Consider the following 144,179-nt stretch of genomic DNA (forward strand, 5'->3'; position numbering starts at 1 on the left):
TCCTAGACAACATTATTTTTTAGGGTACGCACCTGGGTTAGGTATCGAGCTTAAAATTTGAAGATTGGGACCTCGCTGACCACGCAAAGTTCCCTCACCTTGAGACCTCGCACCTCATGAAGCCCAAGTAGAACACCGCGGCGGGGGTTATAGAATTAGAGCCACAAAAGTGGTTATGCAGAGTGAAAAAGTCCGGGCTACTTAACCTGCTCTAGGTGTCGCATTTCCACCGCGCCCTAATAACCATTTTCGTCATCAGCCAGCTGCTTTGCCTGGTGCATGATGGGTGTTTGTGGCTGGAGGAGCCCATCCCCATCATGACAGACTTGATTCATCACATTTCCTAGCTTCCATGCAAAGGAGAGGACCCCACGGACATCTCGAAAGGGAAGAGTAGTGACTTGGCCATCGCGGAGGCCATGAAGAAGAAATACAAGCTGGCGAAGAAGAAAAGGGGCTACGCCATATCTAGCATCAACGATAAAGCAGTGAGAGTGGCGACCCAAATACTGGCTGGTAAGGTTATGTGCAAGTGCCACGCGGACGAGGTACCCATGCCGGTGGTAGCACATGCTGAACAGTGTGCGAAGGGGGTCCAGTTTAACTAGTCTGAGTTCCTTCGCAAGGAATTTTTGGAGAATTTCCACGAAGATCAGGAACAGGGAAAAACGTTCCATTATGCATGGCTTTTGCTGTCCATAGTACTCGTGGTAGGGGAATTACTGTAAGATAGTTAATTCCCCACAATTGACAGGGATTTGTCGGAGGCCATGAAGAATGCTTCACTCTGGACCACAAAGGATGCCAATAGGATCTGCGACAGTAAAATATTTTGGGCATTCATGGAGATGAACCCCATAATGGGGATCAACCGCAAGCCATGGTTTTTGCCCATTGTCTACAACAGCCTGCAGAGTTTTGCAGAATTGAAAGCGGACATCCATAGCATATACATCAGAGCGCGCAAGGACCCGACAAAATAATGGAGAAAGCTACCCTTTGTAGCCATGGACGATGTCATCTTTAACGTACTGGAGACATGGCCGCCGGAGTGGCACTCTCCAAACATCGCGGAGATAGAGAAGTCGACGGCACAAAGAAAGAAAGAAGAGGCCAAACTGTGTGATGCGCAGTTGGCAGAAAAGAGAAGGAAGGAGGCAGCAACAGCAGAAGTGCGGGCGGCACGGGATGCTGCATAGACATAAACCAACAAGAAAAGGTCGTAGCAGCGCAGGAAGTAGCCGCGAAGGCGCGCGAGGGCCAAACGTCACCTTCACATGGGCAGGAAGCAAAGGAAGAAGAGGGAGGCACGGACCCACAAATTGCGTCAACACAGTTGAAGTGCCAGCACCCAACCGAGCGGACAAGGCCGCGCAAGAAGGTCAAGGCATCGAAGTTGGCTATTGACCCGATCACCCTAATTGAGGGCGATCTGCACGACATCGGCGAGACAGTGCGCGATGTCACCTCCAAGGCCCTCCAAAATTTCATGTAAGAGAACCAGATTATGTTGGGGGCCCTCAGAGCACAACTGCAGGATTTGCAAGGGCGCCCTTCTCAGGCTGGTACCCTTTTGACCAGCCTTGCAGTCGGAACAACGACAACAGAACAGATGTTGCGCACTCGGGTGACAAATACCATAATACTGCTAGAAGGGGCACTAGTGACAACAAATGAGGCCGATAGGCCTACGATTAGCACGTAGGGTCTTGGTATCAATATGGCTGCACTCCCGCAGGAGACCTTATAGGTTATGTAGGATGAGATAACTGTAGAGTTGCGAGCTAGGGAGAGCCGCGCACTATAAGTCCTCAACGAGCAGAAAATCAATATGGAACAATTGAGGTTGCAACACAACGAAGTGGTGTCGCAGAACCGACAACTGGTACATGTAATAGAAGTTTGTCAAAACATCTTGAAGCTGGCCATCCCAACGGACACTCTAGCAGAGGCGCACATCCATAGGTTAATAGCAGGGGTGCGTGAGGCGCGGGAGGAAATGACAAAGGTTCAGCTGGAGATGAACCTTCATATCGCCGAGTTGCGATTAAAGGTGCAGCTGTCCACCCCTCTGGAAGTTAGAGAACAGCGCGCTAGCGCTATTACAGTGGGACTGGACGAGATTGGCAGTGCAGTGCGAGACTGCACCAACATGTTGGAAGAATCATTTGAGGTCCTCAAAAATCTGCAGGAGGACCCCAACATCCAACACTTAGAGATAGAGGCGCGAGAACTCCAACAATAGTATGACAACATCAAAGGAACTGCGCAGATGGTGGCCCTCACTCAGAGGCTCGCACGAATGAAACAGGCCAAAGCGTTGAAAGAACAGGTGGACGTAGCACGACACAAGGAAGCAGTCTTGAAGGCGCGTGTTCAACGTTGGATCGACGAGGCCTTCACCATCACAACAGAAGTTGAAGGCAAGCTCGCACACATGCAGGGGATATAGGCACAGATGCAAAGAAGCACTTCCGAAACCGAGGTCTCAAAACAACGCATGCAGCGGATCCAGTAGGCAACAGCTCAGTGCGCTGCTGACCTTGCCACAGTTTGAGCAGAGCTGGAAGGACTTCGTGCAAAGATCTCCACACCAACAGAGTGACTCGAGGGCGAGTCACGATGTTTGTGTTGGGGGCCGATTGGGCATTGAATCCCCCCAAGGCATGTTTTGGGGCTTAAAGCCCAAGTTTTGACTAGATCTTTGTGTAAAAACTCCGCGAATTGTGGGCACAGAGTGCAAAATTATGATAGAGTCACAGGGTTATCCGCCCTCGTTGTGTAATGTAATGTCATCTTAATAGGCCTACCCATGGTCTGCGGACCATGGGATTGTATAAATAGAGCAAGGCTCTAAGTGTATAAAAAAAACAAATAGGCAGCATAGAAGGATGAGAAGTTTGAGTAATTGAGTCGAAGTGTAAAGTGTGTCTGTGGGTTGTAGAGTAGGAGCAGGCTCTGCAGTTGAGTGCGCAGAGGCCTAATAGTCCGCAGTTGAGTGCACGGACCCCTACAGCTGAGTGCGCAGGGCGGGTCGAGCCTGTAATCGTTGGAAGAATCAATAAAGAGAAGTTTTACTATATTTCTGTGTATCTTTTTGTGGTTTAATGTATGATTGGATATAATTTGAAAGTATACTGTTTATTTATTGTGCGAACTTATATGAATGTTTTGTATAACTAAGTATAACGTAAGACATCCAAGTACGCGAAGGTAATTAACTGGTATAGGAAGATAAGTAATATCTCGGGTAATAGCGCAGAGCGTGGCTCTAACAGTGCGAGAGCTCCACAACCCCCGGTTAGGGCTACGCGAAGGCAGTGTATTAGTCCGTGAGGAACAGGGAAGTGCACGAAGTGATCTACGCGCAGGAACAAATAGTGGACCAGTCGAACCTCTCAGACATCTCAAGGGTGCGGAAACCTGGTTCTAGCACCCTCCCATATTACTTCAGGTGAGACCTCAGTCCGCGCTCCGTGCACTGTTGCCGAAAGGGCCAGTAGTACAGAGATTTATTTGGCTAATTAACTCTGAACTTGGGTCAGGCCCCAACAAGCCAACACTCACTTTTCATTAAAAGGAAAGTTTGAATCTACATAGATTTCCTTTTGATATGCCCATCCCACAAAATTTTGTCTCTCAAAACATCTAGTTACAAAACAAAACTGTGATCCATAAATATCACAAAAAAAATTATATTGCCTGCTATTATAATAAGATCTATAACTAATAATGGCCTGAGCATAATCCTAAAAAGGGAATTTTCCTGAAATGTGCTCGTGCATACATCCATCATTACAAACCAAAAGAACATATAAGATATCTGAACAGTGCAACCTTAGATTTCAATATACCCTGATCTCTGGAACATGCCATAGGAAAAGACAGACTAAACTATCTTGCTTGGCACATGGGAGCATCCTTCTTTTGACAACATATTTTCCTCTATGTTCTGCTCTTAGAATATGTGGGAGACATAAATACTTTCGAAAATGATATATGTTCTTTTATAATAATCAATAGGAGATTTAATGTGAAAAAATTCCATGCAATAGGTGTATTAAACTGGCTTAGTTGGCCAAGTTTAGTCCCAAATAAAAATGCCTTTATTCACTGTAACTTAACAATAAAGTTGGTGGGTGGCCACACCTTAAATCACGACAGGCGTCTACTTGACCATGAAGTTGCAAGCTAACCATGGGAGATGCTTATATGCTTCTAAGAAGAATATATTGATGATTGTGCTTCCTTGGGTTCAGACAACTCAGATTTAATGGAGGAAAGTAGGGGATTTCTTAACTTTCCAGATGAGCAAGGCATGGTAAGCTTTATACCAAGGACCCTTTTGCTCCAAAGGATTTCACTTCATTATTTCGATATGTTCTTGCGAAGAAGATTAAACCTTATTTCGATAGCAAACCCTATGAAAAGGCTTTAACAATAGTGGTTTCGACGGGGTGGGAGGAGCTGAGGAGAGTTTTCTTAACTTTTGATAAGAACGGGGATGGGTTGATCAATGGACAGGAGATGAGAGAGTCCAATCAGGCACATCATGTTTATGTCAATAACAGATTCAGTATGAAGCAAAGGTTAATTAAATTTCTGTGAATATGCAATTTACATGAGTTCAAGTGAATCCAGATTGTGCATTAACCAAACTCTTCAATAATTACGCAAAGAAGAATTGCTCCATTGTCGAAATTAATGACAATTTTTTTTTTTTTTTTTCAAATTGAAAAATGGTATTTGGAGTAGTTCACAAGCATATATAGTTTTGTATAGGATTGGACCACAAGATTTGTGGGACTAAGTTTTCCTACCTAACTATTAACCATATTTTTGAGGCTTGATAAGGGCTTGGAAATCAATAATAACATCTATGTAATTTTAAAGAATTCATGAGGTTATATCTTTCAATGAATGGTACTAAATTTATAAATTTTTTTATAATTTTTTTTATGTTGCTAAATTTATAAATACAATTAAATAACAAAATATTACAAATTGTTTAGCAATATCGCAACCTAAAACTCTAAATAACGAAAGAAGATCATATACAACATAATTACCAAATTTACTTGAATTAAGACAAAAATTTAGTAAATTCATCAATAGGATTCCAATGGCGAATTATTGGATGAAATTCGATTCAGTTCGGTGTTTTCCATTCGGCCACCTCCTCAGAGAAAGTAATACTTGTAATATAAGTCTTTGGTTATGTAAATGGATGGCTCTGCTAAGGATTCAGACATAGAATGTTAAGGCCCGAACATATATGGGTAATTTGTGTATTTAAAAATTTATATTTTTAAATTTATTTATTTAATCACACCATGTATGTAATAGGAAAAAAATATGATCACATATTGTTTTGAGTACGCTTTGGAGACAGAGAGCACCCCATTTGATGAGAATGGGTATACATACAATTTTCTTTTACTATCAAGATTTTAAAAATAATAGGTTAGTTTTAATTAATAGTAAGTATTTTAATTTAAAATGAAAAAATTAGTTAGATATACATTTTTTATTTTTAAATTATTAAAATTTTAAAAATTATATGATTACTTTTGTTATTCATTTTACACTCTTTAAATCAAACTCATTGGTTAAACACCAATCTCCTAGTTCAGTAAATCACATGGAAAAAATATATATATTAAACATAAAATATAATGGCTTTAATTTGGAAAAAAAAAGATATTAATATTTTAGATAATAAAATATTAAATATAAATATTTTAGATAACATAAATATGGTGGATTTAGGCTCAAGTATAAAAATAGTTATGGAGTTTTCTTGCGGAGAATTTTCATATTGGGTTCAGAATTGTAAGGATCATTGAGGGTTGTGGTATTTGAGTCCAATTTTATAATAATTAATTATTTTTTATACATATTTATTTTTTATATAGCAAGGTATTTTAATCTTTACAATGGTAAGTGTTAAAAGTTAATTTTTTTTTAAAAAAATGGGAAAAATGTTATTAAAAACTTTATTTATTTTGGTTTATTAACACTATGTTATATATTATGTATGTATTAGAGCAATTATATAAATTAAATGATTAGTAAATGTCCATAGACATCAATCCATGATAAACATCAAAATACTTACTTCATTATACATCTCACATTTCTAAAATTTAAAAAATAAACTAATTTATAACTTTATTTTAAATTATTATTATTATTAATTATAAAATAATTAATATATAAATTAAACATATATACATTTAAAAATACATGTAACAAGATTCTTAATCCTGGAGATCCATTTTACACTTTACCATTGCGATTCTTACTTTATAAATAGGCTTTGTTACAATATCGTGGGGCAATAGCATGGCATATTAATATCACATACCCAAAAAAACCCTTACTCATTTCGTATTACACTTGTTCATATGCCCTTTTTTTACTTAATCAATTAAAATGGCATAACTACTTTGGAGATAAATCTCAAGCTTTGATTTGTGAATACTATTAAAAATATTGTCCATGGAAATTAAATCGCTACCATCCAAAATTCTATAAACCCTATTCCAAAATAGAAACACCTATCATCACATAATCAATTTTTATTACATTACATTAGTCAATTACGTAATCAATTTTTATTACATTACATTAGTCAATTACCTTCGATATTACTATTATATTAGTTAAATAAATAGTAAGAAATAGATAGATCTTATTGGTATTTAAAGAAGTATATATGTTTTATTGGACTTTTCTCAATACACACATTAATTTTCAATTATTCTTCATTTCAAATGTCATGAGAGATTACTCTTACCCTTTATTTTCATAAAATACATAGTTAATTAATTAATTAATTAATTAATTTAAATCTCACAAAAATCAATGAACACATGATACCCTTAATTTGACTACATATTGGAAAATACCTCTAAAAATCACATTATTTAAGCCCCTACCAATATGAACTCAATACACCTTCCCAATTAAAAAAACCCCTACTTTCACTAGGCATGGTAGGTATCCATTTTTTCGTTAACATTTTTTATACCCCTTTATATTTTTCATTGATTTTGAGCTCCATTTTTTATACCTCACAATATAAAAACCCTTTAACCCCTATTATATGCTCAATATATTATGTCAATTTTTCCTTAATATATATCCCCCAATATGAATGCACATGGTATGGTATTGCTCCCCCAATGAACCCCCCTGTCAATAAATAACCCTATTGGGCTTTGGATTGAGGATGAATGGGTGCATTGTTAAGATGCTCCATAAGAAAATATCACTAGTTGAAAAAAAAAAATCTTTTTATACCTCACGTCATAGACAACCTACAATTCAAGATCCCTACACCTTCCACTCACAAGCACTTGGTAGAGACTAAAGGATTTACCCTTACTAACTTTAACCTTGAAAATACCTTGTATGTTGCGGTTCAAGTGCTTTTGGTGCCTACATGAAAAACACTCATGTTATTATTAATGGTTTGAATTATGTCCATGGAAACCACCCGGAAAAATGTGGCTGCTATGTCCATGGAAACTATTGGGGTAGATCCACCTGAAGGGATGATGTCCCGTTTAGAGCCTAACCACAAGATCATTAAAGAGAATTAATGGCTTGAATTATGTCCATGGAAACCACCCGGAAAAAGGTGGCTGCTATGTCCATGGAAACTATTGGGGTAGATCCACCCGAAGGGATGATGTCCCGTGCAGAGCCTAACCCCAAGATCATTAAAGAGAATTGGCGTTGCGACCTCCCATTGGCAAGGTTCTTTAACCCCAAGATCATTAAAGAGAATTGGCGTTGCGACCTCCCATTAGCAAGGTTCTTTAACCACTGGAACTGGACAAATTGAGCTAACCCTAAAGACTTTAATGACTTTATTGTAAAAGGACATATTTTTTTTTTTTTTTTAGCAACTATTATAAGAATTTAGCTATGTGATGATTAGTGAAATGAAATTTTTTCATGGTTTAAAGGTTTAAAGTGCATCTTTGAATCTTTAAAAAATTCTCAAAAAAAAGAATTGTGAAATTTCAACCACTTAAATTTGCAATTCCAACTATACTTCTCTATTTCTAACAAATTGTTGCAAAAAAAAATTAAAAATTATACCCGTATAAAATTAAAAACATAAAAAGTTTAAATTAGATGAAACTTAGATCAATATGTTTAGACCCCAAATAACTACCAACACATGACTTTGAGGGTTAGCTCAATGGATCAAATTCCTAGTTAAACCACTTTTTTAATGAGAATAAGAAGTCATGAGTCAATTCTCTTTAACATAACCTTGTTTGAGTAGATTGTAAAAAAATAAAAAATACTCACATAAAATTGTTACAATTTTGGAAAATAAAAATGTAAATCAAATTCCAAGGAATTAAAACCACCTAACTTTAAAACTAAATCAATTAAGTTTAATTATTATTTTTAGTTAATTAATTAAATTTAAATGAAATAGTTTAAGTATTTTTTCTAATTAGTTTTGTTTAAAATATATATATATAGATATATTAAATTATGAGCTTGAGTGGTTTAATTTACGGATTTTAAATATTTCAAAAATTTTAAAATTTTAAAATATATATTAAATAATAACCGAAGAAAAAAAACATGGAATTAAAAAAAACACAAACACAGAATAATCAATTTATACGGAAAAAAACAAAAGCATTTCATGTATTAGTCACATCGCTCCATTTTTAAATATTCTCGCAGCCATCATGTACCAAGGTACAGCAGCCAAAGTCCCATAAACATCCCACTCGAAAGCAATTATATCTTCACGCGGAATGGCGGACCCCACCTCCCGCCGTGTACATCCTTGTTTTTATTTTTTTTAATTGTCGTCTCCGCGTCTTGTGATTTGTTTCAGTACCTTTATGCCCTGGGGTCGATTCCCGCTCTACTCAAAGGATTTCTCTTTTTTGTGTGAGAATTTCTATTTTGTGGGCAGCCGTAGCGTCAAGTCATGGCGTGTGAGGAGGGAATTCATCTCAGGCGTCCGCTTCAACATTGCGTTTGCGTGGTGCAGTTTGTTTGCTTGTTTCCCTCGGTTTCGCGGAATCAGAATCACTCTGAAATTAAAGATTTTGCGGCATTTACAGCAAATAACGGCACTGAAGGATCCTTTTACTTTCAGATGTATTTTTGCGGCATTTACAGCGGATCACTCTGAACTTAAAGACTTTGCGGCATTTACAGCGAATAATTAAAGATTTTGCGGCATTTACAGCAAATAACGGCACTGAAGGATCCTTTTACTTTCAGATGTATTTTCCCAAAGAAGTTCAAGCTCTGGTTCAACGTTAAGGCCACTGGAAAAGCTTTAACAATGGCGGATAATTCAGAAGATACGGACTGAGGGTTTGGAAATAATATCTAATTCGGCAGTGTAGAGGTAGTGTTTTTTTTTCTTTCATTTTTTCAACTTAAGAAATTAATTATACTTTCAGTAGCAGTAATTCGGAGCAGTTTAATTATACTTTCAGTAGCAGTAATTCGGAGCAGTTTTTAGTATATATAGTTTGTTGTAAAGACTAGTTCTTCATGCTCTCCTCACCTAACCATTAAGCTACCTTCTCAAAACTAAATACAAAAACAATAGTGAAAAAATATACAAATTCTGTGATGATTTCCGAGAGGTGGAGTGTGTAGCAATTCCATTTTAACTGGTTAGTATGCTATTCCCTCCATCTAAAGCCTTGGCGACGAGAATCATAGTAAGAATATGTTAGAATTCGGATTGATTCGGTGAAAAGGTTTAGGATGTGGGATTTTATATATATTTTTTTTCCTTGAGTTTTCTGATTCATCTGTAACTCGATTGTGCATTCGGTCTATTCAATGAAAAAACAGTGAAGTTAACTGTTGATTCGTCAAATAGCCCGAACGCACAATTGATTTAAATGTAGATATGAATCATAACCTGGTGGCACTCGGACTAGATCTGTGACGCCCTTGGGGCTCGGGCAGGCGTGCACGATGGGCGGGCGCCCTCGTGCACGACGGAGAGCGCGTGTTGGCACGAGCGGGCGGACAAATTGGACGACGGTCGGGTGGCGAGCTGGGTGAAAGCGCGCCCACCCGCCGGGCAGACGCACACGGGAGTCGGGTGGAAGGCGCGCTGGGCAAGAGCGCGCCCACCCACGAACGAAATGGCGAGCTGGGCAGAAGCGCGCCGGGCAGACGCACACGGGAGTCGGGTGGAAGGCGAGCTGGGCAAGAGCGCGCCCACCCACCGGGCGAATGCACACGAACAAAAAGGCGAGCTGGGCAGGAGCGCGCCGGGCAGACACACACGACGAGTGGGCGGCGAGCCGGGTGAAGGCGCGCCCACCCGTCGGGCAGCAGTAAACGGAGCAGAGGCATGGTTGCCGAAGCTGAGGACAAGCAGTGTGGTTCGTCACCAAGGCGGACAGACACGGAGGTTGAACGCAGGTCGGGTTATCAAAGGAGACCGAACAGTATTGAAAGGGAGGACTGTCTTAGCCACCAGCAGCAAGCGTCCGAGCTGAGTAAACGGGAGGTCGAGTTTGATGGCAGCTTCCTGGTTCGGGTAACAGTCAAAGTGCGCAGGTTAGAGGCAGAGCTCGGGCGAGCTACTCCGGGAGATAACTGTGCACGAAGACGGAACCAGCAATACGACACATTGGCCGGATGTGGCCAAGTGTCGAACGAGATGAAGAAAGACGCATGTAAATGCATATGTGGAGCTTATGCGAATAAGCGGAACATATGAATAATAACCATTTATATACGGGACTGATATTTGTGATGGGATGGCCATTAAAATAAGGAAGACGTATATAATGGAGAAAAAGGTGAAATGGGTGAAAAGGAATAAAATATATTATATACGGGGCTGCGTATATAGTTGGAGGATAAAACAAATAGCCACTTTACACCCAAGGCTTGAGCGCATTCCACATGGCAGCAAAGATGGGCGTAAGGGACAAAGTATGGGAAACTCCTATTTCCACCACTATAGGAAAGTTAATGCACCCTGACATGCAAGGGGAATAGTGGATGCATTGCTGTTAACATGCCAAAGTCAACTTTGACAAAAATATAAATGCAAGGCACCCACTATTCCCCTTGCATGTCAGGGTGCATTAACTTTCCTATAGTGGTGGAAATAGGAATTTCCCAAAGTATGTAGGCTATGGAGAGCAACCGACATACTTTATGGAGATGGCGGTGCATTAAAATAATAATGCGTGAGATTTTATGTGAAAAGGGACGTCGGCCTTAAGGCGGTGAGGACCTTTGCAAACATAAGAGGAAAGTATAAATATGGGCGGATGAGAGCTCATGGAAGGCATCGGATTATTCGCTCAATATCTCTCCTTCTGGAGTGCGAATAAGGCTTGGAGAATGCGCATGTCTTATGCGCATTAAGTCAGGAAGATCTTCGCATGTTTCGGTGGAAAGGAGATCTGATTGAGGAAGACGGGACGCGATTTATACAGGAATTAAAAGAGGAGTCTGGTGGGCAGATCGGGCACACTCCTATCTTGGAGAATTCAGTATATATCGTCGTGTATCTCAGAGTAACGTGGATGATAATACGCTTTCAGTTGTAAGCTGGGTTATAGACTCGGTCGTGGATGGTTGGAAGCAGTTTCGGGTTTCGATTGTGAACTGTTCATTGTTACAATCGAAGACTGTCGAGAACTGGTTTATTATCTCGACCGTGGGCTATTCTGGAGTTACAGTTGGGACGCGTGGATCGAAGCGAAGTCTGGTACGTGGACGGGTTTGAAGTGGACGGCTGCAGGTGTATATACGTGGGCCTGTATATACACGCTGGTGCGTTCAAAATACACAGCGCCGGAGTTTACATATGCGGTGAACAGTCGGGCTTTGGCAAGAACACGTGGTCAGAGATCAACTGCGCAGGATGTTGAGGATCTGACGCGTGGATAAACGCAGGTTTATATATATACATCGTTACGATGATGGCGGGGAACTGCTGAAGCAACGCGTGGCAGAATTGTGCAGGAAACACGCAGGTTGAGCAGTGACCCGAAAGCTGGAGACGTGTCAAGCGACAGTCAGTATACGAACAAGCAGGAAGCGGAGTTGTATGTCTGACAGGTGGACGAGTTCCGGTTATTGGTTGAACGTATGGCTTGGACTGACAGGTGGACGAAGATCTGCAATATCACGCAGGATCATTTGTAGATCGTCACGTGGACAGCAGGCCACGGCGTAAGTCGGGTTTATAGTTCGGTTGTAAACTGGTTTTGGGACAGTCATTTATACAGATTCGGTGCAGAATGTTGTAAGTGCCTCAGAGGGTGCGCGCTTACGTAAAAGACTGCGGATCTGTGTATATTGTTATTCAGGCCTCTTGTGCCACGTTGTATGGATTATGAGTATGGCCGTGTGTTAGCCGGCATACACATGTAATTGTATTACTGAAAGAAAGTTCTGTAATATAATGAATTAGGGTGAACTCGGTTGGAGTTACCCGCCCGACATATGTGTTCTATTGTTCGGTTATGTTAAGAATGATATGAATGTTTATAACAGTGATTAATTATATGAGAAAGCATTGTATGGTTATGTTATAATTAGTCAATGTTATGTTTGAAGAGAAAAGTAAAGTCGGTAAACATATAGTTGTTTTGGTTAGAGGCGTAGTCCATAGGCGCGCACTTGGCAAAAGTGAGCGCCCGGTGGTGCCGCGCGCCGCCCAAAATTAACAAAAAAATTGGGGGCGTGACAAGATCCATCCCAGTCTCTTTCCCATGGCTGCCATGGTTGCCTGCCTTCCTCGGGAGATTCTTCTTTGGAAGAGTCACATGGATCATACACAATTATTTTTTTATTTATATTCATACAATTATAAGAAATTGAAAGTCTTATGATCACACACAATTATTTACCTATTATATTCATACAATTATATCATGCATATACAATAATTATAAAATTTAACAATTTCCAAAACTTAAATTATTCGTTGACAAAATGTCTTAACAACCCAACTAACTGATAAATCAAATCTATTTAACCAACTAACAAATCAAATTTACCTATTAAATATTTTTATTTTTTATTGAAAATATAACCTATTTGATATGCTGTTGATCATCATTTGATAGATATCCTCATTTGCAGATCCTATAAGCATATATTTTTTTACCAATAACTTTTTTAGACCATCTCAAATGTATTTATTATTGGACTCTTATATCTCTCATACAATATAAAGCTTTTTCGTTCTGAAAAAAATCAATAAAGTAAATTTTGTTTTATTAATGCATAGTGTGCTTGATATTCCCTTTGCTCTACGATTTCTGGGCGATGCGGTTACCAATTTTAGATCTGGGGGTAGGCATTCAATTTAATGATTTATGGTCTTCCTAGCATTTGAGGACGGTACCAACGCTGAATCTTATATCTATAATTTTTTTTTTTTTTTTTTTTTTTTTTTTTTTTTAAAGTTTATTATTTTATATCAGTCACATTTATTGTGGTTGTCTTAATTATATTGGATGGAGAATTGTCATATATATTTATTAATGTGGTTGTGCTAGTTATGGGTTGAGAATTGACGTGATTATTGAGGGTTGTGGTATTTGCTTTTAATTTTATAACATTTGATTATTATATATATAATTTTTCATATGAAAAGGTATTTTATTCTTTACACTTGCAAGTGTTAAAGTTGAAAGTTTAATGTGAATGTTTTGAAACACTGCTTTGATTGCCTTGATTTTTATTTTCTTTATGAAAAAAAAAGAACAAATGTTATATCTAAATAAATTTTTCTTTTTCATTTTGGTTTATTAAGGCTATATTATATTATGTATACATTAGAGCAATTCTATAAGCATCAAAATACTTATTTTATTATATATCTTACATTTTTAAACTTAAAAAAAATCATAAAAATTAAATAATTTATAACTTTATTTTAAGTATTATTATTATTAGTATTAATTATAAATGAATTAATATATAAATTAAATATATATACATTTAAAATATACGTGTAACAAGATTCTTAACCATGGAGATTATCTCACTTTACCATTTAGATTCATATGACATGCCAAAAAAACTATTACTTATTTGAAATGGCACTTGTTCATATGACATTTTTTACTTAATAAATTTAAACATGGCAAAAAGGGCATAAATACTTTGAAGGTAAATCTCAAGCTTTGATTCGTGAATAATATACAAATATTGTAACAATATTCCATGGAAGTTAAATCCCTACCATCCAAAATTCTAGAAGCCCTATTCCAATATAGAAACACCTAAATACTTTGAAGGTAAATCTCAAGCTTTGATTCGTGAATAATATACAAATATTGTAACAATATTCCATGGAAGTTAAATCCCTACCATCCAAAATTCTAGAAGCCCTATTCCAATATAGAAACACCTATAGTTACATTAGTCAATTATTATTACATTAAATTAGTGAATTACCTTCGAATATTGCTATTACATTAGTCAACTAAATAATAAGAAATAGATAGATTTTATTGACTTATTTTAAGGAAATATATATCCTTTATTGAATTTTTCTCAATATACATATTATCTTTTAATTATTATATTATTATTCAATTATTCTTAATTTCAAATGTTTTGAGAAATCACTGTTACCCTTAATTTTCATAAATACATAGTTAATTAATTAATGAATTAATTTAAATCTCACAAAAATCAATGAATAACTTTATTGGGCTTTGGATTGATGATAAATGGGTTCATTGTTAAAGCTATGAAAAATTTACTAATTAAAAAAAATCATTATATGCCTTACTACTAGCTAAGATTGTAGCATCCAAACAAGCCACCATTATAAATCATTGTTAACCTTACCATTATAAATCATTATTAATGGTATGGTATATCACTTTATTATTATTATTAATGGTTTGGAACATGTTTTTAAGTGTGTTAGGTAGAGCCTAACTCCAATAGCATTAAAGAGATTTGACCCTCTGTCCTCCTATTAGCAAGGTTCTTTAATGACGGGAACTTGACCAATTGAGCTAACCTTTAAGATTTTAATAACTTGGTACAATGTAAAAGGACAAATATATATATATATATATATTAGCAACTATTATAAGAAATTAGCTATGTAATTATTAGCGAAATAATTTTTTTTTTCATGATTTAATGGTTTAAATTGCATTTTTGAATCTTTAAAAAAATCTCACAAAATTTTAATTTTGTAATTTCAACTACTTAAATTTGCAATTCCAACTATACTTCTTTCTAACAAATTGTTGAAAAAAACTAATTAAAACATACCCCTTATATATATTTTTTAGCAACTATTATAAGAAATTAGCTATGTAATTATTAGCGAAATAATTTTTTTTTTCATGATTTAATGGTTTAAATTGCATTTTTGAATCTTTAAAAAAATCTCACAAAAATTTTAATTTTGTAATTTCAACTACTTAAATTTGCAATTCCAACTATACTTCTTTCTAACAAATTGTTGAAAAAAACTAATTAAAACATACCCATATCAAATTAAAAACATAAAAAGCTTAAACTAAATGAAAATCAGATTAATATGTTTAAAGCCCAAATAACTACTAACACATGACTTAGAAAATTAGCTCAATCGATCAAATTCTTATATCTAAACCACCCTTCTTAATAAGAATAGAAAATTTCATAAAAATACAACAATTTTCAAAAATAAAAATGTAAAACAAACTGAGGAATTAAAACTACTATCTCTAAAACATAATCAATCCCCTATTTAATTTACCATTTTTTAATATTTTAATCTATTTATATATTAAATAAAAACTGAGGAAAAAAAGAAACCACAGGAGAAGAATAATCCATTTATAAGGAAAAAGAAAAATCATTTAATGTATTAGTCAGATTGCTCTATTTTTAAAGATTCTCGCAGACTGCGGTCATCATGTCGCAGGGTACAGCAGCCAACGTCCATAAACATCCCACTTGAAGGCAATTATATCTTCACGCGGAATGGCGGACCCCACCTCCGCCGTGTACATCCATCTCTCTTTTTTTTTTTTTTTCTAATTGCCGTCTCCGCATCTTGTGATTTGTCTCAGTACCTTGATGACCTGGGGTCGATTCCCGCTCTACTCAAAAGGATTTCTCTTCTGTGGCGGCACTGTGTATGTTAATTTTTATTTTGTGGGCGGCCGTTGCATCAAGTCATGGCGTGTGAAGAGGGAATTTATCTCAGGGATCAGCTTCAACATTGCGGTTGCGTGGTGCAGTTTGTTTGTTAACGCCCAGTTTGCTTTTTTGTTTCGCTCGGTTTCGTGGACCCAGAATCACTCTGAAATTAAAGATTTTGCGGGATTTTCAAAGAATAACGGCACAGGAGGACCTTTTAACTTTCAGATGTATTTTCTCAAATAAGTTCAAGTTCTGGTTCAATTTTAAGGCCACTGAAAAAGCTTTAACAATGGCGGATGATTCAGAAGAGAGGTACCGAGGGTTTGGGAGGAATATCGAATTCGGCAGTACAGAGGTATTGTTTTTATTTTTTTTATTTTTTTACTTGAAGAAATTATGCCTGCAACAGTTCTCATATATATATAGTTTTGTTCTGGATTGGAGTTTGAATTTTGTTTGAGATTAAATCACAAGCTATAAAGACTAAACCCACTTAACTATTGGACGACATCGTTAAAGCTAAATAAAAAATGAAATGTGTGCTGTGATGATTTCAGAAAAATAGAATGTGTAGCAATTTTATTTAAGTGTTGGTATGCTCTTCCCTCTATCTTAAAGCCTTCGCGACCAGAATCACAGTAATAGTATGTTATTTAAAGATTCCAATTGATTGGATGAAACATTTTTTCCCTAAAATTTAGGATGTGGGATTTTATGAAATTTTTTAATTATGAGTTTTCTGATTCATCTGTAACTCGATTGTGCATTCGGTCTATTCAATGAAAAGCAGTGAAGTTAACTGTTGATTCGTTAAATAGCCCGAACGCACAATTGGATTAAAAGCTAGATATGAATCATAACCTGGTGGAACTCAGACCAGATCCAATTATCGCCATTTCAAAAACATTTCTTTCTCAATTTTTATTTAGCCCAGTCTCTCTCCGATGGCGGCCATGGTTGCCTGCCTGCCTTCTGTAGATCCTTTTTTCTTTTACAAAGAAATTGGAAGAGTCCCATGATACACAGATCACACCATTATTTTTTTATTACATTCACACGACTCCAAGAAATGGGAAGAGTCCCTTAATACACAGATTACACCATTATTTTTCTATTACATTCACAAAATTATGTCATATTTATCTAGTGATTATGAATTTTAACAATTTCTAGAAATTTAAAAATGGTTGGTTGAAAAGATATTTCAACAATCCAACCAACCAATAAATCAAATCTACCTAACCAACTAACAAATCAAATTTACTTGAACATTTTTGTAACAACATTTACAAACTTGCGGATTTGAAGCTATGGAAATTGGTAAAAGATTTGTAAATGTGAATTGAACTCAAGAGGGATTATCAAATTTACTTTAACATTATTGTAACCACATTTACAAACTTGCCGATTGGAAGTTATGGAAATTGGTAAAAGATTTGTAAATGTGAATTGAACTCAAAAGGGATTATCAAATTTACTTTAACATTATTGTAACAACATTTACAAACTTGCCGATTGGAAGTTATGGAAATTGGTAAAAGATTTGTAAATGTGAATTGAACTCAAGAGGGATTTTTGTGAGCGATTTGTAAATGTAAATTGAAGTCAATAGGGATTTTGATAACTTTTGGCGGTTTAGGTTTTGTAAACGATGAAATGGCAGGCGTACCACTATGGGTTGTGAAGGATTTTTGAGTGAGGTATTTTAATGAACATGTTTATTCAGAAAATTATATATATATATTTAGTGTAACTATATCGTTTTTTTCCGTGCTGAAAAAAAATTTATATTTAGTGATAGTGAAATTTATATTTAAATTAGTTATATTTTTTTTTTATTATTATTATTAAATTAATGTGTGTTATAAAAAATAAGTTATAGTTTTTTGAGTGGTATTTGTTGTTAGTATTGTAATAAAAATTATTTACAAGTTAAATAGTTTCTCTATAGTAAAAACTCTTGTTAGATGTTTATATATATAATTTTTTTAATAATAATTTTATTGTACTATGAGATTTTTTTTGGTTCAACATGTTTATTGTATTACGAGGTCCTTTTTGGTCCAACATGGTAGAGATGTTGTAATATAATGTTAAACATTTTGACTAAGTCAAATTACATATTTTTTTTAAATAAAATGTGATATAACTTAAACATTTTAAGTAGGTCAAATGTAAGATACAGTGACACGTTATAAATTGTTCTTACCAAGTCTAATTATCACTGTTAATTTTATTTATGTTTTTCTCTTTAAAACTGTTAGGTTGAAAAGGCAGAACGAATGTTGTTAAGTGTTAATTAAAAGATGTTGGATCAGTTTGTTAAAAGACTAGAGAGACAATTGAATTAACTTCTATATGAATTTATTAAAACTATAGAACAAATGTTATTAAGTATTAATTAAAAGATTTTGGATCATTTTGTTAAAAGACTAGAGAGAGTTGAATTGACTTCTGAGAACAGTTACAAGTGTTCCTTACCCTTTTTCCTTTAAGAGGAGAACCTTGGGGGGTTGGAGGAATTGGATGGTGTTGAATTCTTCCTTGATTTGGGCAAAACTTAACCCGTGGGAAAGAAAACTGTGATAATAGTTGTGGGAATCTGGACGTAATTGCTAGTTCCGAGGCTAGGAGGTGAGACCTTCCAAAAACAAAAGTTACATGCATAATAAGAAAACAAATAAGTGATATCACCATGTCAATCATTATTATTAGAATGGATATAGGAGGTGAGACCTTCCAAAAACAAAAGTTACATGCATAATAAGAAAACAAATAAGTGATATCACCACGTCAATCATTATTATTAGAATGGATACACTGTTTACTGTTATAGCAAGAAAAGTCCATTAATAGACTAGCAAAAGTAATTAACATGTCCACTAATAGACTAGCAAAAGTAATTAACATTTATCGATTTCTGAATAGAGTAAGAATTGCTATCTTGATTCTATGCTTTATTAGCAAATATTTACTTATAATTAAAATATGCAAAAGTAGTGAATATATTAGCTTACTGAGAAATATATTTTTGTTAAACACACATGGGCAACAAGAGAAAATATGAAAGATAAAACATGCAGTACAATTTTTATTAACAACTGATATACATTTATAGTACACTGTTGTGACCGTTGGGTTTCACTTCCCAAGGTCTCTTGCACTGCTTTGGTCTATTCGGCTTCCACACTAACCCATTACGGATTAGGTGTCCAACATTCCCCCCTTTAATCCGAAGGGTTATGTATGAGTCCAAGAAGAGAGCTGTAATACAAAATGTGCAAATATGCATGGGAGCACTAGGCTGAATGTGCTCTATGAAATGTTGGTATAAAGGGCAGTGGTTTAAGGATGACCACCAACACTGGAATGCTTAGTGCAGTGCCCGAAACTCTTCCAAAACTGGCAAGAAGCTGGAGTCTTCTGCTAGAGGAAGTGATCCTATTGTTTTAAAGAGGGAAACCTTCAACCAATAAAGGGAGGTCTCACCCCATATAAAAGGGAAAACTTCAACCTGAAAAGGGAAGTCTCAACCTGTGATGGTTTAAGGATGACCAACAACTCTGGAATGCTTAATGCAATTCATGGAACTCTTCCAAAACTGGCAAGAAGCTGGTGTCTTCTGCTAGAGGAAGTGTTCTCAATTGTGTTCCTGGAATTCTTCCAAAACTGGCAAGAAGCTGAAGTCTTCTGCTAGAGGAAGTGTCCCAGATTGCCAACTGAAGGCATGTTCAGGAGCATCTTTGTCTCTGGCTACAACTCTGAAACTGGTGTGGCAGGTTGTGGCTCAGGCTCGCTTGATGTGACTTTGAAGCTTGTAGATGACCATCATTTCCCCCCCTGTCAGATACAAGGTGAGAAGATGGAGAAAACTCAACTGCAAGACTATTCAATACTCTGGAAAAAGTTCTGACATGTGTTTGGAATATCTTCTTGGCTGTTGATGCCCATTGCCAAGAAGCGATCCATCCAAGATGAATCTTTGTTCTTGCAGGACGTTTGTTTCTGAAGCATCTGTGTGAAGAATGACTGGTTTTATGACAATGCTTACATGGATGAAGATCAAAACAGTGATCTTTCAGATGGCCAACTCGGTCACAGTGTTGGCATTTTACAATCTGTGGTTGTTGTTGTTGCTGTGGAAGAGGAGTAGAATCTGGAACAGCTGGAGGTGAACTGTCATGAGGAGCAGGTGAACTATCATGAATGAATCCAACACTCTGAAACTGAATGGGCTTGGCGTAGTCTGGAATATGAAAGGACAAGTCCTTGTCATATCCAAGACCAGTTCTGTGCTTGTTGTGGACAAGCTGTTCCCAAGGTCTGATGATGGGCTTAGGAAGTGCAGACTGAGTTTCTGCATCTGCATGTACAATTGCTGCTTTATTTGAATGAACAGTAACATTATTGACTTGCTGTTGATGGGTTGTAGTCTCAATGTTCTGAACAAAAATAGGTTCAGAATGATGTCTATTTTGATGTAGCTCTTCTTGCTATAGTTGTGATTCAATCTGCAAAAAATCAATCTTTTCCTGTGCATTTTGTAGACATGTCTGAATTTCTGAGAGAAAATCCTTACTGATTTTGACTGTCCCATCAACAGTGGAAAAGATTAGATTATTTAATAACTGTAATGCATCATCAATTTGCTCCATTTAATGACAATGTTGCACAAATATCTCACACAATGCCAAATAACCGCAACTTTAAAGAATATAGACAGCCCCCAATGCTTATGAACATTGAACTCTGTCGTTCCAATTAATCCTCCAATTGATGAGGGTGCCCTTTTAACAGCTTAGACCACATTAATAGAAATGTCTCAGTTCTTTGATGGAATGGATGAGGATGGAAATCTTCGAAATACCAATGGACATGACAAAGATGGAGATGCTGGTTATTTTGAAAAATAATGCAAAGTGGCACCTTCTAGTAATGGCAAGCAGCAATGCTATAAGGGAAGGTGCAATCAGTGGTAAACAAGGAACCCAACCGGAATAACTGAGAGAAAACCACAAGGAGTCCTGAGTTTGTATGGTTTGGTCCACTGTTCAACAGAGCATTGCTATAAGGGAAGGTGCAATCAGTGCTCAGAGAAGAATGGTTGAACGAATGTTGGGATTTCAGTCGTTTAACAAACAACTCAGTGCGGTACGAGAGATCAACAAATTTCTAGAAAATGCTCGTTCTGTTGCTTCCAGGGATAATGGTAAATCTGTTTGTACAACTATAGAGTGGCTGGAGAGAAATAACATTCTCCATCACACGTTGCGATCCCAGGTCCAAAATATTATGAGGCTTCTGCGAGACATTATATGGCTCGATAATGAGAAACCCTTTTACAAGGATTAGGTTTCTCGACAGATGCGCCTGCAACAACTAATTAATGATCATAACTTGATTGATTTGGTTGTAAGCAGTCTTGTGCAGTATATTGCTATGCTGCATAAATTTACTCTTTCAAAACCTCTAAGCACACTCCTCTTAACTACAGATCTCTTACGTTTACCGTTGTATGGAACTGGAAAGCATCAAATGTGCAGGACATTAGCTTCACTTGTCAACTTTTTAAATCTTTCAATCGAGCTTGAAAACAGCGGCGTTATGGAATCTGGAGCTTCGAACCCCCGGAGCCCTGCCCATTAACCCTGTCAAGTGCTCAAAGCACAAATAAAACAGAGACTTGGCTCTGGAGCCTGAAAGATACTCTCCTTTTCTCTTCTCGAAGCTTTTCAACGTGAAAATATGCAATTTACCCACTGGACAACCTGAAAATAACAGTCTCTCGAGTCTTTCCACCTCTAGACCACCAAAGATATAAGCACTCCGAATGTCAAACTCTCAAAACCCTTGCGTTGTACTACAAACATCGTACGATACAAAATGTCCCTCTCGCTCCAATCTTTAAGCATCGCAACACTGGAAATTTAAACTTCAGGAATTCAAATTCCCCTTACTGACTAATTCTCTCAGCATCAAAATGAACTCAGACCTCAAAATAATCGTAGTCCAACTCGAAGACATCCAAATACACTCGGCAGAAGCTTCAAATCATCAAAATAAAAGCACTCCCAGCAGCAAAACTCCGTGATTTGTTCAATTACAAGACTAGAAACAGGAATACTTCGATTTCCTTATTTTTGAGATTCGAAATTGCTTAGACTCTGCCCTTTGTCATGAAATTTCACTTTTAATGAAATCTTGGAAAGTCTTGCTCAGAACGTCCATAAACTTACCAGCAATGATGCACCCCAAGGCCGATTTAACCGTCGAAAAACCGCATTCTTGTTTCTCGAGCAATAACCACAATTGTAGTTGCTCATTCAGCATCCGCAGACCATAACGACTCCACACCATCAACGCCCGAAAGTTTTACTGTCTTTTTTTTAGAAAAATGAAATGGCTCCTTCCACCATTCACACAGCCTCAGTTTGAAGAATCTCAAACGTTCACCATGTCAGGCGTTAACCAACGGATGCACAATAGCAGACAGATGCGTTGTGGCAGAGTATGGGACAGAGGAGTTACAAGTCACGCCAAAAAAAGGAGCCTGAGACCTATGCTCCGATACAGCGTGCCACCGTGTTCAAGTTTAATGGCTATTCAAACACATTCAGTAACGCAGGTGAGAATAATCAGGTGAATTGTCAGGCAGTAGAGGTGCAGGTGTAATGATGCTCTTTTTTTTTTAAACGTTTATGACAGTCAGAGAGCGATTATTGTATTCAGAAGAACAGGCAGGCATAATTAATGGATCGTTACAGGTAATGAAGACTAGGCCAGCACTATTCAAGGCAGCTCAGACCGGTTGCTCAGGGAATAACAACATCTCATTTTTTAACTAAAGGATAAACCCTGAGGAAGAAAACTACACAGGCCACACATCATGGCTCTGATACCATGTTAAACACACATGGGCAGCAAGAGAAAATATGAAAGATAAAACATGCAGTACAATTTTTATTAACAACTGATATACATTTATAGTACACTATTGTGACCATTGGGTTTCACTTCCCAAGGTCTCTTGCACTGCTTTGGTCTATTCGGCTTCCACACTAACCCATTACGGATTAGGTGTCCAACAATTTTCATTAGACAATTTAATGGTTAATTTCAAAGGAACATGTTAAGCAAGAACATTAAACCAATATTCTTTTTTTGGTCTTACTGTAAATTTGTTTAACGTTGAAATTGCATGGTCCGTGAACAAAACTAACTCCTACACAAAATGCACATATCAGTTCTCAGACTACACTCTGGTAATCTTTCTTTACCTTTGACAGAAGGAAATTTCATAAAAACTTAAACGATAACTACCCTACAGTTGACACTGCTTATAACAACAGCCAATGGTTCATTGGTCCTCGGACGAGTTCGGGAAGGAACTCACCAAGAACCAAGTATATGCTTTATTAGCAAATATATACTTATAATTAAAATATGCAAAAGTAGTGAATATATTAGCTTACTGAGAAAGATATTTTCATTAGACAATTTAATGGTTAATTTCAAAGGAACATGTTAAGCAAGAACATTAAATCAATATTCTTTTTTTGGTCTTTCTGTAAATTTGTTTAACGCTGAAATTGCATGGTCCGTGGACAAAACTAATTCCTACACAAAATGCACATATCAGTTCTCAGACTACTCTCTGGTAATCTTTCTTTACCTTTGACAGAAGGAAATTTCATAAAAACTTAAACGATAACTACCCTACTGTTGACACTGCTTATAACAACAACCAATGGTTCATTGGTCCTCGGACGAGTTCGGGAAGGAACTCACCAAGAACCAAGTACTCAGGAGCTATTAAACCCGAAACCTATGGACCATTAATATTGATTATATTTAAACAGAAACTACAAAAAAGAAAAAAATAGGTTCCATAACCCAGCATTGATGGCCATAGCATGATATCACAGTGGAACTGGAAGCATACAAAACCTTAAAATCATTTCATTTAAATTGATACGAAAGAAGACTGTATTTCATAAACAAAAGTTATTTGAAGTCGAGTTACTGCGATGGACTTAATAAATCGGTCTAAACATAGATAAATACATTGAACTCATGCCAAGAAATGTCCTATAGATCTCCACAGAAGTAATGCAAGCAATTATTGAACCAGTTCCAAAACTATGTTGGCATTTCCAAGGCCGATAGTCCCAAAAATAACATAAATACATTCTTTATCGAAAGCACACACTCTGGCCGTAGCCTTAAACCCTAGCTATCAACATTCCGTGAAACCCTCTGTCATGGAAAACTGGCTCGAAGAGCTCAAGGCATAAGATAAGTTCAGAATCCAAAACCCCCTTGGAAAATGAAGAAAGAAGCATGGTTTAGTAAGGTGGTCGCCTTCCAAAAGCCACATGCCGAATGAGGGTTTCGAGCGATCATCAGTGGGCTTACCTACACAGGAAAATCCAATAGTGAGGACCCGAAATCATGCAAAAGTCTTGACTTCCATATGAAAACCTGTGATAGTGAGGTGGCTTACCTGAGCGAGAGCTGGACATCCCTCGAAGTGGCAGTCGAACCTGCAAATACATTAGGCAGCCTCAGCGAAAAACGAAAATGGAGAATAACTTTAAATGTCACTACTTCAAAAATGAATCATTGCTTACCTCTCGTTGCAGCAAAATCGACCCGCTCCACCGTGGTTTAAAATCCATGCCGAAGACATTGCACCTGTTCCAGAGTGGCCCAGAAACTTGTCAGGCACCCTCATGAACCACCACAGTGCACCTAACATCCACAAAGGAATCATAGTGGATAAATTTTGAGGTAACATTAACAAGGGTTTGCAAAATACCTAGAGTTTTCGAACAGAAGTCTGCCTGAGCAATGCACCAGGTCACCATAGTAGAGCCGAGAGCCAAGCCGGATGATGAACAAATGAACCTCCCTCACCGCCGGTAAGGACATTATACTTCCCCGCCAAACCTGAAGGATCGAGGTCGTAGATCTTAACAGATTCAATGACGGATGGAAAGCTAGGTGCAATACCTCGAGACCCTTCCGGGGGATTGCAGTTAAGTGCATTAATGCTACACCAAATGGCCAGCATGGAGATGAAAAAATATGGCAGGAGAGGACCTCGGGGCTCTACCGCCTTAATGAGGAGGGGCCTGCTTGAGGTCGATAAGCTCGAGGTAATTTATCGCAGGTACATCATGGCAGTCTACGTGGAGATCCAGCGAGGAGGCCAAGCAGAGCCACAACCGCTCTAAACTTAGACCTTAATCAGTCATCAATAAAACGTTTGACATATCTTTAATATTTTGTATAAGTTTAATACATGAAAGAGTCTGGTCCACATCTGAGTGATTCATGGTTACACTACCAAGTACAAAAAATTTTAGAGTGAAGTTTGTTACAAATGGTATCAGAGCCCAGGCTCACATACTGAGACTTCTAGGTTATTTTAACAGTCAATTAAGTTAAGATACTTTAATATTGATGAAAGAAAAATAAATTGAGTATGTTTGAATATGAACACAAAGTGAGAGAGTGAGGGATTGAGGTCAGCACCAAGGGTAAGTTGCGGAGGAGCCCCAGATCGTCAAGCCAACCGGAAGTGCCTTATGTGGAGGCCAACCCAGAATTATGGGTACAACTGGGAGAAGAATCGCGACATGCTAATGCTGCCCTGCTCGAAATAGTACAAAAATTACGAGCATAGATGATGAACCTGAGGACGAACAATGGACGATTAAGGCAAGAGCAAGAGAAGTTCCTTAAAAGTCTATTCGACTGACAAAATCAGCAGGGACCAAACCCCAGTACAGAGAATAGGGAAAATACCCCAATTGCCCATAATGGGGATGACAATGCATAATTCGGGGAAGGCCATAAAGAGGAAGAAGAAGGGCGTTCAGATAACATTTTTTATTAAAGGAAGACAAAAAGGCAGAAGACATAGTTACAAGGCGAGTTCAAGAAAATCAAACCCTTGCTCTTTGAAGGAGAGTCTGAAGAAGCAATAGAAGTTTGGCTGATGGACATGGGAAAATATTTCCAGATTTATGAATATATTGATAAGCTTAAAGCACGGTTGACAATTTACCAATTACGGGGAAAGACCACCCTTTGGTGGGAGGAAATTAAAACCGTGAGAAAGATTGATGAGGAACAAGTAACATGGCAAGAATTCTAGAAACATTTTAAAGATAAATATCTAATGTAATGTTATTATGATGAAAAGACAAAATAATTCCATGAGTTAATACTGGGAACCTGGACTATGGAAGAGTATGTAAAACGATTTACTTCCCCGCTGCGATATGTTCCATATATGCAAGAGGAGAAAGCTAAGATTCAACGGTTTATTAGCAGTTTTCCCAACTTCATGAAGGAAAAACTAGAATTTGATTATCCTAGAACAATGGATGATGCAGTACGAAAAGCCTGCATCTGTTATCAACAGATGAAGCAGAAAAATGAAGGATCTAAAGGAGCTATCGGCAAGAAAATGAGAAACTTACCACCAAACAGGCAATAGAAAGTCATAAATGGCAGAAATAATCAGCAAAGGACTTTCAGAAAATTTGCAAGAAATCTGCCCAGAGCTCAGACATACACCGAGAATAGACAACCTGAAGGAGTTAGCAGAACTGCTACTGAACAACCACCAAAGCTGCCACTGCAATGGTGGAGATACGGGGTAGCACATTATTATAAAAATTGCCCGCACAAAGCTCGAATTGAACAGCTTTTGAACATGCAAGAAGCTTCTACGGTAGGAGATATCGCAAGGAGCATGCCCAAAATTAATGCTGCCTTGGACGATCATCAAGCGGAATACTAGCCCACCATGATCGAATGTGAAGGTATGGTTGCTGATCAACTTGTTTCTATTTTGTTTGATCCTGGTGCTAGCCTAAGCTACATTAGTCCTAAAGTGGTAGAAAAATGTCAATTGTAAAGAAGTTAATTTAAGAAGTCTTGGCTAGTTCAACTAGCCACCGGAATAAAAAGGAAGGTGTCTACAAAAACAGAAAATTGCCTTATAACAGTTTCAGGACAACCCATCCATGCTGATCTGAATATCCTTCCCCTAGGTTCGTATGACTTATTAGTAGGGATGGACTGGTTGGAAGGTCGCTGGTCCCTGGTGGATTGCAAAGAAAAATCTGTAAGTTATCTTATCGAATCAGGACAACGAAAAGAAATACAAGGAATAAAGAAAAATATCAAATTACGCCCTATTATGGCTAACCAACTCGGAAGATGCATAAGGAAAGGCTACCAGATCTATGCTGTCCAGGTAGGGTACAAAAATGATAGAAATAAGATGATCTCTTTAGAGAATATTCCCGTAATTTAGGATTTCATAGATGTATTCCTTGAATCCATTCTCGGGTTGCCACCAAGACGAGATATCGACTTTACCATTGAGCTAGTGCCTAGAGCAACCCTTGTTTCAAAAGCCCCCTACCATATGAGCATTCCTGAGTTAACAGAACTTAAAATGCAACTTCAAGAGCTTTTAGATAAAGGGTACATTTGCCCTAGTGTATCCCCTTGGGGAGCCCCTGTGTAATTGTATGAAAAAAGGATGGAAACTTAAGATTGTGCAATGATTATTATCAGCTAAATAAGCTGACCATCAAGAATAAGTACCCTTAACCTCGTATCGATGATTTATTGATCAAGTGTAGGGAGCTAGCGTGTTCTCAAAAATGAATTTAAAGTCTCGTTACCACCAGATCAAAATAAAGGATGAAGATATCTGCAAAACTGCATTCCGAGCTCGTTATGGACATTATGAGCTTGTGGCACTGCCTTTTGGCCTTACCAACGCTCCAGCCACTTTCATGAGCCTAATGCACAGCATTTTCCAGCCATTTCTAGATAAATTTGTATTGATTTTTATCGACGATATACTAATCTATTAAAAAAATCAAGAGGAACATGAGCAACACTTGAGAATAGTATTGCACATTTTGCGAGATAACCAGCTGTACACAAAGTTTAGCAAGTGTGATTTTTATAAAAATAAAATCCAGTACTTAGGCCATGTTATATCAACAGAAGGAATAGTGGTGGATCTAGAGAAGATCAAAACTATTATGGAATGGACCACACCGAAAAACGTTTCCGACATAAGATCCTTCTTGGGCTTGGCAGGGTATTACCATCGATTTATTAAAGGCTTTTAAAAAATAGCCTTTCCAATGACTGCACTTCAGAAAAAGGGGAGTGATTTCCACTTGCCAGCAAAGTTTTGAGCAGCTAAAACAACTACTTACAACCGCTCCAGTGCTGAAAGTAGAAGATCCAGAAAGATCTTTTGTAGTATGCATGGTTGCAAGTAAGGAGGGTGTGGGTGGAGTATTAACTCGGGAATGAAAGATCATTGCCTATGAGTCACGCAAACTGAAGGATTACGAACAACACTAGTGTGCCTACAATCTGGAGTTGACCACGGTAGTGCATGCATTAAAAATGTGGCGACACTACCTTCTAGGGAAGAAATTTATGTTATTAACTGACCACAATAGTCTGACCAATTTCTTTAATCAGTCTAGTTTAAATGTGCGACAGGCTAGATGGACCGCATTCTTGAGCGAATTTGACTTTGACATGAAGCACCTTAAAGGAAAATAAAACCAGGTAGCAGATGCTTTGAGCAAAAAAATACATTGCATCTATGAAGTACACAATCTAACCTACCAGAGGTTATCCGAGAGGCATCCCTCAAAGATCCAGAATATGCATTCCTATGGTAGCAAGCTTCGAAAGCTCAGGCAAAAGGGGAATAATGTATGCAATTAACCTCGACAAATTGTTAACATTCAAAAATAGAATTTATATTCCTAACCAAAACTTTGTGAAGCAGATGTTATTAGATGAGTTTCATAAGAAGCCTTACGCCACCCACCCAGGATACCAAAAATTGTTTTCGGCTATCAAGAAAAGTTATTTCTGGCCAAGCTTAAGAAAAGATGTGGCCGAGTATTTATCCAAATGCTTAGGGTGCCAATTAGTGAAAGCGGAACATCAACATCCTGTGGGTCTGTTGCAACCATTACCCATTCCGAAATGGAAATGGGAGACAATCACTTTAGATTTTATCACTGGATTACCTTGTACAAAAAGGCAACATGACTCAATCATGGTTGTGGTGGACAAGCTGAGCAAGACCGCTCATTTCATTATGGTAAAATCCACTTATAAAACGGTGGAGATTGTAGACATATTTATGAGAGAAATATTCCGACTACACGGGATACCCCGAGTGTTGATTTCTGAGAGAGATGTAAAATTTACATCCGCTTTCTGGACAACTCTCTTTGTGGGGTTGGGTACACAAATCCATTTTAGCACTGCTTACCATCCCCAGACAGATTGTTAGACAAAGCGAGTGAATAAAGTCTTGGAAGATATGTTGAGAATGTTTGTAATGCAACAACCACAAAAATGGGAGGATTACCTCCTCTTGGTAGAATTCGCCTACAATAATGGATATCACGAATCATTGGGTATGAGCCCTTTCGAAGTACTATATGGAAGAAAGTTTCGGGTACCCACGAATTTGAACAGTCTGGATAATAAATTAGCATTGGGCCCCTGATATATTAGCAGAAATGGAGGCCACTGTTAAGAAGGTTTGCCAGAACTTAAAGGTGGCGCAACATAGGCAAAAGGTGTACGCAGATAAGAAGAGTACTCATAAAGAATTCCAGCCAGGGGATCACGTGTGTTTGAATGTTAAACCCCGAAAGAGCACTTTACAATGGAAAGGTTGTGCCAAATTGGCACCACAGTACTGTGGACCTTTTAGATTTTACAACGGATTGGGCCCGTGGCATACAAGCTAGCACTTTCAGGGCACATCCAAGTCCACAATATCTTTCATGTATCCTTATTGAAAAAATACGTTTACGACCCTTAGCATATTATTAACTGGGAAAGCATTCAGGTAATGATAAAATGGAAGCAATATGTTAAGCATTGTTGTTATAGGAATTTTTCTGACAACAGATTATGAATGTGCAGGTAGAACCCGAGGGAGAATTTTTGGCAGAGCCTCTTTGTATCCTCGATCAGAGTGAAACCACCTTGTGGAAGCGAGCCATCATCCAAGTTAAAGTGCAGTGGAAGCACTTTGGCCTGGATGAGGCTACTTGGGAAAAAGAGGAAGTCGCGCGAAAATCTTATCTTGCACTATTTAAATAGAGGAAGAACACCAGGGACGTTCCTCTTGAGGGGAGGGAGCTGTAACATACAATGATACATCATAAATTGTTCTTACCAAGTTTAATTATCACTGTTAATTTTATTTCTGTTTTTATTTGAATTATTAGAACTATTAGGCTAAAAATTTAGAACAAATGCTGTTAAGTATTACTTAAAAGATTTTGGATCAAGTTTGTTAAAATACTAGAGAGACAGTTGAACTAATTTTTGAGAACAGTTACAACTATTACTTCACCCTTTTCCTTTAAGAGGAAAAAGGGTAGAACCCTAGGGGGGTTGGAGGAGCTGGATGGTGTTGAATTCTTCCTTGATCTGAGAAAAACTTAACCAATGGGAAAGAAAACTGTGATAACAGTTGTGGGGTACAAGACTTGAGGTTGAACAGAGTCCTGACGCCCAAGGTGCCCAAATGTTCGTCATTGTCAGAAGTGGAAGAGCTCAAAGGGGGAATCTGGACGTAATTTCCAGTTCCGACGCTGGGTGGTGAGAACTTCCAAAAACAAAAGTTACATGCATAATAAGAAAACAGATAAATTATATCACCATGTCAATCATTATTGTTAGAATGGATAGATTGTTTACTGTTATAACAGAAAATTCCATTAATAGACTAGCAAAAATAATTAACATTTATTGTTTTCTGAATAGAGTACGAAATACTTGTTGGGTGTGGAGCCTGATTATCTTTTGTATTCAAGGTTTCAGCCGGATGTATACCCCTCCAAGCGGGGGGGATAATCCCCCCCGGCTGGGGGGTGTGGTGGCCAGCGATCCCCCGGTGGGGGTTCAGGGGCAGCGCCCTTGAAGCTAAAAATATATATAAAATTGCCTTGTAAAAGTCTAGTAATTTCTAGTCAATCTGGGCCGTTCATTAGATGGTTGATCTGATGGTAGAAGTTATGTTTAATTTAGGGTTTTTTGCCCTAGAAGGCAACCCCTCACTATATATGAGGGAATTGTATTGCGTCTATGTAGATCTGTATTCTGAGTGAGGAAGAGAGAGGAGATTGAGAGCGAAGAGGGTGTTACAACGGATTTGCTGTAGGTTGCATCTCTTCAGTTTGCTGGATAATATAATAAAAGAAGGACTGATTGTTTCTCCGTGGATGTAGCCAAAACTGAGTGAACTACGTATATCTGTGTCTCTCTTGTTTTATGCATTTTCTGTGTTTATATTTCTACAATATTTTATGTGTTCCATTGCTCTGTAATATATAATTTCCTAATAACTGGTATCAGAGCCGAAGGTCTATTTGGCCGATAAACTCGCAGAAGAGAAGGGTTCCTGGTTCGAGTGGGAGCAATGGTGGAAGATGGTAGGTTTAGGGTCGAAACATTCAACAGCCAAAACTACCAGCTTTGGAAGATGCAGATGGAAGATTATCTATATCAGAGAGATCTGTACCTACCATTGAGCGGAAATAAAAAGAAGCCGACGAGTATGACAGACATAGAATGAGATATTCTTGACAGAAAGACACTTGGAACAATACGGTTGTGCTTAGCGGCGTCGGTAGCGTTTAATATTTCAAAGGAAACGACAACATAGGGTTTAATGTCGGCACTGGCCAAACTATATGAAAAACCCTTGGCCTCAAATAAGGTATTTTTTATGAAGCGTTTATTTAATATGAAGATGTGAGAAGGTGGATTTGTTGCAGACCATTTAAATGATTTTAATACAATTATAACTCAGTTAAGTTTTGTAGGGGTAACTTTTGATGATGAAGTTAGGGCTCTGTTATTTCTGTGCTCATTGCTAGAAAGTTGAATGATTTAGTTATGGCCATTAGTAACTCTATCTCTGGATCTAGTACTTTAAAGTTTGATGATGTTGTTGGTGCAATTCTTAGCGAGGAAATGCGACAGAAAAGCTCCAGCGAGACATCAGGTAATGCTTTGACTGCAAAGACTAGGGGAAGGAAAATGGAAAGAAGAAAGAGCTCAGGATATCGCAGTAAGTCAAGAAAAGGTAGATCCAAGTCCAAATCGGGGATAGTGTGCTAGAAATGCGGGAAGAAAGGACACTTGAAGAAAGATTGCAAGTCTCGGAAGGGAAAAGAAGGAGACGCGCCGCAAGAAAACAATCATGAAGCAAATGTAACAGGTGATATGTTGCAAGATGCTTTGATTCTTTCATTAAAAAATATTATTGATGCTTGGGTGGTAGATTCAGGGGCCTCATTCCATGCCACACTTGATAGGAAACATTTTCATGATTATGTTCAAGGTGATTTTGGACAGGTTCGATTGGGTGATGATAAATCCTGTAAAATCTTTGGAATGGGTATAGTTTTCATAAAACAACAGAATGGAAATCAATGGCTATTAAAGGAGGTAAGGCATGTTCCATATCTGAAGAAAAATTTGATTTCAACAGGGCAGTTGGGAGGTGAAGGTTGCATAACTACTTTCACAAATAAAAGTTGGAAGGTCACTAAAGGATCCCTGGTAATAGCGAAAGGAGAAAATGTTGGTACGTTGTACTTATGCAATGGTATTTCTAATTCTGTTAATGTTTTAACCTATACAAGAGAAGATACGACATTGTGGCATCATAGTCTCGGGCACATGAGTGAGAAGGGGATGCAGATTCTTTACTCAAGAAATTTGTTGCAAGGTTTGAAGCATGTTGATTTAAAATTATGTGAGAATTGTGTTTATGGAAAACAGAAGAGAGTCAGATTCCTTAGAGTTGGGAAAGAAAAGAAGAGCGAAAAATTAGAGCTTGTGCATACAGATGTATGGGGACCTACTCAGGTATCATCTCTTGGTGGCTCTCGTTATTATGTTATTTTTATTGATGATGCAACCAGAAAAACCTGGATTTATTGTATTCGAAATAAATTTGATGTATTTGATACTTTCAAGAAATGGAAAGCTTTGGTTGAAAATGAGATAGGAAAAAGGTTGAAGTGTCTCAGATCAGATAATGGAGGTGAATATTGCAGCAAATAGTTTGAAAGGTACGTTCAGAGAATGGAATTCGTACAGAGAAGACAGTTCGAGGAACACCACAAGAAAATGGCATGTCAGAAAAAATGAACAAGACAATCATGGAGCGTGCAAGGTGCATGAGATTGCATGCAGGATTGCCTTTACAATTTTGGGTAAATGCTGTAGACATTGTTGTTTATCTAATAAACAGAGGGCCTTCAAGTTCCTTGGATGGTGAGGCATGGATAGGTAAAAAGGTAAACTACTCATTTTTAAAGACTTTTGGTTGTGAAGCACTTGTCCACATTAATAAAGAAAATAAAACAAATCTTGAGGCAAAATCAAAGAAATGTACCTTTATTGGATATGGTGTTAATGATTTTGGTTATTGCTTATATAATTATGAAAATCACAAAATCATTAGGAGCAGAGATGTAATATTCAATGAAAAGGTCTTGTATAAGAACCAGTGGCAGGGAAAGAAATAGGAAAAAGAAAATAGAGAATACACAGTGCTTGACGATATCACAGGAAAAGTGATGGTGCCTGAAAATCATAATGATCAACAACCAGAGCAACCACAACAACAACAAGCACTTCAAACACCTGAAAGTGGTCTTAGAAAATCTACCAGGATAAATAGACCCCCTGAACGATACTTTCCTTCATTATATTATGTATTGTTGACTGATTCTGGTGAACCAGAATGTTATGAAGAAACTGTGCAGGTAGAAACCAGGAAGAAGTGGGAGCAAGCCATGAAAGAAGAGATGGACTCTTTAGCACATAACCAGGCTTGGGACTTAGTCAGGTTGCCTGCATGTAAAACATCATTGCAAAATAAATGGGTTTACAAGTTGAAGGAAGAAGATGAAGGTAGAAAAAGGTATAAAGCTAGACTTGTGGTGAAAGGGTTTGCATAGAAAAAAGGAATAGACTTTGATGAGATATTTTCTCTTGTTGTGAAAATGACTTCAATCAAAACTATTCTAAGTCTAGTAGCTGCTGAAGATTTACATCTTGAACAATTAGATGTAAAGACAACCTTTCTCCATGGGGATTTGGAGGAAGAGATATATATGTAGCAGCCACAAGGATACGAGGTAAAAGGGAAGGAGAAACTAGTGTGTAGGTTGAAGAAGATTTATCGCTTAAAACAGGCTCAAAGGCAGTGGTATCTAAAATTTGACAAGTTTATGTTTGAACAAGGTTATATTAGATGTCACTCTGATCATTGTGTTTATCACAAAAAGGCAACATGACTCAATCATGGTTGTGGTGGACATGCTGAGCAAGACCGTTCATTTCATTATGGTAAAATCCACTTATAAAACGGTGGAGATTGTAGACATATTTATGAGAGAAATATTCTGACTACACGGGATACCCCGAGTGGTGATCTCCGACAGAGATGTAAAATTTACATCCGCTTTCTGGAAAACTCTCTTTGTGGGGTTGGGTACCCAAATCCATTTTAGCACTGCCTACCATCCCCAGACAGATGGTCAGACAGAGCGAGTGAATCAAGTCTTGGAAGACATGTTGAGAATGTTTGTAATGCAACAACCGCAAAAGTGGGAGGATTACCTCCACTTGGTAGAATTCGCCTACAATAATGGACATCACGAATCATTGGGTATGAGCCCTTTCGAAGTACTATATGGAAGAAAGTGTCAGGTACCCACGGACTGGAACAGTCTGGATAATAAATTAGCATTGGGCCCTGATATGTTAGCGGAAATGGAGGCCACTGTTAAGAAGGTTCGCCAGAACTTAAAGGTGGCGCAAGATAGGCAAAAGGTGTACGCAGATAAGAAGAGGACTCATAAAGAATTCCAGCCAGGGGATCACGTGTTTTTGAATGTTAAACCCCGAAAGAGCACTTTACAATGGAAAGGTTGTGCCAAGTTGGCACCACAGTACTGTGGACCTTTTAGATTTTACAACGGATTGGGCCCGTGGCATACAAGCTAGCACTTTCAGGGCACATCCAAGTCCACAATATCTTTCATGTATCCTTATTGAAAAAATACGTTTACGACCCTTAGCATATTCTTAACTGGGAAAGCATTCAGGGAATGATAAAATGGAAGCAATATGTTAAGCATTGTTGTTATAGGAATTTTTCTGACAACAGATTATGAATGTGCAGGTAGAACCCGAGGGAGAATTTCTGGCAGAGCCTCTTTGTATCCTCGATCAGAGTGAAACCACCTTGTGGAAGCGAGCCATCATCCAAGTTAAAGTGCAGTGGAAGCACTTTGGCCTGGATGAGGCTACTTGGGAAAAAGAGGAAGTCGCGCGAAAATCTTATCTTGCACTATTTAAATAGAGGAAGAACACCAGGGACGTTCCTCTTGAGGGGAGGGAGCTGTAACATACAATGATACATCATAAATTGTTCTTACCAAGCTTAATTATCACTGTTAATTTTATTTCTGTTTTTATTTGAATTATTAGAACTATTAGGCTAAAAATTTAGAACAAATGCTGTTAAGTATTACTTAAAAGATTTTGGATCAAGTTTGTTAAAATACTAGAGAGACAGTTGAACTAATTTTTGAGAACAGTTACAACTATTACTTCACCCTTTTCCTTTAAGAGGAAAAAGGGTAGAACCCTAGGGGGGGTTGGAGGAGCTGGATGGTGTTGAATTCTTCCTTGATCTGAGAAAAACTTAACCAATGGGAAAGAAAACTGTGATAACAGTTGTGGGGTACAAGACTTGAGGTTGAACATAGTCCTGACGCCCAAGGTGCCCAAATGTTCGTCATTGTCAGAAGTGGAAGAGCTCAAAGGGGGAATCTGGACGTAATTTCCAGTTCCGACGCTGGGTGGTGAGAACTTCCAAAAACAAAAGTTACATGCATAATAAGAAAACAGATAAATTATATCACCATGTCATCATTATTGTTAGAATGGATAGATTGTTTACTGTTATAACAGAAAATTCCATTAATAGACTAGCAAAAATAATTAACATTTATTGTTTTCTGAATAGAGTACGAAATACTTGTTGGGTGTGGAGCCTGATTATCTTTTGTATTCAAGGTTTCAGCCGGATGTATACCCCTCCAAGCAGGGGGGATAATCCCCCCCGGCTGGGGGGTGTGGTGGCCAGCGATCCCCCGGTGGGTGTTCGGGGGCAGCGCCCTTGAAGCTAAAAATATATATAAAATTGCCTTGTAAAAGCCTAGTAATTTCTAGTCAATCTGGTCCGTTCATTAGATGGTTGATCTGATGGTAGAAGTTATGTTTAATTTAGGGTTTTTTGCCCTAGAAGGCAACCCTTCACTATATATGAGGGAATTGTATTGTGTCTATGTAGATCTGTATTCTGAGTGAGGAAGAGAGAGGAGATTGAGAGCGAAGAGGGTGTTACAACGGATTTGCTGTAGGTTGCATCTCTTCAGTTTGCTGGATAATATAATAAAAGAAGGACTGATTGTTTCTCCGTGGATGTAGCCAAAACTGAGTGAACTACGTATATCTGTGTCTCTCTTGTTTTATGCATTTTCTGTGTTTATATTTCTACAATATTTTATGTGTTCCATTGCTCTGTAATATATAATTTCCTAATAACTGGTATCAGAGTCGAAGGTCTATTTGGCCGATAAACTCGCAGAAGAGAAGAGTTCCTGGTTCGAGTGGGAGCAATGGTGGAAGATGGTAGGTTTAGGGTCGAAACATTCAACAGCCAAAACTACCAGCTTTGGAAGATGCAGATGGAAGATTATCTATATCAGAGAGATCTGTACCTACCATTGAGCGGAAATAAAAAGAAGCCGACGAGTATGACAAACATAGAATGGGATATTCTTGACAGAAAGACACTTGGAATAATACGGTTGTGCTTAGCGGCGTCGGTAGCGTTTAATATTTCAAAGGAAACGACAACATAGGGTTTAATGTCGGCACTGGCCAAACTATATGAAAAACCCTTGGCCTCAAATAAGGTATTTTTTATGAAGCGTTTATTTAATATGAAGATGTGAGAAGGTGGATTTGTTGCAGACCATTTAAATGATTTTAATACAATTATAACTCAGTTAAGTTCTGTAGGGGTAACTTTTGATGATGAAGTTAGGGCTCTGTTATTTCTGTGCTCATTGCTAGAAAGTTGGAATGATTTAGTTATGGCCATTAGTAACTCTATCTCTGGATCTAGTACTTTAAAGTTTGATGATGTTGTTGGTACAATTCTTAGCGAGGAAATGCGACGGAAAAGCTCCAGCGAGACATCAGGTAATGCTTTGACTGCAAAGACTACGGGAAGGAAAATGGAAAGAAGAAAGAGCTCAAGATATCGCAGTAAGTCAAGAAAAGGTAGATCCAAGTCCAGATCGGGGATAGTGTGCTAGAAATGCGGGAAGAAAGGACACTTGAAGAAAGATTGCAAGTCTTGGAAGGGAAAAGAAGGAGACACACCGCAAGAAAACAATCATGAAGCAAATGTAACAGGTGATATGTTGCAAGATGCTTTGATTCTTTCATTAAAAAATATTATTGATGCTTGGGTGGTAGATTCAGGGGCCTCATTCCATGCCACACTTGATAAGAAACATTTTCATGATTATGTTCAAGGTGATTTTGGACAGGTTTGATTGGGTGATGATAAATCCTGTAAAATATTTGGAATGGGTACAGTTTTCATAAAACAACAGAATGGAAATCAATGGCTATTAAAGGAGGTAAGGCATGTTCCATATCTGAAGAAAAATTTGATTTCAACAGGGCAGTTGGGAGGTAAAGGTTGCATAACTACTTTCACAAATAAAACCTGGAAGGTCACTAAAGGATCCCTGGTAATAGCGAAAGGAGAAAATGTTGGTACGTTGTACTTATGCAATGGTATTTCTAATTCTGTTAATGTTTTAACCTATACAAGAGAAGATATGACATTGTGGCATCATAGTTTCGGGCACATGAGTGAGAAGGGGATGCAGATTCTTTACTCAAGAAATTTGTTGCCAGGTTTGAAGCATGTTGATTTAAAATTATGTGAGAATTGTGTTTATGGAAAACAGAAGAGAGTCAGATTCCTTAGAGTTGGGAAAGAAAAGAAGAGCGAAAAATTAGAGCTTGTGCATACAGATGTATGGGGACCTACTCAGGTATCATCTCTTGGTGGCTCTCGTTATTATGTTATTTTTATTGATGATGCAACCAGAAAAACCTGGATTTATTGTATTCGAAATAAATTTGATGTATTTGATACTTTCAAGAAATGGAAAGATTTGGTTGAAAATGAGATAGGAAAAAGGTTGAAGTGTCTCAGATCAGATAATGGAGGTGAATATTGCAGCAAATAGTTTGAAAGGTACGTTCAGAGAATGGAATTCGTACAGAGAAGACAGTTCGAGGAACACCACAAGAAAATGGCGTGTCAGAAAGGATGAACAAGACAATCATGGAGCGTGCAAGGTGCATGAGATTGCATGCAGGATTGCCTTTACAATTTTGGGTAAATGCTGTAGACATTGTTGTTTATCTAATAAACAGAGGGCCTTCAAGTTCCTTGGATGGTGAGGCATGGACAGGTAAAAAGGTAAACTACTCATTTTTAAAGACTTTTGGTTGTGAAGCACTTGTCCACATTAATAAAGAAAATAGAACAAATCTTGAGGCAAAATCAAAGAAATGTACCTTTATTGGATATGGTGTTAATGATTTTGGTTATTGCTTATATGATTATGAAAATCACAAAATCATTAGGAGCAGAGATGTAATATTCAATGAAAAGGTCTTGTATAAGAACCAGTGGCAGGAAAAGAAATAGGAAAAAGAAAATAGAGAATACACAGTGCTTAACGATATCACAGGAAAAGTGATGGTGCCTGAAAATCATAATGATCAACAACCAGAGCAACCACAACAACAACAAGCACTTCAAACACCTGAAAGTGGTCTTAGAAAATCTACCAGGATAAGTAGACCCCCTGAACGATACTTTCCTTCATTATATTATGTATTGTTGACTGATTCTGGTGAACCAGAATGTTATGAAGAAACAGTGCAGGTAGAAACCAGGAAGAAGTGGGAGCAAGCCATGAAAGAAGAGATGGATTCTTTAGCACATAACCAGGCTTGGGACTTAGTCAGGTTGCCTGCATGTAAAACATCATTGCAAAATAAATGGGTTTACAAGTTGAAGGAAGAAGATGGAGGTAGAAAAAGGTATAAAGCTAGACTTGTGGTGAAAGGGTTTGCATAGAAAAAAGGAATAGACTTTGATGAGATATTTTCTCTTGTTGTGAAAATGACTTCAATCAAAACTATTCTAAGTCTAGTAGTTGCTGAAGATTTACATCTTGAACAATTAGATGTAAAAACAACCTTTCTCCATGGGGATTTGGAGGAAGAGATATATATGTAGCAGCCACAAGGATACGAGGTAAAAGGGAAGGAGAAACTAGTGTGTAGGTTGAAGAAGATCTATCGCTTAAAACAGGCTCAAAGGCAGTGGTATCTAAAATTTGACAAGTTTATGTTTGAACTCGGTTATATTAGATGTCACTCTGATCATTGTGTTTATCACAAAAGGTAAAATGATGACAACGATATTATATTATTATTGTATGTAGATGACATGCTTGTTGTAGGTTCTAACATGCGAGAAATAAATGTGCTCAAAAGGAAATTGGCAAACTCATTTGCAATGAAAGATTTGGGTGCTGCAAAACAAATCCTTGGTATGAGAATAACTAGAGACAGGAAGAATCGCAAACTAACATTGTCTCAAAGTGAGTACATAGAAAAGGTGTTGAAATGGTTTAATATGTAGAATGCAAAACCAATTAGTATACCTTTGGCTAGCCATTACAAATTAAGTAAGGAGGCGTGTCTCAAGACTCAGGAAGAAATGACTGATATGTCTAAAGTTCCATATGCATCAACAGTTGGAAGCTTAATGTATGCAATGGTCTGCACAAGGCTGATATTGCACATGTAGTGGGAGTTGTAAGTAGGTACATGAACAATCTAGGAAAAGAACATTGGATGGCAGTGAAGTGGATTCTCAAGTATTTGAGAGGTACCACAAATCAAGCATTATGCTTTGGTGGTTCAAACATTGCTCTACAGGGATATGTTGATGCAGATATGGCAGGTGACAGAGATAAAAGGAGGAGCACTACAGGATATGTATTTACTATAGGTGGAACAACTGTCAGTTGGCCTTCAAAAATCCAAAGTGTTATTGCACTTTCAACAACAGAAGCAGAGTATGTTGCTGCTACAGAGGCTAGTAAAGAAATGATTTGGTTACAAAGGTTTCTAGATGAATTAGGTAAAAAGCTAGAGTTGGGTAGGTTATACAGTGACAGCCAGAGTGCCATACATCTTGCAAAGAACTCTGCATTTCATTCCAAGACTAAACATATACAACTCAAGTATCATTTCATACGGTCAGCATTGGAAGATGGATAATTGAAGCTGGAAAAGATACACACTAGCCAGAATCCTGCAGATATGTTAACAAAAGTTGTAACCAGGGAGAAACTGAGAATCTACTTAGTTTCAATTGGTGTTCAAGTATGATGAAGAAGATGAGAAACAACCAGGTCCAAAGTGGAGTCATTGTCTAGCAAATGAAGCAGTGGTGGAGTTGCTATAATCAATCTCCAAGTGGGAGATTGTTGGGTGTGGAGCTTGATTATCTTCTGTATTCAAAGGTTTCAGCCAAATGTATACCACATGAAGATTTTACATTCCTCCACGTGGTCCCCCCAAAGCTAAAAATAAATGTAAAATTGCCTTGTAAAAGTCTAGTAATTTTTAGTCAATTTGGGCCGTTCATTAGGCAGATGATCTGACAGTAGAAGTTATGTTTAATTTAGGGTTTTTTGCCCTAGAAGGCAACTCCTCACTATATATGAGGGAATTGTATTGCGTCTATGTAGATCTATATTTTGAGTGAGGAAGAGAGAGGAGATTGAGAGCGAAGAGGGTGTTACAACGGATCTGCTGTAGGTTGTATCTCTTCAGTTTGCTGGATAATATAATAAAATAAGGACTCGCTGTTTCTCCGTGGGTGTAGCCCAAACTGGGTGAACCACATATATTTGTGTCTCTCTTGTTTTATACGTTTTCTGTGTTTATATTTCTGCAATATTTTATGTATTCCATTGCTCTGTAATATATAATTTCCTAACAATACTATCTTGATTCTATGCTTTATTAGCAAATATTTACTTATAATTAAAATATGCAAAAGTTGTGAATATACTAGTTTACTAAGAAAGATATTTTCAGTAGACAGTTTAATGGTTAATTTCATAAGAACATGCTAAGAAAGAACATTAAACCAATAATCTTTTTTTGGTCTTTCTGTAAATTTCTATAACGCTGAAATTGCGCAGTCTGTGGACAAAACTAACACACACACAAAGTACACATATCATTTCTTAGACTACACTTTGGTAATCTTTCTTTACCTTTGATAGAAGGAAATTTCATAAAAACATAAATGATAACTAGCCTACAATTGACACTGCTTATAACATAAGCCAAGGGTTTATCAATCCTCGGACGAGTTCGGGAAGGAACTCACCAAGAACCAAGTACACAGGAGCTATTAAACCTGAAACCGTTGGACCATTAATATTGATTATATTTAAACATAAACTACAAAAAAGAAAAACATAGGTTCTAGAACCCAGCATTGATGGCCATAGCATGATATCACAGTCAAACTGGAAGCATACAAAACCTTAAAATCATTTCATTTAAACTGATACGAAAGAAGACTGTATTTCATAAACAAAAGTTATCTGAAGTTGAGTTACTGCGACAAACTTAATACATCAGTCTAAACATAGATAAATATATTAAACTCATGCCAAGAAATGTCTTGTAGATCTTGACAGAGGTAATGCAAGCAATTATTGAACTAGTTCCAAAACTGTGTTGGCATTTTTAAGGCCGACAGTCCTAAAAAATAACTTAAATACATTCTTTATTGAAGACCCAGACTTCGTCCGTAGCCTTAAACCCTAGCTATCAACATTCTGTGAAACCTCTGTCATGGAAAAATTGGCTCGAAGTGTTCAAGGCACAAGATAAGTTAGAATCCAAGACCCACTTGAGAAAACAAAGAAAGAAGCATGGTTTAGTAAGTAGGGCGCATTCCACAAGCCGCATGTTGAATGAAGATTTAGAGTGATCATCAATGGGCTTACCTACACAGGGAAAGCCAATGGTTAGGACCCACAATCATGCAGAATTCTAGACTATTATATGAAAACCGGTGATAGTGAGGTGGCTTACCTGAGCGAGAGCTAGACATCCCTTGAGGTGGTGTTCGAACCTGCAAATACATAAGGAAGCCTCAACAAAAAATGAAAATGGAGAATAACTTTAAATGTCACTACTTCGAAAATGAATCATTGTTTACCTCTCGCTGCCGCGGAATCGACCTGATCCACTGTGGTTTTAGAATCCATGCAGAGGACATTGCATCTGTTCCAGAGTGGCCCAGAAACCTGTCAGACACCATCATGAACCACCACAATGCACCTAGCATCCACAGAGGAATCATAATAGAGAAATGTTGAGGTCACATTAACAAGGGTTTGCAAAACACTTGGAGTTTTCAGACAGAAGTCTGCCTGAGCAATGCACCAGGTCATCATAACAGAGCCGAGAGTCGAGCCGAATGATGAAGAAATGAACCTCCCTCACCACCGGTGAGGACATTATACTTCCCCACCAAACCTTAAGGATCGAGACCGTAGATCTTAATGCATCCAACGACGGATGGAAAGCCAGGTGCAATACCTCTAGACCCTTCCAAGGCACTGTAGTTAAGTGCATTAACGCCGCACCAAATGGGCAGCACAGAGATGAACAGATATGGTAGGAGAGGACCTCAGGGCTCTCCTTGATCCGGATTTAAACGGGAACGCAACAAATTACAGAGATAACCATATACACAAAGGTGCAGCGGAAATAATACTTCATTTCATTAATGGAAAATACTGAAATATGCTTACAACCAGAAATGGAAATAAACCAGCTAGGGCGATGGTAGCTTATCTCTGAGAAGAGATGTGATGGCTACATGCCTCTGAACTGTGTTACAATGAGGCTCGAAGGCCTATTTATTGTTGAGAAACAATGGAAAACCCTTAACATTCCAAAACCTAACCCTAGGAGATGAAACACCAAACTGTGGGTCCCGTTTGGGGGTAAATTGGTACATCAACTTCCTGGGGTCGTAACTTTGGCATATGATCTCCGTTTGACGCGTACAATAGCTCGTTAGAAAGATCTATCCGAGTACTACCACTTTGGGAGGCAACATCAGTCGATGGACCCATGCTGCCCCAGATTCCCAAAAAAACGTCGTTTAGGGCCTCAAAACGGCTCCGGAAGTTCAGGACCTGAAAAACTGCTAAAAATAGTAAATTGTGCTACAATTAAGGAAACTGAAAATGCTGAGAAAGACAATGGTGGGGGTCCAGGTGGACTTGGCAGGTGGCCACCAATATCCACCTGGATCATTCCTCCCCCCTTAGGAAGCAATGGTCCCCATTGCGTTGAGCTCCTCCATGAGATGAGGAAACTTCTGTTGAACTTGTTCCCTGGTGAGCCACTTGCCCTGCTTTGACAACTCGATACAGTTGGATATTCTGTTGGCGAGTGTTCTTGATCTGTGTGTCCATGATCCGATCAGTTGTAGCTTGTTCCATGCAATCTGGATTTAATTCTGTGGGTTCGAGCTGTTCTGCAATGTCGGATGTGTCTAGCAATGGTGGAAAGTATGGCCGAAGGCGGTCCACATTGAACACTGGGTGCAGGCCAAGGAATGGGGGAATGCTGAGCTCAAATGCATTGTCTCCCATAGCCTTAGTAATGGTGTAAGGACCATATCGGAGTGGTCTCAATTTCCGATAGGCTCCAGTAAGGCGTTCCTTTTGCAAATGCAACCAGACTTTGTCGCCCACCTGAAACTTGTGTGGCACTCGGTGTTGATCATGTCGCTGCTTGTACTTGGCATTTGATTTCTCAAGAATGTCATGGACCTGCTGGCGAATATGTTGGATGCGCTCAATGAAGCTGGTGGCCTTATCTGTTTCGGACTGGACATGAGCTGAATTCATGTGAGTAGCTGCAAGGGGCATGGCCACATCAATGGGGCATAGTGGCTGGAATCCCAAACCCACCTGAAAAGGGCTATGGCCAGTGGAGCTGTGAAGAGCTCGGTTGTAGCTGTGCTGAACATAGGGGAGGCTCTCGTCCCATGTGCGTGGATGCTTTGAGTTATACATGCGCAGAATGTGCACAATCATCTTGTTGACAACCTCTGTCTGGCCATCAGTTTGAGGATGGAACGCTGTGGATTTCGTGAGTTTGGTATCCAGCATTGACCAGAGATTGGACCAAAATGTGCTGAGAAACCGACTGTCCCGATCTGAGATGATAGACTGTGGGATCCCAAAGTGCACCCACACTCGTTCAAAGAAGAGTTTAGCAGTGGCTTCTGCTGTGATATTCTTCTTGCAGGCCATCATAATGGCCATCTTCGAGAACTTGTCGACGACCACAAAAACACAGTCATTTCCATGCTTAGTGGAAGGAAGGCCTGACATGTAATCCATGGAGATGGATTCCCAAGGTCGACTAGGGGTAGGCAACGGGGTATAGAGGCCGTGCTTCTTAATGGTCGGTTTGGCAATGGCACAGGCAGTACATGATCGGATGTACTTCCCAACATCCTGTCAAAGATTCGGCCAATAGAAATAATTTTGCAGTACTGCCACTGTTTTCTCGACCCCGAAATGCCCAGCAGCCCGACTGTAGTGTGCTTCCCAAATCATCTTGGCACGCTCGCTTGAAGGAACACAAAGGTGACCGAGGTGGCATAATAGGGCGTCCTGGAGGTGAAAATCTGCAACATGCCGACCCTCCAAGAGTGTCTGGTATGTGTGGCCGAATTCTGGGTCGCTTTTGTAGAGAAGTGGCCAATCAGAAGTCTCGTGCCCACAAGAGTTGAGCACGGTGGTTAGCGCCATGATCGGTGGCCGACTGAGGCAATCTGCAACATTATTGGTGCTGCCCTTTTTATACTTGATATTCAAGTGAAACTGTTGCAGGTATGTGGACCACTTTTGATGGCGATCATTCTGCAATTTCCCTTGGGTCTGTATGAACTGCAGAGGTCGGTGGTCTGTGTGGATGATCGTTTCCTTCCCCAAAATGTAATGCTTCCATTGTCGGCAGGCCTGTACAATGGAATACATCTCTTTATCATAAGTGGGGTACTTCCGGACTGTGTCTGAAAGTGTTTCACTGTGATATGCCACTGGATGTCCATGTTGAGTAAGGACTGCCCCAATAGCATAGTCAGAGGCATCTGTCTCGACCTCAAATGGTTGTTGTAAATCTGGTAACGCGAGCACTGGTGCCGTGCAGAGGCGATCCTTCAACTCCCTGAATGCCTTCTGTTGAAATTCAGACCAAAAGAATTTTGCTTTCGCCCCGCCCTTGGTGACTTGACTCAAGGGCCAAAAAATATGAGAAAACCCCAACACAAACCTGCGGTAGAAGTTGGCAACACCTAGAAAGTTGCGGAGCTCTGTTAGAGTGGTTGGAGAGGGCCAATCCCGAATGACTTGGATCTTGGCTGGATCGACATGCACCCCCTGTTCATCAATGATGTATCCCAGATACTGAACCTGGGTCATGCCAAAAGTGCATTTCTCCAAATTGGCACATAGCTTGTGTTGCCGCAGTGTTTGGAGAACCTGTCGGATGTGGTGGAGGTGCTCTTCCCAACTCTGGCTGAAGATCAGAATGTCATCCAAGTATACTACTACAAAGGAGTTGGTGAATGGCCGCAAGATGTCATCCATTAGCCTCATAAAGGTTGCAGGAGCATTCGTCAATCCGAAAGGCATGACCAACCATTCGAAGAGGCCCTCCTTGGATTTGAAGGCAGTCTTCCACACATCGGAGGGTTCGATTGGTACCTGGTGATATCCTGACTTCAGATCGATCTTGCTGAAATATTTCGCCCCCTTTAGTTGGTCTAGGAGGTCATCAATCCGCGGGATCGGGTACCTATTACGGACAGTGATCTTGTTCAGCGCCCGATAGTCAATACAGAGTCTCCACGTCCCATCCTTCTTCTGTACCAACACGATCGGGCTCCCACAGGGCGATGAACTCGGACGGATGTGACCTTTCTGCAGGAGCTCCTGAATCTGCCTTTTGATTTCATTGTTCTCTAGAACGGAGCGCCGATAAATTGGTCCATTGGGTAGCGGCGCACCTGGGGTCAGATCGATGGAGTGCTTGACTTGACAGTGCAGAGGAACCCCTGCCGGGGAGGTGAAGATGTCCTCGTACTCCTCCACAACCTTGTCCATCTGTAGTTGTCGTGCAGAGGGACCCCGTTTGGAGGCCGCGGCCACTGTCTTCTTCTTTCCTTGAGGGCGTATCATCAAGAAAACAAATTTCCTGGTTTTGGAAATGATCTTACTGCATTGTTTTGCAGTAATCAAAGAGATGGCGGCAGGTGGTGCTACCTCTGGTATCCTGAACAACTTATTTCCCAATGTAACAATAACAGCACGAGGCCTTGATTCATACACAACATGTCGCTTCCACAAGTATGGTTGTCCTAGTAATACATCACAAACTTCAAGGGGAGCAATGTCACACAATACCTCATCCGTGAAGGGCTTGATGTTGTATGGAAGGCGACACTGCTGGCTCACGCGAAGATCTCGTCCTTGGTGAAGCCACCCAATGGTGTATGGTTGTGGATGTGCTGTGGTCGGTAAGCCCAACCGCTTCACGACCTCTGCCGAAATGAGGTTCTTTTGACTCCCGCTATCAACAATGAACTGTATCGGGGAGCCCTTTACCCACATCTGAGAGTGGAAGAGACGCTCCTCCTCCTCTGGATCTTTGGGTTCATTTTTCTGGATCTTTGCGGTAGCAACAGTGGCGCTGGGATCCGCATCAATGATCTGCTTCCCTTTTTCATACCCCTTGTCGGGTTCTGACTCAGAGTCAGAACATGCATCTGATTCTGAAACCTTTAGCTCAGCCACCAGTGACTGCTCGGCCCGACACTCACTTGTGTTGTGAGTGGAGCTCTTATGGAACTCGCACCATTTTCCAGTGTCCTTTCTCGGCTTCGCGGTGCTGTTCTTTGCTTGCAGCTTCGGCTGGTTGTCTTGGGCTGTCCCGCCTTGGCTTTGTCCTTTGTTCTGTGGTTTAGGGGCACCTTTCCCCTGCTTTGGATTCGCAGACCCAAAGTCTCGCTTCTTTTGTTTAAACTTCTGCTCGACCTTGACGGCATATCGGTATGCTGCGCCGAGCGAGGGGATGTTTAGGAATTGTATTTCTTCCTGGATGTACTTGTGCTGGCAGCCACGGTATTTGAGTATCAAATGTTGCTCCGAATCCTTGATACCCAACTTTTTGCGAAGGGTATGGAAAAGATTGGTGAACTCCGGCACGTCTTGGTCCCTTCCCTGCCGCAGCGTGGTCCACTTTATGTATTCATCCTCATAGCTTCCGACAGGGTAGTACTGCTCCTTGATGGCATCCCGGAACGAATCCCAGGTGGGTGTCGCTGAAAATAGTGAGCCAGTACTTTCATCCTTCTGCTCGCAGTAGGTTTCCCACCAGTCCTTGACGTGGGGGGCTGCTTTGAGAAGAGCAAAAACAATCTTTTCCCGACTCGAAAATTCATGAACAGAAAAATAACCCTCTAGCAGATTTAACCATTTATCTACGGCATCTGCGTCTATCTGACCCTCGAATATGGGGATTTCAAAATTAACTTGTACCTTAAAGGGTGTGGCGTTTCCAGAGTAGCTGCTGGAAGCCGATGCGTTGCTTCTGGGTAGCCGCTGAAGGATCTGGGCAAAGCTGTCCATCATCGCGTTCCGTTGTCGCTCGAGGGCTTCTTCGAGCAAGATTTTGATGGGATCTCTTGCCCCCTCGTCTTTCTTCTCGTCCGCCATGGGAGGCCGTCGGGATTTGCGAGGCTGGTCTTGCAAAGGTTCAACCAGTTCAAGCCCTAACTCCTTATATCCTGACCTTGTTGGGGACATGCAAAGAAAAACAGAGAAAAAGCAGACCGCTCTGATACCACTGATCCGGATTTAAACATGAACGCAACAAATTACAGAGATAACCATATACACAAAGGTGCAACGGAAATAATACTTCATTTCATTAATGGAAAATACTGAAATATGCTTACAACCAGAAATGGAAATAAACCAGCTAGGGCGATGGTAGCTTATCTCTGAGAAGAGATGTGATGGCTACATGCCTCTGAACTGTGTTACAATGAGGCTCGAAGGCCTATTTATTGTTGAGAAACAATGGAAAACCCTTAACATTCCAAAACCTAATCCTAGGAGATGAAACGCCAAACTGTGGGCCCCGTTTGGGGGTAAATTGGTACATCAACTTCCCGGAGTCGTAACTTTGGCATATGATCTCCGTTTGACGCGTACAATAGCTCGTTAGAAAGATCTATCCGAGTACTACCACTAAAAACGTCGTTTAGGGCCTCAAAACGGCTCCGGAAGTTCAGGACCTGAAAAATTTCTAAAAATAGTAAACTGTGCTACAATTAAGGAAATTGAAAATGCTGAGAAAGACAATGGTGGGGGTCCAGGTGGACTTGGCAGGTGTCCACCAATGTCCACCTGGATCACTCCTGCCTTAATGAGGAGGGGTCTGCCCGAGGTAGTTTATTGTAGGTACATCATGGCGATCTACAACGAGGAGGCTAAGCAGAGCCACAACTGCTCTAAACTTAAACCTTAATCAGTGATCAATAAAATGTTTGACATATCATTAATATTTTGGATAAGTTTAATATATGAAAGAGTCTGGTCCACATTTGAGTAATTCATGGTTACAATACTAAGTATTTTTTTTTTTTTTTAGAGAAAAGTTTGTTACATCAAAACAACACAAAAAAAACCCTATAAAAATAAAATAAAAATAAAAATATGTGAAATATACATGTTTAAAGGGGGGAGATAAACCAACCTAAATCCATCTTAACCATATTTACAACTAGATTTACAAAGCTTAGAGAGGGCTCAAAGTTCTTGAGATGCAACCCTCTTTTAGAGTGAAAACATATTTAATCCTTCTTAGCACTTGGTAGATCCAGAGTTAAAATGGATCTAGGTTGGTTTAACTTAACTTTTTAATGATAATATTAGTAAGTTAATTTTTCAATAATAATAATAATAATAATAATAATTTATGTTTAGTTATTTTTTATGAGTTTTTTTTTTTTTTTTTTTTAATTTAGCAATATTACATTATATTACAAACTAATTGTTTTGATACTTCTTATGGATGAATCTCTGTCTAATTCATTTAACTAAACTAATTCTTAAATAAATTGAAATTTAAATTAAAAAATTCAACATATCTACTTAACATGACTTGTTACATAAGGTGATTTTTTATTTCAATATATCTATGTAACACGACTTTTCAATTATTTGTACCTCAAGAAATTTGATCTTTCTAAACTCTTGTTAATTCAGAATTAAAATTAATGTAAATTATTATAAATAGATAATTGAACAAATCAAATTATGCAAATATATTAATGTTTGATATGATTTAAATATATTATATTTTTTTTTTTACGTTTAAAATACTATTATCATATTTAGATAATTTTAAGATGATAATAATTTCTTAAAAGTTATAAATATTTTATAATTTTCTTTTATTTATGTGTTATAAATTCAACATATTGTGTGTACATTTAAAAGTGTTGATATTTTATATTTCTTACATTACATCAGGAGTATATATCTTCCTTATATTGAACTATAGTTTATATTTTATTTATAGATTTTAAAGAATATTTAAGAATTAATGTATGGTATTGCACTTCTCCATTTATAAAAACAGGAAACATAAATCACTTTATTCTCGTAATAAAAAGAGGAAATATAAATCACTTTAGCATTAGAATATGTCGTAATCACCGAGTGAGTTGTCATGTTTCTGAACGTGTTTTAATCATGAAGTTGTAATATAATGTGTTATACGGCATAACGTGTGACATTTGTAATTGGATATTATAAAACTTATATTAACCCACTAATTATAACACCAAGATGGTGGTCTCAAAGCAACATTGGGGATTGCTTATGACAAGCGATCATTGTAATTTAAAAAATATAAGTTTGCAATAAGACACATGTATTATTTTAAATAGGGCTAATAGGGCTAACCCACATCAAATTGCAACATCATTAGTAAAAGGAATATGTGTTTTGTAAAGGTATTCAAATTCCAAAATGTGCATGTCTTTATTTAAAAATATAGAGACTTGAGACTCTCATTTTCACCAAATTTTGCCTTCTCAAAAACCTTAGAACACATAATATGTCTGCATTAAGTAACCAGAGGAATGAAAATTGCACACAACATGAAGATGATCGACTTGCAACATTTCAAGAAGAGGTAGCGATAAAATAGATCTAAACAATCACACAAATTTGTATAATAGAGAAATTATGTGTGTAGCTATTTTATGCATCTATTATTTACGTTTTTAGATATTGTGTGATTGATGTTATGGTTTGAAATTTAATTTTTATATTAAAATTTTTAAATTTGTTTATTTAATTAAGACCATAAGGACAACAACGATCTACATATGGAAATTTATACATGGTATCAAGATAATTTCTTTGATTGGGAATTTTAAGGATTTACAATGGTAAAGCAACTACAAGCAAGAAGAACCAATAGTTAATTGATATCCCGTGACTTGAAGCTTTTGTTGTGAATTTGTATATATAGTTAAGTGTGATTGTGTTTCAACTTTAAAAGATTTATTTGAAAATAGTTTATCAGTAATAAACTGATAAAGGTTGAATGCAAATTTTGCTTTTATAATGTTGTTAATAAAATAAATATCTGGAAGATAATGGTGAAGTTACACTTGATTGAATGAGTTATGGTTGCAAGTTAATTGTTGATATTGGTTATCACTCCTTAAGTCTTAAGAATTTACTCTAAATGATTAAATTATTAGTGATTATGAAAATAATTGATTAACTTCCCTAAAAGACAAGAGGCTGTCTTGGAGACTAGGGAAGTGGAGCTCATAAATGAGCTAGTAACTACTTGTCACTTGAGGTGGAGGTAGTTACCAACTACCAACTAATTGGTAGAGGGGGTAATTTACTTTTGTCATCTTCCTAGAAAAAAAAGGCATGCATAGCTAATTTGGTGGGAGGTAAGTAAGAGGGCATAAGTAATATGGAAGAAAGAACATGTAGTCTTAGAGCTCGGGGGGACACTTTTGGTGAAGAGTCTCAAAGGTTGGGTGGAGATGGTGAGCTTTTGCAACAGTTTCTAGGCTTATAATTTCAAGTCAATGTCTTGAACCTTCACTATATGGATATTTCTTATCAATTTTGGCATTTAAGGATAAGTACAATTAGAAACACGTAGATGCATGTTTTTAGCATTTAGAATGAAAATGTTAGTATAACTAGTTTAACAAGAAAGACTATCGGAAATGTATAAATAGTAAATGCATGTATAATAACTTTGATGTACAAAAAATAACATATGATACGATTATGAACAAATGTTGTTGTGATAGATACTTTATTTCAATTTATATGTGCATTATAGGTACATGAAAATTTAGCTTGCTAAATACTTGTGCAAAGTACACACATGTCATATAGAAACCCAAAGTGTATATATATATATATATATATATGACAAGGAAAATAGAAGAAAATTATTGATGCTTGAGCACAAAATTAAATATGATTTGTGTCATTTTTGCAACCATTTGACAAACAAATCTGATAGAAAAGATTAAATCCAATGTAAATTTTGATCAAGAACACATGAAAATTAAAGAAAAAATTTAGAAATATGAACAGTTAGGTGAAGAAGAAACTGATTTTTCAGTAAATAATCAAGATTTGCTAATGTACAAAGGTAAGTTTTTTTGCCTAATGATTCAGATCTAAAAATATTTGTCTGAGATGAGTTGCACAAGAAACCAACAACCAAACATCCTGGTTATCAAAAGTTAGTAATTGTGTCGAGGAAATAATTTTATTGGCCTAACATGAAAACAAAAACAATTGAATACATAGCTAAATGTTTGTAATGTCTGTTGGAAATAATACTGAGAGGGGGGGTTGAATCAATATTATTAAGTTCTTTTCAACATATCTTCCTTATTTATACTTTGAATTATTCTTCAGATATTGATCGTTACTTTGTATGTCAGTACCATAAAATAATGAGCATGAACAAGATAAATAGATAGTCACACCAAAGAACACCAGATATAAGGTGGAAACCCAATGTGGGTGAAAACCACCTGCTGCAATATGTCTCTATCTTCTTTCAATTAGAAACTTCTTTTACAATGAGTTTGTACTGGTGCAGTCATTTACCAGTACGCAGGCTGCAACCTGCAGAGAGCTACAACTCTCTCTCTCGTTTTCAGTTTTTCCTGGAAGGGAGCTACAACCCCCTACTTCGTTCACGTTTCATTAATTTTCAGACTGGATCCAAGAAGATCAAATGATCATAAAGTATAAATGATTCTTCAGAAATACCCAAACCTCAGATCAATACATGTTTTCTTTATACAGCAGATCACCCACGCGCCAACCCAAGCACTAGCTATAAATAAATATCTGATCTGGTCACCTTTTAATCAGAGGTTGTATATGCCAGAATCATACCATAATGCAGAGGACATACATGTTATAGAGCACCCAGAGGCTAGACACAAGACAAACCCAATATCCGGACCCAGAGACCTTTAGCGAATCAACAGAAGACGCTATATCCGAGTTAAGGAATGATTGCTACTTCCCTGCGGTTGGCTGCTCTCAACTGAACTGCAATACCCCCGAAGCGATTCGGATCTGTCGTCCTGCGCGCATTCTTCTTGAATTCGGTTCAGTAGATTGGTCCTTAACAGATCATAAGAATGCCGATCTATTCTCCCTTAAGATCTTCAATTCATAATCGATACCTTGCCACCGGATCCCTTTTTCTTTATATAGTCATGCTTTTGATAATACCATGAATCGAAACTAGAGGATCTGAAACCTGAGGCGCAAATGTTTTGACCAATCTCTTAAGAATAGGCTTAAGCGGGAAAAACTATGAAAATGGTCCCAAAACCACAAATGCGGATTTTTAACATAATGCATCCACACTTAATAATATATCGGGTCCGCTCCTTTCATCGTTATTGGCGATTTGAAGTGGGAGGCTATTATAAGATGGGCGAACACCGCGGATGCAATTTAATATGAAATGCTTTTAATTCCTTCATCGGGTCCGACCCCTCTTTTCGCAATCGGAGGATTGGGGTGGGCGACCATTTATGTATTCCAATATACTGTGGACGCGATATTTTTATAAACCATGTTTTGATGCCTTCATCGGGTCCGCTCGCAATCGGAGGTTTCAACGAAGTCCGACGCCCATATATGCCGAAATGTGGATGCGATATTATTATATATTGCCTTTAATGCTCCCATCGGGTCCACTACCTCTTTATCGCAATCAGCGTTTAGGGCTTTTAAGCATCAGACGCGATATTATTATACGTCAAGTTTAATTCCACCATCGGGTTCGCTGAGTTATCGCAATCGGAGGATTTGAGGTGGGCGACCCTTTATGTATTGCGATACTGCGGATGCGATCTTGTTATAAACCATGATTGATGCCTTCATCGGGTCCGCTCCCAATCGGAGGTTTCAACGAAGTCACTTAGCCGGACCCCCGACGCGCATGGATGCGATATTAATATAAACCAATTTTTAATGCCACCATCGGGTACGTTGCGATATGCCATCGGGTCCTTATGTGCCGAAACATATTTAACTTGTGTTGTTTTCGCCAAAAAGGAAAAAGGCCTTTGATTATTGTAAAAGCATATATATATGGGTTTTACGCACCCAACCAACTCCCGATAATATAAATGCATGCATATATGGGTTTTAGGTGCCCAAATACCTCCGATAACATTAATACATGTGTATATGGCCTTTCTTCTCTCCTCTTGGCTCTTCTTGTCCCCATCATGGTGTATATAAGAGAAATGACCGTCTAAGAGAGGGTTGCCATCAAGTTCAACATATGTTCATAATGCCATAATGCCAACAATCTCCCCCTTTGGACTTGATGGCAACAACACCATCCAAAAAGCACTCTCCCCCTTTGACATCAAGGGCAAAGGGCGGATATCTGCTTCTCCTAACTATTTCTCCCCCTGAGAGCTTGCTCCTCCTGATTTCGCCCCTCTGACTTTAGGACAGAAAGTCGAGCTATTTTGGCTATATATAAAATAGGAACCGCGCTATACTGCCTACATATAATATAATTCAACATCTTTATTGCCATGGATAGATATAGTTCATTTACCCAACATGTTCCTCCTTCTGTAATACTATAATGCCAACAATGAATTATGCTCCCCCTGAACCTTGTACGCGTACAAGCACCAATCTGAGAATTAACAGCAGGATGATGCGTCGACAACCCCCAGCTTCTGCCTGAGGTATTCAAAAGTCTCCCTGGGCAATGGTTTGGTAAATATATCAGCCACTTGTTCCTTAGAAGAAATGTATTCCAACTTGACCTTTTGTTCAAGCACTTGTTCTCTTAGAAAATGATACTTGATCGGTATGTGCTTGGTTTTTGAATGCATGACTGGGTTCTTTGAAATGATGATTGCACTTGTATTATCACATAAGATGGGGATAGGTGGAGTACAAGTGATTTGGAAATTCTGTAAAGTCTGCATCATCCAAAGAAGTTGGGTGCAACAAGATGCAGCAGCCACATATTCTGCTTCAGCTGTAGATAAAGCAATCGAACTTTGTTTCTTGTTGAACCACGATACTAATCTGGAACCCATAAAGAAAGCACCACCACTTGTGGTTTTCCTGTTATCCACACTTCCAGCCCAATCTGCATCTGTGTAAGCATGAAGTGTGAGATATGTATCTCTAGGATACCATAAGCCAAAGTTTTGAGTTCCTTGAAGATATTTGAAGATTCTCTTTACTGCCTGAAGATGAGTTTCCTTTGGATTTGCCTGAAATCTTCCAACTATTCCAACTGCATGCATGATGTCTGGTTGGGTACCTGTCAAATAAAGTAGACTTCCAATCATAGATCTGTATGTTGGTTGATGAACTGCAGTCGATTCATCATTCGCACTAAGACTGCATCCTGTAACCATGGGAGTACATACTGGTTTTGAATATTCTATTCCATACTTCTTCAAAATCTGCTTGAGGTACTTGGTTTGAGACACGAAGATACCGTCTTTATTTTGTTGGATTTGCAATCCAAGAAAGTATGTCAGTTCACCTAGCAGGGACATTTCGAATTCTTTCTGCATTACCGAGGCAAAGTTTTGATTCACAGTTTCTTCATTGCTGCCAAAAATAATATCATCTACATACACAACAAGTATTAGCAACTTGTCATTTTCAATTTTTATATAAAGATTGCTATCTGCTGATCCTTTTGAAAAACCTTGTTGATGAAGATATTTGTCCAAACGGTAGTACCAAGCCCTTGGAGCTTGTTTAAGACCATAGAGAGCCTTTTTCAGTCTACATACAAGGTTTGGATCATTCCCAAGAATGAACCCATCTGGCTGCTCAATGTACACTTCTTCTTCTAAATCTCCATTCAGAAAAGCTGATTTCACATCCATTTGAAATACTTTGAATTTTTGAAAGCTTGAGAGAGCAAGGAACATTCGGATAGCTTCAAGTCTAGCAACAGGAGCAAAAGTTTCTTCAAAGTCTATTCCTTCTTGCTGAGCATATCCCTTACAAACCAGTCTTGCCTTGTTTCTAACTACTTCCCCATTTTCATTCAACTTATTTTTGAAGATCCATTTTGTCCCTATGACATTCTTATCTTTTGGTCTAGGAACTGATTCCCAAGTGTTGTTCTTTTCGATCTGCTCAAGTTCTTCATCCATAGCCTTTACCCAACATTCATCTCTGCATGCTTCTTTTACATTTTGTGGCTCAGTGGAGGAGAGCAATGCCAAGTAGCTTGAGGCTTCTGCTATTGTTCTTTTTGTTTGTACACCTGCCTATTTCTGCCCCAAAATCTGAGATTCTGGATGATTCTTTTGAACATGCCTGGATGGAGTCTTTTCTTCTATCCTTATCTGTTCCTCTGGAGCCTCTTGAGGTTCTTCTTCTTCATTATCAGTCTGATTTGAAGGGTAGTCTTCATCCTCTTTGATATCTTCATGATTTACTTGCCTAGGAATGTATCCTTTTTCATCAACCACTACATCAATGCTGTCAACAATTCTTCCAAGTCTTTTATTGTAACACTTATATGCTTTGCTATAAGGAGAATAACCAAGGAGAATGCCTTCATCTTCTCTAGGCTCAAGTTTTCCAAGCTGTTCATCAGTATTCTTAATATAGCATTTGCTTCCAAAAATTTTAAAATGCTTTATCGAAGGAGTCTTACCATACCAGAGCTCATGAGGAGTTTGAGTGTTGTTTACTCGGACATTTGTTTTGTTGAGAATAACAACTGTGACATATGTAGCTTCACCCCAGAAGGTTGCAGGAGTTCCAGATTCATCAAGCATGGCACGGGCCATTTGTTGGACTGTTCTGTTCATCCTTTCCACCACTCCATTTTGCTGAGGAGTCCTTGCTGTAGAGAATTCCCTTTTTATTCCATGCTCTTCACAGAAATCGAAAAATTCATTTGAGGTAAATTCCCCACCTCTGTCAGACCTGAGACACTTAATTTTGTGATCTGATTCATTTTCGACCAAGGCTTTGAAGGATTTGAATTTTTCAAATGCTTCGTCTTTGTGTTTCATAAGTCCTAACCAAACAAACCTGGAGAAGTCGTCAATGAATAATATAAGGTATTCCTCTCCTCGAGGTGTCCTTGTCGTAAATGGACCACATACATTTGTATGAATAAGTTCGAGAGGTTTGCTAGCTGATCCTTCCTTCTCAGGGAAGTTAGTCCTGGTTTGTTTACCAAACTGACATGATTTGCATATTGTATTCTCTGGAATTTTGATATCTGGAAGATCACGAACTGTCTGATACTTGCATGCTTTCCTTATTTGTGAAAAACTTAGATGCCCCAACCTCCGGTGCCATAACCAGTGCTCATCATCCTTGCTCATATAGCATTGTTGTTGTCCTTCTTCAAATATGTATAGATTGTTTGGAGTTCTTTGGCCTTTGATCACTGTTTCACTTGTATCAAGATCACGAACACGACATCCATTTGATCTAAATATTACCTCGGTTCCTTGATCGCACATCTGACTGACACTTAGAAGATTATGTTTCAATCCATCAACGTACAAAACATTTCCTGATTTGACCTTTTCTTTCAATTGAGCAATACCTTTTCCTTTTATGGCAGCAGGAGTATCATTTCCAAATGAAACTTTCTTTCCTTTTTCTAAAGCAGTGTATGATTCAAGTTTTTCTTTATCACCTGTCATATGCTTCGAACATCCGCTGTCGATGTACCATTGATTTTCCCGTCCTTCTGCATAAAATGCTATCCCACATCTTTCTGGTCGAGGTTCCTTTATTCTCCATGTTCTGGTGCTTGAATCTTGTTCCTTTGTTTGCCGGAACCTACTTCTGCATTCAGAGTCTTCATGACCAAATTTATTACAGATAGAGCATTCAATTTCATTTTCAAGCGCCGAGAAGTTGTTATAGGTCCTTTTTGTAATCCCAGTCATACTTCTTTGCTTTTGAGCTTCTCTAGTCATGATTGTTTTGTAGGCAACACATTGAGCTACTTTGTGACCGAAGTTATGGCAAGAGAAACATTGGCCATTGAAGAAACTTCTGCGATTATCAAATTTACCAGTCATATGATTGTGATTTCTATTTTCATCCATTCTTGAGGTAAATTGAGAGGATCTTGGCTGATTGTAGCTTTTGTTCGTCTTTAAGGTGAATTGTCCCTGATTTGTCTGGTAGTCTTTGTTTATTCTTGATGAAATTTGTCCCTGTTTTACCTGGTGATCTCTGTTTGGCTTTTGCTCATATCTTCTTGCAGCATCGAGATAACTCTTCGAGGTGGATGCTTGAGATGTTTCTCCATTATACCCCAGACCTGTCTTAATTAGAGGAGAGCGCTGTACATTGATGATCTCATCCAGAGTTTCCGATCCTTTAACAAATTTAAGATTGAGAGCCTTTGTTTTCTCAATTTCTTTTCGAAGCCCAACAATTTCACATTCTAACTTTTCAAGAGATTGTTCCTTTTCATCAAGTTGGATTTGCAGAGTCTCAATGATCACATTCTTTTCTTCTAAGCATGTCTTGAGTCTAGACATCTCCTCATAATAACTATCTATATCTAGAGCATCCATGTAATCATCATCTTCAAAAGCCATTAAAAGTTTATAGGGATTACCTCGTTCATCTTCATCGTTATTTGATAGACCATCACTGTCTTCATGGGTGTAATAGCTCTTCTTATTTGCATTCTGTTTCTTGTTCCATCTAACATGTTCCTTTCCCTTGTCAATCTTATCCTTATGAGGACATTTGGCAGCATAGTGACCTACTCTTCCACAAGCAAAACATTTGAAGGGTAACTTACCTCTGAATCTGCCAGTACCTCGTTGAAGATTTCTGACAAAATTTGATTCTTCTTCTTCTTCTGACACATGACTTGATTCAAGGTACTCTCCTTTACCTGAAGCCTTGAAGGCAACTTCTCTCCTATCTGAAGGACCTCCTTTTCTCATTTCATAAGCAGTTAGAATTCCATGCAGCTGTGACATGGTGAGAGTTCGTAGATTCTCCTTTTCTTCTATGGTGGACACTTTAGATTCAAACTTGGTGGACAAGGATCTTAGAACTTTTTCAACCACAATAGCCTCTTTTATTTCTTCACCCAAGTTTTTCATGCAGTTAACAATCTCATCTACCCTAAGGAAATAGTTAGCCACACTTTCATCATTATACATTCTGAGATTCTCATACTGAATCCTGAGGGTTTGAAGTTTAGCACGCTTTACCTGTTCATCTCCTTCGTAGCTCAAGACAATCTTGTCCCATATTTCTTTTGCGGATTTATATTGCATAACCTTTACGAATTCTGATTGAGATAAGCATCCCAACAGAGTATTGACTGCTTTAGCATTTGTTTCATATTTCTTTTTCTCGGCCGCATCTATAGGAGTAGCTGAAGGAAAAGTGTAGCCTGTCTCTATGATATCCCAAACTTCCGTACCAAGAGATTGAAGATAGGCAGTAACTCTTACCTTCCAATAATTGAAGTTTGTCCCATCAAAAATCGGTGGCCTGATTGATGCTTCCCTCTCGTAGTTGCTCATAATGAACGATCTTCCTTCAAGCGATCAAGCTTCTCTGAAGGACCTGCTCTGATACCAATTGTTGGAAATAATACTGAGAGGGGGGGGGGGGTGAATCAGTATTATTAAGTTCTTTTCAATATATCTTCCTTATTTATACTTTGAATTATTCTTCAGATATTGATCGTTGCTTTGTATGTCAGTACCATAAAATAATGAGCATGAACAAGATAAATAGATAGTCACACCAAAGAACACCAGATATAAGGTGGAAACTCAATGTGGGTGAAAACCACCTGCTGCAATATGTCTCTATCTTATTTCAATTAGAAACTTCTTTTACAATGAGTTTGTACTGGTGCAGTCATTTACCAGTACGCAGGCTGCAACCTGCAGAGAGCTACAACTCTCTCTCTCGTTTTTAGTTTTTCCTGGAAGGGAGCTACAACCCCCTACTTCGTTCACGTTTCATTAATTTTCAGACTGGATCCAAGAAGATCAAATGATCATAAAGTATAAATGGTTCTTCAGAAATACCCAAACCTCAGATCAATACATGTTTTCTTTATACAGCGGATCACCGACGCGCCAACCCAAGCACTAGCTATAAATAAATATCTGATCTGGTCACCTTTTAATCAGAGGTTGTATATGCCAGAATCATACCATAATGCAAAGGACATACATGTTATAGAGCACCCAGAGGCTAGACACAAGACAAACCCAATATCCGGACCCAGAGACCTTTAGCGAATCAACAGAAGACGCTATATCAGAGTTAAGGAATGACTGCTACTTCCCTGCGGTTGGCTGCTCTCAACTGAACTGCAATACCCCCGAAGCGATGCGGATCTGCCGTCCTGCGCGCATTCTTCTTGAATTCAGTTCAGTAGATTGCTCCTTGACAGATCATAAGAATGCCGATCTATTCTCCCTTAAGATCTTCAATTCATAATCGATACCTTGCCACCGGATCCCCTTTTTCTTTATATAGTCATGCTTTTGATAATACCATGAATCGAAACCAGAGGATCCGAAACCTGAGGCGCAACTGTTTTGACCAATCTCTTAAGAATAGGCTTAAGCGGGAAAAACTATGAAAATGGTCCCAAAACCACAAATGCGGACTTTTAACATAATGCATCCACACTTAATAATATATCGGGTCCGCTCCTTTCATCGCTATCGGCGATTTGAAGTGGGAGGCTATTATAAGATGGGCGAACACCGCGGATGCGATTTAATATGAAATGCTTTTAATTCCTTCATCGGGTCCGACCCCTCTTTTCGCAATCGGAGGATTGGGGTGGGCAACCATTTATGTATTCCGATATACTGTGGACGCAATATTTTTATAAACCATGTTTTGATGCCTTCATCGGGTCCGCTCGCAATCGGAGGTTTCAACGAAGTCCGACGCGCATATATGCCGAACTGCGGATGCGATATTATTATATATTGCCTTTAATGCTCCCATCGGGTCCACTACCTCTTTATCGCAATCGGCATTTAGGGCTTTTAAGCATCAGACGCGATATTATTATACGTCAAGTTTAATTCCACCATCGGGTCCGCTGAGTTATCGCAATCGGAGGATTTGAGGTGGGCGACCCTTTATGTATTGCGATACTGCGGATGCGATCTTGTTATAAACCATGATTGATGCCTTCATCGGGTCCACTCCCAATCGGAGGTTTCAACGAAGTCACTTAGCTGGACCCCCGACGCGCATGGATGCGATATTAATATAAACCAATTTTTAATGCCACCATCGTGTTCGTTGCGATATGCCATCGGGTCCATATGTGCCGAAAGATATTTAACTTGTGTTGTTTCCGCCAAAAAGGAAAAAGGCCTTTGATTATTGTAAAAGCATATATATATGGGTTTTACGCACCCAACCAACTCCCGATAATATAAATGCATGCATATATGGGTTTTAGGCGCCCAAATACCTCCGATAACATTAATACATGTGTATATGGCCTTTCTTCTCTCCTCTTGGCTCTTCTTGTCCCCATCATGGTGTATATAAGAGAAATGACTGTCTAAGAGAGGGTTGCCATCAAGTTCAACATATGTTTATAATGCCATAATGCCAACAATGTCAACAAGTGAAGGATTTCCATCAACATCCTGCTAGGTTGTTACAACCCTTGCTCACTCTAAAATGGAAATGGGAGATAATATCAATGGACTTCATCATTGGTTTACAAAAAGCTAGGAGGAAACAAGACTCTATTATGGTATTGGTAGATAAACTCAGTAAAATCTACCTTCAAGGCCATTTACATAGCAAAAATGTTAATAAATGATATATTTAGACTCCATGGCATGCCTAAAACTGTGATTTCAAACCGTGATGCCAAATTCACTTCCAAATTTTGGAAGGGTTTATTTGAAGGAATATGAACAAAATTAAATTTCATCACAGCTTATCATCCTCAGAATGATGGTCAAATAGAAAGGACCAATCATATCTTAGAATATATGCTAATAATATATGTTATGGACAAGCCTGCTAAGTGGGAAAATCATCTCCACTTAGTTGAGTTTTCCTATAATAATGAATATCAAACATTTTTGAAGGTGAGTCCTTTTGAGGTACTGTATTGTAGACGATGCAAAATACCTCTAAGTTGGGATCATCCTGAAGATAGGTTAGTCTTTGGGCCAAATATAATCAAAGAGATGGAAGAAGTGGTTAAACAAGTTAGGCAGGATTTAAAAACAACTGAAGGTCGACAAAAGAGTTATGACGATTTAAAAAGAGTTCAAATGAAATTCAATTGTGGTGACCACGTATATTTAGAAGTGAAGCCAAATAAAATCACACTTATACATGGCCAATGTGCAAAGCTATCACCCTGATACTATGAAATTTTTAAGATGTTAGCAAGGATTAGACCAATTGCATATCAACTTGCTCTTCCAACACACATAAAAATTAAGAATGTATTTCATGTATCCTTGTTAAAGAAATATGTATATGATTAAGCTCATATAATTGATTGGAATGTTGTACATGTAGAACTAGAGGGAGAGTTCTTGGCAAAACCTCTACGATTCTAGATTGGAGAGTAATCATGCTTCGGAATAGAGACATAACTCAAGTGAAAGTTTAGTGGAAGAATTTCAACTTGGAAGAGACAACTTGGGAGTTGGAGGATGCTTTCAAAGAAGCACATCCATCTCTATTTTAGAAAGTTGGAATGAATTTCAAAAGTTACGAGTAGACATTGGGATGCTATCAAGTTCAAGCGGGGGATGATATGAATATCCCTTAACTTGAATATTTTGTTGTGAATTTGTATATATAGTTAAGTGTGATTGTGTTTTAAATTTAAAATACTTATTTGAAAATAGTTTATTAGTGTGATAAACCAGTAAGTGTTGAATTTAAATCTTGCATTTATAATGTTGTTAATAAAATAAATATAGGGAAACTGATGTTAAAGTTATAGCTAGTTGAATGAATTATGATTGTAAGTTAATTGTTGATATTGATTACCACTCATTAAGTCCTAATTTTTTTAACTAAATGATTAAATTATTAATTATTATGAAAGTAACTGATCATTAACTTCCCTAAAAGGGAGGAGGTTGTCTTGGAAAGGGGGGAAGTGGAGATCATAAATGAGCTAGTAATTACCTGCAACCTATTGGGTGAGGTGGAGGTAGTTACCAACTACCAACTAATTGGGTATTACTTTTTTGATCTTGTTGGAATAAAGAGGCACACATAGCTAATCTGGTGGGAGGCAAGAAAGAAGGCAAAAGTAATACAAAATAAAGAGCTTGGTGTCTTAGTGCTTGGGGGGACACTTTTAGTGAAGAGTGTCAAAGGTTGGGTGGAGCTATTGAGATTTTGTAATAGTTTCTAGGCTTATAATTTCAAGTTGATGTCTTGAACCTTCACTATATAAACATTTTCTTCTGAATTTTGGTATTTAAGGACAAGCACAATTAAAAATGCACAAATGTGTGTTTTTAGAATTTAGAATGAATTCAATTGTTAGTATAACTACTTTAATGAGAAAGACTCTTGGAATGTACAAATAGTAAATGCATGTAAAATAAGTTTGATGTACAGAAAGAAACACATGATATGATTATTAACACATGTTGTTGTGATAGATACTTTATTTGAATTTATATATGTAAAATTTAGCTTTCTATATACTCGTGCAGATAAAAACTTAAGGAACACACACACACACACACACACACACACACACACACACACACTATTAATACAATATAAAGACCATTATAGACATAGTAGTTACTTAGACCTATAATATCCTAGGCCTAATAGAAAAGTTGTGTGTGTGTGTGTTATATAGTAATACATGTCAATTATAAATATAAATAGGATTCATATAAATGACTTAAAGTAACTAAGAGGAATAATATACCTAGAAGAGTAATTATAACAATGGATGAAAAATGTAGATATTTTATATAAAGTCAAAGAGACCATATTAATTTAGTCTTTTTAGAGAACCAATATGGTAAATACTAATATACAAAACCGACAAACGGTTTAAATATTGAAGGAATAAAAAAACTAAATTAAGAAAATTTCTGTAGCAAAGGTTGATTGATGTAATTTAAAAGAATCATATGAATGTAATAAATTGAGAGCAAGAATAATTATGACATTTAAAAAAAGGAAGGATAAGAACATATAAATGGATGAAATAAATTCATGTACTCATTTAATTAAAGACAAATAATTCTAGTGTTGTATTCACAAAAAGAAATATGCGCAAATAGTAGAATAGATAAAAAATTGATCTTCAATACATACAACCAATAAGTTTTTGGATTAAGGATACCCATAATTAAACTACATATGCGGGCATAAAAAGTGTAATGGCTATAACTTCCAAAAATATGGAAGTAGAAGTTAACAACAATAGATCACAAACAAGTGACAAAAGTCTTGAAGTTTAGGCTCGAACACAAGAATCTCGTGCAAGTAGATAAGCATACAAGAACACCTAACCTAGTAAGGGAAGTCAAATGTCCTGTAAGTCGGATGAAGCATTCCAATATGGAAACATCGAAGGAAAAATGAATTGATAAACTTGCAGAAATGATACTCGCACATACACGAGAACCACATATATTATGTCAATAGTCATTAATAAAAATTAACAAGAGGTATGAAGGAAATAAAATAAGCTAAATTGTGTTTATTACTCGAGTGAAGGTGTTGTCGCTACAAAAAGCACTCTCCAAAATTTTGCCAATACTTAAATTTTGGAGCCTACTGTGGATGTTACGATTGGTAGTTCCATAGTCACTTCTTGGTCAGTCGATGCTTTGTTAAGTCTTTAAGCTTGCTTCTAGATCGTACGTGTCGAAGTCACCTGCTGACATATGCTCAGTCCGTAATGCATTCATGAAAGCATTCCTTCATGCAAGCTTCAACAGGTGTGGCATAATCCATTAAGACAGTTCCTACGCAATGTTCAACCCATGTTGGTAGTTAGTGCACATTGTCATTAACAATCCCTCACTTTTTTTGCGATTGAGCTGCTATTTTAGTGAGTTTCTCCAAATGTCACCTTTTGCGTACTTTCATCTTCACAAGTGTCATTTTCATGCTTATGACTGTCGTTTTTGCTTGCATTCACTTTGATTAGTTTCATTATCATGTTATTTTTGTTTGAGCATGTGTTGTTTTCATTGTCGTTCGCATATCACAAGTGTCATTCTCACTTTTCTTGTCATATCGCAAGTGTCATCTTTTGGCGTGGGAATTGCCGCTTATCGTGTAAAGTGTAGTTTTGGTTTGTTTCAAGGGGAAATATTTATGATGAGTTGTTCTTATCATGTAGACATGTTTCACACTCATTTCCAAAGTTTTAAGCATTGTCGCACAAGTGTTGCCACTTTCGTCACAAAGTGTATCTTTTGTGTCGCATTTGGTAGGAGCCGTGGTAAAATTGTCACATTGAAAAAGGTATGTTGTTCATATGTTTTTTTATTTTCATATCATCAAGTGATCTAAATGTGTGATCATGATCAAATTCTCTCTTTTGATCATCTTCATCTCACTGATCCAACAATTAGTCAAATTGGGAAAACTTCCCGATCGAGCCACTCAGCATAAACTACACATTGCACAATATTAACCTTCAAGCAACACCCTTTTCCCTTGGAAGTATGCAATTCACAGTCTCTGCTTTCTAGGACTTCACACTCCACAATCGTAGTGCTCAAGCTTAGCCTCTGACCTCCAAAATTGGGCAATCTCTCTCTCTTGCCCAGCCAGAACTACACATTGTGCAGTCTCAAGTTTCATGCCTCAACCTTGAGCTCTTAAAATGCACAATTGTGCAATCACCTAGCCTCACCTACCTTCTAGAACTACAGAGTAGGAAAAATCAATGCTCAAGCCCTCAACTTGGCTCCTTCAACCCCTAACTGCGCAGTTGACTTGTCTAGCCCACCCTGAACTAAGAATTGCATAGTCTCAAGGCTCAATCCTGACCCTTAAGCTCCTGAGTTGCGCAAATTTGCAGTCACTGAGTCCCTTTCTTAGCCTACCACCTAGTTACAACTCAGTTAGTGGATCATCATGTAACATCTTAAACTAAGGTTTTATCGAACTGATATTGTCTTGTCATGAGTGGATTGCAGACATAGGTATTCTATCATGCTATGATAGGATGATGATGAATGAGATGGAGAAGGAGACCATGCTAGAATATAACCTTTTAGTTGCAAAGACAAGCTAATCCATCAAGAGAAGACAAATGGACATTGATTTGCAACAACCACTGAGGACCAAGACCACATTGGAGACTCCTTATCGTCAAGTCATGAGGAGGAGGAATAAGCAGATCATGTTCCATATTTCAAGATTTCAAGAAGAGAGGAAGGAAGTAGAAACCAAGAGTGACTTAACACTGCCATGTCATCATGCAGTAGATGCCACCAGTGTCATGTCATGTCATGTCATCAGTCATCATGTGCCACATCATTTTATGGAATATGTAATTCAACATTGGAAAATGTATTGTAAAAATAATAAAGGAGTTTGGTTGTGAAAATCCAGGGTACTGGCACAATACAAACTTGAATTCATATCAGAAAACCAACTAATTTGGCCTATATGAATTCTTTATTTTGTTTTACTCCTACTTTTGTTTGATTTTGCAGAAATAATTCTCCAATAAATGCAAGACTTGAGGACAAGTCTTAACATAAGCGAGGGGGAAGTTTATTATAAAACTATGCAAATAGTTTGAGCATCTGAATTACAGAAGGAACCTGAATTACATGTCAGAAGGGACCTGATACATTATTGAAAATATTGTGAAGAAGAGACCTAAGATATCATTATGCAAAAGGGACGAGTATTATATGACAAAAGCAACGTAAAATATTGTTGAAAAGTACATGTCAGAAGGGACCTGAAACATCAATTCAAAATTGCAAAAGGGACCTAAACAACATCAACATTCAAAGATCCTGAATCAATGTCAGATGCGAAAACACGAAGCAAAAATAATTCTCTACATTTCAATATATCTTGGAAGAGCTATCATTATGATAATAAAGACATTATCGACCATCATTTGATCGGAGGACATCATTGACATCAAATATTTTATGGGAGTACAAGTACAATAAGTGAAAATTTTTCTCTTAAAATTTCGATTTAAAAAAATAATAATTTTAGAAGTTGTTAAGCCTAATTTAGTGCTTAATATGCATTCCATTACATTTTACCTATATCCTACCATACCTTTCATTTAACCTACATTAACCTACATTAATCCATATATCCTTACATTACCCTAAGCATTTTGATCCAAAATTGAAGACAATATTTTTGCCCTTAAGAAATTCTTTTGTTGCTTATACAAACCAAAAAAGTTAGTATCATTATCAAAAGTTTTTGATTTGAAAATGACCTATCCAATGGTCATTCCAAAATCAAAATATATATATCATTTAAAAAATGTGCATATAAGAAATCATGACAAAAGTTGAAGGTGCACATATATATATTATGGAAAAAATGGTATATATATCATTACAAATATGTATGAATGCCAAACTATAAACAATAAAAAAGGTGCATACATATATATATCATTTCAAAAACAAATGGAAAAATGAAATGATTAAATGGGCATACAATGGAAAGTTAAAGCATGAATGAAAGACGAGTTTTCTAAGAATGTGGGTGATGAGGAATTACAATGATAAGACAGTGATATACATCGTGGAAGAAAGGACGAAGAGAAATGATGTAAAATGGACACATGGGCAGCCAAAGGTACGCAAGTCAGAGTGTGTGCTGGAATGGTGAAACGGTCAAACGCCTTCAAATAAACACTTTCAAACACTGTGTAAACCACTGTTATTGTTCACTGTGTAAACACAAACCAAGATCTGTGTTAAATGTTTCTTCCACCGCATACAACACCCTCGTGGAAGGAGAGAAAAGTAGAAAAATGCAAACAAGGAAGAGAGAGGGCTACGTAAAGCAAGAACCCTGAACAGAGGAAGAAATGTAAAATATATAGGCAGTCGTGGAAGGAAAAAGACATCAGTTTTTGAGAAGATAGAGGACCGAGATTTTCTCAGTGTTTAGATTGACTGAGCGCTCCAATAGACTCCAGAAATACCACAAGAAAAGGTAGGAGATCGCCTCCAGATTTCCATAAATTGTTGAACAGATTTCAAGGGAAGGAACTCATGTTAAGTTTTGAAATATGTCATGTTAAAAAGGAGTTAAACTTCAGTTGAAAAACATGAGTGTTTGCCACCATTAAAAATGTGTTTCCCATTGATTTATTGAATGAATCCTTGGAAATATCAAAGGAGATTTCTGATTGAAATGGCGTTGTCTAAAGTTATCTCAAAAATATTCACAAAATGACTTCCAGATCAGATTATTGAGCAATTTCCTCATGCATGGTTGTATGTGAAAACACAAAGTTTTTTATTTTGATACATACAAAGAGCAGAATTTTTCCTATTTTTATACACGGTGGGCATAATTTTTCCCTATTCTCATATATATAGTGTAAAATTTGTTCCATCCATGTGCACAATGAGAATTTTCAAAATAAATAAGGGATTTTTGATAAATTTTGGCAAAAACAAAGATTTAATTATGAGCTAAGGAGCAATAAAAACATGGTCAAAATGTTTTTATAATCTTTGTACACATAGAGCAATGTTTTTTTATGGGTTTTTAAGAACAGTGAACCTTTTTGCAGCAGAACAAGAGGACTGAAGAAGATTGATTTCATTTATTTGTGAAGAGCATCAGAGAATAGGTAAGCCTTATCACCATAATGCATGAATAAGTCAACAAAGATCTATATGTGTGCATAATTTTTTATTATCAAACTGAGAATGTTGACAGTGCAAGGTTACATAAATTGGTTTTTAGAGCATGTGGCTACCAGGGTAGAACCAAAAGATTTCCAAATTGAGCATTGGAAAAAAAGACCATAGAAAAACTTTATCAGGCTGATCTAATAGGTTTCCTCCAAAAGTTTAACGGACACAATGAAAGCATCACCAAGGAGCTCATAAACACTTATGCACAAGATCAAACCATGGTGGGGAACTTAGTTATCCCATTAAGTCCAAATTCCATTTCTCAAGCATTAGATCTACCACTGTCATGGGAATAATATCATAAGGGCTTGCACTTTAAAGATAAGGGATGGACTTTCTTTTTGGAGAAAAATAGGAAGGGATATTTGTAATGACCCATCATTAAAATAGAGAGCACGAGAATATTAGCATGCATACGATGCATGCATATGATAGCTACATATGCATGTATCGCATGCACTGCACTATTAACTATATTCTAAGTTACCTAAAATACTAAATATCCTAACTCACCCCTTCATATAGAAAAGTCGCATTTAACCATCAGCACATATTTCTTAATGCCTCATGATTAATGAGTGCTCACCAATGATATTAAGTTTAAAAGTATAAAGTAAAAGAAAAGGGTTATAAAGAAAATAAATGTAAGGAATTATGTAAAGCCTTAAAAATCAGGTTATATAATTACCTATTTAAGAAATTTTAAAATAAAGTATATGAATGAATTATTAAAGGGATAATCTAAGTCAAAATAAAGCATAAGACAAATAATTAAGCATATGACTTAAGACTTTAAATTAAACATATAAAAAGTATAATCAAAGTGAAAAGGCACATGTTAAAATATCTTGAAGATAAAATCTGATTCTGCATGTTGAGAGGTGTCATTTAGAAAAGAAGCGGTGGGCTCATAGGTGGAGGGAGCAACCACCGTCAATAAAGGGTACATAAGGAGAGGACGAGGGCAGAGAAAGGGGGGTGTTCTTTGCCTTGAGCGTGTTCCTTGCTGTGAGGGTATTTGCTGTAAGGGTATTTGCTGTGAGTGTATTTGCTGTGAGTAGAAAGGAAACTGATTCGGGTGCTGTTGGAGGAGGAAGGTGCTGTTGGAGGAGGAAGGAGAGGAAATTTACATATACTGGTTTGTGAGCCTTGCTTGTTTTGAAGTTTCTGGGCACGGGGGAACGGTATGCATCGGTTGAGAAGCATACTGGGTCGAGTATCTAGGTATACTCGATTTGGCTGGGTGGTTTTGGTTATTCGGTAATGAGAGTGCGGGAGCAGTTTTGAAGCACCCTCACCGCAACAGCAGTAGCAGGCCAGGTAAGTATTTCTTCAAATCAATAATGGCTCTTTATTTAACAAGGTCACTACAATATTTGATAGAACCAAGGGCAGAGGGAATGGTCTAATGAGCCATGGGCAGAATTAGTGTTAATTATTCAGAAATTTTTCACATGTGACATTAGGCATAGTGTGGTGCATCTTTATCATATCAGATTTCTCCAGCATATCAAGGGAGAAGTGAAAGTCAATTTGCCATACTTCTTCTTTAAAAATTTGATTAAAATTATAGAGAATGTGAGGAATGAAACTAAACCCAAGGAAACACAAATCTACCACCAGGAAATCATATAAATTCTTTTAGAGTATCAAATGAAAGCCAAGGGTGTAGTGTGGAAAGAGTTTTTAGTTCAACATCATTTTGAAGAACAAATCATAGAGGAGAAGTTTAAACCAATTCATGAAACACGGAGATTCACCTCTTTATCCAAGGACAATGTCCAAAAAGAAACAAAATACTATTATGGTTGAGAGAGAAGCATCTTTCCTATCCATTCCTAGGAAGCATAGGAGAAAAAGTCCAGCAGAAACACGTAATAAAGAGAAATACCCTGAGGTACAAATTGTTGAAACACCTTCCACAGAAAAACAAGTTGATGAAATCATTGTGAGATTACAAAAAGAAGGCTATGAAAAGACATTAGAGAGATATTCATACTTTGATAATGTTGAAGCCACTTCATTTGCCAAATACAAAAGAAAATAAGGAAAAAAGCTGCACCTTAGCAAAATAAAAGAGTTAACAGATCAATTGGAAATAAACAGAATTTTAGAGAGGCACTTGAAGAAAGAAAACAAGACATACAAGAAAAACAATGCAAATTGATAAAGGAAAATGAAAATATGAATGAAGAAGTTAAAAAACTAAAAAGAATAATCTTCTTTCCAGGCAAGCTTTCAGGTGGCTTAAAGACAAAAACTCATGGAAGAACAAGTATGAAAGACAAAAAGTCATGGCTACAATCGACAAGGGAGAGTAGTACAAAGGAATTGATTGTACACTATAAACAACACAGTAGGAGGCATCTAAATCAGGTACAATGTCTATATCAGAGCTCAGAAGGTCCAAGATAAAGAAGCAAGCATGAGGACATGCTTGTACATCAGCAAGGGAGATATGTTGGCCCTCGTTTTTTTATCCAATTTTGCTTAATTAAATACACTTAATTTCCATGTTATGCATCCATTTACCATATATATACACTATATTTTTACCAATTTATGCAAATCCAGGTATATAAATTAAGTTTTGCAATTATTAGATGTTTTTACAAAAAATTGATTTTAAGTGCATTTTTGGACAAGACTAAAAATTCCGTAATGGCTTCATTGATGTCATACTTGCAGGACACTTGAGCACGATCTGAGCACATTTACAGAAAGATTGGGAACTAAGAATGGATGTGTACCTATTGGTTTGGTCAAACCAAGCTTAAACAGTCCCGGTCAACACTGGTCAAACATGACCAGTCATTCAAGCAATCTCTAGGAAATAGGCCAAATTTAGGATTTTATGGGATTTTCCAGATTTTGAGTGATTGGATGGATGAGCTCGACCTAAATAGATAGGATAAGGATATACATAGTTATTAGAGACATTTTAGTTAAGTTTATTTTATATTTCTCTATTTATTCAAAAACATTGAAGGCATGAACATGTAAAATTTGTATAACTTTATTTTGAGATTTCTGAACTTTGTGAGTTAATCAAAGAGACTAGTTCCATATTCTTTTCTGTTGTTTTTTTATGGTTAATGCTTGATTGAATTTCAGTAGCTGAGAAGTACTTTTAGTGTGCGAGGCAAGGGTGGATAGCCCCCATACCGAGCTAAGTGCACATTCTGGTTAATTTAGTTGCAATTTCCTGAGCTAGTTTAGTTTCATGTTTAATCAGTTAATTAGATGTATGTTATGAAACCAGCTCAAGAAAAGATAGAAAAGATAGATCAACGCCTTAGAATTCAGCCTCTTCGAGGGGGAAACCTCCTTTACATTACATAAATGAACAATTCTTGGATGATTCAAATGACAAAACCTCATTTCTATATATAGGAGTCTAAGGAGTCACAATATAATCCAGCCGACGTAACAATAATAATATAAAGCCACAAAAATAACAATAGAGGGATTCTATGGGGCACAGAAATAACAATAAGGGGGTAATAGGGGCACAACAATATAAATAAGGGGTATAACTATAATAGTAATGGGGTAATCACTAGTATTATAGGGACCCAACATGCCCCTCTCCTTCAAAAAAGTGTTGTCCTCAACGCTTGAGTAATTCTGGATACTTCTGCATAAAATTCTCATCCTCTCAGGTGGAATCTTCGGCGGATAAGTTCTTCCACTTGATGAGATACTCTGAAATTGATCGATTTCGTAGCTGTCGAGTTCTTGTTTCTGTGACTGCTTCCGGTTCCAATATAATTTTTCCTTCCTCGTCAAGTTCTGGCAATATTGTTTGAATTGGGAGCTTGTCGCCTATAACCTTCTTTAAACATGAAACATGGAAAACTGGGTGCAATCGAGAAGCTGCAGGAAGCTCCAATTTGTATGCCATAGTACCAATCTTTTGCAACACCTTGTACGGACCATAATACTTTGGTGATAATTTATTATCCTTCTTAGCTTGCTTTAGGGACATTTGCTTATATGGTTGTAGCCGTAGGAATACCCAATCACCTACATCAAAAATTCTTTCACTGCGATGTTGATCTGCCTGTTGTTTCATTCTATTTTGTGCCAACACGAGGTTATCCTTTAAGAGTTGGAGGAATTGTTGTTGATGTTCGATGTGATGTTCCACTGCCTGAACCTTAGAATTTTCTCTTAAATATGATGTGATGGATGGTGGTTGATACCCATAAAGTGCCATAAATGGGGTCATTTTTGTTGCTGTATGGAAGGAAGTGTTATACCACCATTCAGCCAGAGGCAACCATTTGACCCATTGTGTCTGTTTATCAGATACAAAGCAACGAAGATATCCTTCCAAACATTTGTTTACTATCTCAGTTTGCCCATCAGATTGAGGATGATAAGATGAGATATGAGCTAACTGAGTACCAAGACAAGAAAATAATTCTGTCCAAAAATTTCCAGTGAAAATGGGATCTCTGTCACTTACAATAATCTTTGGGTTTCCATGTAGCTTTTGAACTGTTTCCATAAATGTAGTAGAAACTGTACTGGCTTTAAATGGGTGTGATAATGCACAAAAGTGTGCATACTTGGTAAGTCTGTCAACTACCACCATGATGACACTCTTTCCCTCAGACTTGGGTAAACCTGTGATAAAATCCATTGAAACCTCCTCCCAACGTTGGCTTGGAATGGATAAAGGTTGTAATAGACCCGGTGTCTTAATTGTTTCAACTTTATTTTGTTGGCAAACCAAACATTCCGCCACAAACTTTTGAATATCTGATTTAAGGCCATCCCAAAAAAATTCCTTCTTAACCCTGGGTAAGTTTTTAAAAATCCTGAGTGCCCTCCTAAGGGAGAAGTGTGCAATTCCATAAGAATTTTTGTTTTAGCTGGGAATTCTTACAGAGGTATAAGCGATCTTTGTACCATAACGAATCATTTTTCCAGCTAAATGTATCAGAAGTACTGGAATCTTGTTGTAGGTTTCGAATAAGTGCCCACACTTCTTCGTCATTCTTCCATTCCTCCCTTGCTTCGTTTATCCAATCTGGTTGGATAATAGAAATGGCACACAACAATGCTTCCACATCCTCATCCTTTCTTGAGAGTGCATCTGCCACCACATTTTGCTTCCCTTTTTTGTAGATGATTTCAAAGTCATAACCCAACATCTTTGTGACCCACTTTTGTTGCTCTTCAGAGGATAATCTTTGTTCTAAAAAGTATTTAAGGCTATCATGATCCGTTTTTACCTTGAAGTGTCTTCCCATTAGGTAGGGTCGCCATTTCTTAAGTGCATGGAGTATTGCCAACATTTCCTTCTCATAAATAGCTTTGCTTAAAAACTTTCCCTTGATTGGACGACTTTCAAAAGCAATGGGTCTTTCATCTTGCATTAGAACAGCACCAATTCCATTTCCTGAAGCATCACATTCCACAATAAAGGTTTTTGTGAAGTCCGGTGTAGCTAAGACTGGTGCTTGGCACATTGCCTCTTTAAGATGTTCAAAGGCCTTTGTTGCTTCCGGAGTCCATGAAAATGAATCTTTCTTCAATAATGTTGTTAGAGGTGCTGCTATTCTCCCATAATTCTTAACAAACTTGTGATAATACCCTGTCAACCCAAGAAATCCTCGCAGATGCTTTATGGATGTGGGGATTTTCCATTCCTTAATGGCTTTAATTTTGCTAGGGTCTACCTTAACTCCTTCATGAGATACAATATGACCCAAATATTCCACCTCTTGGACTCCAAAGAAACATTTGGATTTTTTGCATATAATTGTTTCTCCTCCAATAGTTGTAGCACCCTGTCAACATGTTCAACATGATCCTTCCAAGACTTGCTGTAGATTAGTATATCATCAAAAAATACTAACACAAATTTTCTAAGGAATGGTTTGAAAATTGAATTCATCAAACCTTGAAATGTTGAAGGTGCATTGGTAAGGCCAAAAGGCATGACCAAAAATTCATAATGACCCTCATGAGTTCTAAATTCCGTTTTCGGAATGTCTTCAATCTTCATTCTGATTTGATGATATCCCGAACGAAGATCCAACTTGGTGAAGTAAATTGATCCATGCAATTCATCCAGTAATTCATCAATGACAGGAATGGGGAACTTATCTTTAATAGTGAGCTTGTTGAGCTCCCTATAATCCGGACACATGCGCCATGATCCATCCTTCTTGTGCACCAATACTACTGGAGCTGAGAAAGAACTTTGACTTGGTTGAATTATACCAGCCTCTAGCATTTCTGCAACCATACGTTCAATTTCACTTTTTTGGACATAAGGATATCTGTACGGCCTGATGTTTGGAGGAACACTTCCTGGAATCAGATGAATAGCATGATCATGATCACGCATAGGTGGGAGACCTTTGGGAGTCTCAAATACCTTGGAATGATTGTCCAGGACTTTTTGGAGATCTGGAGAAATAGATGATTCCAATGTGGAAACATCTAGCGAATATAATTGTGCAATTACACCTCTTTGCTCCTTTTTTAGAAGCTTAGTCATGCCATTAGAGCTGATTATATTTCCTGGTTTCCCTGCAATACCCCTTAATTCAACTTCCTTTCCTTCCATAGAAAATTTCATGAAAAGTTCTTGAAAATTAAAAGCTATTGTACCCAAGGATTGTAGCCATTGGACTCCTAGTACAACATCGGCACCTCCCATTGGAATGGAAAGCATTGGGCTAGTCAATACATATTCTCCCATGGATAGCTTGATATTATGGCACTTTCCAGAGCAATTTATTGTTCCTCCATTTGCAATCATCACTTGACACTCTGGTGCTGGATATAGGAAGCAATTCAATTCTTTTGCTACCCTACAATGAATAAAATTGTGGGTGCTTCCTGAATCAATCAACACTATTACCTTTTTCTTCTTGATTTGTCCTTCTATCTTGATGGTTTGAGGAGTGGTAATTCCCGCCAATGCATTACAAGATATGGTCGGATTTATTTGTTCTTCATCTAGGCTTTGTTCCTGGAATATATCCTCTTCTTTTGACCTTTCTTGCTCCTTTTCTTCTTCCTCTTCACAATCTATGTAGAATAATTTCTTCTCAGCACACTTATGACCTTTTGTGTATTTGCTATCACAATTGTAACAAAGCCCTTTTGCTCTTTTTTCTTCCAATTGTTGTGGTGTCAACCTTGTAGGTTGTGGAAGACTAGGGGCAACAACACTTCCGTCTTTATAGTTGTGAGTGGTATGCTTTTTAGTTGCCATAATTTTGCTTTCCATTTTTCTTGCTAACCTGAATGCCTTCTCTAATGAATCAGGTTCCCAAAGGCGAACATCATGTTGGATATTATCCTTTAGAGACCCTATGAACACATCAATCCTATGCTCCTCTGGAATATCTTTTACCCTTATGTTCAATTTTTGGAACTCCTCAATGTGCTCCATTATTGAACCGTTTTGTTTGAGACTTATCAATTGGCTAAAAAAAGTGTTGCTTTTTGTGTCCTCATAATGTGCTATCAATTCTTCCGTAAAAATTGCCCAAGTGATAAATTGTTTACGATAACAAAGCCATTGATACCATACAAACTGATTTGGTTCCAAATATACAGTTGCCATACGTACCTTTTGTGCGTTTTGCACATTATTGAGGTCGAAGAATTGCTCCATCTGTAATATCCATGTGGCAGGATCCTTGCCATCAAACTTCCTCATATCGATTTTTGGAATATGGTGATTCTTCGATCCAACATTAGCGTCTATGAAATCATGATTAACATTTCTTTTGTTCTCATCATGAGTTTTCTTTACTACCTTTTCGCCATTAGTAAGTATTTCTTGTAGAAAATTTGTCAAATATGTCTTCAAATCTGCCATTCCTGTCTTCAAATTTGTGTTCAAATCTATCTTCAAATTGTCCATCTTAGCTTCCACGCCATTTATCTTAATTCCACGCCATTTATCTTAGCATCTGTTAACTTTTGTGAGCGTGACATTTGTTGCACTTGTTCTTGTAATTTTGATATATCATGTAGCATTTCTTCCTCTTCTTCATGAGTCATGCTAGAGCTTTCAAGTTCCTTACTAGGTGTTTGCATTTTCTTTCCTCGGGGCATCAGTTACCGATAATAATGCTCTACTATGCCCTTTGAATTCCTTCAAAATAAATTTTCAAACCAAGCTTAAGCAAAAATTTAAAAAAATCTACACACCTTTTTTCACTTTGTAGAAGCTTGATATTGCCTCTGATGTATTTCTGTACTTTCCAATCGTCTAGTTCTGAATTTGTGACCTGTAGTAGCTCTCTGTGTCCTCTTTCCAATGCCACCAGTCTAATCCAAATTGGATTCTCCAAGAAAGAGTTATGCATAATCTCCCAAGATGACCTGATTATAGACCTTTCCAGAAGAGCGAAGTTGTATGAAGTGCCACGTGTACAATTTTCGATATTTGGTTCTAAAATGATATACAAGAAACTGCAGTCCGTCCTCTTTCTGTACCTTCTTACGAAATTTCAATCTGATTCCCAGAGAGAAAGTTATGACAATTTTCCCCAGGTCACCTGTTTTGAATGTAATTTAGGAGTCTGCAAAAAGACCAACTTCCTCAGATCATATCTCCGAAAATGTTGTGCGAAAAGCTCTGAAATTCGGACCCAAGGTTTAGCGCGATTTCTTCCCAAATGGGTTTTTTCTGCGACTTCTGAAACGTTACAGAAAACAAGGTATAGCGAAAATGCCACGATGACCTGTTTGGAGCAGCGAAACCCTAGAATCCAAAGCTCTGATACCAAATGTTATGAAACGAGCTCAAGAAAAGATAGAAAAGATAGATCAACGCCTTAGAATTCAGCCTCTTCGAGGGGGCAACCTCCTTTACATTACATAAATGAAAAATTCTTGGATGATTCAAATGACAAAACCTCCTTTCTATATATAGGAGTCTAAGGAGTCACAATATAATCCAGCCGACCTAACAATAATAATATAAAGCCACAAAAATAACAATAGAGGGATTCTATGGGGCACATAAATAACAATAAGGGGGTAATAGGGGCACAACAATATAAATAAGGGGTATAACTATAATAGTAATGGGGTAATCACTAGTATTATAGGGACCCAACAATGTATGATGATATGTTATGATTGCTGATGAATATTAATCTTAACTCTAATCTGCATATGAAGGGTCAAACCAATGTTTAAGTTAAACTCTCATTTTATATGATCAACGATTAGAAACTCAAATTCATCTTTCTTGTTTTCAAGTGATTTTATGATTTTTCTAGTTTTCTAACAATGGCATTAATGATGAATAAATTTATAATAAAGAACAACAAGGACCTCCTTAGTTAGGAGCCTCTTCTATTATTCTTTTATGCATTTTGAACTGTTGTTCATTAGTGGTTTTGATTTCTGTTCATCAAGTAGTATTGTAGAAGGAGGTCAATCTGTTTCTCTTAAGTTAGGACGCCACGTCTCGTGCTTATTACATATTGAATTAGAAATTATTTAGTTAAACTTTATATTTGTATTATGCATTTCTAATTTAAGTTATATTTTCATTTCTTTCACTTTCCATAACTTGTCGTTTAAAGCTGATTATAGTAGACATCCATATGTTTTGAACATGCTTCTAAGTTCTACAAGTCGGGATTGATATTTAAAATACTTGTTCTAATTTACTCAATAAATTAACCCAACAAGTGAGTATCGATTAAACAATGAACAAATGTTTGTTGAGAAGTCAGAGGCGCTGGAGGCACAAAAGAAAATTCAGGCGCAGAACACCCAGCTTGCAACCGCAGTGGTAGAAGTCTGCAGAACAGTACCTGAACTGCTTATACCGGAGGAAGCTTCGTTGGAGGCGAAGATCAAAAGGTTGGCTGCAGGTGTGCGCGACACCAAGACAGAAGTGGCCAGAGTTCAGTTCGAGCTGAACCTGAAGATAACAGAGTTGGGGTTGAAGTCACAACCTTCAACTCCTCCAGAGGTAAGGGAACAACACGAAGCTCGTGTGAAGGATGGAGTCGCGACGGTGGATGCCGCGGTGATAGACTGCACCACGCTTTTTGAGCAGGCTATGGATGTAGTCACGACCTTGCATGAGTATCCCGCCCAGCATCTCTTGAATATAGAAGTGCGTGAGCTCCAGACACAGTGTGATTAAGTAAGGGCAATGACGTGCACCGTTGCTACAACACAACACCTTCCTAAGTTGCAGGAGGCGAAATAGCTGCTTACATAGGTGGAAGCAGCGCAGAATAAATAGGCAGTCCTCAAGGCCAGATTGGGGCCTTGGTTGGATGACGCTTACATTGTCTCCGCCAACATTCATGAGAAATTGGCGAACTTGCAGAGTACACAGCAAAAACTCAAGCAAGATAGTGCAGGACCAGCCATAAAACAGTTGGTAAAACAGATCAAGAAAGCAACGATGCAGAGTGTGGCTGGAGTAGCAGTTGCACAAATGGAGCTGTGGGATATTCGCAGTAAGATCTCCGCTCCAGTAGAGTAACTCGAGGGCGAGTCATGATCTTTGTGTTAAGGGCCTACTGGGATGGGGTCTCCTAGGGTCAATTTTGGGGCAAAAGCCCAAGTTTTGTTGTATAAAAATGTAAATTCTCCACAAATTTTGGTCGCGGAGCACGTGGATAGTTAAAGAGTCATAAAGGGTTTTCCCCTTATTTATGTAAGTTGAGTCTTATATAAATAAATGTGTCTTAGGGTGTCTAAGGTAGAGTAATGAAGTTGTCTATGGGAGAAGTCTAAAGAGTTAGTGTAGAAGAGTAGGAAGAAAGACTCTGCAGCTGTGTGCACAGAGGCCTAGACTAGAGTCCGCAATTGAGTGCACGGATCCCCGCAGTTGAGTGCGTAGGGAAGTCTTGAGTATGTAAGCTGAACCAAGTATTAATAAAGAAGATTATTGTTCAAACTCCCATGTTTATCTCTTTAATTATGTTTTATATGAATGCGCTTACGCTGTGATGAATGATGGGTTTATGAAATAATGATGTATTGATGCGTGACTTTACATGATTTATGTTGTTACTTGAATGTAATTAATATTAACTATTTACGTGAAGATTATCTTGTCGTATGTTAAAGTTATCAAACACTTAAGTTGCTCTAGGTAATTACTGGGTTAAGAGTAATCTCTGATGCACATTAGTAGTTAACTCGTTTATTCAGGGTCTGCAAAAGACAGTTGTAGACCTTCATAGAGGTCTAGAGGCTGACTAAAGGAGTTATATTGATAAGCCATAAAGGCTTATCTATCTGCGTGAAGGCAGATTTACGACACAAAACGACATCACGCTGATCTCTGGGTGCAGAAACTTGGTTCCAACATCCCCCCATACTGCTTCGGTGAGAATTTAGTTTGCGCTCCGCGGATTGATGTCGAAAGGGCCAGTAGTGTAGGGATTTGTTTAGCGCAACTAACTATGAACCTGGGTCAGACCCACTAAGCCAACACATTCCATCAAACTTTCTTAGCTAGATGGGAAATCAAGAAAAATCCACTTCAACTACTGAATGAATATGAAAGACTTAAAAGAAAACCAAATGAAACTATGGAGGAATACTGTGAATGGTTTAACACTGTTCACAATGCAATTCCCACATACATCAAACCCACCCTTGGCCTAGCTTTAATTGATTTTCCTTATGGTTTTGATGTAGACATGGAGTATCAACTTAGAGAGAGAGACCTGACAACTTTGGAAGAAATGCAAGCCAATGCTATAAAATTTGAAGCTAACATATTAGCCAAGAAGGCCAAACTAAAATCTGGACGCAGGTTTACCATTAAAGAATAGCCTTCCACTTCTACTTTTGATCACAAAATTGATAACCTAGTGAGGGTAGTGGAAAATATGATGCAAAGAATAAACATAAATGGTCAAGTTCAAATCAGAGAAAATCAAAATACTCCTCAAAATAGGAACCAAAACTTCAGAAGGAATATTGCCCAAATCAAACAACGAGAACAAAAGGGTCTAGCCTAGCAATTCTGGCCTCCTTTTTTAGGAAAACTATACTGATGATGAGGGTAATATTATTGAAGATTTAGATGACAGGAAAATAAATCTAATGGCAATAAATTATGATGAATCTGTTTTTCTCACTCAAGAGAAGCAATAAATTTTCCTCCTAACTCAAATCGAACTTGACTCTTAGGAACCAAATGAATATAAACAAGGTTTTGAGAATTCCATTATGGAAGTTCATAGACAGTACAACCTTAGGAGAAAAAAGAATTCAAACACTCTCAACAGTAAAAACTTTGAGAATCCTGTTGAAAAATCCTCTGAACTGATGCTATGAAGACTACAGACAATTCTACCAAGAAAATTGTTGATAATACTGGAAAAAAGAAAGTAGAAACTCCTGCCAAAAATATAGTTGATAGTGTTTCCAAAACTACTCAAACTGATATCCCAACCACAAGTCAACGAAAAGAATCTATATCAAAAGAAATTACTGATCAATCTGATTTTCCCAACTTGATTAAGATTCAAACATTGTTCAACATTGAGAATGAGTTAGCAAAACTAAAAATTCATATTCCCCTAACAGAATTAATGAACAAAAATATGTACAGACCTCAAGTGATGAAATCCCCAAACATTGGGGAAAAAACAGACTCTGTTAATTTGAATGATGACCAGTCGGAACTCTTATTTGGGCCAGAAGTTGAGGGAAAACCATATGAAGGGGGTTTTCCTCCATTCTATGTTAGCCTTAATATTCATGGTAAGATCCTCCATAATGCTATGTTAGATTCAGGGGCTTCCCACAATTTAATGCCCAAAGCTGTTATGGAAAAGCCTGGACTTGATATTACCATACCTTATAAAGATTTATCTTCCTTTGATTCCAACAAAGTGATATGCCTAGGCCTCATCAAAGACTTGTGTGTTACTTTAGCTCAAATCTCGGCCAAAAGTCTGGTAATGGACATAGTGGTTGTAGATATACGCCCTAAGTATGGCATGTTTTTGTCACGCTCATGGGGAGAAAAGTTACAAGGGACCCTATAGATGGATATGACCTTTGCCACCACACCAGTTTTGGTCAGCAAAGAAGGCTATATAGAGAAACCTTGATGAAATTCATGGTGAGTAGTCAAGAGAAGCCTCATAACTATCCTCTCTACCCTGTCCACCCAGACTTAGACTATTTCATTCTTTATAATGCTGGAGACATCAACACTCAACTTTCCAAAGCAGAAACTGATATTTCTAAAATAGATCCAAACCAAGCACAAGAAGTAGAAGAAAACACTCTTCATCAACCTCTTTGGAACATGAGCTTTGATGTCTCTTGTAGCAAATATGGTTCTAGAGCAGGAGTGTGGGTTGAAAATACAGGAAATAATCATGCTAAAGGTCATTCATACAAGCTTAAATTTCAATGTACAAACAATATAGCCGAGTATGAAGCTCTTATATTAGGATTGCAATTCTTGAAAAAATTGGGTGCCAAGAGAATCTCCATAGAAGGGGATGCTGAGTTAATCATAAAACAAATCAAAGGAGAGTATTCAACCAAACACCCTAGATTGAGAGTGTAGAAAAATGTTGTGCTTGATTTTCTAGTGATTTTTGTGGAATATGACCTTTCTGCAATTCCTAGAAATCAAAATACCCTGGCTAATAGTCTAGCTTTTTCAGCTAGCTCCTGTAAAATGCCTTACCCTAATTGACAATATACAGTGGAAGTAAAGATCGACCAATTGTACTAGATAATACGAAGTATTGGCAGGTGTTTGGCAATAATAAACAAATTGAAATCTTTCTACAGTATAAGGATGAATATGAAGATGATAGTATAGACTTAGAGTCTAAATTAGAAAATCAAATAATTATACATTCTAATGTAGGAAGGCAGTTAGAAAACTCAGATGTAAATAAGGAAATAAATAAAGTTGTAAATAAATTAGAATTACTTGAGATAGATCTAGAGAAAGAAGAGTTTGAAACACTTCAGTTAAAGGATAATGTTTTACCTAGAGGTTTAGTTCCACTGGAAGAATTATTTTATTTTAATGATGTGGCTAAGAAGCCTAAGATTGAGCCCACGGGGGAAGCAGTAGAAGAGTGTAACATACGTAGTGAAAGAGCCTAAAATCATAAAATTTTCCAAATTACTGCTAGTTGCTAAAAGACAAAAATATATTGCTTTATTCAAAGAATTCAGTGATGTTTTTTTTCTAGAGCTATGAAGATCTAAAAACTTATGATGCTGAGATTATACAACATAAAATTCCAATTAAATAGGATCAAAAACCATTTAAACAAAAACTTCGAAAAATAAATCTAGTTTTGATGCCTTTAATTGAGAAATAAATTAAAATAATGTATGACTCTAACATCATAGTCCCTCTTAGGTACTCTAAATGGGTTTCCAATATAGTACCGACTAGGAAGAAGACAGGTGAAATCAGATTGTGCATAGATTTTAGAAACCTTAACAAAGTTTCCCTAAAGGACAAATACCCTTTACCAAAAATTGATCACATCTTAAAAAAGGTAGTTGGATCTTCTAGGATTTGTTTATTAGATGGTTTCTCAGGCTACAACTAGGTTTTGGTTCACCCTGATGATCAAGATAAAACAACCTTTACTACTCCATGGGGTATCTTCATGTATGTAAAGATGCCTTTTGGGTTAATGAATGTTGGAGCCACATTTCAAAGAGCAATGGATATTGCCTTTGCTGATGAAATTGGTAGGTTGGTAGGTTTATTGTGATCTATCTAGATGACATCATTGTTTATTCCAAAAATGATGAAGAACATTTGTTACATTTGAGAAGAGTATTTGAGAAATGCAGAAGGTTTGGGATTTCACTAAATCCTAAGAAAACACTTTTCATCCTTCAAGAGGGAAAACTTCTCGGTCATATCATCTCTAAGGAAGGTATTAAAATTGATCCCAAAAGGATTGAAGCTATTTTGAAAATCAACCACTCCAGAAACATCAAGGAACTTCAATCATTTATTGGCATAATAAACTTCCTAAGGAGATTCATCCCCAACCTTGTAGGACTCCTCATAAACAAAACGAATATGATAAAAAGAGATTCATAAATAAGATGAAACATTGAGGCTAGGCAATCATTTGATCAGGTTAAACAAGCATTGACAAAATCACCAGTCCTAATCAGTTATTTCACTAAATATTTTATAATCTTTTCATTTGCATCTGAAACAAAAACAATGATGGATTTGAACAACCCATTTATTTTTTCAACAAGGCTTTAAGGGATGCTGCGTTAAAATATAACATAATGGAAAAAAAATCCTTTGCATTAATAAAAGCAATCAAGGATATATCCTCCATTCTCACATTATTGCTCATGTACCAAATGTTGTTGTCAATGATATTTTAACCCAAAATGGACTAGATGGTAAAAGAGGCAAATGGATTGCCATCATTCTTGAGTATGACATAGAAATCAAGCCCACCAAGCTTATCAAAGGACAAGGGTTAGCCAAATTGATGGCTGAGTCTAACTTTAATGCATTGGATATCAACTTTGTAGTTGCACTAGATGATCAAGAGGAGCAAGCGACTCCACAATTAGATGAGGCTTTTATGACCTCACCCTGGTATGCAAACCTCATTTTTGTTTTATTCAATTTAAATGCTCCTCTTGGTTTAACTAAGACAAAGGCTAGATTTCTAAAATTAAAAGCAGTGAAATTTTGCATCATAGATAATGTTTTATATTGGAAAGATGCTGGTGGTATTTTACTAAAGTGTCTATTGAAAGATGATGCAGAAAGAACAATGCAGGAATTCCATGAAGGTGATTGCAGTGGAAATCTATACTAGAAAACTACTGCTAGCAAGATCCTTAGAGTTGGTTTCTGCTATCCTACCCTTTTCTCTTATGTTCATAAGAAGGTAACCTACTGCCACAAATGCCAAATATTTGAGGGGAAAGAAAACTATTGCCTTTGCCTTTAAAACCCATATCTGTTGAAATTCCTTTCCAACAATAGGGATTAGATTTCATTAGAGAAATCCATCCACCATCCTGTGCCCAACATAAATGGATCCTCACAGCTACCGATTACTTCACTAAATGGATTAAGGCCACACCTTCCAGATTGGCTACTGATGTTGTTATTATTAAATTCCTGGAAACCAATATCCTGTCTAGATTTGGCTGTCCAAATAAGCTTATTATAGATAATGCTGCAACTTTTAAGTCCAAGAAAATGATAGAATTCTACAAAAAATATCATATTACTTTGGGACATTCAACATCTTATTACCCACAGAGTAATGGGTTGGTTGGATCTTCAAATAAGAGTCTCGTAAAAATTATTAAAAAGTTGTTAGAAGAGAACAAAAAGTCATGGCACAACAAGTTGATAAATGCACTTTGGGTTGATAGAATTACAACAAAGAAATCAATTTGCATGTCACCACACTAATTGGTTTACAAGATGGATGTTGTTTTTCCATCTTCCTTGGGAGTTCTAGTTATGAAGATAATTCAGGGATTGCAGGTTGAGCCTAATGACATCTATAGGAGGATTGATCAGACTATTCAATTGCAACAATTCAGGGAATAAGTCTACATAAAGCTTAGGTCATCCAGAAGAATATCAAAAAGATTTTTGATAGCAGAACTAAAGTAGATGATTTCACTTTGTGTGATAGAGTTTTAAAATGGGATTCTAGAAGAGAAGACAAAGGAAAGCATGTAAAATTTGACACTATGTGGAATGGACCTTATATCATTAATGCTTTTAGAGGACACAATGCATTTTTCCTCAAACATCTAGATGGAAGAGAAATGCATAAAGGACCTGTGAATGGCAGAATGCTGAAGCATTGTTTCTATTAGCTATAAAGGTTTTATTACATCAAATCATTGTAAATATCATTGTTTTATTCATTTTGTTTGGGTGACCTGTTGACAGAAGTTGAAGGCCACAGAGAAGGCCCTAAGCTTTGATTGATATGTTACCATAATTACTTCAGCAACAAAAGAAATTAGGTGTAGATAGTGCTGAGATGGAACACTCTAAGGCTACTGTTCAAATGTTCTTGGCACCTCATAGGGAGAGTGCCATCCCCAGCTGGAGCCACTATTAAGGTCCTATAATTTACAATATCCCAAGGTGATTGAGCATTTTGTCTTAGAAATCTCATATTGTAAATAATTGTCAATTTGCAAATGATTTCCAAAAAAGTAAAAATAGAATAAAAATGAAAAGAGGGTATAAATAAAAAAATGAGAAAACAAAAAACATTGAAAAAAATAATAAAAGACTGAACCCCATCAAAATAAATAAAAACAAAAAGAAAATAATATTGAAAGTGTTGAAAATCTAAATGCCACTACTGATAGATAGTTTTCTTCATGATTGATAAATAAAGGTTGTGTGCAACTTGTTTAAAAATACCACAATGAATAGTTATTTGTTTAATCATACAACACAATCATGGTTAACATATTGTGAATTTCTATAAATTAGACTAGAAAATGATCATTTTCCAAACAGTTTAATCTTGGTAAATCAGTAGTTAAGTAGAAAATGGCATTGATTCAACTGTCTAATCTGAATCAATAGGAGAAATAAGTGATAGGATTTAGTAGTTTTTCATTTTTCATAAAAGAAAATAATATGGGTTTGCTAGTCTAAATGCACCCCTTTAGAAGAATAAAAATGTTAGTTTAGTTAAAGGGTAGGCATAAATAGTTGGTTTTATAAATATACTTATGTGCCCTTTACCCTAAGTTTTAGTGATTATGTAAAATAAAGGCACGATGGGGATAAAGTGTTTTTTACATGTTTTATATTTCAAACTTTATCCTAAGTTCAAAAGCAAGAAATCAAAGGCGCATATGGACAAAGTTTGTTTTGTCGTATATGGTTAAAAGAGGTTGCACTCAAAACATCAGGATTCTCCACCCTTCACGATCCACAGCCTTCATTTTTTTCGGACCCCCCTCTCCATCCTACCTATACTGTTGGGGGGCGGGGGAGTTCGAAAAGGCAGTATTCTCCACCGGGCCCCATCCATTTGTGTCATCTTTGAATCTTTCCCTCATTTCGCACCCCCCTTTAGATACCGCTTACCGCCTTCTACCCCCTCTGAAAACCGTCTTCCCCTCATCCTCTTTACTGTGTCTCTACCCTGACACCTCTGCCACTCATGTCGCGCCACATTTCATAGCCATTTCCCAATTAAATGCTTTCCCGACAAAATTACCATTGGGCATTCAATTTGCCTTCCCAGGTAACCGTTCGTTTTTATGGTCCCGCGCCAAACCTCCAACAGAAATTGCCTTTCTGCCTTTAAAAGCTTTGGAACCATCCTCTTTCTCCCTTTCACTGGCTTATTCTCCATAATTCATAGTTTTCTACAAAGCGACTAGTTTCAAAACATTTGCTGAACCAGATCGAAATTGTCAGCACTCTGTCTCCTTTTCCCCTGACGGCTCATAACCTCAAATTGTTCCCGGTAAGCTCTCCCTTCTATCACAGTTATCATTCACTGATCTAAATATGCCTCCAAAGAGCAAGAACCAGGAGAACCTTGTTAATCCATTAATCCCTCCATCCATAGACTTAGATCATATTCCTTTAGCTGATAGGGATTATAGGATCAGTGAAACACAATGTGACTGTGAATTTTTAGAGCTCTATTGTTGGTTGGAGGATAAACATGTTGATAAAATGGATGAAATTAGACTTTGGTAGTCCAATCTTCCTCAGTATATTTTCACTTTGACCTTTCATGCCCCTGAATTCACCAGGAAATGCCAAGCTTGTTATGTTCCTAGTCAAAAAGCCATTATGACCCCATCTGGTGAGATCATGTTTACAATTACTGCCCAATCTATAAACTAGATGATGCTAGCTTCCCCTATGGAAAATATTGCCCTATTTTCCTTAGAAGTCCTCACCCAACTCTATCAAAAGCTCGATTTTGCTACAAGAGCCAATATTTTTGAGATCTTCTTGCTAGAAAATGCTCAATTACCAAAGAAGAACCCTCCATACCCTTTCTCAATCTTCCTTGATCAAGCTAAACATATTATAACCATAATTTCATACATTTTGGGTTATTATTCTGATCAGTGGGTAGATGAACCCATTCTAGGCTTCCTTTCCATCTTTTCCACAGATAGCAAACCATCCATTTTGTTTAATTTCAGTCAATTCTTGGCTGATAACATCCATGAGAAGTTTATGAAATTTCCAACAGAACAAGTGTTTAATTACACTTCAATTTTAATCTATATGTTTCTTTATTATCAAGCAGACAGGTTCAGTTTTGCTATGCAGAAGCTAGATGAAGAGGGAAATCAACAACCTGTGATATTTTGGACTTCTTTAGTAATGAAAGAGCAACAAGAATTCTCATACAAACAGTTCATTGAAGAGTTTTTTCACCCAGCTATGAACATCCTAAACAACTTAGCACAACCCAGAATCAGTGAAGACATCAAAAGGGTTCTGCATTTGACAGATCAGGCCAAGACTGGAGATTGGTATTTATACCAAAATTATACAGAAATCAGAGTTTATGGATGTGAACTAGCACCATATAAGCTCCCAAAATACCTCCCCATGAGGATTTTTTCCCTGGAATACATCAGACAAATGTTAAATTTAGATGATATTCACTTTGTGGTGGCAAAGAAGAAGTCCCAATTTTGCATAAAGACACAGGTGGGCCCTTTCATATGCAATACCAGGTTAGTAGGAGAAGAGGCAGACAAAATTCTTAAAGAGATGAAATTTAGCTTGAGTTTTACATGGTCTTATGACCCTTGGGGTATCATTTCCAAGTTGAGAGTAGAAAACAAAACTACTCCATATATCCATACCTCAAGGCCTGAGATAGAAAAGTATGCAAATCAGTCAGAATGGGAAGAGAATACATTACAGGAAGCTAAAGAACAATTGTTTTCTACTTCAAATTTACAGACTCCCACTCCTCGGGAGAAAACAAGTAAAAGACAAAGAGAGGAGGGATCATCATCAACAATAGGTAGTGAAGCCAAAGATTTCAGAATCAGTTATAGGAAAAGAGCAAAGATCACTCCTAGGATAGATGCAGAAAAGGAAATAGAAGACCAAGCTACCATCATAATTGGAGACTCACCACCTATAAGTAGCAAGTTTGTTGCATCTCCTACTAGACCTTCAATTTCACATGGTCAAAAGGAAACAGAGTTATCTTCTCAAGATGTCCAAGGAGAAAAGGAAAAGAGTGTTTTTGACAGGTATCGAGAGATCAAACTTAAGAATGAAATTATTAAGAACAACACCTAAAATCAGTTTTGGAAGAAGACTTCTAGCTCACAGAGTGGATTATTATTAGTGTTTGACATAGAGTAAGGGAAAATGCAGATGGCCTTCCTTGAGGCCCAGATTACACATCCAAAGACATCATCAGATTACAAAAGTACAACATTTGAATTCAGCACCAAAGATATCCATCCCATTGATCAAATGGAGATGCAAAAATAGACTGGTGAGATGATTTCCTCCACCTTAACTAATACAACCATGTCATTGTCTAAGTTGCGGGTTTCATATGCAAACATTCAGTCCCAATTGAAAATGGAAAATGTGTTTTCTTTAGTAAAGGAAAATAGGATCAAATCTTTGGAAGATTTGGTAGTCAAGATAGGATATCATCCTAAGGATATAAATGCTGCAGAGGAGGTCATCAAGAAGAAAAATCTAGACATTGCACCATTGAGAAAGAAGCTGAAACTTCCAGCCACAAAGGATCCCTTAACTAAAGACATTGAAGAAAATGAAACGTAGAAGGCTGACATGATGAAGCTAATCATAAAGCAGAATATTCAGATCAGACAGATGGAGGCAAAAATGGAGAAAATGATCAAAGAGAAAGAACAGAGTCAAAGGATGGCCTTAGTCCCCTTGGATGCCATACCCATCACTCAGCTCCCAGCTACAGTAACTTCAGTTGCATAAACTTCTTCAACTCAAACTAGAAGTGTTGAACAAGTCACAAAGACACTAAAGGATATGTCAATCTGGTCATAATAAATTAAGACATTGCAGGGGCAACTTAAATCTTTAGAATAACAGAAGGCCAGAACTGAAGCTTCTCATCTAGTTGAAGTGAAAAAGTCACAAAGGCTGCTAGAGAGGTCATAGAAGGTGGAGAAGGATACATCAATTGGTCAGACCTTGGCCGAAGCCAAGGAAACCATTTGGATAGGTTTTCTGGATTCCATGAATGAGATTTGGCCATGCATCCAAATCATTTTTGAACAGAAAGAACTAATACAAAAGGCCCATGAAACCATTTTTCAAGTAAGGGAAAAGCTTGGAGACATGCCTACATAAACCTCCAATATCATCAAATTACCAAATTCAATGACTAAATATGAACTTGAAGAGTTAGGAATTAGTCACAGGGTTGCCACCATCTTGAAAGTCAAGAAAGTTTTGACTAAAAGAAATCCCATTGATCAATTGGAGGAAAGGTGTGAAACACTAGAGCTGGGAGTGAATAGTTTTTTCAATAGGATTGAAGCTTTAATTCAAAAAGGATTGCCCAACATATATTTCATTAATGATAAACTCATTACTCAAGAAGATTATGTTTTAAAAATGAAGGAAGTGGCCTATTGGGCACCAAATTGGGCTATCTTTCTATTGCATTTCCATCATCCTTTTTGACCTCTTTGCACTTATTTGCCTATGTTTATTATGCTAAATATGCAAGGTAATTACCCCCTTTTTCTGTTTATTGGAATATTTTATTAATGAAGTAAAGTCACGGGGTTTGCCTATTCACAGCACTAAAATGTATGTTTGACCGCAGCTTCTGGAGAACAGGAACCAATGCTTCAGCATCCCGCAGCAGATCCACAATTCACAGCAACGACCAGCCATAAGGAGGTCGCACAGCTGGAGTCGCAGATCCCTAAACCATTCTTGGGCCTTTCACTGATCTTGTCTATCTGGTGTTGGTGTCGTTCCAAACTAATGTACATTTTTGGGTATACGGTTACCAGGTTTTGGGGAAAGATGTTGTTCTCCCTCACTGTGTATAAAAGATAGGTTATTCCTGTAATTGGGGGACTCCCCATCGATATTGTAATAGCCCTTTACAGATTAATAAAATATCATCTCTTTTGTTGCTCCATTCTTCGCTGTGAGTAACACAACCCTGATCAGAGAGCTGGGCCCGCTCTTCTGATCAGGTGTTGCGTCTTTCTGTGTGTGTTATTTGTTATTTCATGCTTGCTGTTATAGTTCGTTAATCCTTGTAATTTCTTTTCTGGAGTTCTGTATCTAGTTTAGTTTTACAACAATGTTTTGAATCTTAATCGTGAACCCTTGGTTGGAACGGATTGTACTCTTGCCCCTGCATATACCTTGCGCGTTTCCTTGAAAGGATACACACCCGAATTGATAAATTAATGTAGGAAAAGGGTGAATAGATTGTTCATACCTGGATACCAACATTTTGGCGCCATTGCCAGGGAGGCTAACAAGGTGCGAGACACGATTCAGACCAACCAGAGGGTCAATCTCTCGTCTTGGGGAGAGAACGAGTTTTCTCACTCTGCTTCAGGTCCTAAGCGTAGGTGTTCTTTCTGCTTTTTTTTTTCATTTTTCTTTTCTATTTGATTGGGCCACTCTCTTGTCTTGGGGAGGGAGGAGTCTTTTGATGCCCTGCTCCAGGCCCTGAGTTAGATTTATTTCTTTCAAACCCTTGTGTGTTTTAATTTCGGGAAACCCTAGCTTTTACCCTGGGGAGGGAGGAGTCTTTTGACGCCCTACTTCAGATCTGGAAGTATTAGGTCTTCTCGGAGGTGTGTGTTTGTTCCTGGTTCTTGTCCTGGGGAGGGAGGAGTCCTTTAACGCCCTGATCCGGGCCCTAAACCCTAGATTCTTGTTTTTTTTATGTCTCTCTTTTTTTAAGTTCTTTCGTCATGGGGAAGGAATGGTCCTTTGACACCTTACTTCAAGACTAAAGCATTGTAGGGTTATCCCAAGACCTTCCATCATATCAACATTTGTATGAACGAAGGACCAAATAAGAGGGGCAGAGGAAGAGCCCTAAAGAGAGGAGGATTGGACTTGGGAGAAAGACTTATATCCAACAAATTATAGCAAAGGCGGAATCAGAAGCATCCTCTTGCATAGCTGTGAGACCAGGTGCACGGAGAGTAAAGTTCGAGGGACAATCAGTAGATCAACCAGTGCTGTCTACAACATTCTTTGGTGATTCGACACAACAGGTCCCTCCAGCAGTTGAGGAAACATCCAACAGTATACCTGACCAGGGAAACCTTATGCTGGTAATAGAAGGGGAAGAGGTCGCAAGCAGAACATCGACAGGGTCAGACCACTCCAGTAAGGGAAAGGAGGTCGTAGTCGAGGGATCAAGTCATCAGGATGCAGGAGAAGGAAACGAAGGGGTACTTGCATCACCAAGGGACCAGGGAAGTGCTGTTAAAGCAACTCAAATCCGAGTGGTAAGGAATCCTCAGCCATCTTCCATAGAGCTTGTTGAAATACCCAACGGTTATTGGAGGATATTTATGGCTCCCATAACCTCCACCATCGAGTTTCCGATTGGGGATTTGAGAGCTGGTGTGCCCACAAAGCCTATTCCATTAGTAGCCTTACCAAGCTTTCATGGGCTTGTTTCAGAAGGCCTGACACCTTTTTATTTGAATTTGACATAGTGTGTCGGGGGTATGACTACATGACGGATGCCCGGAAGTTAAAAATTTTCCCTGCTACTTTAAAAGGGACAACTCTGCGATAGTTTATGGGCCTTGGAGGAAGCCCTATTTCCACATGGGATGATATGCGGACAAATTTTCTGGAAAAATACTAGGATTACTGCAAATCCCGGAACATAAAGGAGGAACTTTTTAACTTCACACAAAAAGAAGACGAGAGCTTGGAAGATTGTGTGGAACGATTTAAATACACATTAAAGAGGTCAGGTCACTCCGAATTGGATAAGGAGATTATAAAAATTATTCTCCTTCGGGCTCTTCGTGAGGACTCTTTGGAACTGTTGAACGTTGTAAGAAAGGGAGACATCTCCAAGGAAATCTTTGAAGTTATCTGCGAACTATGCATTCATTGCTTGAGAGGGCTCGCAAGAAACAGACAAGGGATTTGCTCAACAAATGTGTCTGGCGGGGGTGTTACAAAGGCTGAAATCAGAAACCTGCTAGACAATTTGAGAATGGATATCCTGAGTACTCTGTCGGCACAGATGGATATGCTACAAGTGAAACAGAAGCAGTTGGAATTGGAAAGGACCATGGCTATATTCTACCCGAAGTGTAGAAAGAAGCATTTAGAGAGGGAATGTCCATTAAACTCCATAGAGGAATGTGCAATCTATGAGATAAACCATGCAACAAGCTCATGTCCCTCCTTGCCAGGCCTGAAAGTAGTGTTTCAAGGGACAGGAGAAGACACGGAGCAACTGTACCTCATGGGGTCTAGAAAGCCATGGCAGCCTCGACCACCAATGGGAAATCAAGGTATGTACTCAGATCCATCTCAATATTTCAATAATTTCAATATGAATCCTCAGTCCATGCCCTATCCTCCCATGTGGCCGCAATACCAGTTTCCACCTTGGTAGCAGTGGAACCCTCAAGCCAGTTCGAGCTCCCCATGGGCTCCAACTTGGCGAGGATCCTCTCCTGGACAGTTTCCTCAGCCGATGCCCCAGCAAAAACTACAATTGCCCTCTAATGTGCCTCCTGGTAATCAACCTGCCCATCCTCAGCTTCCAATCCAACCTAACCCGAATCCTAATAACAAGGGAGTTCATCAAACCGACACTCTTAACCTACCTTCATATAGCATTTCTATTGCAGAGTTGTATGAAATGAATTTGCGATTAGGGCGGACAGTCAATGTTCAACCTCCTCCAGTTATCATTGAACAACTTGATAGTGAAGGTAAGGAATCAGAATTAAATAATAAAGAACCAAAACAAATTGATAGAAACCAGTTGCCTCCTGCAAAACAATATCAATCTGAACCACCTTATCCCGAGAGACTAACTTTGAGTAAACCAAGCCCTCAAGCTGAATTCGATTTATTAGGTGAATTACAGAACTTATTTGTCAAAATTCCCTTGTTACAAGCTATGAAGGATGTACCGATATATGCAAAGACTCTTAGGGAATATTGTTCAAAGAAACCTGCAAAGAAATCCAAAGACCCCCTTACTATTCATGTTATGGGAAAATTGTCAGATTTCATGATGGGAAAGTCAATGCCTGTAAAGTATGGAGATCCAGGGAACCCAATTCTGATAGTACAAATTAATCGGGTAGAGATTTTGAATGTGTTGGTAGACCTGGGTGCTGCCATTAACGTTATCACCACTGAAACCATGCATACATTAGGTCTTCGTAACTTGAAACATACACCTACAATGTTGGAATTGGCAGACCGATCTACAGTAAAACCTGTAGGGAAGTTAGAAGATGTAACAATTTCAGTGGATTCATGGCACTATCCCATAGATTTCCTTGTTTTACATACGTAATCTTCGGTGGGCGGCCATCCTTTGATTTTGGGCAGACCATGGCTGGCTACTACAGATGCTTACATTGGGCGCCATTTAGGGCACATGGTTATTTCAAATGGGCAAAACACTAAGAATTTAGTGTTATACCCACCTGCAGAGCCAAACCCATCCATAAAACCAACAAGTAGCAAGAAAATTTTATCTAGGAAAGAGTCTGAAACGGAAAATGAGGAATTGAGACCAGTCCTCACTATTGGACAGGCCCTTCAGTTAAAAATGGAATCGGAGGATGATGTAATCACCTCTTTCATGGATGATCCTTGCTCCGTTTCAGAGCCAAATCAACAAATCCTAGAATCTATCCTAAGCTGTGAGACACAAGAAACTATTGAAACAACAGAAGGATCAGAGGAGCTACCTGTTGATGCACCCCATGGAAGCATCCCAGTGGAATTAGAACCAGGAAAAACCCTAAATATTAATCCAAACCTGTCAGAATCCTAGAAGAAGCAACTTGTAGATGTCCTTCGGAAACATAAAGAAGCCTTCGCTTGGGATTACTCAGACATGAAGGGGATTCCTGCTAATTTATGTACCCATCATATATATATTAAGGAAGATTCTCGCCCTGTAAGACAACCTCAGAGAAGAATGAACCCCGCATTGAAAAATGTCGTGAAAGAAGAACATAAATTATTGGATGTAGGCTTTATTTACCCCATTTCAGATAGCCAATGGGTTTCGCAATTAGTAATGGTTCTCAAGAAAAATGGTAATTGGCGAATATGTGTGGATTATAGAGAATTAAATAAGGCAACGTAGAAAGATTATTTTCCTTACCGTTTATTGACCAAGTTTTGGACACATTGGCTAGCAAAACGTTGTTCTCCTTCTTAGAAGGATTGAGTGGGTATAACCAGATCCAAATAGCTCTTGAAGATCAGGACAAAATCACTTTCACACGCCCCTGGGGAACATTCGCATATCGAGTCCTTTCTTTTGGCTTGTGTAATGCACCTACAACGTTCCAGAGGGCAATTTTGGGGATCTTCTCTGATTTGGTGGATGATAGTGTTGAAATTTACATGGACGACTTTACTCCATATGGGGATTCATTTGTAGAAGGGCTGAAAAATTTAGAGAAAGTTCTCGAAAGGTGTATACAGGCGTGTGTCTCCTTAAGTACAGTAAAATGCCATATGATGATGGAGGAAGGAATTGTTCTGGGACATTTTCTCTCGGTTGAAGGAATCCGGATGGACCCAGCCAAGATAAAGGTAATTCTGCACTTCTCGACACCCAAAACGCCCACGCAAGTACACAACTTTATTGGTTGTGCTGGTTATTACAGGTGTTTTATAGAAAATTTTGCGAAAGTAGCACATCCACTTTTTCAATTGCTAACAAAAGATTCAGATTTTGTGTGGACAGGTGATTGTGATACAGCCTTTACAAAAATCAAGGATTGGTTTGTAGCGCTTCGATGCTTAGAGGGCCGGACTAGGCATTACCTTTCCATATTCACATGGATGCTTCCCAAACAGCAATTGGTGCAGTATTAGGACAGCAAGAGGACAAGGTACCATATGCAGTTTACTATGTTAGTAAGAATTTGGCTCCTGCTGAATTAAATTACACAGTGACTGAAAAAGAGTTCCTTGCTGTCATCTATGCCATCAACAAATTTCGACACTACATTACCGGGTATCCTACCTTTGTACATACTGATCATGCAGCTATCAGGTATTTAATGAATAAACCTGTTACCCCTGGTCGCATTACAAGATGGCTTTTGCTACTACAGGAATTTGACATTACTATAGTAGATAAACCAGGGAAGGACAATGTGGTTGCAGATTTCTTGTCTAGGATAGAAAATGATGGTAAGAATACACCAATTGAAGATAATTTTCCAGATGAACATCTTTTTGCAGTTTCTACTAACACTTCGTGGTATGCAGATATTGCTAATTATCTTGCTACAGGGAAGGTGCCTCGTCATCTGTCATATAAGGAGCAAAGGAAGATTATTCATCAGAGTACCTGATATTCATGGATGGCAAGATATCTCTTTCATACAGGGGTTGACCAACAGATTCGGCGTTGTGTGGTAGAAGATGATATCTATGAGATATTAAAGGTTGCACATGATGGACCCTGTGGAGGACATTTTGCAGATAAAAGAACAGGTCACAAAGTGTTGCAAATGGGATATTACTAGCCTTCCATCTTTCGTGATGCTCGAGATTATGTCTGAAGGTATGATAGTTGCCAATGGATGGGACAACCTGGGAAACCAGATGAAATGCCTCTACGACCCTAGATAGTCCTTGAACCGTTCGAGAAATGGGCCAGAGATTTTGTTGGACCCTTCAACCCACCTTCTCATGAGAAAGCTTACATCTTGGTCTGCATTGATTATGTGACCAAATGGGTGGAAGCCAGAGCGGTCACGAGAGCGACAGAGCAAGTAGTGGCAAACTTTCTCTTTGAAGAAATATTTTTCCAATAGAGTACTCTAAGGGAAGTGGTGTTGGATGGAGGATCGCAATTCACATCTCACATGATAGGGAAGTTGACGTAGAAATATGGGGTCAAACATAGAGTGACAACCCCCTATCACCCTCAGGCAAACAGACAAGTAGAAAGCACAAACAAGATATTGGAAAATATCTTGACAAAAACAGTAGCAAGTCATCATCAGGACTAGGCACAGAAACTTCCAGAAGCTTTATGGGCATATAGAACAACATGGCGGAACACAACTGGGTTTTCTCCATTTGAGTTAGTCTATGGGAAATCGCCCTTGTTTCTGGTGGAATTTTGAGATCAGTACGCTCAGAATAGATTTAGAAGTAGGTATAAACCTATCAGAAGCACAGAAACACCGACTGGAATAGCTGAATGATTTGGACGAAATTAGATAAGTAGCTGTCCAGAAGACTACTGTTTTTCAACAACAAAGAATGAAATGGCATGATAAATTCATCAAGAGCAAGGTGTTTCACGTCGGGGATTTGGCATTACTTTATGGCTCCTGATTTAAGGATTTCAAAGGCAAGCTTCACACTCGCTAGATGGGACCATATGAAGTGGACAAAGTATTTGACAATGGAACATTTAGACTAATTACAATAGATAAAAACCATACCTCGTTCCTAGTAAATGGACACCTTCTAAAGCTATACCACCTTCCAACCTCTAAACAAAGGAATATGGCCATGAGAAATGTAACACTCGACGCTATTACTCCACTGATGCTACTATTAAGTTGTTGTTGTTACTCCACTGGTGTGTGATGTTACTCCACTGGTGCAGTTACTCCACTGGTGTTGTTACTCCGTAACTATTGCTACTTCACTGCTATTGTTAGTCCACTAAGTGTTGTTATTCCGCCGACGCTATTACTCCGTAACTGCTGTTACTCCACTGGTGTTGTTACTCCGCAATCGCTACTCCGCCGGTGTTGTTACTCCATAACTGTTGTTACTCCGCAACTGTTGTTACTCTGCCAGTGCTATTACTCTGCAACTGTTGTTACTCCACCGATGTCGTTACTTTGTAACTGCTGTTACTCCACAACTGCTGTTACTTCGCCGGTGCAGTTATTCCGTAACTATTGTTACTCCGCCGGTGTTGTTACTCCATAACTGTTGTTTCTCCGCAACTACTGTTACTCCGTAATTGTCGTTACTCCGATGTTGTCGTTACTCCCTGTTGCTGTTACTCCCTGCTGCTGTCACTCCGTGTTGTTGTTTCTCTGTTAGACATTTTTTTGTTACTCCACCGCAAGGTAGGTCCTCAGGTACATCTCCGATGACTTTACAGATTTAATTAAAATATTCCAAAAAGACATTAATATGTGTCGTAGACGGCTGTAATTATGGTGGGGGGGAACCGTCATAAGAAACGACGACGTACCACGAAAAGGCATTCATGACACATGATTCATACCAAACTAAATCTAATGATTATAGTACTTTGTAATCATGACCTCGATGCCTTGGAATGCGTATTCGTACGCGAAGAGTCATAACCAGTCACCTCACCAACACACTGCATTAAACCACTGAAATATCCAATAGTACCGCCATAACCCGCCATCATTCTCAAACGTACCAGTACTGTTTTCATCCGTTTCCCCAAAGCGACCATGATGTTATTACAGTTGCCAACGTTTTGGATCCTTGTCATTTTCCCTTACCCGCTAACTGTATTCGTCGTGCTGATCCCACCTCTACAGCAATGGGTGGACGGTCTGTGCGGCATGAGCCAGAAGATACAACAGGAGTTTGGAACAGTCAAGAGGTATGGAAAGTCTTTAAGAACGCAGGTTGGAACGTCTACTTTGACAGATTAAGAGGGTCGAATGAAGAAATTGAGGCAGAATTCGCACTCAACCTCGGAGAAGAAAGATCTCGGGTCCACGGGATAGAAGTCCCTGTTATGGAGGAAGCCATAGCAAAAGTTAGCGAGCTCCCTCAAAATGGACAATGATGGTTTTCAAGAAGGACTTCCCTCCCAGAGTTTCCCGAAGCCTTTTTGCAGGTAGGAGAAAGCATCGCGCAGAAGGGTCGAGGATACGACCGGCACTCGCTACCACATCCATGGGGAGGGGTAGCAGAGTTTGTCATAAAATATGTAACCTGTGAGGGGAGATACTCCACTATATTCAAATATCATCTCCAAATATTAGCTCACCTCTGATTCCCCCAAGCAGAGGCCTTTTCACTAAATTTGCCTTATTTCTTACTGAGAAGTCTTCAGCTGATGGCGCATTCGGCTCAAAGGTCGCAACAGGTGTTGGCGGTCATTACCCACCATGGGCTGATCTAGTTGTTGGTGATGAATGCCATCAGACGAATCCTGATTCCATGGGAACTGTTTCGGGATTCCACAGAGGAAGAGATAGCAACCGCTGTGGTTGCTAGGGAAGATGAACCAGAAGCCATGGAGGAAGAAAATGCAGGAGAAGATGATTATGTTGACCAGGAGGAGCCAGAAGAGATGGAGATGGAAGTTGAAGAATTCGAAGAAGAGGATGCTCCCCAAGAGCAAGCTGAAATTGTGGAACCAATGGAAGATGTAGGAGTCGACACAGAAAGGCCCACTAGTACCACGGCCGAGGTTGATCCACAAGAACCAGCCTCGACTATGGAGCTAGCAGAGCAAATTGATAGCATGACAACCGCAGAGGCAGTACCACAACAAGAAAGGACATGAGAATCAGTTGATATTACAACTGAAGGGATCCCACAAGGACTCCCTGCCACTAGGGAGCCGATGGAGGAAGACACCCTGAGCGAAGAAGAGGTCGTGACCACCTCAACCATAGAACTAATGGAAGAGGAGGAACTAGGACAAGAAGGGCTTGGAGCTGGGAAAACCATGGAACCTGTGGAGGAAGCTTTGGGAGAACAAGGGCACGAGGCTGGCGCTGCTCCACAAGAACCAGCGTCAACCTCGGGACCTAATACTGAAAATCCCCGCCAATTTTCCTTTTTCTCCTCCATCCCACGAGGAGCAAGGGTATCTCATCCCCCTTTGCGTACAGAAGAAGATCTCGCTGTTCCTCTTGCCTTGAATTTATCACGAATACCACAACTGGATGGGGTAGATTCTGCTCAGGTGACAGGCACTTTAGAGCCTGAAAGGAGAGAAGAAGCAGAGGTCCCTGAGGCTGGGGAACCGGGAGGGGTTCCAACAGACACATTAACAGGAGGGCATCTCGCAAGGGCACCACCAGTCGTGGTGAGCACACAACAAGGGGAAGTAACCATTGGTGAAGAGGAGGGACCAAGCAAAGTGGTTCTGACGAATGATCCAATGGTAAAACCAGGTGAGAAGGCTATGAAGCAAGAAGTAATCGAAGAAGAATGGACAGTGGAGGAAAACCCGACAGTCGGCATGGCAGAAGCTGTCCCAGGGGGATTTACCTCCAGCTGCTGAAACTGAGGAAGTTTTGGTTAAGCAGGAATGGGTAGAGTTGTGTGAACAGCGAATACTCCTTGTCAAGCAAAAACACCAGCTGCAAGTTAAAGAGACAATTCAGCTTAAGATGGAGGTCAGGAAACTAAGGAAGCAAGTACACAAAATGCAGAAGCGGATGAATAAATACAAGCGGAAAGCCAAAAATTCCAAGGCCATAGGAGTAGAAGCAGAGACTCAGGTGGACTAGATAGACACAACCTTTGCTGCCAGTCAAACAGACCCATTTGAGCTATTTTTTAAAGACTGTGAGTATGCCTTAACGGCCGAAGTGCAGACTTGGAAATCTACTGCAGCTTGGTATCAAAATGAGGTCAGAAGAACTCAGGAACGAGCCTCCACAACCATTTTTGAATATGTGGAGCGCATAGATGTCATGAAATTGAGGCATGCGAAGCAACAACTCAAGATGGAGTAGCTGGAAAAGCAAGTGGCAGAGCTGAAGACTGATAAGGAGCAGATGTTTAACTTGGTGCAAGAGGTGATGGCATGTCATCCCCCTGCTTCTTGTTATTCTCTATTCTTGCATGAATGTTTTCTTTTATTCTGCATGGAGAGCATTAAGTATGAAATTAGTCATGAAATATATGACGGTGTACAATTACTCTGCATAATGAGGAGCCATGACGTGCCAACTCAGCATTTGATGTGTGAGTTTTACCTGCATGGGTATCTACTACACATGGACAGAGAATTTAACCCAAACCCATATGTGGGGGAAATTCTTTTAAGGTCCCTCACCTCTTATACTTATAATCAGATCAGCTGGTAGAAGGCCTTTAACACACTTGAGTCCAATCAGGTCACAAAGCCATTTATAGTAAGAGGAGAACATGAGAGGTCAATCATCGTATTCACTAAACACAAAACCTTTTTGGGAATTGAGGGGAACAGAGAAAGAATGCTAAGGACACAGAAATTTTGTCTTGATCTTTGTGTCAGGAAATTAGTCACATTTCAAGATGAGGCCCTTGATTGCTGTCAGAAAAGGTGGATGATGTCAACTACAGTTGTCCGGAACAGGGAACCTTTTGGGGCACCATATTTTGCATGAGCGCTCCCCAGAGTGCCCAGGTATGTGGCATGTGTCCGAACATGCGGGGTCCGATGGATGGGGATCTGGTTTCAATTCCCCACTATCTGGTTTCCAGTAGAAGATTGCACCCCAACATATAATGTTTCGGGAGATTGGTGGGAGGAAGTTCTCATCCGGTTCAAAACAATTCCAAGTCGGTGATTTAGTTCTGAAATGGGACAAAGCCCATGAGGACAAGGGTAAACACTCCAAGTTCCAGAAGTTGTGGCTTGGACCATCTCAGATCTGTGAAAAGATAGGCCATTCAACCTTTATATTGCAAGATTTATCAGGTTTGAGAGATTCTCTCCCTGTTAATGGCCTTAGCTTGAAGAAATTCTTTAACTGAGGAGGTAACCCCTTCTCCTTTCATTTCAGTAGGATTTTATAGTTTGTAGGATTTTTTTTAGAAAATAAGGTTGTGAGATATCTTCCATTGACCTTTTGCTGTGTTTGAAAAGTTGTCCCACAGAACTAGTATGAACATTTGCTTTTAAATAATAGAACTTTTAACCAAAAAGGATAATTTCTAGGAAATTAGATATCATTGTATTCTGAAACCACAGTTCAAGTTTTGTCAACTCCTCTCAAAGAATTGAAGTATTGTAAATCATTTTCTGTTTTCAAATTGGTCTCAAAAGGTTATCAATATCAAGATAGAAGTCAATCCAATTTCAGCATCTTCAACTCTTACCCTGTCATCCATTTACTCTTAAGGAGAAGATTGTTCATCCCATTCACTAAAGTTTATGATTATTCAGAGTGTAATTCTAAAATATAAGATATTAAAGATAAGAGGTCTTATTACAAGCCTGCTTACCATGTTCATAGGGAAATAGTTTATCTGACATTACCAATACTGCAAACCAAAACAGGGTAATGGCTTGAAATTACAAGACAAGGGGTCTCATCACGAGCCAGCTTGTTCAGTTAGACTACTACCAGTGAATGGCATTGTCAATAGCTGGCCACCAATCCAGGACAATGGCTTTTTATCTTATCAACAACAGAAAAGGGAATGAAGTACAAAATATGAAAACATATTTTGAATTCATTCTGTTAATCACACTCTTAATTGGATGGGACAATGGACAATCACATGGTTAAAAGGTATCCCTGTCGAAACTATAGATGTTTGCTGGCAGCAGAGGCTCTACCTATGACAGAGGAGTTCATTTTAAAAGCTGATTTGGAAAGGTTTTCTGTTTTATCATTATAAACTAATAAAGGTCTATTTTAAAGCTTAGAATGTATTTGTTCTCTTAGAAAGGGGAGGAAGTTAACAAAATAGTTTCATTTTATTCAGAATGCATATATATATGGTTATATTAGAATTTTCCCCTTTTTGATTGAAACTCTATTTTTGAAAAAGCTTAAGTATTTCTATCATTTCTAGAGATAACTGGTTCTTCCAGCGAATCGCCAATTGTTGTGCTCTACAACAACCCCCCATTTCATATCATTTTTATTTATAAATATTAACATATGAAATGGGTCCCTTTAAAGATTAATTGGTATCAATACTTTTATTGTTCAAAAAGGTCCGATAATCAAATGAACTCATTTTATAAAACCCTTTTGAAAAACCCATTTAAAGAAATAAGGCAAATCTTTGTCATTGCGATAAAGCGATCGCAAGATCGCATATCACAATGACATAAGAAATATAAATAAACGACACATTGATTTCCGCCGATGCGATATCGCAATCGGCGATCGGCAATACTTCATGCACATTTTAAAGCGCCCCATGCCATTAGCCCCGATGCGATGCGAAATCGGCGATCGGATATCGGTGGCAATATTTACTTAAGTCTTAATGTGCTCAAAGCTTTTCCCCCCCGATGCGATGCAATCGACAGTCGACAATTGGCAATATCCAATGCACATCATTAAGGCGCACAGGTCATACCCCCGATGCGATCCGATATCGCTATCGGCGATACACTATATGTGAACTTTATAGTCCTCATTCTCCCGACGCGATGCGATAAAGCGCAGTTTTCAATAAAAAGCCGTTAAGTGATGGGATATCACAATTCATTCATATTTAAAGCTTGATCGGTTAAGCAGTCATTTACCTGCACTCAACCGCCAAAACGCCCACTGCACGCTTAAGGGAATCATTCAGCCGAATAACGATCTAATGGGCATTTAAGGGATGACAGGTTTTAAACGACCAATTAATGAGATCATAAGTCTTAAAATCTTTCCATGGATTGTGTTCGCGCCCATTTTTAAAGGCTAATCCCTTATTACGCACCTATGCATATGTTCTCATCACTTGCAAGTTTTCATTGCTATCTCTGTATTACACACATTTGCCTCTCTGTGCAGAATCCATCCGAAAGGGAAAACTCAAACAAAATGGGGAAGAAATCCAAGAAGACCGCAGGCGCTTCCGCTACACCAGTTGCAGGACAAGCTGTCGTAGACAAGAAGAAGGGCTTAATTTCTGATACTACATGTACGGGTCTCACCAGAGTCACTTGGCAAGGCACTTACAATTTTATTGAAGCCGAACAACCAGTAAAGACAGTAACAGAAGCTAGTGTGGATTTACTTCGGAAGTCTGAAAGCACCCTCAAAGATTTGGCTGACTCTTTCCTTCACAGGATAGCGGCCAGAGAGCAAATTCTCCCATACACAGACGTCGTGCGATGGGCGATTGAAGAGATTCCAATCTTGGACAGAACTTTTAACACCAGAGATGGGAGGATTTTCGGATCATTCAAGGCAGATGATCTAAGGCAAATGTATCATTTGCCCGAGCCAGAGAAGGTGTATAACAAGGCGTTCCTGGAGAAGTTTGCAAACGATAATGAAAAAGAATCCGAACCCATCCGGGATTGGAGACAGAATCCAGCCAAACACAAGCACGAATCTTCGGGTAAGTACTCGGTCGACTCTCTGGCTTCTCCTTATTGCTATGCGGGGATAATGATGTGTAGATTATGGGGATTGCATGACTCTGCTAATTTTACCATAGAAATGGTTCCTCTAATGGAGGCAGCAGTAAACAGTATAATTATGGATTGGGCCACTATCCTTTCCGATAAACTAGCACAAGCTGTGCTTGAGTTTAGAAGCAAGACCCGGGTTTCTGAAAGGATAATTCCCCCATTTTACTACAGTGCTTATATTCTAGACACCCTCTGTTATAATTCTGAATTCCCAGTACTCGGCTGGAGGTGGACTGCGCAAGACCCCTCACCCATTCATATATATCACCAGAAAATGTGGAAGTCTTCCTATAAAGATCATTTATACCAAGTTTGTAATGGCTTTATGTTGCCTATTCATTATTCCATTTTTGATAGACCTGCTCCCAAGATCTCTTATCAAGCCGGATTTGATTTAGCCGGAATAGCCAGTTGGTTTGGAGAGGAAAGGTTTACCTACATAAGAGTTTTCGGCAGCCAAGCCAGACCCCATGTCCTCCCTCTGTACATACCAGATAAACTTCTAGCAAGGGAAATCTCTTACCAAATCATTTCCGAGAGTGTTACACAAACACTTAAGAAGAATAAAAAGCAAGGCTGGCCCTCTTTTCCTTTGAGGTGTGGTGTGTATACCTTGCATGACCTCAAACATGCAGAAAAGGAAGCCACAAAGATTCAATCTCTGACTCTGGCGACTATCCCCAATAGGCCATATGATCCAAGTAAAGTTGCCTATACTGCACTAGAACAGGCCAAATTGACAAAATTTGAGCATAAAGAAGATATATTTGACGACCTGTTCATTGCAATCGAATCAATAGGTCAGGCTAAAGAACTCGCTAGAATGAAGTATAATGATGAAGGGTTAACAGAGTTTAATAAACTTAGAGAATAGAGGTTGCAAACTCTGCCTCTAGATTTACAGGCAACGACCCCAGCTACATCATCAAGCGAGCTCGGTCGGCAACCGTCGAGCCAACCTCCTGTTATAACAAAAGATCATAAAAAAGAACAGGAAGAAAAGCAGCGGAGAGCACAAGAGGAAAATGAGGAAAGACAAAGGAAAGAGAAAGAGGAACAGCTAAAGAAAGAACATGAGGAAAGGCAACAGAGGGAACAAGAGGAGCAACAGAAGAAAGAGCAGGAAAAAGAACGGGAGGAGTCCCAAGCCGAAAAGGAGAAACAGACCACCACCGATGTCAATGTGGACACTACCATAGACCCCAAACTACTCCAGGAATGGCAGCAGTTTCATTCCATCATCAGTGGATTGGAATGTTCAAAAGATGGGGACACTTCCAAGACAAATGACACACAGGACATCACTTCACCTCAGGTTCTAAGTGGAACCAGCGGCCCACCCATTTCTAAGGATGTTGAGATAATTCCAAAGGACCCCTCTGATCAAATCATTCTCCAGGTAGAAGATATTCCTTCCCTGGATGTTTTCTACAGCCCGAGGCATAGAGCAGTTGTAAAGCGAACAAGGAAAAGACTAAGGATTGATCAACCTTCTATCTTTCCAGAGCAAACAGTCACGGGTAATGTAGTATGGAAGGAGGAATTGGACCCCTTCGATGACCTAACAAAGCTGTCACAGTATGCAGGAGCCTATTCTGCAGCAACAATCGACAAGGCATCGGAGGTAAGTCTTCTACTGAAGACTAAGGACCAAGAAATTTTTGCACTACAGGCAGAATTGGCCGAGACAAAGCAGAAGGCAGCGCAAGCAGAGGAGCAGTTGCTGGCACAACAGCAAATGAACAATCAATTAACCCAGCAATTGCAAATAGAAAAGCAAAAGATCAACCAAAGCGCGATCCAGAAACAGAAGGAATTGTCGGAAGCATTGGCACAATTGAGGGCAGCAAATGAGCAAATGATGAAAACGAAAGATGAGCAAATCGCTCAATTATCATCGCAGCTCGAAAAAGCAAAGGGCACTTCACAAGCGGCAGAATTCAGAAAGGAAGCATCACTAATCAACAGTGCATTGATATCCCAGATTAGGCTCCCGTGTCAACAAATCGCTCAGGCAGAGCCATTGTGTGAGCTAACGACATCCATAAATCAGCAGGTAGAGAAGGTCAGAAATGAGTTAGACTAGGCCGAAGAGATCATAACTGGATATCTTGACTGGCAAGATTCTGATCAAGGGAGAGAGGCGAATTTGCCCAAGATTTCAGAAACATATAAAGACATACTTTTCATAGAATGGCACACTCAGGTGATGAAAGAAGAAAGGGAAGCTTCAAGGTGTAAATCAACTTCCAGCAATTTGGTTGATCTAGTTAACAACACTCTCTACTTAGCAAATATGATTTCCCAATGTACACCAGGAAAGATGACAACAACAAATACATTGGAACAATCATGCTATCTTGATTTAGAGGAGAAAGGGAGATTAATTGCTGGGATTAATAGTTTAACTATGGATGCATATTGGCTTTTTCTGATTAAGCCGCACACACAGCGAGCCGCCCTTAAGTGTTTAACAGATGCAATCAGGTGTATAATTCCCGATATTCAGGATGCCACTTATGCCACCCAGCTCAGTTCGCGCCTCAACAAACCTCCTGAAGTAGAGCCAATGCTTGCGATAAGTCAGCTCAGATTCAAGGGAAAGCAACCGACTTGATGAATCATGCTCCCGCTTGCCAGATCGCATGGCAAAAATAGGATCAAAAGTTATTGATGCCAATTAAGTAGGATTTCTGTTTATTAGATATTTAGATTAGTTTAGTATTTATAGACCCTTTCGTTGTTTTGGAAAGGGTCGTAAAGTTTTGTAACAGACCTAAAAGACTGAAGTTTGCACTATTGTGCTTCAGTCAATATTCTTTTATGAAACTAGACCAGTTGTTCTTAATTTGACAAGGAAGCTTCTTTATGCAATTGTGCACTATTGTCTTTGTTGAGGATGTTTTTGCGTTGAAGGAAGAACTACAAATAGTGATTGATATTTGGGAGTGTTAAAGTGGCTCATATGGTATTTCTATCTATGTCTGAATTCATTCCTGCTATGTGAATTGTTATTTGATTATTCTTGCTATTGTTGATTATATGCATGCGCTGTAACAGTAGATCTTTAGTCATTCCACTATTGGATGTTTTATGATGTGCCTTTTCTTTAAATCATGTATATGTCAATGATATAAGTGATAAAGTGTGGTAATATCGCCTTAATCGCTTTGCTTAACTATTTAGGCATAGGAATCATGAACAGAATAACGTCCATGTCTGTCAAAGGGAGTCATCTATATGCCCGTTTATAGATAAGGATCATCAAGCGCTGCACTTTAAAAGCTCAATAAGTCCCCGGGATAGATCATAGTTATTATATTCTTATCAAATATTTTTAGTTATTCGCTCATCGCTAGCATAGTTTATAATCATCCATCCATCCCGTTTATCTATTACTGGGAAACTGGTCCCATTATCCCCAGTCAGAGCCACTATTCCAAAAGGAAAAGGAGCTGTACTAAGGTCCGGACCGGGTGGTTATCCCCGATGTTGTTGCAGCGATTTTCGAGGCTTCAACATTTTTGGCGCTAGAAGGAGGGCGATCAACTGTGAATGGCACATAAGTCAAAACCTATAATCCATTCTAAGAATAATTCTCCCTCCGAATCCCCTCGATCTTCCCATTTGCATACTAGTTCGCCGGTATCCAAACAAGAAGAAGGGGAATCAACTACCACTGCTCAAACCCATCATACTCCAGAACAATTAAGTCTTGAATCACCTGAAGTCCAGTCTCTTATCCACAAACTTCAGAGCTTCTCGATTTCACCACAGAAATCTGAGGTATCACAAAGCAGTGCGACTTCGCAGTTCAATTTAACTCATCCTCTCACCAGACTTCAGAGCGAAAAACTCGGTATTGAACCCACTGAGTTCCCTTTACCCAAAAGGAAAAAGGCGAAGAAAATTACTGAAGGATCTGATAGTGAAGAGCTTTCATCCACATCCTCCATTGCATCTTCCCCTCTGCAAAGTCAACCATCCACTCCCCCATTACATATTGTTGTTCACCAGGGATTAGAAGCCTCAACATCCCAACCTACTCACTCCTCAGCATTATTTTCTTCCCATACATCTGGAATTCCAACAGTAGTATCAACCACTGTTGCTATTATAATGGCAGACCCATGGACCAGGCCAGGTGCAGTCAACATGCCTGCACCATTGCATCCTTTACCAGATGCTCCTGAAAAATGGCTACCTAAATTTAACCCAGATGACGGGACCCAGGCTGAAGAACACATTAATAATTTTATGTTAGCAGTCAACTTGAAAGGAGTAACAGAACAAGATGTTGTTGTTAGACTCTTCCCTTACACCTTGCAAGGATCAGCAGGATCCTGGTATTTTTCTTTACCCTCTGGTTCCATTACCAGTTGGAACACTTGCCAAGAGCAGTTTCTTACCAAATATGGAGATGATAGGTCCTTAGCTACTTTAATAAACGACCTCTCCAATCTGAGAATAGAGCATAGGGAACCAATAAAGGAATTTAATGCTAGATTTAATAAACTCCTGAATAAAATCCCTACAGCTTCCAAACCAAGTGAACAAATTCGAAGCGAATGGTATATTACCGCCCTACCTGCCAATATAGCCATTTTTGTAGACAGGGCTGGGAAACCTACCTTAGCTGAAAACATGAGAGAAGCACTTGCTGTGGAAAAGCGCATCAATGCTCTAGAGAAGAAAGCTGCTTTGGAAGACAGAAAAGCCAAAAAAGTCTCATTTAAAGAGGATTCCAAGAAGAAAACCCCAAAAGACCCATATGACATGGAGGGTTTGCAAAAGGTCCTAAAAACTTTGTCTAACGAAATGGTTGAAATAAAGAAGCAGGTGGCTGAAACCTCAAACAAAAGACCATTTAGGACTTATAAGAAAACTGAACCAAAGCCACCGAATGTCATATCTAACGCAGATTCAGAGCAAGAAGAAGAGGAAGAGGAAACAACCTCACAAACTGATGATGAAGAAGAAGTAGCTGAATGCCACAGAATGTGGGATTTTATACTCCCCAACTCTGATACCGATAATGAAGAGGAAGCCTTCCCGGTTACTACTAGAAGTAAAAGTACTTCTGAACCTGCCCAGGCAACTTCAAAGAAAAGGAGTGCAGGTGCTACCACAACAAAGGAAAAAGTTCCTCCAAAGAAATCACCTGTAGTAGTTCTCCAAAACCAACCTTCAACTTCTAATTCTCCTTCAACATCTAAAACATTAGTGGTATCCGATTCAATGGAATATAACATTGTTGATGACATGAAGAAAACTAAAGCAAACATAACTATGTTTGAACTTAGTAAATTAAAGCATCAACAAAAATTACTTCTTAAAGAATTGAATGTTGTTCCCTCTACACCCCTTCCCAGTGCTAAAGCTGCTAATGATTCAGGCCAACTTCCTCCAGGTATGGTTGAAGCTATCGATTCAGTTCTAATTGTTGATAGATCGAATTCTCATACTCCACCCTTCCTGCTGACCTATGAGATTTATAACAGAAACCTGCACAACTGTTTAATTGACTCAGGGGCATCATCTAACATAATGCCAGCTTCAGTTTGCTCTAAACTGAACATTGAACCCCAGAAGTCTGCTATTCATATTGTACAGTTGGACAGGACCAAAGTGCAGGTTGTGGGAGAAATTAATTTCGTAACTATCAGGTTGTCTGCTGATCCTAGAGTTGTACAAAGGATTGACATCCTAATAGCCGATATACCTGAATTTTACGGTTTAATTCTGAGTAGGGATTGGTCCGAAAAATTGCATGGGTATATTTCCACAGATTGGTCACATATGTGGCTTCCCTACAAGGGCAAGCCAAATCAAATAAGGATCGATCGAGAGAAACACATGACCCACACAGTTACTGAATTTGAGCAAGAAAACCAACCTGTAGCGTTCAACAACAACATTTTGGGGAATTATTCGTCAGAGTCATTCTTTGGCAACTTTGTGGCCCAACCATCTCCTTTTTCAGTCAATCATTTTACATCTCAGATTGAAATTTTTTCACAAACTGATAAGTCTAGATGTTTCAATGATGCTGAGAAAAATGTAAATACTTTTGTTAATACCTCTTTATTTTGGTCTTTATATTTTGATGGTTCTAAGTCTAGCGAGGGCTCAGGAGCAGGTTGCATTTTGGTTAGTCCACAAGGAGAAAAGACAATGCTATCTTGTAGGTTAGAATTTGAATGCACTAACAACACAGCCGAATATGAAGCTTTAGTCCAGGGATTATATAAAGCAATCGGCCTTAAAGTGCAATATCTAAAAGTATTCGGCGATTCTGAAATTATTGTTAAACAGGTGAGGAATGCAATTCATTGTCTTTCAAATCACCTCAAGCATTATCAATCGCTAGTACAAGATCTTACCTCACACTTTTCAGCATTTAACATTTCCTCCATTCCTAGGTCGCAAAACTCGGCAGCCGACCTACTAGCCAATGTAGCTTCCAAGCTTCTACCTTCTGAAGACTATAGCCTTGATAGATTTTCCGTAGAATTATTTTCTAGGCCTTCAATTCCCGACAATGTCACTAATTGGAGAGTATTTAACCATGATGAAGATATTTTACAATTTCTAACTTCTGAAAAGTCTTATGACGATCAAATTATTGAGGAAAATGACCATGATCTACAAATGAAAGAAACACCTCAGGAAAATTCAATTCCTAAACCAGTGGTAAAGCTCGAAAATCTTTATGATATCAAAGACAGGTTTAAACCTGTAATTAATGCAAAGCTCCAAAGTTCTACCCTTAGGTTTGAATTGATAAATCTAGGTACTGACCATGCTCCTCAAAACATTAATTTAGGATTAGGACTTTCCTTGGAAGACAAGGAGGCATTCATTAAACTGTTAAGAAAAACAAACAGGTCTTTGCTTGGAAGTATGATGATTTGAAGACATATGATACATCCATTATCCAGCACACCATTCCTATGCTTCCTGATCAGAAACCGATTCAGCAGAAGTTAAGAAAAATACATCCAAATTTAGAGAGCCAGATAAAGTTGGAACTTAACAAACTCTTGAAAGCCAAGATTATTTTTCTTGTCCGACACTCAAACTGGGTCTCTAATATGGTGCCAGTCAGAAAGAAAAATGGCGACATTCGAATTTGTATTGATTTCAGAAATTTAAACAAAGCGAGCTTGAAAGACAATTTCCCATTACCTACTATGGAGCAAACACTCCAATCAATAGCAGGCTCTGAATTGATGTCTTTTCTTGATGGATTCTCAGGATATAACCAAGTTCTGGTTCATCCTGATGACCAACTTAAAACCACATTCAGAACAAAATGGGGAACATATGCGTATCAGAAAATGCCTTTCGGACTTATAAATGCAGGAGCGACATTCCAAAGAGCTATGGATATAGCTTTTAGAGGGTTGATTAATAGAACAGTAGTCATCTATCTAGACGATATTACTGTATTCTCCAAGAAGAGGTATAATCATTTGCATGATCTAAATCAAATCTTTCAGCGCTGCAAAAGATATGGTATTTCTCTTAATCCTAAAAAGTCTTTCTTTGCTCTTGATCAAGGAAAACTCTTGGGTTTTATTGTGTCCAAAGATGGCATTTATATCGACCCTGATCGGGTCAAAGAAATCTCTGAAATCCCTTTCCCACACAATAAAAAGTTGATGCAGTCATTTTTAGGCCAGATCAATTTTGTTAAAAGATTTGTTCCAGATTTTTCTCAAATTATTTTGCCACTTCAAACAATGATCAAGAAGAATTCAGTCTTTAAGTGGGGATCAGCAGAAAAACAAGCTTTCGATATAATCAAGCAATCAATAATCAATGCCCCAGCCTTGAATACTCCAAATTTTTCTAATCATTTTACACTATACACCATCGCATCCGACTTGTCTTATGCTGCAGTTCTCACGCAGCTAAATGCTCACAATTTGGAAGCACCCATTTCATTCTTTAGCTCAAATCTTCAGGGTGCCGAATTGAATTACTCCGATGTAGAAAAACAAGCCTTTGCTGTTTTTAAAGCAGTCAAACATTATAGACCCTTCCTTTTGAAAACCCACACAAAAGTTATAGTTCCTTTCCCAGCAGTTAGGCAACTATTAATCCAAAAAGAACTGGGTGAAAAAAGGGCAAATTGGGTCACAACGCTTCAAGAATATGACTTAGAAATTAAACCAGCAAAGATTGTTAGGGGTCAAGGTTTTTGCAGGATATTGGCGGGAGCATCAAACATTCCAGAATCAAGTGATACAGGTCAAACTGAAGAAATCAATCAGATAAGTGTTACTGATTCTGAATCCCAATATGCAGATTTAATCTTTTATTTGAAGAATGGTTATGCACCTCCAAATCTATCTTACAAGAACAAAAGGGCCATTAGGTTGAAAGCAAAGAATTTTACAATTATTGATGATGTGCTTTTTAAGCAGAATTATGATTCCATCTTATTAAGATGCCTTGAGAAACCTGAAGCACAAAAGGTTTTGCAGGAGTTACATGATGGACCAGCGGGGGGACATTTTGGAGCTGATACAACAGCTCACAAAATTATTCATGCTGGTTACTATTGGCCCACTTTGTTTAAAGATGCCCACGAGTATGTAAGGAAATGCCTCAATTGTCAAACATCTAGTGGAAGACAACGAAAACCAGCTTTCCCTCTGCAACCAGTCAACATTGAACAACCATTTGAGCAATGGGGATTGGATATCATTGGGGAAATCACTCCATCGTCTTCAAAACAGCATAAGTATATCCTTACTGCTACCGATTATTTTACTAAGTGGGTTGAGGCAATCCCTTTAAAGACAACAAATTCTGAAGCAATCATTGAATTCATAGATCAATTCATTATTACCAGGTTTGGTGTCCCAAATGCTCTTGTTTTTGATAATGCATCTTACTTTTCAGGCAATGCTATGTTTGATTTCGCTATTAAAAGAGGATTTAAGTTAAAATATTCTGCTAATTACTATCCCCAAGGTAATGGTTTAGCGGAGTCTACTAATAAGAATCTGATTAAAATCATTAAGCGAACTATCGAACAAAATCAGAGAAATTGGCACAAATCCTTAGTGTTTGCATTATGGGCTGATAGGATAACACAGAAAGCTTCTATTGGAACTTCTCCGTTTAATCTTGTATATGGAAAAGAAGCAATACTACCCACAAATCTTGTTATTCCTTCTTTAGCCCTAGTGCAGTTTATTGAGGAAACTCCTTCCTCTTCTATTCAGTTTAGACATGACCAAATTTTAAAATTAGAAGAGGAAAGAGAAAAAGCCAAGGTTATCCATGCCAAACATCAGCAAGTCATCAAAGCAGCTTTTGATTCAGTCTCATCCGGTTCAAAACAATTCCAAGTCGGTGATTTAGTTCTGAAATGGGACAAAGCCCATGAGGACAAGGGTAAACACTCCAAGTTCCAGAAGTTGTGGCTTGGACCATTTCAGATCTGTGAAAAGATAGGCCATTCAACCTTTATATTGCAAGATTTATCAGGTTTGAGAGATTCTCTCCCTGTTAATGGCCTTATCTTGAAGAAATTCTTTAACTGAGGAGGTAACCCCTTCTCCTTTCATTTCAGTAGGATTTTATAGTTTGTAGGATTTTTAGAAAATAAGGTTGTGAGATATCTTCCATTGACCTTTTGCTGTGTTTGAAAAGTTGTCCCACAGAACTAGTATGAACATTTGCTTTTAAATAATAGAACTTTTAACCAAAAAGGATAATTTCTAGGAAATTAGGTATCATTGTATTCTGAAACCACAGTTCAAGTTTTGTCAACTCCTCTCAAAGCATAGAAGTATTGTAAATCATTTTCTGTTTTCAAATTGGTCTCAAAAGGTTATCAATATCAAGATAGAAGTCAATCCAATTTCAACATCTTCAACTCTTACCCTGTCATCCATTTACTCTTAAGGAGAAGATTGTTCATCCCATTCACTAAAGTTTATGATTATTCAGAGTGTAATTCTAAAATATAAGATATTAAAGATAAGAGGTCTTATTACAAGCCTGCTTACCATGTTCAAAGGGAAATAGTTTATCTGACATTACCAATACTGCAAACCAAAACAGGGTAATGGCTTGAAATTACAAGACAAGGGGTCTCATCACGAGCCAACTTGTTCAGTTAGACTACTACCAGTGAATGGCATTGTCAATAGCTGGCCACCAAACCAGGACAATGGCTTTTTATCTTATCAACAACAGAAAAGGAAATGAAGTACAAAATATGAAAACATATTTTGAATTCATTCTGTTAATCACACTCTTAATTGGATGGGACAATGGACAATCACATGGTTAAAAGGTATCCTTGTCGAAACTATAGATGTTTGCTGGCAGCAGAGGCTCTACCTATGACAGAGGAGTTCATTTTAAAAGCTGATTTGGAAAGGTTTTCTGTTTTATCATTATAAACTAATAAAGGCCTATTTTAAAGCTTAGAATGTATTTGTTCTCTTAGAAAGGGGAGGAAGTTAACAAAATAGTTTCATTTTATTCAGAATGCATATATATCTGGTTATATTAGAATTTTCCCCTTTTGATTGAAACTCTATTTTTGAAAAAGCTTAAGTATTTCTATCATTTCCAGAGATAACTGGTTCTTCCAGCGAATCGCCAATTGTTGTGCTCTACAACAACCCCCCATTTCATATCATTTTTATTTATAAATATTAACATATGAAATGGGTCCCTTTAAAGATTAATTGGTATCAATACTTTTATTGTTCAAAAAGGTCCGATAATCAAATGAACTCATTTTATAAAACCCTTTTGAAAAACCCATTTAAAGAAATAAGGCAAATCTTTGTCATTGCGATAAAGCGATCGCAAGATCGCATATCGCAATGACATAAGAAATATAAATAAACGATACATTGATTTCCGCCGATGCGATATCGCAATCGGCGATCAGCAATACTTCATGCACATTTTAAAGCGCCCCATGCCATTAGCCCCGATGCGATGCGAAATCGGCGATCGGATATCGGTGGTAATCTTTACTTAAGTCTTAATGTGCTCAAAGATTTTCCCCCCCGATGCGATGCAATCGGCAATCGGCAATATCCAATGCACATCATTAAGGCGCACAGGTCATACCCTCGATGCGATCCGATATCGCTATCGGCGATCGGCGATACACTATATGTGCACTTTATAGTCCTCATTCTCCCGACGCGATGCGATAAAGCGCAGTTTTCAATAAAAAGCCGTTAAGTGATGGGATATCACAATTCATTCATATTTAAAGCTTGATCGGTTAAGCAGTCATTTACCTGCACTCAACTGCCAAAATTCCCACTGCACGCTTAAGTGAATCATTCAGCCGAATAACGATATAATGGGCATTTAAGGGATGACAGGTTTTAAACGGCCAATTAATGAGATCATAAGTCTTAAAATCTTTCCATGGATTGTGTCCGCGCCCATTTTTAAAGGCTAATCCCTTATTACGCACCTATGCATATGTTCTCATCACTTGCAAGTTTTCATTGCTATCTCTGTATTACGCACATTTGCCTCTCTGTGCAGAATCCATCCGAAAGAGAAAACTCAAACAAAATGGGGAAGAAATCCAAGAAGACCGCAGGCGCTTCCGCTACACCAGTTGCAGGACAAGCTGCCGTAGACAAGAAGAAGGGCTTAATTTCTGATACTACATGTACGGGTCTCACCAGAGTCACTTGGCAAGGCACTTACAATTTGATTGAAGCCGAACAACCAGTAAAGACAGTAACAGAAGCTAGTGTGGATTTACTTCGGAAGTCTGAAAGCACCCTCAAAGATTTGGCCGACTCTTTCCTTCACAGGATAGCGGCCAGAGAGCAAATTCTCCCATACACAGACGTCGTGCGATGGGCAATTGAAGAGATTCCAATCTTGGACAGAACTTTTAACACCAGAGATGGGGGGATTTTCGGATCATTCAAGGCAGATGATCTAAGGCAAATGTATCATTTGCCCGAGCCAGAGAAGGTGTATAACAAGGCGTTCTTGGAGAAGTTTGCAGACGATAATGAAAAAGAATCCGAACCCATCCGGGATTGGAGACAGAATCCAGCCAAACACAAGCACGAATCTTCGGGTAAGTACTCGGTCGACTCTCTGGCTTCTCCTTATTGCTATGCGGGGATAATGATGTGTAGATTATGGGGATTGCATGACTCTGCTAATTTTACCATAGAAATGGTTCCTCTAATGGAGGCAGCAGTAAACAATATAATTATGGATTGGGCCACTATCCTTTCCGATAAACTAGCACAAGCTGTGCTTGAGTTTAGAAGCAAGACCTGGGTTTCTGAAAGGATAATTCCCCCATTTTACTACAATGCTTATATTCTAGACACCCTCTGTTATAATTCTGAATTCCCAGTACTCGGCTGGAGGTGGACTGCGCAAGACCCCTCACCCATTCATATATATCACCAGAAAATGTGGAAGTCTTCCTATAAAGATCATTTATACCAAGTTTGTAATGGCTTTATGTTGCCTATTCATTATTCCATTTTTGATAGACCTGCTCCCAAGATCTCTTATCAAGCCGGATTTGATTTAGCCGGAATAGCCATTTGGTTTGGAGAGGAAAGGTTTACCTACATAAGAGTTTTCGGCAGCCAAGCCAGACCCCATATCCTCCCTCTGTACATACCAGATAAACTTCTAGCAAGGGAAATCTCTTACCAAATCATTTCCGAGAGTGTTACACAAACACTTAAGAAGAATAAAAAGCAAGGCTGGCCCTCTTTTCCTTTGAGGTGTGGTGTGTATACCTTGCATGACCTCAAACATGCAGAAAAGGAAGCCACGAAGATTCAATCTCTGACTTTGGCGACGATCCCCAATAGGCCATATGATCCAAGTAAAGTTGCCTATACTGCACTAGAACAGGCCAAATTGACAAAATTTGAGCATAAAGAAGATATATTTGACAACCTGTTCATTGCAACCGAATCAATAGGTCAGGCTAAAGAACTCGCTAGAATGAAGTATAATGATGAAGGGTTAACGGAGTTTAATAAACTTAGAGAACAGAGGTTGCAAACTCTGCCTCTAGATTTACAGGCAACGACCCCAGCTACATCATCAAGCGAGCCCGGTCGGCAACCGTCGAGCCAACCTCCTGTTATAACAAAAGATCATAAAAAAGAACAGGCAGAAAAGCAGCGGAGAGCACAAGAGGAAAATGAGGAAAGACAGAGGAAAGAGAAAGAGGAACAACTAAAGAAAGAACATGAGGAAAGGCAACAGAGGGAACAAGAGGAGCAACAGAAGAAAGAGCAGGAAAAAGAACGGGAGGAGTCCCAAGCCGAAAAGGAGAAACAGACCACCACCGATGTCAATGTGGACACTACCATAGACCCCAAACTACTCCAGGAATGGCAGCAGTTTCATTCCATCATCAGTGGATTGGAATGTTCAAAAGATAGGGACACTTCCAAGACAAATGACACACATGACATCACTTCACCTCAGGTTCTAAGTGGAACCAGCGGCCCACCCATTTCTAAGGATGTTGAGATAATTCCAAAGGACCCCTCTGATCAAATCATTCTCCAGGTAGAAGATATTCCTCCCCTGGATGTTTTCTACAGCCCGAGGCATAGAGCAGTTGTAAAGCGATCAAGGAAAAGACGAAGGACTGATCAACCTTCTATCTTTCCAGAGCAAACAGTCACGGGTAATGTAGTATGGAAGGAGGAATTGGACCCCTCCGATGACCTAACAAAGCTGTCACAGTATGCAGGAGCCTATTCCGCAGCAACAATCGACAAGGCATCGGAGGTAAGTCTTCTACTGAAGACTAAGGACCAAGAAATTTTTTCACTACAGGCAGAATTGGCCGAGACAAAGCAGAAGGCAGCGCAAGCAGAGGAGCAGTTGCTGGCACAACAACAAATGAACAATCAATTAACCCAGCAATTGCAAATAGAAAAGCAAAAGATCAACCAAAGTGCGATCCAGAAACATAAGGAATTGTTGGAAGCATTGGCACAATTGAGGGCAATAAATGAGCAAATGATGAAAACGAAAGATGAGCAAATCGCTCAATTATCATCGCAGCTCGAAAAAGCAAAGGGCACTTCACAAGTGGCAGAATTCAGAAAGGAAGCATCACTAATCAACAGTGCATTGATATCCCAGATTAGGCTCCTGTGTCAACAAATCGCTCAGGCAGAGCCATTGTGTGAGCTAACGACATCCATAAATCAGCAGGTAGAGAAGGTCAGAAATGAGTTAGACCAGGCCGAAGAGATCATAACTGGATATCTTGACTGGCAAGATTCTGATCAAGGGAGAGAAGCAAATTTGCCCAAGATTTCAGAAACATATAAAGACATACTTTTCATAGAATGGCACACTCAGGTGATGAAAGAAGAAAGGGCAGCTTCAAGGTGTAAATCAACTTCCAGCAATCTGGTTGATCTAGTTAACAACACTCTCTACTTAGCAAATATGATTTCCCAATGTACACTAGGAAAGATGACAACAACAAATACATTGGAACAATCATGCTATCCTGATTTAGAGGAGAAAGGGAGATTAATCGATGGGATTAATAGTTTAACTATGGATGCATATTGGCTTTTTCTGATTAAGCCGCACACACAGCGAGCCGCCCTTAAGTGTTTAACAGATGAAATCGGGTGTATAATTCCCGATATTCAGGATGCCACCTATGCCGCCCAGCTCAGTTCGCGCCTCAAAAAACCTCCTGAAGTAGAGCCAATGCTTGCGATAAGTCAGCTCAGATTCAAGGGAAAGCAGCCGACTTGATGAATCATGCTCCCGCTTGCCAGATCGCATGGAAAAAATAGGATCAAAAGTTATTGATGCCAATTAAGTAGGATTTCTGTTTATTAGATATTTAGATTAGTTTAGTATTTATAGACCCTTTCGTTGTTTTGGAAAGGGTCGTAAAGTTTTGTAACAGACTTAAAAGACTGAAGTTTGCACTACTGTGCTTCAGTCAATATTCTTTTATGAAACCAGACCAGTTGTTCTTAATTTGACAAGGAAGCTTCTTTATGCAATTGTGAACTATTGTCTTTGTTGAGGATGTTTTTGCGTTGAAGGAAGAACTACAAATAGCGATTGATATTTGGGAGTGTTAAAGCGGCTCATATGGTATTTCTATCTATGTCTGAATTCATTCCTGCTATGTGAATTGTTATTTGATTATTCTTTCTGTTGTTGATTATATGCATGCGCTGTAACAGCAGATCTTTATTCATTCCACTATTGGATGTTTTATGATGTGCCTTTTCTTTAAACATGTATATGTCAATGATATAAGTGATGAAGTGTGGTAATATCGCCTTAATCGCTTTGCTTAACTATTTAGGCATAGCAATTATGAACAGAATAACGTCCATGTCTGTCAAATGAAGTCATCTATATGCCGGTTTATAGATAAGGATCATCAAGCGCTGCACTTTAAAAGCTCAATAAGTCCCCGGGATAGATCATAGTTATTATATTCTTATCAAATAGTTTTAGTTATTCGCTCATCGCTAGCGTAGTTTATAATCATCCATCCATCCCGTTTATCTATTACTGGGAAACTGGTCCCATTATCCCCAGTCGGAGCCACTATTCCAAACGGAAAAGGAGTTGTACTAAGGTCCGGACCGGGTGGTTATCCCCGATGTTGTTGCAGCGATTTTCGAGGCATCAACAGGTTGATGGTTTCCAGTACAATGAGTGTTAGATTCAAGACATGGAGTAACTTTTTGGACTACTTATTGATATTTCTATGCTATGCCTTTAAACTTTAAACCCCTAACTAGGTGTTTAATGATTACTGAATATGCATGACCATGTTGTTTTAATTGTAGTCTCCTTTATTGTGATTATATATTTCATTTCCTTTTGTGATGTGCCTTTTATTGTTGCCTCTTGCATTTCCCATTGATTTCTACAACAAAGTGCTAATTACATACTTAGGGGTCTTGAAGCAAGTTATATGAGATGTAAGGGAAGCCACTTATTTTCAAGAAAGGGACAATACATGAACTGTATACTGAGAATGAATATGATAAAAACTAATAAGTACAATGAAAACATAAAAGAAAATATGTAGAAGAAAAAGGTAAAAGGGAGTCCTCTTAACCCTAACTTTGTTATAGATGTACTTATTTATTGCATACATGATGATATATGAAGATATATGTAGGAAAATGCCATTATGTCTGATATGATTGTCATGAAATGATCACAAGGAAAGACAATTGCTTATAGATGACATGAAAAAAAGAATCCAAACATGACTCTTGCATTGTGAACATGGGAGAACAAAGAAGGCAATATGGTCTGGTTCACCTAAATAGAGATAGTGTGGTCTTTGGGTTCTATGTTACAATGTGTAATGTGTTGAGACAGGTGTATATGTATGTGTGTCATATGTGCATTGTGGTGTGTGTATCATGTTATGTATATGTGTTTGTTACTTGTCTCAGCTTGTGTACTTTGTGTTGTTTTTTGTTTGGGTGGAGGAGGGATAGTCTCTGGATAACCAATATTTCTGTCAATGGAACACTACCTAGTTTGTAGTTCCCATAGTCATGAATGGACTTCAGAGTGGAGGGGATCCTCTTGTGGTACAGGTAAATTCTCGGTGCGGACACAAACAATTCCTCTAGCCCGAGAGAGCGGGTCTAGCCACAAACAAACAATTTATGGAAAATCTTCTTAAGATAGAATCAATTAATAGGGCCTACCTCTTAGAACGCTATTCCGCTTGGTGATGATCCTTCTGCCTCACTCCAACTATCTTTCGTTTCCTTCCTTCGAATATCTGAAACAAGCAAACAACAACAGTAACAAACGTGATAGCATACAATATTGTATTCAGCCTACTTAATAGCTCAAGGAACATTAAACCATAAATATGTAAAATGACACTTCATGTAGGAAATCAATCAATAGTTGTATTTATATAAATCGTAAAGAGATTACAACTAGTGCCTTGACATTGGTTGTCTCCTCCGACGTATCCGGGTTCCCACACTTCTACTAGCACTTCATGGATAGCCCCAATAATGGATGTTTTAATGCCTCTTTCCCTCTAGTCTCAAACCACACTAAAAACACACTATTATCCCTCAAACATACACTAGAAAGCTACAAGCTATATATGACTTGCTGATCATTCAAACTCACTCCAAAACTCCAACTAGATTTTGCTTGGGAAAAAGAGAGGTTTATATAGCTTGGATGGATGGGAGATGGTTCCTCTCATCATGGGAGAAGGTATTATCTCTTGATTTTGTTCCATCCTAATAGGGGAAAGGAGCCCAAACTGACTTCCTCGACTCCATCCGGCCCAACCATCTACCAGACTTCTGTTACAAAGCTTCTAGACATGGAAGCTTCGGCTCCATATTTAAAAAACCTTCCAAAAGAGGATCGACGCGACTAGAAAAGGGCTCAGTCGCTCCATACGGCACGAGGGCTAGTTTTAATCTCTGTAAATCGGCACGAGGAGGAAATTGGTCAGTAGCGTCGGTCTTGTAAACTGGGATAAAAGGAAGATTCTTGGGAAATGATGCAAAGGGGAATTATTCTACTCATGAAGAGGGACATACTGGGAGTTTCTTCATGATGGGAAAGCATGTCGGGTTCACTGTAGAGGTCCTCCAGGATCGGACGAGGAGTATAGGGATAGTGGAAAAATATTGTGTAACAGATTCCCCCTAAAGCGTGAAGGTCAAACTAGAGTGAGGGGTGAAATGATTTATAAGTGGAAGTAGGGAACCAGAGTCCGTCATTGGAAAACCTGCAAGAAAGCATAGATACATATACATCACTGAAAACTCTGAGAAATGATACATGAATCACGGTATGGACACAACCATCCAGAGAATGATCATGTAAATGGATCCAAGGCATGGGCACAACCATCCAATAGAAATGATCATAACGAAACCAAGGTATGGTCACAACCATCCAAGAATGAGAAGGATCACATATAACAACTCATGGTATGGGCACATCCATCCATCTGAAAGAAACATGTATATCAACATGATCATGTCACATCCTCTCGCAACCTGGACTTGTATAATTTGAGCCCAGAGTCTTGTGCTCCAAATGACCCGATCAAAGTACAAATCCTAACATCTGAATGAATGTGTTGAAATCGAACATGCTCGAAAAGTCGCTTGATTATCGATAAATGATGTGAACCTTTAACAAGTGTGAGAGAAACCACTAATAATGACAATGGATCTCAAGGTACCAACAACACAATTCACAGAATGTGAATAAAGGAATTGATGTCGAACACCCATGAAATCACCCAATCGAAAGCCAATGATGTGAACTTATAGTTGAGTGCGAAGAACTTGCCATTAGGGCATGCAAGCTCTAAGGTATTGGAAGGGTGTCTCTCGGTCAACTTCCTGGATAATGAGCTGAAGTCGATAGGAAGCGGCCGTGTCGAAGGAGGTCCATGATGTATCCCACATCATCGACATGAGACAAAGGGATGCAAATGATTTGAGATGATACAGAGAATCAGGAGTAAGTGTAACTATAGAAAGACTAACTCTTGAACGTATCAGCGACACGAATCTGGAGTTTGGTAGCTTTTGGATCCATAGGATCGATGGTCATGATGACATGACAGAGACCAAATGGAAGGAAAAAATGAATGGCCCAACCCAGGAAGGAAAATAACAAAAAGGTGGATATCCCAACCCGACACGAAGCAAAAATTTTCATGTTCAAGAGCGAGCTACTGACATAACTGATATAATTTCCAAATTTTCCCCCACCATTTCTGGCAGGGACCCCAAATATTTTTTATCGCAAGCTTGAAGGGGATAGCATGTGCTTGCATTATAAGTTCATCCTTGGGACGAATCCGACGTAGTAAGTTTAATGAGCCCTAGAAAGGATAAGCTCACAACCATCATGGCGATGAATCCAAAGTCATTTAATATTTTAACGAGTCTGACAAAGGTGTAACTCGGTATCTTTTCATGTTTAGAGAGTTTGAAAAAGACGGGGAAAAGAAAACTCCACATGGTCCCTTTTGTACATTTGTGTCTTTCGAGCCTAAAAAGGTAGAAAACGATACTTGAGAGAATTACTTGACCATTTCAGTCAAGGAGTACCTTTTTTGTAAATAGTTAATCTCAGCCCAAAAAAGGGGTAAACATATACTGGGTGAATGACGTTTCATAGCCTTTAATGAGTTCAAAACCAAAAGAGCTCAGCAACCTTTTCGTGTTTAAAGAGTCGAAAAAGAGCTTAAAGGCAAGCCCCCCATTTTATTCTCTTTTATGAGTCAAAAAGGGAAAAATACTTGGCGATCTTTTCATTTGAGTTTTATGAGTCGAGAAAAGAGTTGAAACGTGACTCCAATACCATCATCGACAATCCGTCACCTATTGCTGCACAAAAAGGTAAAGGCATTATCTAGTTCTAAGGAAAAATAGGTCAAAAATACTTAAAAACCCTAATATTTCATGAAAAATGAATAAAAAGAGGAAAATGTAATTATTTTTTACCATTTACCATTTTACCTTTGTGTGAAGACCTTTTTACCACTTGTGCCCTAATTTTTTTGGAGCAGATTGCGGGTGATCCCGGAGGTCATTCGTCGAGCCGTTAGTTGCAGGTAAGAACCAAGATCTTATGCTCCATTTTTCATACTTATTTCACCTGTTTTTAACCATTTTTTTGGATTTCATGAGGAGTTTTTGTTAAAAAAAAAATTGCCCTCGGTCGGCGTGATTATTAGGCACGGAATCATGCCGATCGAGGGTTGCTAAGACTATCAACCGCGCCGTCGGCGATACTATTTTATAAAACAATCGTGTCGAGACCGAGAATAAAATTTTTTCATGTTTTTTCTCAATTTGTCCGTTTGAACCCAAATTTATCTGGCCAAAGATGATTGCTGACTTGGTTATATGGTTTTTGTAGGGAAGAAATCATGAAAAATGGTGGATTGGAAGGAACGCGAGTGTGAGGATATTGACACTCAATCAATGGCTGACCCAAATTGCTTGGATGCTTTGAGGAACTATGGGCTCCTCAAATTATTCCTTACACCAGGTCTACGGGCTCAACCCAAATTGCTACAGTATCTGATTAGTCGCTGGGACGCGAATCGGGAAATTTTCGTCATTGGTGATCAAGAGCTGGAGTTGGAAACTTGAGACATTTATTTCATCATAGGACTGTCCCGGAGAGGGGAGACAGTAAATCTATATGGGTCAAGGCAGATTGGGGCAAGTGTGACTATGCTACTTGCGGGACATTTCCTAGAAGCACTCAAATCAAAAAGTGGCAAGATCAAGATAATGGCTATTCGAGATCTTGTGTTGAGAGTGTTATTGCTGACCATCAACAGAGTGGCTAGGGCCCAAGCGCAGCATGAGACCAACAAGTCAAAGTTTCAGTATGCTATCAGCTGCACTTCGCCCGCTATCTTTAACTAGGCGGAAGCTATGAAAGTCAACATGAAGCACCAGCTATCAAAAGCTAAGGTGGGAAACCTGAAGCAGTTTTTCTATGGTTCTGTGCTAGTGACCTTCTTCCTGAAGTGGGTTTCGCTATTCCACTACCAACTGGTTGAGGTGGAACCGCCAATGCCATGAGACCCACAAATGGTCCATTGGAGTGCATTGATGCCCAAGATTATCGGGGGCCAACACATGTCCTACAAGCCCACCTTTTTCTCGTGGCTACGATGACAGCTAGTCGTAGTGGAGGATTATCCTTACAGCGATACTGACTTCCATGGTGATTCGGATATGCCGCTCCTAGAGGGGGAGGATTATGATGATGGAGGTAAAAAACAAAAAAAAATTAATTTTTGATGTTTTTTATTGTTTTTGAGATATATGTGTTCATGACATTTTGATTTTATGAATGTAGATGTTGGATCAGAACGCCCTTTCGGAGATGTCCCCGATTGCCAGGTGCATCGCTCGGTAGTTTGAAGTCGCTCCTTATCAAGAGGGAAGCAACAATGAGGAGGAGATTGCACGTAATCTCAAGGGATTGACCCATGGGATCCTAGAGTATGCCCGGATGGGTGATGTCCCACGCCAGTACCAGAGGCATACGCTGGGGGCATCAAATCGGATCCGCTGACTTCTGACTCACGTAGTTCGAGTAGTTACATGCTACCGTGAGCATCATCCTGTTTAGTGCATAGGTCTAGCATTCCACATTTTTAAAGCCTGCGAGCCACGAATGTATAAGGCCTGCGAGCCACCGATGTATTTTGAACACACACATTATTTTTTTGAGGTTTTGATGTATGACAAACATTATCGACACACACACACACAGATATATATGTTGTACTTCCTTGCTTACTATGGTACAAATGTTTTGTATTTTGAGTTTTTACATGTTTTGCAAATGTCTATCCAGCACATAATTAGCTAATGCATCTGCCAATGTATTCATGTGCCTGGGAATATGATGATATGTAATGTAATCAAAATTTCTCTCTAGTAGACGAATACATAGATACATTCTCAATATCTGAGGGTTTCTGACAGAATATTGCCCATTAAGTTGAAGAACAACAAGCTGCGAATCAAGGTTGACAACCAATTCCCAAATGTCAAGAGTGATAGCTTTTGACAACAATTTGATAACTGCACTATACTCAGCGACGTTATTAGTTGTTTGACCTAAAAAAATACCTTGAAGATCAATCAACTCACCATGGGGGTCATAAATGGCCCATGCCGCGGATGAGAGATTCCGGGCACTACGACAATCACCATCAACGAAATCGATGTGAGGAAACACCGTCATCTGCAAAGCAAAAAGAAACATAATAAGAAGGAAAGTTGCGTGCAAAACAACACACCAAACCACAGTTTACAAAAATGAATAACACACTATTGTACAAAAGTAACCATGCAAGATGACCTAAGCATGGTATTTTTTGAGAGAGTCAATGCTTGGACTCAAGTAATCAATCAACACAGATGAAAACCAACGTTTTACCATTGACATGACAAGTAAGCATCAACTCGACCAAATAATAGAGTTGAACTCATATAAGGTTGTGCCCTCATGCCCCCTAGGCGAGGGATGGTTACGAGGCATAAGATGACAATCCCATTGCAATAATGGGTAATGGTAAAAACTAGGGGAGGGAGAAAAAACCTGAGTCTATGAAGAGATAAAGGTGCCCTTAGTTGAAATATCTTGACAATGTCAGGAGAAACTGACATGTCAATAGGTAGTGGAGAATAGAACTTCTCAATATAAATAGACATGACCACCGTGCTAGAACCAAGCCTTCTCGAAACAGGAGGATTAGAGGATACCGAAGGTGAAGCCAAAACAATTTCCACGTAATCAATTTTGGAGGGACTTAACGGAATAAGCTTGCCCCATGTATCAACAATATCCAATGAAGGAACGACCCAAGGATCAGACTTGACCGAAATCATGTTCACAGAGGCAATATGAGGAGGTGGGAGTGGAAAAATGCCCATCAAGGAAGGATCTTTAAAAAGTCTTGCCCCCACACTCTCATAAGGAGCACTAGTGTGCTTGACATACGGAACATTGTCATTCGAGGAGGAAGATGCAAAGAAGGATAGTTGGTCAACTGTGACTATCTTCCCTTTATGGGGAAAACGAATCACACGGAAAAGGGAGGATGCTACAACATGCATGGCATGGGTCTAGCTCCATCCAAGTACAATATTGTAGTTAAGATTAGCGTCAATGATTTCTACTTCGACATGTACTCTCTTTCCCTCCAAAGTAATGGCAAGGTTGGGAAGGACACTGAATGGTCACGAATCACGCCGGTCAAAAGCTTCCAGAGTGTTAGGGGACTGGTTTAGAGTAGGAGAACCAATTTCCTTCCAACAAGCAACATACATGATGTAGGTAGAAGCACCTTCATCGATGGCGGTCCTATGAATGGTTTTCTCATTTATGATTACCTGAATGAGAAAGGCAATTTGTTGAGGTAAATGCGGAACGTGGTTTTCTAGGTCAAAATAGATGAGATTAGAGTCAGTTGGATCAATACCCCCAATAGCCAACAGTAATGATTTTCGCTGAGAAGGACAACTTTGAAGTACCTTGAGAGCAAACATAGCTAATGGCACTTTAGCCAAATCTTCAACAATGTTATAATGTTGAGCGACTCAAGTGTTGGGATTGTACGAGGAATTTCAAAGCACACCTCGAGAAGGTGGTTGAATGTTGAAATTTGGATTAGGTCGCTCTACATGGAGAGGACCAGAACTAGATGACGCAGAAGAAGAAGGGGTACCTTCTTTCTCTTTCCCTGATAAAGGGGTAGGAGTTTGATAATGTTTTGACCTAGTAGCCACGTTGATCGGGGTACTCATCATGAACAGTTGTGAGCCCGAGGAAGCGGATGACTAAGGTTGGTCTACCATTTGAGTCTGCTGGGACGGAAAGGGCTCTTTTAGGACAGTTGGGGTCCCTTTGAGCAAACGACTAACTTCAGACCGCCTGGGACAATCCTTAGAATAGTGATCCTCCTCACAGATGAGGCATGGATACTTGGGTTTTCGTTAGAAAACATCAGCAACAGATGACTTAGGAGGACCCTGTTTTGGGGCATTGGCTTTAACCTTGCCTTTGCCTTTCTTCTTACCTTTAGAGCATTTATCCACTATGGTAGACTTGACAACGTGAACCTCCGAGGTTTTCCCAGGGCCGGATGAATTACGAGAGGAACCATTGGGAGCAGTGTTGGAGACCAACTTCTGTTTGGAATTAGATTTTGCAGGGGGTCTGGGTCACTTAACCAATTACTCCATAAATAGGAGGGGTAGCTGGAGACTTAGATGTCGTCAGATCGGATGATGGTCTATGTGCATCGGGTAACACATCATATAATGTGCCAGATTGTAAATAGACAAGGTGTAGACACTGGGCACGTGTGATGGCTTGTTCCTTAGTGACACATCCACCCATAGCAATGTCCTCAACAATTTTGTTGACGAATGATTTGGTGAACCACTCGGTTAACAACTGATCAGCAATTTCAAACTTAATCAGACGACGCCTACGTCTCCATTCGTGGATGTGATCTGAGATATGAGTCGCAGTGTCTTGCTTAAGCGACATTAACAGATGGGTGCCAGTTTCATAGAGAATCGGAAGCTGGAAATGTGTGAGACAGGCCATGTCGAGAGTGTTAAAGTCATCATAGGTATTTCAAGGTAGCTCAATATACCATTTTGCTGCAGCCCCTGTAAGAGTTTGTTGGAAAAGATGAAGACGAATGGAATCGTCAACGTAGTAATTCGAGGAGCACTAGAGGTGATATGTCATCACATGGGCTTGAGGATCCTCTTTCGCTTTTTCTTCAAAATTTGGACAATCACTTGAAATCTTGGATGGAACCATGGGCCAGTATGGCGAATGAAGAATCGGGTCATTCATGAGTCTAGACACATCTGGCAGTTCCAACGTAGCCAAGAATGGAAATTGAGTATTGAAAGGCATTTGAGGTCGATAAGGGGGTCCAACTGGTAGGGCCCATCCCTGCTGGTAAGGATTTTGTCCCCATAGTGGAGGATTTTGTCCATATGACATTTGATTTTTCCCCCACTGTAGGTTACCTTTCCCGTAGGGAGGATTCTGACCTTGAAAGCCTTGAAATTATCTGGCCAGAGGCTGTTGATAAGCAACATACTGGTTAAAAGGTTGTTGAGCCTGTTGGCCTTGGACATATGGATTTTGCACCTGATGTCCTTGAGCATAAGGGTTTTGGACCTGCTTCCCCTGGACGAAAGGGTTTTGAACCTGCTGCCCTTGGACGTAAGGATTCTGCACTTGTTGTCCTTGGACATAAGGATTTTGGACTTGTTGTCCTTAGACAAAAGGAAGCTGAACCTGTTTCCCTTGGACATAAGAATTTTGCGCCTGCTGCTGTAGGACTTGACCTTGGCCTTTCCCTTGCAAGGGTTGACCCTATTGATATGAGTATAAGGGTTGTTGCTGCCCGGGTTGACCTTGTTGCTACAAGGGTTGACCTTGCGGCTGTAAAGGTTGTCCCTGCGGCTGTAGAGGTTGACCTTGCGAAGGCATAGGCTGGGAGGATTGCAGCGCATACTGCATTTGCGACTGCATGGTTTGTTGCAACTATTGCGAGGGTTTCCCCTACGGTTGTTGCAGTTGTCGTTGCTGTGACATCATCCGGCCTTACTGCTGCATGGATGGCCCTTGCTGCAACGAAGGTTTCCCTTGCTACTACATGAGTTGTCCTTGCTATTGCAAAGGTACTTGAACAGTTCCCGGAATGACAGCTTGAATGTTCCCAAACTGTATTTGGCCATACGCATTGGGCGCGATGGACAGTCTAGGCTGGACATAAGGTCTAGGCTCAAAGATGTATGGCGGATTAGCCATTTCTTTTGAACCATATGGAACATAAGGAGGTTGGTACTGACCTTAAACCATATTGGGCTACTGGTACTAGACGTGACTTGACCCAGGCGGACCAACATTAGGTTGTTGGCACTGGACATGACTTGGTCCAAATGGACCAACATTTGGTTGTTGGTACTAGACATTACTTGATCCCACAGGACCATTAGGATTTGAAATGGCACCTGAAGAGGGTTGGTTCATCCCAGCCATGTGAGGTTTTGATCCACTCACATTGGTTGTGCCAGACATCATAGAAACATTCATACTCTTCCCCCCCAGGCAGTGGCACAGCCTGCCCACTTACTAGAGGGATCAAAGAACTAACATTGACATGACTCAGGGCTCGGTTAAACAGATGGGTTACTTGAACTGATGAAACAAGAGGATTTGAAATGGTGGGTTGCACCGGGACCGAAGTAGCTACAGAAATCACTATTTGTTAGGAGATCGGGTTCTGAATGAACCAACTTGCGGTAGGCATAGTGCCAGATGCCCAAATAGGGTTATGATATAGTGATGAGGTAGTAGGCATGCCCGAAACCAATTGAGATAAAGTCACGTAATTACGTGGTAACTCAGGATGAACAATGGTTGGAATGCTTCGCGTGTAAGGGAAACCTTCAGGAGGGAAAGGATGTTCCTGCTTCTCGACTGTGTGTAGTGTGAAAACATCCGAGTGACCCAGAGAGGAGACTGGGATTTCACCTTCGGATTCCATGGGTGAAAACACGTGACGACGAACTACCGAAGATGTTCGAGGGGATAATTCCAAAGGAATACGCGGCTGTTCGTATGAATTGTACAGACGCTGAGGTGATATCACAACAAGATCAAACAAAGGATTCGGAGGATAAACAACCATTCCAAACTGACCATCAACAGTTGGCGGACTCTCGAGAGTTTAGATAGGATTATCTAGAGATTCTGGGCCAATGTCAGAAAGTGACCCAGTATTTGAAGGGGAGGACGAGATGACAATGGTTGAATCCTTAGAAAAATTCCAAGCTCAACACCTTGGTCCTCAAGCGACTACGACAATTTAGGAAAAGGCACCTAAGAAAATCTTCCAAATAGAGGAGAGGAAGAGAAACTAGGCGAACCAGTTGGTTCAGCCACGATGATTTTGTCTCAAATACCAAAAGAGCAATTGATTTTAAGGGCTTTAAAATGTATTTAAAGGTATAATCATGATGTGGTCTAAAAAATACTAGCAGGAATGTTATAAGATTGTGGGCAACCATTTTTTAAGACGCAAAAACAAACGGGTGCTCTTTCATGTTTTAAGATTCGAGAAAGATGCAAAGGTGGCTCTATAACTTTCGTTTTGAAACACGCTTGAAAGGACAAGCGCTCAAGTGATATTTTATATTTAGGGAGTCAAAAAGATCAAAATGACTTCTTAGGATTATCTAGGCAAAAAGGATTACCAGGTAATTGTGAACTGCAGAATACCTCTCGGCGTACCGAGAAGTACGGGCAGAAAATCTCCCCAAATGATGTGTTCAGTGTAACACATTTACAAGGCAGCAGACTTGGCTTCCTATGGATAAAGGATTGCAACCTAGTGGGATATCCCTTTATATACTCGACGGTACGGGGGGCACAAGTCTGTACTAGCGTTTTCTAGTGCCGAAGCGAATGATAGGTGCTAGGTTTTAAGACACTGAAACACGTCTCTAGCCTAGACCTTCTAAAATGTGATCGTTATATTTTAAATGTGCCTTACGTTAATTAAGTACATTTTAGAGTTGACCTTGAAATTATGTCTCTGTTTTCAGGCCTTATCGATGCGACTCGAAAGACACCTATATGCAGCTAAATGAGACAAGACCCTTTCAATTTGATGAATTGTCTACACTAATCATAATAGAAAACACTCAAATGCAACAAAACAAGCAATTGAAAGCAAAATGACCTTTTAATTATTTCGCTTTTGACAACAAAATGATGAAAAGACTCTTTCCAATTCCTAACTTTCCTATCAAATGCACTTCAAGTAGCCCTTTCACTAGTAAAGAGAATTCATTTCTTTTCCAATGCAAGTGGCAATGTAACTCTAGCCTTCAATGATGCTAACTAACGTAACATATTGATTTAGCAAACTAGAATTATGTATTTTTCAATGAAATGACAGAATGAATCTTTCACAAACACTTCAATGAAATATTTACAATACAATAAATCAAAAGCAAACATAAAGCACAAAAGAGAATTCCTTTCAAACTAATGAAGCAAAGACTGAACCAAAAACAAGATGGGAAATGTGATTTATGCCCAAAAATAGACGCTCAAACACCAAATGAAACTTTTCAAACTTGTTAGATGGAAATCAAAGCAACAAAAGGACTAATCAAACAAAATGCAAGGAGAAAATTTGATTATCGACTTGACTTTCTGAGCACGCAAACAAGTGAATGGGTGACGACCTAGATGCCATAGGGTTATACACCATCCACAAACTCAAGAAACCAAGTGGACAAAATTCAAATCGAACAAGCATACAAACCAAGCTAAAAGAGCTTTCCAGTCAGGGAGAACACAGTCAAAACAAGCTGAGAGACAAAAATATGAAGGGCAAGGCACATTGGCTATGATATACGGTAAATCCTGATCTTCACCTACAGGAATCGACACGACTACCTAACTGACAAAAAGTGCTAGAAGGGGGTTGGCGCGGCTGTTTTTTAGAAACTCACATTGATCGGCGCGACTGCTAGAAAAATAAACGCGCTGATCGAGGATTCAAGGAAAAAATAAAAAATTCAAAGGCTAAGACCATAAATGCCATTGTAAATTTCAGGCTCAGAGCAGTAAACCAGGCAAAGTAGAGAACACTAAAGGGAAATGGTGATACTAGAAAAGTTCACACAAAACCATAAAATGACAATCAATCAAACAGAAAGATTGTCTCCCAAGTGGAGTCGCCAATTTGTGGTACGAGTAAATTCTCAGTGTGAACACAAACAATTTCTCTAGCCCAAGAGAGCAGGACTAGCGACAAACAAACAATCTATGGAAATATCCTTAAGCTAGAACCAATTAAGAGGGCCTACCTCTTAGAACGCTATTCCGCTTGGTGATGATCTTGTTTCCTCACTTCAGCTATATTCTGTTTCCTTCCTTCAAATATCTGAAACAAGAAAACAACAGCAGCAACAAACATGATAGCATACAATATTGTATTCAACCTACTTAATAGGTCAAAGAACATTAAGCCATAAAGATGTAAAGTGACACTTCATGTAGGAAATCAATCAATAGTTTCATTTATATAAATCATAAAGAGATGACAACTGGTGCCTTGACATTTTTGGTCTCCTCCAACGTATCCGGGTTCCCACACTTCTGCTAGCACTTCATGGATAGCCCCAACAATGGAAGTTTTAAGGCCTTTTTCCCTTTAGTCCCAAACCACACCCAAAACACACTATTATCCCTCAAACATACACTAGAAAGCCACAGGCTATAGATGACTTGCCGATCATTCAAACTCACTCCAAAACTCCAACTAGCTTTTGCTTGGGAAAAGAGAGGTTTATATAGCATGGATGGATGGGATATGGTTCCTATTATCATGGGAGAAGGTCTTATCTCTTGAGTTTGTTCCATCCTAATAGGGGAAAGGAGCCCAAACTGACTTCCTCGGCTCCATCCAGCCCAACCATCTACCAGACTTCCGTTATGAAGCTTCTAGACATGGGATTAGATGATGAAGGTGTTGTTTTTCTGACCCAAGAGGATCAGGAATTGCATATGCTGCAGCAATTGAAAATCCAGGCTGGAGAGTCATTTGATTATAAACAAGGTTATGATTCTGCCATCCTTGAAGTGCATAAACAATATAACCTAAGGAGTAAAAAGAATTTGGATATCCCCGACCAAACCAAGAAAACAGTGCCAAATCAACCCAAGAAAATCAAAGAAGCCTCGGTTTCTAAAATCCTTCAGATTCTCCCCAGACAAAACCAAAATCCTTCTGGCCCCACCATTGTAGATATAACCCCTAATCAACCTCCTGATGATCAGCCCTCCACTTCAATTCCCCTTAAAGAACCAGTGAACAAACCTCAAAACACCAGATCTGAAAATCTACATAAAGAGACCCCTAGTAAAGGAAAAGAATACCATCTCACTCAAATCCCTGCTGTGAAAATCCAAAAACCTCAAACAAAAAAAGCCCCTTTGCCATTCAATTTGGGAGCAGAGGTAGCTAAGTTAAAGATTTCAGTTCCTTTAACAGAACTAATAAAGAATGAAACTTACAAGACATAGATAAACTAGAATCTAAATATTGCTGAAAATGAGGATTCCGATAACCTGTTTGATGACCAACCAGAATTTATATTTGGTCCAGATGTTAATGGAAAACTGCTACAAGGAGGAATACCACCTTTCTACATTAGCCTTAGCATCCATGACAGAATTTTAGCAATGCAATGTTGGATTCTGGGGCCTCCCACAACTTAATGCCCAAACCAGTAATGGAGAAACTAAACCTGGACATTACAAGGCCTTACAAAGACTTATTTTCATTTGACTCAAGTCAAGTAAAGTGTCTGGGGTTGATTAAAGACTTGTGTGTTACCTTAGTTCAATATCCTTCCAAGAGCATCCTTATGGATATTGTGGTTGCTGACATCCCACCGAAGTATGGCATGTTGTTATCCAGATCATGGGGAGCCAAACTTCAGGGATCTTTACAACTTGATATGTCATATGCAAAAATTTGTACTTTTGGACAACCCAAGAAGCTGTACCGAGAAACTTTAATAAATACATGGTGAGTAGCCAGGATCAGCCTCAAAACTTTTCTATCTACTCCATACATTCAGACATTGATTTTTTTATCCTATATAATGCTAATCAAACACAAGAGACTCTTTTAGACAGTTTTGATACAGAACCAAAAGAAATTGCAGTTTAAAAACAAGAGGAAATTGTCCAAACTTTAGAACTTTCCACTAAACAAGGTAATCAAAATGAGGAAAAGTTTGTGGCACCAAATGATGAGAATTATGAACATGAGATATTGTGGCATCTTGAGTTTGATGGGCAGTCAATAATTTTGGAGCAGAAGTAGGAGTTTGGATATACAATCTGGAGAAAAATCACTCAGAAGGCCATGCATACAGACTAAATTTTAAATGTACCAACAATATGGCCAAGTATGAAGCACTAATTTTAGGTATTAAATTAGTTAGGAATCTAGGAGTCTGTCATGGGAGACTCTGAACTGGTTATAAAACAAATTGTTGTTGTATATATGACAAAAGACCCTAGATTAAGTTGTTATAGAGGAACCATTGTAGAAATACTAAACACTTTCTTAGAAACCAAGCTTGCTGTAATTCCTACAAAACATAATATGCAGGCTTATAGTTTAGCAATGTTTACCAGCACCGAGTTACCCTTTCAACCTAACCATCAATACATTGCTGAAGTTAGGCACAGACCTGCAATCCCAGATAATTTGAAGAACTAGCAAATATTTTCTAATGACAGACAGATAAACAATTTTTTAATCTTGGAAGAAGAATTTGTAAATAACAATATAGATACTGACACATCAATAGATCCTAACATTAAAGACAAAATAGAAATAAATGAGATAGAAGGTGAGGAGATAGATAGATTCCGTCCCACTAAATTTACAAAATCAAATATAGAAAACCTAAAACAAGTTGAGATTGATGAAATAATTAACGAAGACACCGAAGTAGTCAACCTCAAAGACAATTTCTTACCTAAGGGATTAAACCCTTTGGAAGACTTGTTTGATTCAAATGATGTTCCTAGAAAGCCTAAAATGGAACCTTTGAAATATGATATATAGGAGTGTAATATAGGCAGTAATGAAAATACAAAATTGATCAAACTTACGAAATCACTACCTCCAACTGAAAAGGTGAAATACATTGAGTTATTAAAAGAATTTTAGGATGTATTTTCTTGGAGTTATGAGGACCTCAAATCCTATGACGCCACTGTCATACAACACACAATCCCTATAAAAGAAAATCAAAAACCTTTCAGACAAAAACTTAGAAGGATTAATCTTATCCTATTACCTTCAATTGAAGAGGAATTCCAGAGAATGTATGATGCTAAGATAATTGCACCAATCACATTTTCTGATTGGGTTTCAAACTTGGTGCCAACTAGGAAGAAAACTAGCGAGATCAAACTCTGTGTAGACCTTAGAAATTTAAACAAAGTATCACTTAAAGACAATTACCCTTTTCCCAAAATGGATCATATTTTGCAAAGGATAGTTGAATCAACCAAAATGTCATTATTGGATGGGTTTTCTAGTTACAATCAGATCTTAGTTCATCTTGATGACCAAGCCAAGACTTCCTTCACTACTCCTTGGGGCACATTCATGTATGTGAAAATGCCTTTTGGACTAATGAATATAGGAGTCACTTTCCAAAGGGCTATGGATATAGCCTTTGCCAAAGAAATTCATGATTTCCTTGTGATATATCTAGATGACATTACTGTGTTTTCAAAATCTGATAGTCAACATTTGGATCATCTAAGGCAGGTTTTTATTAAATGCAGGAAATATGGAATTTCTTTAAACCCCAAGAAGTCTTTCTTTGGGTTAGAAGAAGGACGGTTACTAGGTTATATAATTTCAAAAGATGGTATCCAAATAGATCCTGCAAGAATAGAAGCCATCTTACAGATACAACATCGAAGGAACATTAGGGAATCAAAAGATTTCTTAGGGAAAATTAACTTTCTTAGAAGATTTATTTCTAATCTAGCAGAATTAATTAGATCACTGAACAATATGTTGAAAATGATTCGACCATAAAATGGACTATTGAGGCTAATAAATCCTTTGAAGAAATTAAACTAGCCTTAATTAAAACACCAGTTTTGATCAGTGCAAAATTTGACAGAGATTTTATCTTATTTTCCTTTGCTTCTGAGCACACAATTGTTGCAGTTTTACTGTAGAAAAATGAACAGGGCTATGAAAAACCTATTGCTTTATTTAGCAAAGTCTTGAGAGATGCCCCCTTAAAATATAACATAATGGAAAAACAAGCCTTTGCTTTGGTCAAGGCTATCAAGGATTTTAGGGTATACATTTTATATTCTCATATAGTAGTCTATGTTTCTAATTCAGTACTCAAAGACATCCTAACTCAGGGTGGTCTAGATGGAAAGAGGGGGAAATGGATTGCTACTATTCTAGAATATTACATAGAAATCAAACCAACTAAGTTAATCAAGGGCCAAGGTTTAGCCAAGCTCATGGCTAAATCAAACTGTCAGGCCTTAGATATAAACTTCATTGCAGCAATAGATGATGAGGAGGAGATGGCGACTCCACTAATCAGCCAGGCCTTTGTTGAATCACCATGGTATGCTGATATCATTTATGTTTTACTGAACTTACAAGTTCCTTATGAATTATCTAAAACCAAAAGCAAATTTTTAAAGATGAATTCCTTAAAATTTTGTATATTAGACAATGCTTTGTTTTGGAGAAATCATGAAGGTATTCTTCTCAACTGCTTATTAAAGATGAATCTGACAAAGGATTACAAGAGTTTCATGCAGGTGCCTGTGGAGGACACTTTTACTGGAAAACCACTGCTGATAAGATTCTTAGAGCCGGTTTCTACTGGCCTACCTTGTTTTCTGATGTAAAGAAACATGTGACCTCCTGTCACAAATGTCAAATTTTTGAGGGAAAGAAAAAGCTTATACCTTTACCCTCAAGCCAATCTCTGCTAAAACACCTTTTCAACAATGAGGTTTAGAATTCGTTGGTGAAATTCACCCACCTTCCTCTGCCCAACACAAATGGATCCTCACTGCCACAGACTATTTCACAAAATGGATAGAGGCCATACCTTCAAGGCAAGCCACTGGCACTGTTATCATAACCTTCCTTGAAACCAACATTCTATCGAGATTTGGATGTCCAACTAAGCTCATTACTGAAAATGCAGCAGCCTTTAAATCCAAAAGAATGATAGATTTCTGCAACAAATATCATATAACCCTGGGCCATTCCACAGCCCATTATCCTCAAGGAAATGGACTCGCAGAATCCTTAAACAAAAGTCTAGTGAACATCATCAAAAATGTATTAGAGGATAATAAGAAAACATGGAACAAAAAGCTTGTCAATGCCTTATGGGCAGATAGAATAACCACTAATAAATTAATTGGTACCTTTCCCTACCAACTAGTTTATGGGATGGAAGTTTTTTTTACATCCTCCTTGGGAACACCAGTAATGAAGTTTCTTCAAGAATTGCAGGTTGAACAAAATAGTATCCAAAGAAGAATCAACCAAACAATTCATCTTCAACAAACCAGGGAGGAGGTATACATCAGATGTCAGGTTGTGCAGGAAAGGATTAAAACAATTTTTGATAAGAGAACCAAGGCCGAAGTTTTTTATCTTGGTGACAAAGTCCTCAAGTGGGATTAAAGGAGGGAAGATAAAGGTAAACATGGGAAATTTGGTTTCCTATGGAAAGGTCCATATGTCATTTATACTTTCATAGGTAATAATGCTTTCTTCCGAAGAGAAATGAATGGTACAGAAGCAGAAGGTGGACCGGTGAATGGTTGAATGCTCAAACACTATTTTGAACCTAACTACTGATTTTTACTTCCCATTGTACATATTTCATTTTTCTTCAAAAAATTTAGTCTGGATTGGATGGTGATTTTTGAAGTTGAAGCCTGAAGAGAAGACCCTAAGATTTAAGGATTCACTGTCATAAGTATCAATAATGCATAGGCATAGAGGATAATTTTGCAAGGTAACATCAATAGAAATTCAAAGGCTACTGATCTACAAAGTTCTTACATTTCATCAGGAAATGCCATCCCCAAGCGGAGGCACTATTAGGTTCCTATACCAATAGGAGTCATAATTTTGAATGACTAATGTTAAGCCTTATGATATTGTACATACCTTTGCTTTCTGCAAATTTTTTCCATATTAAAAAAAATTAAAAAATGTAAAGAGGGCATGTCCTAAAATAATAATCAAAGGACAAATAGAATGAAAATGTCAAAAAAATGAAAATATATCAACCCCAAAAGACAAAAATAGACCATGAAGGTGTGCAAGTCAAGATGCCACTACTATTTACTTTTTATGCATAATAAATGATTGTGTGCAGCTTGTTACTTATGCCACAAATCCATGATAGTCAAAATGTTTAAATTTGGCTATTTCATACTTTGAATTTTATGTCTATAGGTAGTGAATAAATCTGACCAAATAGTGTAATCTTGGCAGATCATTAGATAGGTAGAGTGAATAAAAGGAGCTCATCAGTTTAATATGAGCCCTTGGATGATATAAGGTTAGAATTAGATAGTTTATTTTGTAAATAAAAGAAAAATATTGATAAGGGTTTGCTAAGCTAAATGCATCCAAATAAAGTGAAGAAAAAATGGTACGATGAGTAAGTGGGTAAGTAGTAGAAAGGTTGCAAAAATATCATGTCATTTGATATAAAAAGCACTTATGTCATTGTTCCAAATGCATCATTTAAATATGCATAAGTGGTAAACAAAGCAAAAGCAATGGTTCACAATTTGGTTTACCTAACATCCCCTCATTCATTTTAACCCCTATGACACTCACTAACTTCCATTTCATAATAAAAATATTAATACTTATTGTTTTTAAGTCAAAAAGGCTCAGAGCATTTCTCTGACTTCTGGTGGGACTAGACCTTCGGTTTGATGACTTAAGAAGGAAAGGTGTTAAATGTCATTATAATTCATTCATCCACTTTACAAAGCCCCTTTTCCTAATGTTAAGTTCTCTTGCCTAGGAAAACCCATTTATAAGCATGTTTTATACAAAAACCCACCAATACATTTATCCTAAAGTACTAAGGGTATGGAACGCGCATAACATTTCATATACCTAAGCACAATACCCCTTCCGCTCTTTTCACTTCATATTAACTTTTTAATTAAATATATAAAATTCCTAATAAACCCATTGTCCTGTATATATTTAACTTCTTTATATAAATTAACCCTACCCCTTAGTTTACTTATAAACTATATTACTAGCCCATATCCCACAAATATATTGAATCCCGCCCTCAGTCATTAAATCCTCATTAAAGTGCCCCGACGAGATTAAGTATTAAGTTAATCATATACCGTCGGTGATTAGACCCATGGGCCCCCTCCCCCCCAAAATGTTTTGTATAAATCATCGCGCAGCTTCACCTCTCGATCACCGTGTGATCTCCCTCCCCCTCATCCAGCGATTCACATCCATATCGAGCCGACCCGACATCCACCCTTTACCTACCCGATGAGGTGGTTTTGCTCCCGGCCCCCGATGCTACGTGTCAAACAATGAATGGGATCGGGCAACCACTCCCGAATACCACCCACACCACAAAAACAATGCGATGGCCCTCCAAAATCACTGCCCCCATTCAGTCGAAAACCGTCACTGTTCATCAATTAGTGAACCTACTGTTAGAGTCGGTCTGGTTATCCCTCCGTCAGAGATCAAAACTCTTTTTTGCATTTCATGTTTAGGTGTCTCATCAGTTTCGATCAGTTGCATTTCGTTAGAAGCATGCCATAAATCTGACGGAGAGGTTTGTGTCACTCATTCCCCTCGTGCTTGGCACTGTTGGCTCAGGTCTATTCTTAAAAATTAAGTCTTGAAACAGTCATTTGCAGTCCTGTTTCAGTCTCTGGGTCATAACAGTTTTTTCGGTCATTAGGTCTAGGGTTAAGTCGATAAGGTCTTTGACAAAGTTTAAATAAAGCCAGCAGGCCAGAGGGAGGTCCTTGTTAGATTGTTATCTCAGAGATTTTTATCATTATACGGATAGATTATGACTTCTCTTCAAAACTCTGTTTTGAAGATAAGTCAATATTTCATTTTTGTAATAAATTTTCAAAAATTTCAGTTCTTGAAATGTCCCAGCGCAGCCCTGGTCTCCTTTGCCAGATCATATCATAGCTATCCCTGCAAAAATTTGTCAAAGAAAATCATTATTTCAACCAAATTTAAAGAGGAAACAAAAAGGTCAAAATTCTATTAATCCTGAAAAAGTGTCAATTGCAAAACATAACAAAGTGGGTTATGAAAGAGGCAAAAATCAAATTGGTGTCTATATAAGGGTTTTCAAAGAAGTTTCAAGTCATTTGTGCATGCCAAAGGAGGAGAAAACAATTGCAAGTCGCGTTTGAGCATTTTAGAGCGGATCAATACTCATTTCCCCTGCACGGCGCATATAACAGGCTGCGCAATGCACATAACTTGCGCGGCGCACACAGACATCCAGGCTAGTGTAAATTATAACCAGCGCGACGCATATAACTTGCGCGGCGCACTGGGTAAGGAGCGCGGCGCTTACAGTTTGGAGCCCGTAACTTGTCCGAAAACTCATCAAATCGCCTCCTCTTCAGATCAATTTGTCAGGTAGGCTCGCCTCCATTGCCTTGGCTTTGTTTTTAATGGTGAATGTGATGGGTTCATGGATGATTGCCGTGGAGACCGAATTTTGAAAGCATCCCTTTATCAATATAAAAGTGCTGTAGGGTTTGAAAACAGTTTGTTACCAAGGTTATGTTTTTCCCCATTTCCCTTTGTTCCTCATTCCCAAATCCATTCATCATATTTCCTCATTAATTCCCTCCATCAATTCCCTCATTAATCCTACACTACAATCTATGAAATCCTAATCTCCCACCTCTATAAAAAACTCCTTAATCTTATTTAATATCCCAAACCCTAAAACCTAATCTCATATTTACATTTCCCCTCATATCCCTAAATACATTTCATTTCATCCCTAAATACATTTCATTTAAAAATTCCCCAATTCCCTGATGTTTTCCCTTTCCTAATATCCCTTGTACATTGTTTCCCCTTGGTCACATCATTGTTTAAATCAAAGGAACAGTCCATATTCAGTTGCAAACAGCAGTTTCACTTATCAGCATTCATTTGAGGCAGTTTGTATATCAGCAGTGATGTCATCTGGTCACTCATCGGAATATGAGGCAGAAACCCAAAGTGATTCTCCCGTAGGTGAACAAGAACCCCGGAGGCCTCGTAAAAGTGGCAAACATGTCAGGGAAGAACCAGTCACCCTTATAGAACTGCATGCCTGTCCTCTTGCTATGCAGTGCTTTGAGCATCAGTCATGCTATGAGTTTTGTCAAAAGGTAGCTGAGGTCCAGTTTCATTATGAGTTGGCTCGTCTTTTTGTCTTGCATTTGCACGGAGACCAATCTACCTTGGCTGGGGTCACCTTTACACTCACACCAGAAACTGTTTCGCTAGCAACATGTATACCAAATATTGGTGAACTATGGCATAAAAAACAGTAGATTGACAAGCAGCATTATGAGCCATATATCAAACCCAATTGCTTGAGGCAGCTCAAAAGAGTGTTCCCGTTCAGGTACCTGAAAGATGAGTATGCTCCTCTCATGAGATTGATCATGAAATATTTCAGTTGTGAGGGACGATTCTCTCGTCTTTATGCTTATCACATCAAGTTACTTATGCATTTCACTAGGGTGCGGATGATGAACATTCTGTATTTCGTCTGCCGGAATATAGAGATGATGACAACCTTTATACAGCGTAGAACCCCTCAGCAGCAACTCAACAATGTATATCATTTTGCGCTTATAAAGATTTTGGTGGTTCATCAGCTTGGTTTTCAGGGCATCACTTGGGATGACTTATCTCACGTGATTTCTTCAGAGCTTCACGAGAAGTATCAGAGGTGAAACATGAAGGTGAACCTTCTCAGCAGTATGAGCGTCATGAGACCAGGCCTAGTTTCATTACATATCAGAGAGGCTATCCGAAAGGTACCAGACCTTTGTTTGTAGCAGCAAAGCGAGTGTTATCTCCACCTGGCGTGGAAGGGGCCTCGCTTCCGACATCAACACCACAGGTATAGGTACAGGACAAGGGCAAGAAGCCCATGCATGAGAAAGGGCCTTCAGGTGAGCCATCAGGTTTCGTTATCATTCTTGATGTTGAGACAGCTACGGATTTAGAGAAGTCTAGATATAGAATGATGATTGAGGAGCAAGAAACAAAAATTCAAGCCTTGGAAATCCAGTTGGAGATGGCTAAATGGAACATTAGGTATCTAGAACAGAGAAATAAGCAGCTTGAAGATCAACATGCGATCATGGAGCTACAGAACATCCGTGAGAATCGCCAAGCTACCTGACATAGGAGGATTGATCCAGGTGGATATTGGTGGCCACCTGCCAAGTCCACCTGGACCCCCACCATTGTTTCTCTCAGCATTTTCAGTTTCCTTAATAGTAGCACAACTTACTATTTTTAGCAGTTTTTCGGGTCCTGAACTTCTGGAGCCCTTTTGAGGCCCTAAACGACGTTTTTTGGGAAATCTGGGGGCAACATGGTTCCATGGACCGATGTTGCCCTTCCCAAAGTGGTAGTGCTCGGATAGATCTTTCTAACGAGCTATTGTACGCGTCAAACGGAGATCGTATGCCAAAGTTACGACCCCGGGAAGTTGATGTACCAATTTACCCAAACGGGGCCCACAGTTTGGCGTTTCATCTCTTAGGGTTAGGTTTTGGAATGTTAAGGGTTTTCCATTGTTTCTCAACAATAAATAGGCCTTCGAGCCTCATTGTAAGACAGTTCAGAGGCATGTAGCCACCACATCTCTTCTCAGAGATAAGCTACCATCGCCCTAGCTGATTTATTTCCATTTCTGGTTGTAAGCACATTTCAGTATTTTCCATTAATGAAATGAAGTATTATTTCCGTTGCATCTTTGTGTATATGGTTATCTCTGTAATTTGTTGCGTTCCTGTTTAAATCCGGATCAGTGGTATCAGAGCAGTCTGCGTTTTCTCTGTTTTTCTTTGCATGTCCCCAACAAGGTCGGGATATAAGAGTTAGGGCTTGAACTGGTTGAACCTTTGCAAGACAGCCTCGCAAATTCCGACGGCCTCCCATGGTGGATGAGAAGAAAGACGAGGGGGCAGGAGATCCCATCAAAATCTTGCTCGAAGAAGCCCTCGAGCGACAACGGAACGCGATGATGGACAGCTTTGCGCAGATCCTTCAGCGGCTACCCAGAAGCGACGCATCGGCTTCCAGCAGCTACTCTGGAAATGCCACGCCCTTTAAGGTACAA

The 144,179-nt window shown here is 38.6% G+C and overlaps 1 long non-coding RNA gene across 1 annotated transcript; it reads left to right on the plus strand.

Annotated features, from left to right (window-relative positions):
• Window positions 1-8,886: 8,886 nt before the first annotated feature.
• Window positions 8,887-72,084, plus strand: LOC149197326 (uncharacterized). The gene is made up of 3 exons (XR_016254756.1): window positions 8,887-9,400; window positions 16,077-16,504; window positions 71,729-72,084. It is a non-coding gene; the product is annotated as an uncharacterized LOC149197326 (long non-coding RNA).
• Window positions 72,085-144,179: the final 72,095 nt, after the last annotated feature.

Source organism: Pinus tabuliformis, chromosome 2_2, assembly GCF_031772625.1.
Source record: "Pinus tabuliformis cultivar Carrire ecotype Pingquan chromosome 2_2, CPIR1, whole genome shotgun sequence".
In the NCBI taxonomy this organism is placed as follows: domain Eukaryota; kingdom Viridiplantae; phylum Streptophyta; class Pinopsida; order Pinales; family Pinaceae; genus Pinus; species Pinus tabuliformis.